The sequence below is a fragment of the Schistocerca cancellata genome, chromosome 2, assembly GCF_023864275.1.
Source record: "Schistocerca cancellata isolate TAMUIC-IGC-003103 chromosome 2, iqSchCanc2.1, whole genome shotgun sequence".
Classification (NCBI taxonomy): domain Eukaryota; kingdom Metazoa; phylum Arthropoda; class Insecta; order Orthoptera; family Acrididae; genus Schistocerca; species Schistocerca cancellata.
In genome coordinates, this window is record NC_064627.1 from 132,800,987 (window position 1) to 132,945,165 (window position 144,179).

General features: G+C 41.9%; 3 protein-coding genes and 2 long non-coding RNA genes across 5 annotated transcripts; 2 read left to right on the forward strand and 3 right to left on the reverse strand.

Annotated features, from left to right (window-relative positions):
- Nucleotides 1-4,745: 4,745 nt before the first annotated feature.
- On the reverse strand, nt 4,746-13,927 carry LOC126161390 (hexamerin-like). Its single transcript, XM_049917170.1, has 10 exons — nt 13,769-13,927; nt 11,163-11,296; nt 10,915-11,073; nt 9,980-10,157; nt 7,847-8,154; nt 7,606-7,764; nt 7,356-7,520; nt 7,147-7,275; nt 6,743-7,058; nt 4,746-5,260 (listed from the first exon to the last, which is right to left on the reverse strand). Exons 1-10 carry the CDS (start codon nt 13,842-13,844, stop codon nt 4,863-4,865), a joined length of 2,022 nt encoding a protein of 673 aa, XP_049773127.1. The 5' UTR covers nt 13,845-13,927; the 3' UTR covers nt 4,746-4,862.
- On the forward strand, nt 7,808-103,885 carry LOC126161395 (uncharacterized). The gene is made up of 2 exons (XR_007534907.1): nt 7,808-7,909; nt 103,746-103,885. It is a non-coding gene; the product is annotated as an uncharacterized LOC126161395 (long non-coding RNA).
- On the reverse strand, nt 56,168-68,818 carry LOC126161394 (hexamerin-like). The gene is made up of 10 exons (XM_049917174.1): nt 68,670-68,818; nt 62,770-62,903; nt 62,521-62,679; nt 61,583-61,760; nt 58,946-59,253; nt 58,704-58,862; nt 58,454-58,618; nt 58,245-58,373; nt 57,841-58,156; nt 56,168-56,682 (listed from the first exon to the last, which is right to left on the reverse strand). Exons 1-10 carry the CDS (start codon nt 68,743-68,745, stop codon nt 56,285-56,287), a joined length of 2,022 nt encoding a protein of 673 aa, XP_049773131.1. The 5' UTR covers nt 68,746-68,818; the 3' UTR covers nt 56,168-56,284.
- On the forward strand, nt 56,496-102,458 carry LOC126161397 (uncharacterized). The gene is made up of 2 exons (XR_007534908.1): nt 56,496-56,602; nt 101,217-102,458. It is a non-coding gene; the product is annotated as an uncharacterized LOC126161397 (long non-coding RNA).
- LOC126161391 (hexamerin-like) lies at nt 100,782-110,431 on the reverse strand. Its single transcript, XM_049917171.1, has 10 exons — nt 110,273-110,431; nt 106,504-106,637; nt 106,251-106,409; nt 105,319-105,496; nt 103,683-103,990; nt 103,428-103,586; nt 103,178-103,342; nt 102,968-103,096; nt 102,564-102,879; nt 100,782-101,296 (listed from the first exon to the last, which is right to left on the reverse strand). The coding sequence occupies exons 1-10, from the start codon at nt 110,346-110,348 to the stop codon at nt 100,899-100,901; spliced, it is 2,022 nt and encodes a 673-aa protein (XP_049773128.1). The 5' UTR covers nt 110,349-110,431; the 3' UTR covers nt 100,782-100,898.
- Nucleotides 110,432-144,179: the final 33,748 nt, after the last annotated feature.

A 144,179-nucleotide genomic window follows, 5' to 3' on the forward strand; every position in this document is an offset into this window, starting at 1 on the left:
CCATATTTTGAGGAAAACAGGGGAAAGCTTTAGGGAAAGACGGATATCAAGAGCTAAGATTGAATGATAAGAGTGGACGACCAGGAACGAAGTGCTCGGATTAAAAACTGTGCAAGACTTTTATCTCTACGGTTCAAACTGTACATGGAAAACACAGTGAAGGAAATAAAAGAAAGGTTCACGAGTGCAATTAAAATTAAAAGCAACCGATGGTTGTTTTGACATTACTGTATGCTGAGTCTGTCCTTCATTTCTTTTTTGATGTCTTCACATTTTTCCTGCATCCATTTCGTCTTAGCTACTCCTCCTACTTATTTCATTCCTCAGCGACTTGCATTACTGTATTCCTGAGGTCCCAGAACAATTTTGTACTTCCTCCTTTCATCGATCAATTTAATTATTTCTTCTGATACCCATGAATTCTTCGCAGTTACCTTCTTTGTACCTACGTTTCCCTTCCCAACTTCCGTGATGGCCCTTTTTAGAGATGTCCATTCCTGTTCAACTGTACTGCCTACTGAGCTATTCCTTATTGCTATGTCTGCAGCCTTACAGAACTTCAACCGTATCTCGTCATACCTTATACTTCCGTATCCCAATTCTTGCGTATTGATTCTTCCTAAATAATGTTTTAAACTTCCGCCTACCCTTCAGCACTACTATATTGTGATCTGAGTCTATATCTGCTCCTGGATACGCCTTACAATCCAGTATCTCATTTCGGAATCTCTGCCTGACCATGATGTAATCTAACTGAAATCTTCCCGTATCACCCGGACTTTTCCATGAATTCCCTGACCTCTTGTGATTCTTGAACAGAGTATTGGCTATTACCAACTGAAATTTGTTACAGAACTCAATCAGTCTTTCTCCTGTCTCATTTCTAGCCTCAAGCCCATATTCTCCTGTAACCTTTTTTTTTTCTACTCTTCCCCTACAACTGCATTCCAGTCCCCCAAGATGAATAGATTTTCACACACCTTTACGTACTGTATTACCCTTTCAATATCCTCATTCACATTCTCTATCTTTTCATCATCAGCTTGCGACGTCCGTATGTATACCTGAACGATCGTTGTCCATTTGTTTGTTTTCAATTCTGGTTACAACAACCCTATAACTCAACTGTTCACAGTAACACACTCTCTGCCCTACCTTCCTATTCATAACGAATGCTACTCCCGTTATACCATTTTCTGCTGCTGTTGATGGTACCTTATACTCATCTGACCAGATATCCTTGTCTTCTTTCCACTTCACTTCACTGACCCCTACTATATCTAGATTGAGCCTCTGCATTTCCCTCTTCAGAATTTCTAGTTTTCCTACCACGTTCAAGCATGTTACATTCCACGCCCTCACTCGTAGAACGTTATCCTTTCACTGATTAGTCATTTTTTTTCTCATGGTAACCTCCCTCTTGGCAGTCCCCTCCCGTAGATCCGAATGGGGGACTATTCTGGAATCTTTTGCCAAAGGAAAGATCTTCATTACACTTCTTCAATTATAGGCCACATTTCCTGTAAATACACGTTACTTGTCTTTAATGCCGTGCTTTCCATTATCTTCTGCATCCTCAAGCCGTTGATCATTGCTGATCGTTCCGCCTTTAGGGGCAGTTTCAAACCCCTAGGACAAGGCAGTGCCCTGAACCTCTGTCTGCTCCTCCGCCCTCTGTGACAAGGCCGTTGGCATAGTGAGGGTGACTTCTTAGGCCGGAAGTCTTCGGCCACTACAGCTGATTATTAACCAAAATTTAAGCAGTGGCGGGATTCGAATCCGGGACCGAAGACTTTTGAGTATGAATCAAAGGCGCTTTCCCTACCTTCATCCATAGTATTTCATTACTTAGTGAGGTTGGCAAGGTAGCTGTAGACAGATGGACGCCACATGGGTGGTTTCTTGGCTAATTTTTCCTGTGATTATTGATTAATTATACTGGGCAGCAATGAAAATGTTTCGGGCTTAAAAATAGTAAATTTACATGTATTTCCATCTGCTGAATTCAAAAACCACCATAAAAGTGACCGTTTAGTTCTAGTTTTGAAGATAAAGTGACATTTCATTTTGTAGTGTGAAGATTTTAAATTCGGGAGAACTCTTTTTTTCTTTTTATTGGGAGTTGGCACACCTGTGAAATAACAAAATACCAATGCTATTCAGCTGTTTGTAAGTCATAAACATAGATGCTGTCGCTATGACTGTGGATTACATGTACTTTCTACTCAAATTAATGCAAAATTTCTGGTTCGTGAATGCTTTTTTTAGTGTAAAATTTGTAAAAATTCCACGAAAATGTGTAAATATGGTGAATAACTTTTGTTATATTTGTGGTGAAATAACATTTTCCTCACAGAAACGCAATCTGATGCCTCTTGTAAAGACTGCCTATCAGTATTATTTCGGTATGAAAGTAGAGGACCAGGATAAATCTTGGGCTCCACACATATGTTGATACGCATGTTCAGTTACACTGCAAGGATGGCTGAAAAAGAAGATAATTATGTATGGCTTTCGCTGTGCCTATGATTTGGCAGTAGCCTACAAACGATACAGATGACTGCTATTTCTGCCTGACTCCACCTATAAAGGCGGAATTGTCTACGAAGAAAAGAAGAACAGTTCAGTACCCGAATCTTCCATCTGCTATTCGACCCATTCCACATTCGGATAGTTTACCAGTTCCTACTCCACCCGAAAATTGTGTGTCTGAAGTAGAGAATGAAGACAGTGTGGAACAAGAAGAACCAAACAAGCCGTCCACATCCCATGACCCTGATTTTGAGGGAAAAGATGATAAACCGCACAGACTGAGTCAAGCGGAATTGAGTGATCTCATTAGAGACCTTGGCCTGTCAAAGGAGAATGCAGAAATTCTTGGGTCTCGACTACAGCAATGGAATCATCTCCAAAGTGATGTGAGGATCTCACAGTACAGAAAATCTGACATGGAACTGCTTCCCTTTTTTGAGAAGAAAAATAATCTTGTTGTTTGCTGCGACATTAATGGCTTGATGAAATCTCTGAATTTGAACCATGATCCAACTGAATGGAGGCTATTCATGGACTCCTCCAAGCTTAGTTTGAAAACTGTGTTACTTCACAATGGGAAGTTTCTTTCATCTATTCCTGTTGGTGATGTTGTTCACATGAGGGAGACATATGCAAATATGGCAGCTCTCTTGGACTCAATTAAATATCATGAAGACAAATGGAAAATCTGTGGTGATCTAAAAGTCATTGCCATATTCTTAGGAATGCAACTGGGTTACAAAAAGCATTGCTGTTTCTTATGTATGTGGGACAGTAGAGATAGCAAATTGCATTATATAAAGAAGACTGGCCTGCAAGAAATCTTCACCCTATCGAGAAAAATGTCGTTGCCAAGCCTCTTGTGGACCCAAAAGACGTTCTTCTTCCACCCCTGCATATCAAGCTGGGTTTGATGAAAAACTTTGTCAAAGCTATGAAGCTAGAAGGACGGGCCTTTAAGTACGTAAGAGAGAAATTTTCGAAATCAAGTGATGCAAAAGTTAAGGAAGGCATTTTTGTCGGACCACGAATAACAGAATTTGTAAAGGATCCTGCATTTGAGCAAGTTTTGGAGGGGAAAGAAAAGGAAACTTGGGAAGCCTTCAAGGGTGTTGTTTATGGATTTTTAGGCAACAAAAGAGATGACAACTACAAGCATTTGGTGACAGTGCTCCTGCAAAAATACCTTAACCTTGGATGCAACATGTCCCTTAAGTTCCATTGTCTCCACTGCCGCCTAGACTTTTTCCCTCCTAGTTGTGGAGCTGTTAGTGATGAACATGGTGAGAGATTCCATCAGGATATTTCTGTTATGGAACAGATATCAGGGTCGTTGGAATGAAGTAATGCTTGCGGATTACTGTTGGTCTTTGTGTAGGAATTCTGCGGAACTCCATTACAAGAGGCAAGATAAAAGAGGACGAAGTCACTAGGGCACACATGATTCTCTTCAGACACGACCATCTGCGAAGTATTTTTCCAGCAATTTAGAACTCTTAGCATGTAATTACCAGTTTAAAAAATCAGATGCACTTTCATTGTTGTTAGCATGTATGTAATTAAAATGTATCCTTTTCTCTCAATCCGTTAATATGTAATACTTCCACCTTGTGTATATCATAGAAACTAGAGCTAATAAAAATTTTTCATTGTCACATTCAAAAATAATTTTTTTGTTGCCCAGTGTTATTAGATTAATTCAAATATGTTGCCTTCTATGTAGATTCTTAACTCTCTGTTGGGCGACCAACACCCGTCACCTGAATCGGATGGTAGTTATCTGTCTTGGATGAAGCCAATGTCATCCAACCAACACTTCTGTGTGAGGTGCCCATTTTTGTCTGTTGTATTACGGTTCTGTACAGCAATCCATTTCATTCGGATTTCCTTTCTTGTAATGAGTATATGTGATTTTTGCTGTTAGGATCTTTATTAAACATGTTTATGTGTCAGACGATGTCAGTTTTAATTATGAAAAATTTCTAGTGATTTTCAGCTCTGCGCATGATTTCTGCTCTCGTCGAGGCCTAAAGCACTGTTTAACCCCCGTGTCCTGCAGAAGATAGCCACGGCTTGTTCACCCCATGTTCGTGCTGGGTTTACTTCCTCTGTCTCCCTCAGTCCCTTCTGCCAATTGGCCAACTTACAGTTATCACACAGTACATTCTTCTCCTTGGTAGTGAGTGAGAACATAAAAGAACAAAGACACAGTGTTTTAGGTTCAAGTTTTTATTTTTTGCGAAAAAGTAAAAAAGACATGTAAAAGAGCGAGTGACAGTCGATGAGCAAGTAGGTCAGTCTGATGGAGATGCTCGAGGAACTCTGCCAGTTCAGGCGGTGGTGTTGATGTCCTCCTCTCGGCGGTGCACGACGAACGTCTCGTCGAAGTGCGCGTTGGGCACGTCGAACTCGAACTCGACGACGCGCCTGTCGAACGGGAATCCGGCGGGGTGGTTGTCGCCTTTCTCCAGGATGGGGTGCTTCTCCTCCGAGACGGCGGGGGTGACGATGGCGAAGACGCTGAGCGGCAGACCGCTTCGGGTCCCGCGGGGCAGCGCCAGTCGCTGGGGGAAGCCGAAGTGGGAGCGGAACTCGTCCAGGAAGAACTTGCCCTCGCCCTTGATGGCGGCGATGGTCGACTGGTGCAGGTCAGAGTAGCTCGGCGCCTCCTTGCCGTACAGCGAGAAGTCTCGGGAGCTGCGCTTGATGTCGTTCTCACCAACGGACACTGCAAAAGGCGAAGTATACGATCAGCACCAGTTATCAACTGATTCTAATAGTGCAAGCTTCATGTCATTGGCTTTCGGGAGGAAACTATTGAGCCATCTCATTAACAGACTATAAATTACGAGGATATGAACGTATGGACAACAGCCTCTCAGCAGAGAAAATCTCTGAGCCAGCCAGGAATCGACCACAGGCCCCTTCGCATGGCGATCCGCAATGCTGCAACGCTAAATGCACAGCTACCGATGTGGACTAGAGCATGCATCGTCTAAGAGTAAATTTTACTGTGTTGGCCCCACTAGGCAGGAAACTGCACTGGATGCCCATTGCTGCAGAGTGTTGTGACGTAAGGGCCAAACATTTCCTATTCTTTCGGGGTGTTCAGGTAGAAAGTGGGACTAGCTGAAGCATTCGGTTTAATTTTGACTACTACGAACCAAAAATGTCACTTTTCTACCTAAACTAAACCTTTGCCTACAATACAGATCACTAGGTCAATTCGTCGTACAATTCGTTTGCACTTCGTTGACTACGCTAACTCACAACGAAGCTGTCTCCTTACAGCTTTATCTACACCTCGGTACATCCTACTGAGCAATCTACCACCACAACCTGCATTGCAAAAAATAATATACAAGGTGTCATGCGCAATGCTAATGGCCTTGCTGCAGTGGTAACAGTGGTTCCCGTCAGATCACCAAAGTTAAGCACTGTCGGGCTGGAATAGCACTTCAATGGCCAGCCAAGCGCTGTTGGCGATCACGGTGCACTCAGCCGTTGTGAGACAAAATGAGGAGCTACTTAACTGAGAAGTAGCGGCTCCAGTGTCGTAAACTGACATTGGGCTGGTAGAGCAGTGTGCTGACCACATGCCCCTTCTTTTGTGCATCCAGTGACGCCTATGGGCTAAGAATAACACGGCGGCCAGTCCATTCTGTAGGGGCTTGATGGACTTTTTGGGCAGAGTTTTTCTGACATACACAACATTTCATGTATTATACAGGGAGTGACAATTATAAGTGCAGATATTTTGATATGTGGCAATTTAATACCTACACACATCTGTGAGTCGCTTTTTTTCTATGTGTCAAACCTTACGACCAGAGATTTTCTGCAAGATGGTAACTGCCCCACTAAGTAGGCCATACCTACCAGTATAGACTAACGGTTCTGTGTCGATGCATCCACACTTAAACACATGCCCTGCTGATCAGAGGAAAATTAGCATTAGTAGCCTGCTCATGCCTCATATGCCTGGAGGCACTAACTAACGTGCAAACATACCAATTGTTAATAGCTACAGCTATTTGTCTGCAAATGATGTTAATACTGAGTCACTGTCCTCAGTATGCGACGAGGATCACATCTACTACTGGTAAGCCACCGAAAACAATTTTATCTAATCTGGCACTATCTTTGGTAGTTCTGCTTAAAAGTAATACAGATTCATTAGCCAGTAAGAACTATTCCCCTCATCACTTACGCTTCTGGTTGAAGATGTCCAGGAGAACGTAGTACTGCTTCCTCTCCTCCAGGCTGAGCTCGCGGCCGAGGGCGTCGTACTTGGGACCAATGAAGACACGGACGACGGAGTCGACTTCCTTGTCGCTCTTAACCTTGATGTGGTAGAAGAACGGCTTGTGGTTCAGGCGACCCTGGCGAACCACAAATTTGTACTTTTCACCGTCTTCAGGCTTGGAGAAGGTCAGAGCGTTGCTGATGTCAAAGTCGAAGCTGTCGAAGTATGTGACGAGTTTGTCGAAGGTGATATCTTCAACGGTTACGCCTGGCAGGAGCAGCTGAAATAGAAGATTCAGTTTAGTTCACGACTAATGTAGTACTCTACGAGAAAAGGTATATTTTTATATCAGAGGTTTCATTACTTACCTCCTCGTGAGTGTAAGGCTTCAGAAGGTTCTTGTAGTGGTAGAAGATGGAAAGAACGCGCTTCGCGATCCTGTAGAAGAGTGGGTCCCTCAGCTGGGTTTCTGGTAGTTCAAGGACGCTAGCAGGAACCTAAAACAGAAGTAAGTATGTACTCTCGCATCCAAATGACACCAGTGTAACGTCAGAGAGTGGACATCATGCGAACATACTCCGTATTTGTGAACAGGGTCGACAATGTGGCCGAAGAGGGAGATGAGGTTCCTGAAGTATGCGCCGTAGTACTCCCAGTTGATGTTCTCGTAGTTGCCCTCGACGATGTTTCCAAGGATGTTGGTGAGGTCCTTCTCTCTCAGGTTGTACTTCTCGTAGTTGTACTGTTGTTTTAGAAACATAAGCATTAATGATGGCCGCCTTTTGTATGAAGTCGTATTAGAGACAAATCTGCGAGGACACACTTACGCCTGACAGGTAGCCGTAGTCGATTCCGTCGCGGATCCTCCTCTCGTAGTTCTTGATCTCTTCAACGTACAGGATGTCGACGTTGCGGGGGAAGACTCCCTCTGGGCGCGCTGGGGCTTCGAGTCCGTTCTGCAGCCTCAGCTCAGGGTAGTAGCCGACCTGCAAACGTAATACATAATTTAGTGTCGTCGTCGGACGGTGGGTCCCTCACTATCGCTGCAGTAAAGTGAAACGGACGTACCAGCACAGGGTGGTTGTAGTCGATGGCCTTGACGTCAGGCAAGTTGTTGGACAGCCTCTCCAGGTAGTAGCGAGCCAGGAGCTGCTGCAGGACGAAGAAGAAACTCTCGCCGCGGTACTTGTACTCGGGAAGGCTGTAGTTGGCGGGGTTCAGCCAGAAGGGGTACTTGTAGCTCAGGTATGCGTAGAAGGAGTTGAGGCCGACGTCTTCGGTAAAGTAGGAAACCAGCTGCTCGGGGTTTCTCGGCACGGGGTAGCCGCTGTGGTTGGAGTAGAATATGTAAGGAGCCTCCTTAGAGCTGACTTGACCTGCAGAACGGAACACGTAATTTTGATTAGCGATTGTGTGATATAACATTTTGCTATAACTGGCAGCTACTTGCTGAGATTGAGTGTGGGTTTTAATTACCGTATGGCAGCGAAATTCGGTAGATATGCTTACGCATTAATTTTGAACCTATTTACGCTGGAGGAAAACGTAGTCCCAATTATGGGCATTAGCAAAAGTTAATAATAAAATCGACATTAAGTCTTTCTCAGTTTGTGGTCTTTTCTACCCTTGTCTCATTCCTAATCTATTACAAGAAACTTTTCTACACGACTTTCTTGCATTCATAGCACCAGATTCGCACCTGGTGGATAAAGCTGGAACTATTATTTTCCTGTGTAAATAGGTTCCGCATTAACTCATTAGAGTATGTACGATATCTCGTTGCCATACGACAGTAAAAACGCACACTGGACCTGTTTGAGTAACTTCTCTTTAATTGTAACCACTCGGTATATGTTTACCTCATATACTCTTTGTTACGAAGGAGCTACAAGTTCAACAGTTTCATGTAAACGGCAGCAATTATTCCAGTCAATTATAAGTCACCCCATATAAAACAATATAACTTCTCCGAATACGTGACCATGCGATTTTGTTGTTATATAGAGCAAAGGCTTGGGCACTTCATTTTATTACATTTGCATCAATACATGTTCATCATCATGATGAAAGTCTGATCGTTGATTTATACAACAACGTGATTACGCAATCACATCCATTGAAAAGCCTATTTTAGCTACAAGGGGCTTCGCTGCTCATGAAGCATTAACGATCTTTAGCGCTGTTGGGAAGTGTAACGGTGGTTGAGAGGGAAGTGAAGACCAAAGGGTACTTGTAGCACACGTGGGCGCAGGAGGAGTTTAGTGGATGTATTGAGCATGTTGTGAAGAACAGGAAGAAGAAATTTAGAAACACATTTAAAATGCAGGGAGAAATGACGAAAATTGTGAGGTATACTGTTAACGTATAACTTTTTGTAAGACACGTCAACTGGCTTGGAATGGATAGTGTTTTGAAACGATCTTATAAGACCAAGAACAACAAAAATAAAACAACGGTAATGGTATGTGGTCAATTACAGAAGTCGATGTTGAGAGATCTACATAACGAAAGGAGACACTAAAAGAAAGTAGATGATTTGTGCTATTTCGGCTTCAAAGTTGTTGATAATACGGGAAGGAGGGAGCATAGATAATGCTGACAGAAACAGCGAGAGAAGCGTTTCTGAAACGTATTTCTTTGGGGCGTAGTTTTTTACTGGAGTGTACTGTGGACTGTAAAGAGGTCGCACAAGAAGAGAATGCTGAGTATTAGATTGACAGATCGAATATGGGAGAAATAAAATTTCTGGCCAGAACTCGACTAAAAGAGTGAATCAGTTGGTAGGGTGGAGGGGAATGTTAGGGAGGGGAGGGAGAAGAATTAAAAATTGTAGAGTGAGACGCAGGTTCATATGGATGTAGGTTGCAAAATAGAGAGGCTTGCAGAGGACAGAGTAGCATGGAGAGGTGCATCGAACCTGTCATCGGATGGAAGACCACCAACACGATACCAAGGACAACAACAACATGAGTCCGATACGGGCAATTATGTGCTCAACAAACCAGTGGATAAGTATTTACTTACGATTCTTAGACGTAGTATACATTAAGAATCCGTCTGACATTCAGCCACTGCTGAGGTGGGTACCATCGATTGTTGTACAGAAAATATTTTTATTATAGCCAACCTGGTTGTCGATTTACTTTTCACAGTGATAGTGGTTCCGGCAATGACACGTGCGCGTAGTTTGTTTGTACAAACCTTGCAGGCGTGCGTCATATGCCTTCTGGATGACCTCTGCGTTGACGAAGAGCTGTGGGTAGATCTCGTAGGGAGCTGGCAGCGTGACATCCTTGGTATCCTCGCGATGCAGCACAGCGACAGTGAATGAGTAGACGAACAGTGCCTCGTTCAGGTGCTCCCGCGCCCAAATGGCCGTCTGGAATCAAAAGGACACTCGTTATACAGAGGAATGTTTCGGGGAGCTGCAGTGCTAACTACGACTTACTTCCTAGTGTCCAGACGAAGGTGAAAATTTAGATGAAGACACAATCGACCAGTATCTTCGTGCACAATCTAACTTTACACAGCGCATTCCTTCATAACGATGTAACCAATGCCTGGAATATAAATGAGTCTCCTCAGGAACGCAAAGTCCTAATTTCTGCGGATTATTTGTGAGTTTCATGCAGTTTGATGTGAAGTAGGCGGATTTAGGACAGATTTGCCAATGACAATTTTGATGTCTTAGTTGTAAAAAATTATGTATGATCTTCCTCCCAATGCTAACAGAAGATACTTCGTTTGCTCTGGATTCATCAAGAACTTTGAGATCTGTGGAATTTGATTTGGGTGAACGTCCCAGATGTTTTGGCATCTTTATGAGGACTGCCTATGTTGGAGAACCAGATGGAAGACATTATACACATTGTGAGCTGAACATGCCTTGAATGTTTCCCACTTATTATAGTTGGACATAGTGGTGAACGGATATTACTCGATAAGCTGCTTCACGTTGGTGTTACGCAAATAAGCCGAAGAAAAAATTGCCAACGAAAAAAATTGAAGGTATGTTATTATTTGCAAATACATTGGTATGATCAAAAATTAAGAGAAACGTTTGCTAATAACTTGCCGGTTCAACGCAAAATGAAAAAATCAAAACTGAGTAGTATTTTGTGTCGTAGCGCACGTACCTTGATGAACGTCTCAAAGTCCTTGGCGAAGTAGAACAGCTCAAACACTGCCCGGGCCTGGTAGTAGTGCTTCTGGTAGTAGATGGAGAACACTTCCCCTTTGGGCAGGAAGCCAACGTCGACGTAGTACTTCCAGAAAACTTCGACCTTCTCCTTGAACTGTAAAGATAAAAAAAAACGAAAGTTCGCTATAGTTGTCTGGCCGTCCAAGAAATCGGATCCGGGTTTGTAACGTCACGTATTTATACCTGGTAGTTGTCGACATGTTCAATAGGTTTGTAGGTCTTTGCAATTTCCTGTTCTTCTTTGATGAGTGATGGCTGCTGTACGTGGTAGAAGAGCGCCAAAATCTTGTTCTGTTTCTCCAGAAGTTCCTTACCGGCTGGAATAACAATTAACAAAAAAATTATATACAATAGGAATCATTCAGGTGCTGAGATCACAAGAAAATTGTTATAGCGGATATTGCAGGATTTTTACGTTTTGTTCTTGGAAGATTTACGTTCGCATTATTCACGAAAGGGACTAATACTAATGCCTCCCTATTATACATTATACAGGGTGTTACAAAAAGGTACGGCCAAACTTTCAGGAAACATTCCTCACACACAAAGAAAGAAAATATGTTATGTGGACATGTGTCCGCAAACGCTTACTTTCCATGTTAGAGCTCATTTTATTACTTCTCTTCAAATCACATTAATCATGGAATGGAAACACACAGCAACAGAACGTAACAGCGTAACTTCAAACACTTTGTTACAGGAAATGTTCAAAATGTCCTCCGTTAGCGAGGATACATGCATCTACCCTCCGTCGCATGGAATCCCTGATGCGCTGATGCAGCCCTGGAGAATGGCGTATTGTATCACAGCCGTCAACAATACGAGCACGAAGAGTCTCTACATTTGGTACCGGGGTTGCGTAGACAAGAGCTTTCAAATGCCCCCATAAATGAAAGTCAAGAAGGTTGAGGTCAGGAGAGCGTGGAGGCCATGGAATTGGTCCGCCTCTACCAATCCATCGGTCAGCGAATCTGTTGTTCAGAAGCGTACAAACACTTCGACTGAAATGTGCAGGAACTCCATCGCGCGTGAACCACATGTTGTGTCGTACTTGTAAAGGCACATGTTCTAGCAGCACAGGTAGAGTATACCGTATAAAATCATGATAACGTGCTCCATTGAGCGTAGGTGGACGAAACTAAAATGAGCTCTAACATGGAAATTAAGTGTTTCCGGACACATGCCCACATAACATCTTTTCTTTATTTGTGTGTGAGGAATGTTTCCTGAAAGTTTGGCAGTACCTTTTTGTAACACCCTGTATTGGCAGCAGGATTTAGGAGTGTATTGGCAGAACGCTTGGAAGATGCATAAGGGCTACGAGAGAAAGCGTGCACTACGCTTGTCCGCTCACTGCTAGAGCATTGCTGTGCTGTATGGGATCCTTACCCGATAGGGTTGACGGAGGACATTGAAAAATCCAAAGAAGGACAGCTCGTTTTGTAATATCCCGAAACAGGGGCGAATGTGTCACGAATATATTACGAGAGCTGGACTGGCAATCATTAGCACGAAGTGTTTTTCGTTGCGGGTTGTTTTCACGAAATATCCGTCAACAGCTTTCTCCTCTGAACGCGTCCTCCTGCTTAGCTGCGTGGCTACTTGCTTGCCTCCCATGTAGCGGGCCTGAGTTCTATTCCCGTCCGGTTTAGGGAACTCCGCCCGTGGACTGGCTGTTGTGTTGTCCTCATCGTCATTTCATCCTCATCACCGTCACGCCATTGGCCAACCGTGGCGTCGACTACAATAAGACTTACGTTTTGAGGCGAACTTCCCCGATTGGGCCTTCCAGCCAACAATGCCATACTATCATTTCATTTTTTCCTCTGAAGGCGAAAATAGGTTATTGCTGCCTACCTTGTGTAGGGAGATATGATAATCGAAATAAAATAAGAGAAATCGGAGCTCCTACGGAAAGATTTAGACGTTAGAGAGTGGAACGGTTCAGAATAACCCTCCGTCAGGCTCTCATGCGCCTATACGGCGACACACACAATGAGAGGTCCAGTATTCGTCTACATGCGTTCTCTGCAAGCTGCCTAATGCATGTGTATGTGGCGCAGGGTACTTCTTCTCCCATCGTCAATAGCCTAATACGTCCGTTTTAGCTATACTCTCTCCAATTTTCTCGTCCTGATCTTTTGCGATTCATATGTGCCACGAAGTAATATGTTTCCCGCCTCGTTTTCAAACACACGTTCTCAGAATAGCAAAAGGAAATTTTTCCATAATACGTAACGCAAAATCGGCCATGAAGGGTTGATTTTTCCCTAATTGAGTTAACCAGTACTTACTCTGGTGGTAGTGCTAAACACTCTACACGCTTACTCAAGAGTCGCTTCAACAATTACGTAGAGGCTGGTAAGAGTGAGAGACTGTGAACAAGTAGCAGAGTGACGACGTATGGGGAAAGTATAGTCCGCTCACAACGACTCGAAGGAATTCGTAGGGCGAAGTGGGGTACGGAGAAATCAAGCTCCACCCACCGATTCCAAGCACGTCTGAAGCCGTGGGTGGATAGGAAGTGCGGGGGGAAAACCTTCTCTACAATCACGCAGTGCTGGTGGTATTACGTATGTGCTGACTCGTTTCGCACGACAATCGCCTCGTAACGTCTACAGTACACATGGCTACTGTATATTAGATCGCCAATTTTGGCACCATATGGACACTAGAGCATTAGCGGGCTGGCGATACCTGAGTTCTACCGACTTCTGGCTTCCCAGAATTCGGCTGGCATGGTTAAAATCACTGAGAACAAATAGTGGTAGGAAGAGCGCCCGACTTACCCTCGCTGTGCGGTACAACCGCGGCGGCCGCAAGGGCTGCCAACAGTGACAGGACGACAACGGTCGCAGTCCTCATGTTGCTCGCAGAGGAAGTACGAATTGTGTGCCGGCGGGCGGGCTTCTTATAGCGGATGAGGTGTGCGATAAGCTGGCGTATCTGCGCACTTGGTGGGGCAGGCAGCGACCCCGCGACCTGCCAACGGTAAAACGCCCGAAGATACGGCTTATGTAACAATCGACATTACAGTTCCCTGCCCCCTGCTATCGCTCGTGGTAGCCCAGTGGTCAGGATACAGACTGGCTTCACAGAGGAGCGGGGTTAAAATCCCAACAAGATCATCTAGCTTCCATCTCACAGACTTTAGCAGCGTTACAGTAGGATCCAGACGCAAAGACAAGCAGAGTTGTTACTTTTTCCATACAATACTAGTGTTATAGGTATCGCATTATGCAGAAGACATTGTTAATAGCGGTTTTCCATTAAATTATTGAGTGATTCTCTGAAAATGGCTCCCGCTTAATTTTGAGAAAAAGCTCTACAATCGTGTTCTGTTGTTGTGGTCTTCAACCCAGAGACTGGTTTGATGCAGCTCTCTGCGCTACTTTATCCTGTGCAAGCGTCTGCGTCTGAAACTTACACCTTTCGGAATCTACTTATCGTATTCATCAATTAGTCTCCCTCTTCCATTTTTACCATCCGCCCTTCCCTCCAGTCATAAATTCGTGATCCGTTGATGCCTCGGAACGTTTCCTGCCAACCGACCGTTTCTTCTTGTCAAGTTGTGTTACAAAGTCATCTTCTTCCCAATTGCATTCAGTACCTCCTCATTAGTTTTGTGATATAGCCATCCAATCTTGAGCATTCTTTTGTGTTTACTAATGCATAGCAACTATGACTACTAAACGGGTACATAGTAATATCGGTATTAGGTAGGTAACCAACTCTGCTATGCATTTGGTTTTTCATTAGTAGCCTGTGGTGACCATTGAACCTATGCATTTATCAATGCCAGTAGGTGTTTGTCATTGTCTGAAGTGGCGTACACTGACTACGTGGGTAAAATTACAGACTGTATGATACCGAATGAAACTATGTGGTTCCAGAGGCGTTATAAAGTCTCAAACATGCATGACGTATATACTGGGTGTTTCTTTAAGGGCATGAAGAAATGTAACAGGACGCACAGAATGCTCCACTGAACAGTTTTAGGTAGGGAACTTGGCGTCAGAGAAGCCAGCTTAAGGAGATATGGAAGTAAACTTGTCTACCGCTTTGTCTAGCACTACTTTTTTCCAGCTTATTTACAACTAACATGCGTACAGGTTTACACGTACTTTGCTGCTGATTTACATGTACACTCTTTATTTGCTGCAAAGAGACAAGGAGGACGAGCCTGATTACCAGGAAGTCGTGATACAGGTTTTGATTGCTTCATTTCCCATAAGGTGGCTCTGTTGTATCGTATTTATGTTTTCCTATGACAGGGTGTGCTATGAATCAATGACAGACCCTTTTTATTACTCACTGCTATTCAGAGACGTGCAGTATACTACGATGGAGCAGTACTGTCACAGTATCTCCACGCTGCTGGGTTGGAAGGGGAGGTCTAATTCCATGGCCTGCGAGATGACCTTACCTGCATCCCTTTGGTTATTTCCTATGGGAATATGTAAAGCCACTTGTGTACGAGATCCTAGTTGATACGAAGATGCGGTTAGTTGCCAGAATTGTAGCTGCCTATGATGTTATTCGCAACACGCCAGGCATATGTATCGGCGTGCGTTAGGAACTTGTTCGCCGATGTCCCTAAACGCTACTTCCATCTGTTCATCTCCTCTTTCAGAATTAATTGTTCCTCAATATATAATACACTTTTGGCCAAACTTTTTTTATAGCTTCTCAATACACATCTTCCCAGTTCATCACAACTCATTCTTTTATGTCGCCTACCCCCTCTTAAACATATTTAATTCTACTGAGCTCAGATACATAAACTAGAGAACGAGGCAATGCAGCAGCACAAAACAGTTGACACAAACAGAAATGACAAAAAAATGCAAATTGGCAAAGCAAGCAGCAGTATATCTAAATTAGCAAAGCAAATGCAACATTACAACTAATGTAAGGCAATATGCAGCTAGCAAGAAAAATAGATCAGTGGTAAGACTGGCTTATAAGAGTAGTACAAAGTAAAATTCAGTAGGACAATGCCTCGCAAATAGTAGCACCAAATGCAATAACTTATACCTAAACATGACAAAGCACAAGCAGAAAAAAATATTACAGTAAAGATAGCAATGTAGATAAGGGAACGTCTATTTACCTATTACTGTGTATGTCACGTCTTAACACTAAAGTGATGCACCACAACAACCTATTCTACCAAAAAAAGAAAAAAATACCAAGTCCTTGGAAAGGAAATTATGTATACAGTTCCTATTATCAATCACTTCACCTTTCGTTTCCTAGTGCTCCTTTTTTAAAAGAATGTAGAGCATAAAATTATTATTTAATAGATGTGTGGAAAGAAAGTCTAAAACCAATGCTACAGCGCAACTATAAACTTGATACCAAATAAAATAAATATGTACAAGGCACAGTATGAAAATGTCATTCAATAGCCACATAGCATTTCATAAGTCAGTAGAAGTTCTCTCAACTCTCATAGGAAGACACTTGCCATAATCAGGTGTGTAGTCATAAAAATATTTCACATCACTTCGTAAGCATTTCAGTAAATAGCACAAAGTATGAGCTCCGCAGTGTAATCATATGTTTCCAAGTAATATCGTGTTGTGTTTGTGATGCGTTCTGTGAAGAAATGTCAGTAACGAGGTCAACCGCCTCTCTTTTCTACGTACATGCGAGCGCTTACGAAGGTGGAGGTAGTTCCAAAGCGACTACGGTGACTCAAGGAAAGTTAAAAGTCCACACAACAATAAGTAAATTTCAAAGCAAGTAGCACGCAGCCCAGTTCAGTGTTACATGAAGGTCACATACACACTTAACCGAAACATTTACAACAGCAGTCTCAGGTGTACTGGCAGCTTTATACCAATAAAAAAATTCACAAGTTGAAAATTACGTTAGAATTGTATAGAAACTAAATTTCATGAGTGATAGTGTCCAAAAATTTCCATCGCCATTGTGGTACTGTCATTAACGTATATATTCACATCCCATAACTCTTCAAGTACGATTCTATAGTAACATCTCATAACATATCAATCACATCTCAGAATCATCGTAGCTTCCTCCAATAATCTCAAAACCTCTAAAAGAATTCTCTCTGCTCGCTTCAGTAGAGTCATCTACGTCAAATGTATTTCTAAAATCATGATCGAATACAACATACATCACTCAGATCTCCCGTAGTATCACAGTGCTTCCTAAAGTAAATGTGAAAATTTCCCAAAATAAAGAAAAAGTACAATTTTATAAGTGTGAAGAAATCTAACTGTGTAGTTACATAAATCTATGTCAGTGACATAGTAAAGAAAATGTTTGTCTCTCTCTCAGTTAAATGATCAGACAGCTGTGTAATTCTGAGTTAGAGAAATATGGTACCGATGTCTAAAACTGTATAAGCAAATACCATATTAGCTAGGGCTCCTTGCGCATGCCACATGCATGGTACACAAAGTAAGCATGTACCCCCCTGAGGGTTAATGTCATTATACCCTCAGATGTTACAGATAACAACAACGGAAAAAAACGTATCGCCGAAAACCTTCTCTGTATCATAATAGTTATAAAATATTTCTAAAAATATTCCAAGTACGAAAAATAATCACTCAAATTCGGTTAATGTATTACTAAACTTTGCGTCTTGCTGTAAGAGCATTTCTGTCATTGGCTAACGGTAAAAACGGTCCAAGTGTCGAAGTTATCGTCGTTCATAAACAAAGTTCTCCAGAAGTCAATGTACTTACCTTGTCATATACAAAAGTAGAAATGCTATGCGTATAGATGTCGTAGTTATTACGTACATAACCGTGACGAAGAAAGTACTGTACTGTAGTGTATTGTTGTATTACGAAAAATACCTATCTCATTGTAGCTATGTCACAAGATTCATTATCAAAATATCTTTTACTTTTCAGAAGATCGCAGAAAAACTGTGCAGACATAAAACAAATACAGCGCAAAAATAATAATGAAAACTGTGTCACTCATTAGTAGAGTCGTAGTATAATCGTGTAGCTGTCAAACAAATGAAATACTGTGTCGACTGTAACCTCTCAGAAAGTACTTTAAATGCGAAACGTCTTTTCGAGTAAGCCAAAATGTTGCAGTAAAACGTCATTATCAATGTATGTTCCAAAAATGTGGACGTTATAGTTGTGACGTAAACGTGCAACTAACAGCCGCATGTACACACACTACAAGTATGTCGTCTGTTCCCTACAAAAGTGACTTCTTAAAATTTTGGTCTTAATAGGTTCTTGACTTGTTAGTTGACTTCAAAATATTGTTGCATGTTAACAGTTTCTAAGTGTGACAAAGCGTAATTGTAACGTGAAGTAAAACATTTTATACCAAAGACTAAGTTAGAAAGCAAATTATCTCTCAATAAACGGTTTCACACGAGAAATGTGGTGTAGTCCTTTACTTTCCTTAGTACGATGAGTTGCAACTTCAACACAATTATCATGCAGTTTACGTCGGATCCTATAAGGTCCATTATAAGGCAGAAAGAATTTATGACTCAAATGTATCTTCTTATGTGACAATGAATGGGCTTTATTGAAAACTTTCTGACTATATGTACTTTCTTTACATATCTTACCATGTAGTTTTCTCCTTTTGTCTGCTGCAGAATTCATATTTTTAATAGCTAAGTCAAATATATCTTTATGTCGAAGTTTACGTGTATTTGGAAAAGGTACAAGTTCTCTTATTCTGTTCGGTGGTTCCTCATTCTTCAGTTCATTTCATTCAGCACGTTGTGAAATAAATGTATCTGTCCCAATACGGATGCTTCCTGTGATAATAAAGTCTGCAAAGCTTACTGATTGCTTTCATAATCCGTTCAGACGGGTTACAATGTGGTGAGTACAATGAAGTAAAAACAGGTTTGATTTTACGAATTCCAAGTATGCGTGACCAAAAAGTAGATCTGAATTATGGTCCATTATCTGAAATGACTTTGGTAATGCGTCCAACTTCATGTAAGAAATTTTTACCAAAGGCCTTGGATACAGACCGTCCAGTGGCTTTGCATAACGGCGTGAAAGACACAGATTTTGAAGGAAGATCATCAGCGACTGGAACGTACGAAAATCCATTCTGTGTTTTGACTAGGGGTCCCAGAAGATCAACAGCAGCAAGTTCTTTTAATCTAGTAGGAATGATAGGAAACAATGGAGCACGATGTGAGATGGTAGATGGTTTAGCTTTTTGACAAAGTTTACAAACATACAAGACTCTCCTAATTTTCTTTTCCATTTTGTATACTGTTAAAATAACAAGTCATTCGAAGAATATGATAACATTTTCGTGTGCCAAAGTGTGCGTAGCTGAAATGAATGTACCGGACGAGCTTATTAACAACATCGTCAGGATTACAATGTACTCAAAATTTATCATCAACAGTGCAACGTTTGAAGATTATGTTGTTTCCAACCAGACAATAATGACGAATCTGCGGTGTGTCTTTTCGTACCATTTACTGTGGATATCTTCCGAAATCGGATCGTTGCCTTGTTCATAAGCAATGTCTTTCAAAGATGCAGTGATAAAGTTTTCAAAGGCTACTTTTTGAATGTAAGGAATTCCGAAATTTTTCTCAAGGTTAGCTTGTCTGTTGCTTTCCTCAAGGCCAGCTGGCGCACGTGGCTGCCTGCGGTGCGAGTCATTGTCTTTTATCTCTTTGTGGTCACGCATCGTTACTGGGATTTGGAGTTCTAACTTCTACCATTGCAACTTGTGGAGATGGCCCTGCCATGATTGAATCCTGCCAGTTCTGATTAAATTTAGGTCTGTTGTCATGATTATATCGTCTGTCGTCATGTTTGTAGTTTCTTTCTTGTCGCTTCAGTGGTAGAGAATTTCTCACATATTTTCTGTTTCTACGATTGTCTCTGTGTGGCGAAATAAAAATAATTAAATTTATTAATTTTTTGAAAAGAAATAAAAACTTTAACTTTAGAATTTTTGAAAGGTTTTTTTACGGACGGTATTGGCCGGCTTGAATACGGACAAATTCGATGCTGCGTGAAATTTGCCTGTAATACAATTTACAATTCCGATTAATAGTATTTTTGAATTTAGAGTTCTCACCTTAAACGTTGAATTAGTCCTCCTGCCACAATATCAATTCATTAGTCGCCATCGATATTCTTCTCTTTGTTGACCATGCATATTTTCCTAACTCGTCATCGGTTTACTTCACGAGGACAGGGGAAACAAAGGAATACAATGCTATGTCGCTTTAAATAATTCTCGTAAAACTTAGATACTTTTCACTATTTCTTTATTCACAAGACAATAAGACTTGCTATGCTCGTCGCACAAATCGTAAATACTACCAAGATGGCTGCCTTCAAGCACCCAAAATTACGTCCATCCCCTACAAGGTAACAAGAGAGAGTATCCGAACTCCTTCTTGGAGTATGAAACAAAAGAGAATCCAATATGAACATTACAGAGATTATATTCTAGATTCCTCTCAATTTAATCTTTGGCGCAGACTTTAAAGTATTGTATCTCTCTGCGTGGTAATGTGTCATTACAACTTCCCCCTGCTGTATACTGTCACTAGAAAATTTTATTTGGTTTACAGGATACAGTAGTCGACCTCGCAATTGATAGGTTTGGGGTCTTTTATTTACAAACTTCATTTTCACTGTCTCACTCTTATGGCACTGTGAATTCTTTCGTATTACTGAGAGTGTGTCAGTTTTATTTGGAATTCTTATGCTAATATTTACAAACCTTAATCCTAATATACAAACTTTTGATTTATACTGTGAAAGCAACATCATATAGTAAAGTTTATAGAATATAATATACAAAGAATACAACATTATTTACAAATGTTTCCTTCCTCATCAGAGGTGTATTCCTTTCCGTGTTTATTCTGGGGCGGCAAGCTTTGTTCGCTGGCCCCACTGTGGAATATGGGAGGGCGATATGCGCACCTGATTGTTTAATTGTTCGTTTGTGGGCGACGTTGGCTGATTGCGCGCCAGTGTAGTAAATCTCCAGCGTGCGGGTACCGTCTACACTTCAGAACCTCAGTATGCGTGTGCCTTCTGTAGCTCCCTCCAGTACTTTGACCGGATATGTCATTTTAATATGTTCCCCGAAGAACACACCACTCTATGGCCTAGGAGGGGGACGGTCCGGTAGATGCACATCCAGGTAAGAAGCGTGCCATGTCAAACTTGTATGGCATTGTCTTCTCTTATTATGTCGCCATGGTCGTTTGACGATACAAGGTTCAATTTTCGATGTCACTTCTTTAAGATCGCTGACACTTGCAACGTAGCACTATTTTGCACAAAATGGTTCCAATGGTTCGGATCACTATGGAACTTAACATCTGAGGTCATCAGTCCTCTAGAACTACTTAAACCTAACTAACCTAAGGGCATCACACACATCCATGCCCGAGGCAGGATTCGAACCTGCGACCGTAGCTGTCGCACGGTTCCAAAATGAAGCGCCTAGAACCGCTAGTCCACTCCGGCTGGCGCTATTTTGCGCAATTTTTATTTCTGTACACCACTTTCATCGTGAATACCGCGATCGAAACTTTCTTTTTCACTACACTGTTTTCTTCACATTAACCCCTTTTACGTATAGTAAACCCCTCCATACTTCTGGTAAATGCACGTAAGTATTCACAAATTTGTAAGTCACGCGATTTGGCATGAAATACAAAATACAGCACATACAATGGAATAACATATAACACATACAATACATTGTTTACATCAATTACAGGAAAAATTATCGACGAAAATTCCAAATTTTTTACCAGTCATTGAGGCGATATTGTCTTGTAATTTACTGACACACGCCCTTTGTCATTAATTAGTTGGAAGAAACAAGTCCACCGTTTTCATTCTTGAACTCGTGTGTAAGTTAAGGTTTACCTTACGTTACGTGTTCTTCATACGAAACGACATGTATCAGCGTGAAGAGAATACACTTGTAGCCTCTCCACTGAAGCTTGGGAATGGAATTCTCTATCTTCTACTTAGGTTAATGGCAACGACTACGTGTATTCTACTGTTTTTACGTATAAAATCTGAAAATGCATGAAATAATCATTTATATGTAGCTTAAGTCTAATATGTACAGTGTTCGTGCTTGAGCAATTTCTGATGTGTTTGTAAATCATTCTAATAACATGGACGTATAAACATAAAATCTTTATGTACAGTGTGTAACTACTATTACTATGTACAGTGTTTCATAATAGCGACACGCCCTTGCGTGCGTGCATCATCTTCAATTAAAGTGCGCTTATAGTCGTCTTGTGTTATCATGAGAAAAAATATAAACATTTTAACGCATCGGTTGTCATGAAAATCTATGTACACGAATAATTCGACTGTCATAACTCTGATCCTGCATACGATTCTGTGTGACGGTAAGCGATTCCTTTCGTTTACAGACCGTCGATCACTTTACGTACCTGTTCTCGTATAGCGGCGATATCATTTTCATTCTTTGTGACTGTAAATCATGATACGTATGAAAGACATAATTTTGACACGATTTATCATTTCATGTTTCAAGTGTGTAAACTTCCTTCTGCATACGTGAGTGAAGTATCGCTAATGTTGCACCATGTATCAGGTTTTTCGTATTTTCTCGTAAACTCGTAGAGTCTTACGGTTTTAATTACGTTGTTTCTCGACGTTAGGTATACATGTTTATACGAGGTTGTGTTAGAATTTGATTTTTCCTTATACACTCCTATGTTGTGAAGGTTCCGTACATGAACAGTGCTTCTTTCGCCTTTTGCATGTTCATACATACTTTTATACACACAAAAAAGTATCTATCACTATAATATACACTTTACTGGTGGGGGCCCTTTCTCGGTTCCCTGCACCATTCCCTCAATATTCCAAAATAATTCACGGTGTGCTGATCATCGACCTCTCATACTAATAATACGTACAACTTATAATGTCTATTCTGACATACATAACTGACTTACGGTCTGCTAATGCGCAATCATTCCATATTTTCCTCCTTTACCCTTTAGCATTCGCTTTCGTACATGTACCCTCGGGTATAGCTTATATATTCTACATAGTTGTGTGTTTTCTGAGTGCTTTAGGTGTTTCCTAACGTTAATATGTTCTTCTCTTCTATAAAACCTAGGTATTTGCTTTAAGAGCGATTCACGTTCATTACTTATGTTCCATAGATCTGTTTATTATTTTCCTATTTTAAAGCTTCTGTCATTCGCTTCTTTAGTCACAAAAATTCACGCGTTTATGTTGTTGTTTATTCTGAAAATCGCTCGCTACTGTGTAATGTAAATGTATGCGTTATCTCTTTGCTTTCCTCTTTGCTGCTAGCTTTTCCCTACATGTAATTGTGTGTTGTTCTCGTGTACATAGCCTTTCTTACGATTATATTTCTGCATTTTTTTTTTCTACTGTGCTGTTTCCTTTCTCCTTCCGTACAGCTAGTCTTACCTCTAAGATTTTACTCATTATAATGTAATATCAAAATACTGTCCATGACCAGTATGTACTTGTATGTTCACTTAATACTACGTAGTACCAGCTTATAACTAAATTTTCTAAGCTACTATTTACAAGACTTATGTATCCCTATCTTTCTTGTTTTTGAATGACTTTCGTCACTCTGTCTCATAGTAAGCGTAGTGTCAAAACATTTATTAAACGTTCCGTGCATGCGTGCTTATGTACCACGACTGGACTGCAGGCACGGGGAAAACTCCGCATTGTTGGTGAATATTACTTGTAATAGCTGCCATCGCGTAATATGGGTCACGTGTCGTCTGGACTCGACCACGCATGCGCCTTCGCGCGATGGATATACTCAGCTGATCGCACAGGGGAGGGGGAAATATTTCTCCTCGGCTGCCAACAGCGCGCCCAATGCCCTCGTCTTGCCATGCAGCTATCGTGTGCTCAGCTGAACGTTGGACTGCAACTTTGACGCGATTTGTTGCTCGTCTCAAGCGAACAAACAATGACTTTCCCGGTGATTTGTCATTGTTCCTCGCTCCTAAATAACTGAGTTAGACTACAAAAGTACCGTATGGTTTATTTTATAGTGTTAAGGTTCACAGTAACACATGTTTCGTAAGGTATGCGTAACTATGCGTCTTAAAGCTGGCATATGCCCCCAAGTTTCGATGTTTAATTGAAACTACAGTTATGGTTTCTGCTTTAATGCATGTTTTTCACCAACTAACTGTCTTTTTCAATGTACTTTTTAAATTACGAACACAGAATATTTTTTCCGTATTGGCAAGTTTCTTATGCTAATGACAGCAATTTTACTGTATGTTAAAATGTTGTATATTTTCTGATTTAATAATACAACATACGACATTTAATGGAAAAATTCCCTGATATCTTTCTGAGGGTATAACCCTTTCACCTTGCCAGTTCGTGAGTTACCTAACAGATAACATCCTGGGTGAGGTTTGTCTATTATAAGGATTGCCACTTTTTGTTTAATGCCTTAATTTTAGAGGATTTTGTGTGGGTACGCCAAAATACTTCCTAATTCTGTAACCTTTCTTATCTTTTTGTTGAACTGTTTTCTCCTTATTTCTGATTGTTCTTCCATCTATTGTAGGCTAATGCTTGTCGTACCTTTTCGTGTAGTGTTATTTCTTTTGTGCCTAATTTAGGTAAAGGTTTAGCCCATTTGTCAAGTTCTGTGCCTTGAAATATTAACTCTGTAGATATAAAGCCTGTTAAAATATGAATTAAATTATTTACAATATGCTGAAATGGGGCTAAATGTTCTACCCATTTTGTCTGTTTATTTGGTATATAAGTTCTTGTAAAGCGATTAAATTCTTAAAAATTTCTCTCAATCAGGCTCGATTCTGGGTGAAATTTGGACACTAATATATGTTGCATGTTTTGAGATTCGAGAAACGTTTTCCATTTATTACTAGTGAAGTTTGTTGCATTATCAGTTAATATAATTTTCAGATTTCCTACTCGTGGGATGTAATCTTCGATCATGCGTTTGATTATTGATCCCGACATTACTACTTTTATAGCACACATTTTTAAGTACTGTGTGAAGACATCATAAAATGTGAGCACGTATCTAACTCCTCCCCTAGCGCGTGGATATGGTCCTGCTGCGTCCACGGAAACTAGTTCTCTTTGTCTAGTTGGAATGATGGGGTGTAATACGTCCAAACAAGATCTATTAAAATGTTTAACCTTCTGACATATTGTACACTTCCTTATTATTTGTTCAATCCTGCGGGAAGTAGCAATACGTTGATATTTTCGCTGTACATATTGATACCCTATAGTGACCCCATACTCTATGCGTGTATCAAATTGTCTATGTATTCATCCCGGATGCATACATATCAGATGTTGGATTGTGGATTGCGCCTGTAGAAAAGAACATCGTTTGACAGTGTGTAATATTGTTTCAATGTACTATTGTCATCTGCCTGCAAAATGGTTCTAATGGCTCTGAGCACTATGGGACTTAACTTCTGTGGTCATCAGTCCCCTAGAACTTAGAACTACTTAAACTTAACTAACCTAAGGACATCACACACATCCATGTCCGAGGCAGGATTCGAACGTGCGACCGTAGCGGTCACGCGGTTCCAAACTGAGGTGCCTAGAACTGCACGGCCACATCGGCCGGCCACCTGCCTGCAATTTTTGTATAACTTGTCTCCATCTGTTGTCTTCCTTTTGTAGTTTGCTCATGTCTTTTCACATGTTTCTGTAATGTTGTTGAAATGTGCCGTCATGCATCAGAAATACTCTAGAATCGGAAGTCTTCCCGATCAATTCATTGAACTCGCTCAAGCCTTGTGGCAAGCGCGATAATGCGTCGGCAGTTACATTCTGTTCCACCTTGATATAAACTATTTCGAAATCAAATCCATGGAGTAATAAACACCAACGAACAATCCGTATGATAATGCTTGATCGTCACAAAACACTCGTGTCTGCCTTCCCCACAGATAGTACTGGAACTTGCAGAGAGCCCACACTACAGCTAACGCTTCAAATTCCGTTGCCGAATAGGTCCTCTCGCATTCCGTTAAAGTTCTACTGGCAAAGCTAATTATGTTTATCTTCTGTTCTCCATTGTCATGTACTAATTGGAACAGAGAAGAGCCTAATCCCTGACATGAGGCGTCCGTGCTCAAACAAAAGTTGTAGTTCATGTCAGGATGCTTCAGAATGGGTGCATTTATGAGTGACTGTTTGACGTTTACGAAATCTTCCTCACATTTTTCTGTCCACAACCATGTGTGGTTTTCCCTTAACAGGGTGAGTAGGGAATCACTATTTTGTAACTGTTTGGGCACGAATTTTCGGAAAAATGACGTGACCGCTAGAAAAGCTTTCAAATGTTTACGTGTTTGTGGTGAGGGGAAATATTTTATGGCATCAAGCTTTTTTGGATCTTGTAAAATTCCGTCTGGTGAAGTAATGTGGCCTAAAAATGTTATTCGATCTCTTCCGAAGTCAGACTTCTTAAAGTTTGCTGTGACGTCATATTCTCGGAACTTTGGAATACCTTGTGTACCAATTCTACATGCTCTTGCCAGGTCTCCGTGGCTATCAATAGATCGTCTACATACAACGTCACTTTGCTTATGAGTTCTGGACCCAATACTCTGTCTAAAGTCTCTATAAACACCCCAGCACTTACACTGAGTCCGAATGGCAGTACTTGGAACTGATATTTTCTGCCTGCATGGATGAACGCAGTATATTTTCTTCTATCGTTATGTAGGGCTATTTGCCAATACGAAGCCTTTATGTCAACGTATGTTAAATGCTTCACAGCATGGAATTGAAGCAATTGCTCATCTACGTTTTCTGGCCTAGTGCGTATTGGTACGATGATCTTATTAATTTCCCGCGCATCAAGTACTAACCTGACCGATCTGTCCGGTTTGCTAACAGCAAGAATGGGACTGCAGTATGGTGAATACGAAGGCTCTATCACCTTCCACAGAACCATCCTACTTATCTCCTTGCGAGCCGCTTCCTTCTTTGCCCAGGGTACCGCATAGGTTTTATGGCAGTACGTTTTATGTGAGTAGACTTCCATTTTGTATTCATAATTTTTCATTTCTAAAAATGTCTCGGTATTCATAAATAAGGTCTGCCAATTCATTTTGTTGAGGTTCTGAAAGACATGTGGATTTTCCTACCTTCTCGTGGGCGGCTTGTTCTTTAATTATTTCTGTGTCTAACTGTTCGGGGAAGGAATATCTATCAATTACACTTGTGGGTAAACTAATTTTATTTCAGCGTGTTTCTGTAATTTTCCATTACGCTCTATTGTTGACTTTACAAGATTGACCTTCACAATACACCCACCCACTCGGAAATAGCAAGGTGCACTGCCTATGTCGATGTTTGTTTTATACTACCGGAAAACTTCTATACCTAAAATACAATTTAAGATTAACTTGTCAACGATTGAGAATGTACAGTTTATCGTGACGTCGCTAATGGTAAGAGGTATTTGAGTCAGCCACTTAATACTCTTTGACATGTTACGTACAGCTGTCAAGATTTTACAATTTTCAGTTGGCAACACTGGAACTTTTAATGTTTTCGAAACTTCTTTAAGTAAACTGTTAGAAATAATATTCGTAGATGCGTCTGTATCTAAAATTCCGTTAGTAATTATACTCCCTATCTTTGCTGTTATTACAGCCGGCACAAGGTCACTTACCTTGTTCGGTGCTTCCAGCTCTTCTTCACATAGATCTTCTTCTACGGTAGCAGTCTGATCATATCTCAAAAACAATAGTTTAAGATGTAATGTGCGTATGTCTGTGCCCCCTGTTGTCAAACCGGTCGGCCGGTGGGGGCTCAATGCGACCAATTGTTGTCTACCGGGGGAGAGAACGGCGTTGCTTGATTACTGTCCGTTACCTCTGCGATGTGTACCGAGTAGTTATTCTGTCGCCAGTCAGTTTCCGAACCTCTGCGTGCAACATTTTCTTGCGGCCGGCCGTCGCTATTTCTCGTTGGTCGGTCATTCCTAATACTGTAACTATTATAATTTTCATTGGCGGGCCGCCTTTCATCACGCGGGCCTGACCAATAATTCGCCTGATTTCTATCATTCCCATACCGGCGTGGACCGTAATCTGTATTATACCTTTGTTCATTCCGATTACTGGTGCTCGGCTCTTCTGCATATGTTAGATCAATTGATCAAGCACGGAAAGAAAGTATTCAAGGTCGTTCTCCGGTATGGTTACCAATTTTTCGCGTAAGTTTGCGGGCATTCTGTTTCTCAGAATTTTGAAAACATCTACGTGCGTTATTGGATTGTTCAAATAGTGCGTCTAATTCAAATACTTTTCGAAATACTTTCTCAACCCGCCGTGTTTGAGGTTGAACGGTTGTGGGTTGAATATCTCACGTCTCATTCTTTCTTGGACCGCAATAGATCAATATGTCTCCAAGAAAGCCCGTTCGAATTGTTCATAGGTGTCGCACAGTTCTGCCATGTCTGTGGCCCAAAAAAGTGCGTCGCCTTCTGTGAAGCCTACTACATATCTAATTTTCTGTGCCTCAGTCCAGTTTCGTGGTAAGACATTTTTAAAAGCTCTTACGAACACTACTGGATGAGTTTTTCTAGAGTCTGCGGAGAAAACTGAAATTGTCTATGTTCTAATAGGCTCTCATCGACTAGAATCGTCGAGATGCAAGGCGCCACGCCTACTGCATGTTGCAACGCCGCGTTTGGCGAATATCCATTGTTTGCCTGCGCCGGTGCGTGCACATATGCCGGACTGGGCGCGTGATATTCTGCGTTAATGACATCGTAATGGGGTGTAAGGTATGTGATGCGTCTCAAACAGCCTCTCCATACAAATTCCAACCTCACCTTCACGAGTTGCAGCCAAGGATTGCTGCACGGTACACCCTGTTACCACTAACAAGGATATGGCGACCGAGTATCTCCCGGAATAAGGAGACACCCTCTACCAAGCGAAACAGCCTCCTAGGAGGGCGGATGAGCAGCTAGAGGCAGGGCACTCTCTTGTCCTTGGGATGGGAAACTGTCCCTAAAGGCGGAAGAGCCACATGATGGCCAACGGCACAGAATGAAGAAGGCAAGGAGAAACCACTTCATTAAAGATCTAATTAGATTTCTCAAGTATCAGCAGCCATAATATGAATATGAAACAAGCTCTAGTAAAAATGCAATCCGGAGTAATAGCCCGTCATTCGGATCTCCGGGAGCGGACTACCAGAGATCTCGTTTCAACAGTTCATAAGAAGAAAGGAAATAAAAAGAGCTATAGTAGAATTGGAACGTGGAACGTCCGCACCTTACTGCAGATGGGGAAGCTCGAAAACCTTAAGCAAGAAATGAAGAAAATGAAGTTGGATATACTAGGAGTGTCTGAAATGAGATGGCCTAACTGCGGAGATTTCTGGAGTGATGAGTACAGGATAATTCACACAGGAACGATAGAAGATAGACCTGGAGCAGGTGGGGTTGGAGTAGTTATGAGTCGAAAATTGGGGCAGAGAGTGAAGGGATATATACAATATGGAGGAAGGATAATACTTGTCAGTCTGGATACCAAACCTACAGAGACGGTTGTGATACAGGTCTATATGCCTACCACAAACCAGGAGGATGAGGAAGTTGAAGCTGTATATGAAGAGTTAAATGGAGCCATGAGAGGAATCAAAGGAGAAACAAATTAAATAATTATGGGAGACTGGAACGCAATAGTAGGAGATAAAGAGGTACAGCCAGCTGTTGGACGCTGCGGCCTTGGTAAAAGGAATGATAGAGGAGACCGACTTATAGAATTTTGTAACAGGAATCAACTGATAATATCGAACACGTGGTTTCAACATCACCCCCGTAGAAGATACACCTGGAAGTCACCAGGGGATAGAGAACGATACCAAATTGATTACATTCTAGTCAAAAATAGATTTAGAAATCAACTAAAAGACTCTAGAGCATACGCAAGCCCAGATATTGTGAGTGATCACAACATGGTTGTTGCGGAATGCCGACTCAAGTTCAAATGCATAAGGAAGAAAATAGGAAATGGAAAACTGGATATAGAGAAGCTTGGAAACCGTGAGACGCAGAAGGAGTTCCAAGAAAGGGCTAAGGATCTAATTCAACAGCATCCTATAGAGAATGTAGAACAACATTGGGAAAATATGAGAGATGGCCTAATAAAAGCAGCTGAAGAGATAATTGGAAAACAAAAACCTGAAAAGAGGAAGGAGTGGATAACTGATGAAATAATACTTATGTTTGAGGAAAGAAGGAAGCTCAAAAATAATGAAACGGAAGAAGGGAAAACGGCATACCGAGTGCTTAGGAACAAAATCAACAGGAAGTTGAAGCAAGTAAAAGAAAGATTCCTTGAAGACAGATGCAAAGAAGTTGAAGACCTTCTGAAGAAAGGGAACCTTGAATTAGCATGCAAAACAGTGAAACGCTTCTTCTCAGGAGGACAAAGGATTAGATGTAATGCCCTAATAAGAGAGGATAATACGATGGTGTATAATCATGAAGATACAGCACTTACGTGGAAGGAATGCCTAGAGAAATTATATGGAGGTAACGTACAAGATGACATGATTGAAAGTGAGGACGAAGTAGATAAAGATGAACTAGGAGACAGCATACTAAGGTCTGAATTTGAGCAGGCACTACAGGCACTTAAGCACGGAAAAGCACCAGGAATTGACTCATTGCCTGCAGAAATCATCAAAGCAGCTGGAACAGAAATAAAAGATAAATTGTATAAATTAATCTGCCAAATATATGATACTGGAGAGCTGCCTGAGGACTTCAAAAAGTGTATTATTGTTCCATTACCAAAGAAAATGCCAGCAAAATCGTGTGCACAATACAGAACCCTCAGCCTAACATCACATGCATCAAAAATTTTGACGACCATCCTCCTCAGAAGAATTGAAGGGAACGTGGAATGCATGCTCACAGAAGACCAGTTTGGCTTTAGAAGAGGGAGAGGTACGCGAGAAGCCATTATGGCCCTAAGGCTCATAATAGAAAAAAGAATGGAAAAAGGAAAGGACACCTACATAGCATTTATTGACCTCGAAAAAGCATTTGATAAGGTTGAATGGAAAAAGCTATTCCAGATATTGAGGGAAACTGGAGCTAAGTATAAGGACAGGAGAACGATATGGAACATATACAAAGAAGAGGTGGCAATAGTGAGATGTGGGGAACATCAACAACAAACAAGAATTAAACAGGGTGTGAGACAGGGATGTGCACTCTCCCCTGTCCTCTTTAATATGTACATACAGAAAACAATGGACGAGGTCAGAGAAAAGTTAGGACAAGCTAATGGAATCAGGATCCAGGGAAAAATAGTTGATATGCTGCGTTTTGCGGATGACATTGCTGTCCTAGCGGAAAATGAGGAAGAATTACAAGTAGTGTTGGAGGAAATGGAAAACACTCTTGCTACACGGTACAACATGAAAATTAATAAGTCAAAAACAAAAATCTTAGTTGCAAGCAAACAAAATAATCAAGCAATTACGAATATAAGGCTGAATGGAGAGAAGCTGAAAGAAATACAAGACTTTGTCTACTTGGGAAGCAGAATAACATCAGATGGTCGTAGTAGGAAAGATGTAATAAGTAGAATAAATCAGGCAAAGATTGCATTCTATAAAAGGAAAGGACTCCTCACATCAAATATGATAAGTCTGTCGTTAAGGAAGCGGTTAATAAAGACCTTTGTTGGGAGTGTGCTTCTCTACGGCAGCGGAGAGGACGAAAGAAGAAGGATTGAAGGATTCGAAATGTGGTGTCTGCGAAGGATGTTAAAAATTCCATGGACGGCCAGGATGACAAATGAAGAAGTCCTGCAGAGAGCGGAGGAAGTTCCAGTTCTTTGGAAGACGGTCAAGAAGAGGAGAGATATATGGATGGGACACATTCTGAGACATGAAAGTCTTCTCCACACTATAACGGAAGGCCTTGTGGAGGGCAAAAGGGCAAGAGGCAGATCTAGAAGAAAGTACATAAGCCAGATAATGCAGGACCTAGGATGCGGAAGTTTCACGGAATTGAAGAGGCTGGCCGACAATCGCACTGAATGGAGAGCTGCTGCAAATCAATCTTAGGATTGGCAACTTAAGAAGAAGACATCGTAATCTGGCACGAGTGAATACGTGTCACGCTGCCTGTTGCTTGAGGTAGGCAAATCATTTGAAACACTCAGTCTACCAGCAACTTCCTTACTCATTCTGTCCTTGGCTACTTTGATTTCATTACCGAATTTTTCAAAAAGTTTAGTTTCCCGGTCAGTTATTGATTCTTTTGCATTACCAGTTTCTAAAGTTCCATTTATTTTGATGATGTCCGCGTTAATACGTCGACTCTCCTGTTTCAGAAGACCGACTTCTTCATTAACTTTATTAACTTGGTCAGGTATTTGTTCAATATGGACTGCACTTTTAACTGAATAGCCTCTACGTTTTCATGTATTTCCTTTTGTACCGTTTGTTTCTGATTCTGTGTTTCTACGATTGCTGACAGTTCCTATTTTTTGTAAGATCTGAAAATTTCTTTTCTAAATCATAATATATACTATTGACTGTTTTGATGACTTTTTGACGATTTTTGGTCGATTTCATTGGTGAGTTTATTTAAGCGTCGATAGAAATGTTTATACATATTTTCAAATTGCGTGTTTACACTTGAAATATGCTGTTGGAACCCAGTTTCCATGCTTGGCAATTTTGTGTTTGTCGTGTTGTTACTGATCTATAATGCCTCAAGCGTAACTGTCGAAGCTTGTGTGTTTGTATTTATGCCATTATTTGTAATCATTGTTTCTGCATCATGGTCTGACTGAATCGCAACCGGGATAGGTTGGCTGATTTCACGCGAAATATTTTCATCTGATCTGGTAATCGATGCCTAATCGATTGTGTACAAGGTTTCATTTGCAGGTTGTTCGTTAATTACTGTGGAGTGCAATTGAATTGTATTTACTTCTACATTATCTTGTGCTGAAAAACTAATTGTGTAACCATTTACGTCACTATTGTCAGAATCGGTGACGTGTCCATGAACATTTGTAAAAAATTAAAATTCTCTGATTCCATTGTGAAGATATTATTTTTGTCTGGTCTTTATTGTTTATCGAAATCTTTAAATTCCCTTGCAGATGAATTAATAAAAACATCTCGCGATAGTTATTTGGTGCAAATTTACAAGATGGCGCACTACGTCTTCTAATTCTGCGATTGTTGAACATAAAAATATAATAATCAAAGTGTAATTGACTCACGATCACGTTAAGTCTTGTAAATCCTTGTCCTTGTTCCTTCTGGTTATTGTGCCATTTGTTTATACAATTAATATTGTTCCACCTTATTCGTCATTTTCCATGTACGTCATGTAACAGAGAAACAGTAATTAGTACAATTGTAGTGGAACAAACTTTTTGACAAAAAAAAATATTCCAATGGCTCTGAGTACTATGGGACGTAACATCTGAGGTCATCAGTCCCCTAGAACTAGAACTACTTTTTGTTTTTTCTTTTTTGTTTTCTTTTTCGTTTTTCCTTTTTTTCTCTTTTCTGTTTTTGTTTTTCTTTGTTTTTTCTTTTTTCTTTCTTTTTTTAATTTTTTACTTTTTTCTTTATTTTTTCTTTTGTTTTTCATTTTTCCACTTTTTTAGCATACTCTTCAAGTGGAACCGCATCCTATTACTCAGTTACTGCCTCTCTCTTTAACATTTATTCCTTTTTTTCCTTCTTTTTCCTAATATCAACATATATATACTAGTTTATAGGTAGGAATATAACAAAGGTAGACAGATACATGGAGACTGGTTATTTCACCACCTTACGCTAACTGTAGATGTAGACTTATTTTTGCTAGAACAACATGTAAGACGCAAGAGTGAGATCCGTGTATGAATCCATCAAAACTCAATTGCGATACTAAATGGAAAATTGAGGGAAATTGAGAGGAGCTCGCACACATCTTAGAGTTGTTTCGCATATGCATGATGCAATGCAGCTGATAAGAAATTGGCAAAATATTCATGGTGTTTTTCACTGTTTTTGATCTTAGCATATTGTTCCCAAATGTAAGTCAAAAAGATGAGTCCTTCGTGAATTTGAAGGGCGATGAGGGCGTAGACAGTATGGCCCAACAACCAAACAGCAGTATTGTGTTTTGCACGTGGGAAATATTTAAAATCCGGTACAATGACACTATCAACAGAGACGTGGGCCGGCGTAGTTCGCATGATGAGAGCCACCATTAATTGGCAAGTCCCCCACACATCGGAAACAGCTTGACATTGCAGGCGGTGTTCTCTGGTGTCAGGCACGCCACACCTGCCACAGTTGGGGGAGGGGAGAAGCTGGATGTCGGCTAAACGCTGATTAGTCGGCAGTGTGTTGTTGACAAGTTTGTACCACAACGCAGACACATCGGACGGCAGATTACTGTTATTGATATTTGACCACTTGCTTCCAGTTTACAGTTTCTTAAGGGGAGGTTGTCCCATCAATTCAATATAGAATTGCCGTGCTGTCCTGTGTGGATCCGTGGCCGTGCGGAGGACGTAGCTTCTATTTAGGAAATACTCTCGTACAAAAGACATACGGTTAGGGATATTGGCCACCGATACTGGGGTGCTTTCGGATTCTGGCCGATAGATTTCCAGCAGGGCTACTGTCGATCCATTTAGAAGCCGGCAGTACGGTTCACGAGCAACGCTGCACATTTGCGACTGAAGTCTACTAGCCCGAGCTCTCCCTGTGACCGGTCCAAGACACAAACTGTTGCTCGCACTTTAAAGATTTCGTGACGCCAGAGTAACCAGTAAACTGCTTGAGATATAGCACGTCCTATTTGTTTTGGCACGCTAAGCAACTGCGTCATATACCACGTCTTAGAGGGGACAATGGAATTGATTAGTTTGACTTTCTGGTGCAAGTTAAGGTGCTGGGTTGCGTGGCTTCTGCAGAGGCCCTTAATGGAGTTGAGAATTTCGTGCTTGCATATGCTGCGGGCACGCAGTTATGTCTAGACCCATTACTTGGTGGTCTCTCACGACTCTGTACCATGGACGGACAATATCGGTGGCTAGCAGACCCATTGGAAGTAGAACAGTTTTAGAAGTATTTATCACTGCTCCAGACGCACGTTCATACTGGTGAAAGGAGGCGCGTATCGAGTCTAAGTCAGCTGTGTGGTCAATGAAAGCGCCTACATCATCCGCGTATGCCACACATTTAATGGAAGCATTGTGTATTTGTACACCTTTTGACGTCCTGCCTATTGTTCTGAGAAGCGGGTCTATGGCGATCACGAACATTGACAGCGGACACCCTTGCCTGACAGGGCGGCAAATAGGGATCGGTTTAGTTTGCCATCCATTTAATGTGACTATTGATCTTGCTCCCGTGAGAATATTTTGAATAATTTTGATAAATTCTCGGCCAAATCCCATTTTTGTCATGACTTGTAGAAAGTATTTATGGCTTATGCGATCGAAAGCGTTCGCAAAGTCAATAGATAGAAGAGTTGTCGATAACTTATGGACTGCCGTGTGCGCTACTATGTCTATAAGGACGCTGCGTGGAAAATATTGTGGTATGTGACTCCGCACGTTTGGTAGGAGCTGATAGCTTTGTTCATGACTGACTTCATCTTCGCTGCAAGGCACCTTGCAACGATTTTGTAATCCGTGTTGAGTAACGTGATGGGCTGGAAATCTTGGACACGACACGTAAGTTGCGTTTTGGGGACGAGCACAACTCGACCTTCCAGAAATTTTGCGGGGATTTCGGTGCCACGAATTACTTCATTTACTATGTCGGTGAGTTTTTGCCCAAAGATGTCCCAGTAGACCTGATACAATTCGGTTGGGAGGCCATCAGGTCCCGGAGACATTCCTTTAGAGCACGATTGTATAATATGTTTTGTGTCTTGTACTGTCATCTCTGCTATTAACTGTTCTCGGTCCGCGTTCGAAATGCCAGTCTGCAGGTAACATAACAAGTACTTTAGTGCTACGTCGTCTATCTCGACGTTTTGAAATAAGTCCGTGTAGCGGGCTGTAATATGTTGGAGAATCTCAGTTTTCCGCGTAAGGCGCTCGCCTGACGCAGTCGTTATCGATGCTACGTGTTTGCGTATTGCCCGTGTTTTTTCACGCGCGAGGAGGTAGGACGACGGTTCTTCGTCATCCACAGCGCACAAGGCGCGACTTACCAAGATTCCTTTTGCCTTTCGTTATGTATACGGAGAATCTTTGCTTTAATACGGTTTAAGCGGAGGCGGAGATTGTCATTTGGAATGACAGGGGCGTTTAACGCTTCTTTGAGGCATTGTTGGTAAAATTATGATGTGTGCTGCGTCCAGAAGGATACCTCCTGGCTATAACATTGAGCAATCATCCTAATTTGCGGCTTTTCATAGAAAGTCCACCACTCGAGTGCTGAGCCGTAGTTTATCTCTTTCTGCCATGTTGTTGTTGTTGTTGTCTTCAGTCCTGAGACTGGTTTGATGCAGCTCTCCATGCTACTCTATCCTGTGCAAGCTTCTTCATCTCCCAGTACCTACTGCAACCTACATCCTTCTGAATCTGCTTGGTGTATTCATCTCTTGGTCTCCCCCTACGATTGTTACCCTCCACGCTGCCATCCAATACTAAATTGGTGATCCCTTGATGCCTCAGAACATGTCCTACCAACCGATCTTCTGGTCAAGTTGTGCCACAAACTTCTCTTCTCCCCAATCCTATTCAATACTTCCTCATTAGTTGTGTGATCTACCCATCTGATCTTCAGCATTCTTCTGTAGCACCACATTTCAAAAGCTTCTTTCTCTTCTTCTCCAAACTATTTACCGTCCATGTTTCACTTCCATACATGGCTACACTCCATACAAATACTTTCAGAAATGACTTCCTGACACTTAAAGCTATACTCGATGTTAACAAATTTCTCTTCTTCAGAAACGCTTTCCTTGCCACTGCCAGTCTACATTTTATATCCTCTCTACTTCGACCATCATCAGTTATTTTGCTCCCCAAATAGCAAAACTCCTTTACTACTTTAAGTGTCTCATTTCCTAATCTAATACCCTCAGCATCACCCGACTTAATTCGACTACATTCCATTATCCTCGTTTTGCTTTTGTTGATGTTCATCTTATATCCTCCCTTCAAGACACCATCCATTCCGTTCAACTGCTCTTCCAAGTCCTTTGCTGTCTCTGACAGAATTACAATGTCATCGGCGAACCTCAAAGTTTTTATTTCTTCTCCATGGATTTTAATACCTACTCCAAATTTTTCTTTTCTTTCCTTTACTGCTTGCTCAATATACAGATTGAATAACATTGGGGTGAGGCTACAACCCTGTCTCACTCCCTTCCCAACCGCTGCTTCCCTCTCATGCCCCTCGACTCTTATAACTGCCATCTGGTTTCTGTACAAATTGTAAATAGCCTTTCGCTCCCTGTATTTTACCCCTGCCACCTTTAGAATTTGAAAGAGAGTATTCCAGTCAACATTGTCAAAAGCTTTCTCTAAGTCTACAAATGCTAGAAACGTAGGTTTGCCTTTCCTTAATCTTTCTTCTAAGATAAGTCGTAAGGTCAGTATTCCCTCACGTGTTCCAGTATTTCTACGGAATCCAAACTGATCTTCCCCGAGGTCGGCTTCTACTAGTTTTTCCATTCGTCTGTAAAGAATTCGTGTTAGTATTTTGCAGCTGTGGCTTATTAAACTGATTGTTCGGTAATTTTCACATCTGTCAACACCTGCTTTCTTTGGGATTGGAAGGATTATATTCTTCTTGAAGTCTGAGGATATTTCGCCTGTTTCATACATCTTCCTCACCAGATGGTAGAGTTTCGTCAGGACTGGCTCTCCCAAGGCCGTCAGTAGTTCTACTGGAATGTTGTCTACTCCGGGGGCCTTGTTTCGACTCAGGTCTTTCAGTGCTCTGTCAAACTCTTCACGCAGTATCGTATTTCCCATTTCATCTTCATCTACATCCTCTTCCATTTCCATAATATTGTCCTCAAGTACATCGCCCTTGTATAGACCCTCTATATACTCCTTCCACCTTTCTGCTTTCCCTTCTTTGCTTAGAACTGGGTTTCCATCTGAGCTCTTCATGTTCATACAAGTGGTTCTCTTATCTCCAAAGGTCTCTTTAATTTTCCTGTAGGCAGTATCTATCTTACCCCTAGTGAGATAAGCCTCTACATCCTTACATTTGTCCTCTAGCCATCCCTGCTTAGCCATTCTGCACTTCCTGTCAATCTCATTTTTGAGACGTTTGTATTCCTTTTTGCCTGCTTCATTTACTGCATTTTTATATTTTCTCCTTTCATCAATTAAATTCAATATTTCTTCTGTTACCCAAGGATTTCTACTAGCCCTCGTCTTTTTACATACTTGATCCTCTGCTGCCTTCACTACTTCATCCCTCAAAGCTACCCATTCTTCTTCTACTGTATTTCTTTCCCCCATTCCTGTCAATTGTTCCCTTATGCTCTCCCTGAAACTCTGTACAACCTCTGGTTCTTTCAGTTTATCCAGGTCCCATCTCCTTAAATTCCCACCTTTTTGCAGTTTCTTCAGTTTTAATCTACAGGTCATAACCAATAGATTGTGGTCAGAGTCCACATCTGCCCCTGGAAATGTCTTACAATTTAAAACCTGGTGCCTAAATCTCTGCCTTACCATTATATAATCTATCTGATACCTTTTAGTATCTTAAACCAAGTGTTAGCTATGATTAAGTTGTGCTCTGTGCAAAATTCTACCAGGCGGCTTCCTCTTTCATTTCCTAGCCCCAATCCATATTCACCTACTACGTTTCCTTCTCTCCCTTTTCCTACACTCGAATTCCAGTCACCCATGACTATTAAATTTTCGTCTCCGTTCACTATCTGAATCATTTCTTTTATTTCATCATACATTTTTTCAATGTCTTCGTCATCTGCAGAGCTAGTTGGCATATAAACTTGTACTACTGTAGTAGATGTGGGCTTTGTATCTATCTTGGCCACAATAATGCGTTCACTATGCTGTTTGTAGTAGCTTACCCGCATTGCTATTTTCCTATTCATTATTAAACCTACTCCTGCATTACCCCTATTTGACTTTGTGTTTATAACCCTGTAGTCACCTGACCAGAAGTCTTGTTCCTCCTGCCACCGAACTTCACTAATTCCCACTATATCTAACTTTAACCTATCCATTTCCCTTTTTAAATTTTCTAACCTACCTGCCCGATTAAGGGATCTGACATTCCACGCTCCGATCCGTAGAACGCCAGTTTTCTTTCTCCTGATAACGACATCCTCTTGAGTAGTCCCCGCCCGGAGATCCGAATGGGGGACTATTTTACCTCCGGAATATTTTACCCAAGAAGACGCCATCATCATTTAATCATACAGTAAAGCTGCATGCCCTCGGGAAAAATTACGGCCGTAGTTTCCCCTTGCTTTCAGCCGTTCGCAGTACCAGCACAGCAAGGCCGTTTTGGTTATTGTTACAAGACCAGATCAGTCAATCATCCAGACTGTTGCCCCTGCAACTGCTGAAAAGGCTGCTGCCCCTCTTCAGGAACCACACGTTTGTCTGGCCTCTCAACAGATACCCCTCCGTTGTGGTTGTACCTACGGTACGGCTATCTGTATCGCTGAGGCACGCAAGCCTCCCCACCAACGGCAAGGTCCATGGTTCATGCTGCCATACAGATTACATTTTCGAACAGAAGTCTGTCGCGGCAAGATGTTTCGTATTAAGCTTCCACAACCTGGGAGTAGGTGTTTCATTTGTACGCTGCAGGTGGATGGCAACTACATAACCGCAATGGTCGCTAAACGCGACAGGGATGATATTTACGTTATTTAAATTGTTTGTAATCTGTTGAGAGACGTATATGCGGTCTATTCTGCTTGCTCCACTATTATGTATGTGCGTATGCTGCGTTGTATGTGGGTGGAGGAGACGCCACGTGTCTCGCAGATCTGTGGCGGTCAACAGTTTCACTAATTCAGGACACGTAGTGGCCGTAGGGTGCTGGTCGGATGGGTCTGTTACACAGTTAAAATCGCCACCGAGAACTATGGGACGGGTAGTATCAAACAAGGGAATTATTTCGTGATTGAAAAATGTTGCGTGTATTCGTCTATTATCTGTCCCTGAGGGGGCGTAAATATTGATAAATCTCATCCCTTGTACATTACACGCAATTGCGCGTCCGCTTGGCAACGTTTGGACATTGTCTGGCTCTAGGGAATTTTTGTATACAATCGCGGTACCGCATTTTACATTATTGTTAATGTCATAAATAACATCATATCCATTTATGTTATAGAGGATGTTTGCGGTAACTTCCTGAAGGAATATTACGTCAAAACGACTGTAATGTACAGAGTCCACAAGGGATAAAATTTTGTGAATTGCAGAAATCCCGTTTATATTTATATTTAAGGTAAGAATAGATAAATCTTTTATTTGCGTATAACACAGGCATTGGAAGTGGAGAAAGAAACAGAAACATTAACTAAGGGAGACGGGGTATAAATGGAGATAATTTCATTCTGCGAATGGTTTGTTTCGTTATGTGACGAGTATTGCAACTAATTTTCAACCGGGTTTGTACTCAAACGTCTTCGGACCAAACAGTACTGCGTTGTTGATCTGAGCGCGGAGGATCATTATTGGTTTCCATCGGTATGTGCGTATGTGGCGAATCGACTTGCATGGCATGGACCGCATGAACGTCGTCTGTAAGGTCGTGGGCTGTGTGCCGAGCACGACGTTCATGCATTTCCTCTGCGTTTCTTTTAATTGGCGCTGATAATACAGCCTCCGTTACAAGCGGTTGTATGCTGATTTCTTTCTCTTTCTCTTGCTTATTAAGGAATTCCCATAGATGTCGAACAGTTGCATCGCGCCGGCGTTCTGCATCTGTTTCAGGCGACGCAACAGGGACGACTGTCACGGGGCATTGTTGATCAGATTTAGAACTAGCATCCGAATTTCCGTTTCCACGCCCGCCTCGATGTTTTATTTTTGAAGTATAATTTGTTGAATAGCTCATCGACCTCCTACTCGGGGATGGACTGGGGTCTTTACGTGAAACACGCTTTTGTGAGGAGGCAGCAGCAGGGCTGTTTTTCGTGTTGTTCGGAATAATATCGGATGCAGTATCGTCACTGTTTGGCGGCTCTGGATGATTGTCAGCCACAACCGTGTCATTTGTTGCATTATTGCCGACAGAATTTTCTGGAATGACGGATTTTTCGTCAATTTCTGTTACGTCCATGACATTGGCCGTGTTCGCTGTTGTCGCAGAAGATTCACAGGCAACCTCTGTCACAGAGAGTGACGAGGGCCTAATCGGAGCATCACCCAACGCTACAGACGCATACGAATTTTTCTGCGTTTGTGCGCTATCCCCGCCGAGCAGGAGCTGCGCAGAGCGACGCTTATTCGTACAATTTTGTCGAAAATGATCAGTTGCATTGCAGTACGACCACGTCTGTGGCTGTCCATTGTACGATATAAAAGCCCTGTAACCGCCTATGACGAGAAAAGACGGGATGTGCTGTTTCAGTTCAATAGGAACATTTCTTAGTCCGTTGTATACTTGTAGGCGGAAACCACTACCCCATTTTTCATTCGTCACTGAAAGCACATTCCCATACGGCATGAGACCACAAGCAATGATTTGCGTTGGTATTTCAAAAGGGAGGTTGAAAATACGCACTTGACGAATACCGTAACCCGCGTGGCACACGGTCACGTCGCAAACGCTTCCATCACGATATTTAAACTTCCGTTTTCCACAGTTTCCATTTACGAGATTTTCGCACATTTCCGCACTGAATTTCATAAACAAGGTTCTGGTAATAAAAGTCCCACTGGACTCCATACGTTTCGGTATCGGTGAGACCGAGTTCGTCTATAATCCAGTCGTGAGCTTCGTATGCCGTAGGGCGTACAGCTCCTTTGTCGAAAATAACATTCAATGTGTTCGATCTGTTTACGTTTTCCATTTTCTAAACTGTTATTTTAACTTAAGAACTACGCTAAAAACGTGCGAAAATGAGAAACTCGACAGCGGAACGCAACGCGGCGATGCAAACAAAACGGCCGCTAGCCGTAACTAACCTCAGGATATCACACACATCCATGCCCTAGGCAGGATTCGAACCTGCGAGCGAAGCGGTCGCGCGGTTCCAGACTGAAGCGCCTAGAACCGATCGGCCACACCGGCTGGCAAACTTTTGTACGTTTCAATTCGATTTTAAGTAACTCAGCAGTTAAATCTTCACGTGTCTGTCCTAGCGTTTGCTCAATTTTGTCCAACTTTTGAAGATTTTGTTCCACTGTGTCTAACTTTTGAAGCTTTTGTCCCATTTGTTGCACTAATTGTAATAACAACACATTAGTGTCTGGAACATGTTCCTTTGTGCTTTCCGGCAGCGCATTTGCACATTTTGAAAACCAGAGAGTGAGTCTTGACTTAATTAAGAAAAGTGTAAGGACGCAAAACCTGAATCTACGGTATTTGCAAGAGTTTGTTCTGTCATTTCGCATTCCTGAGGCGAACTATTGCCCATCAGTCGATCGACAATGCTTCCGTGTTCACTAACTGTTTCACTATCTACAACGTTATTTACTGCCTGGTCCATTTCCCTATGCACAATTACCAAGTTATTTTGGACATTTGTCACATCATTCCTAGGTGGTGCTAACACGTTACTCTTGTCTTCACTGTCATTTCTCAATTTACTTTGGAGCCTAGTGTTGCGCTTTTCACACGCCATGATTATCACAGAATTTCACGCGATAACACAGAAAAACAATTTGAAAAGCAAAAAAAATAAAATAAAAAATAAAAAGACACATTAAAAATAGTACTTCAAATAATATCTGATTAATTGCAAACGCTATTGCGAAGTACTTGGTGCAATCCATGTGCATGCCACAACTGTTTAGCTCATTACAATATTGAACAACAATGAAAAACTACAACTACAAAGGAAATTCTCTGTATAATTACACGCTAGCAGTAACAATAATTTCTAATCATGCACTAATTATTAAAAGTACCAGACAAATCAGAAGATTCCAGTGAGGTATACTCGGCTAAGGGTCGACAGATGTGTGAATCTGCACTAAAATTGCTGAAAGACAGACCCACAACATCCTAGCGCAACGCAAGCTGACTGCTCAAAAAAGATAACCTGATTTCAAATAAGTAATTCAAAAGAATGGCCCTGACTAAAAAGAAATCCTAACTATAACCTATACATTTCATTAATCACTTACCTCACAAAAATCCTCATTACGCGAACTATTGCAATACAGCGAGCACCATTACTGCCAGCTAAAAGAAAGATTCGGTAATTTCATAGAATGATTGCCTATCGAAGTCGCTGGATCCAAACGATATATATTCACATATATATATATATATATATATATATATATATATATATATATATATATATATATAGGGTGATTCAAAAAGAATACCACAACTTTAGGAATTTAAAATTCTGCAACGACAAAAGGCAGAGCTAAGCACTATCTGTCGGCGAATTAAGGGAGCTATAAAGTTTCATTTAGTTGTACATTTGTTCGCTTGAGGCGCTGTTGACTAGGCGTCAGCGTCAGTTGATGCTAAGATGGCGACCGCTCAACAGAAAGCTTTTTGTGTTATTGAGTACGGCAGAAGTGAATCGACGACAGTTGTTCAGCGTGCATTTCGAACGAAGTATGGTGTTAAACCTCCTGATAGGTGGTATATGAAACGTTGGTATAAACAGTTTACAGAGAATGGGTGTTTGTGCAAAGGGAAAAGTTCTGGACGGCCGAGAACGAGTGATGAAAATGTAGCACGCATCCAGCAAGCATTTGTTCGCAGTCCAGGAAAATCGACTCCCAGAGCTAGCAGAGAGCTGCAAATTCCACAATCAACTGTATGAGAGTCCTACGAAAAAGGTTAGTTATGAAACCTTATCGTCTGAAACTGGTTCAAGCACTGTCTGCAGCTGATAAGATTAAAAGAATCGATTTCTGTGATTTTATCCTTGCTCAAATGGAAACAGATGAATCTTTCGATTCAAAGATTGTGTTCAGTCAACTTTCCACACTAACGAGAAAGTCAACCGTCACAATGTCTGTATATGGGGCACTGAGAATCCGCGGGAAACAACTCAGTATGAACGTGACTCGCCTAAGGTGAACGTTTTCTGTGCCATTTCAGCCAATAAAGTCTTTGGTCCCTTTTTCTTCGAAGGTGCTACTGTAACTGTACTACAGTATCTGGAGATGTTAGAGAAGTGGCTGTTCCCTCAGCTCGAACAAGAAGCACAACAATTCATACACTCCTGGAAATGGAAAAAAGAACATATTGACACCGGTGTGTCAGACCCACCATACTTGCTCCGGACACTGCGAGAGGGCTGTACAAGCAATGATCACACGCACAGCACAGCGGACACACCAGGAACCGCGGTGTTGGCCGTCGAATGGCGCTAGCTGCGCAGCATTTGTGCACCGCCGCCGTCAGTGTCAGCCAGTTTGCCGTGGCATACGGAGCTCCATCGCAGTCTTTAACACTGGTAGCATGCCGCGACAGCGTGGACGTGAACCGTATGTGCAGCTGACGGACTTTGAGCGAGGGCGTATAGTGGGCATGCGGGAGGCCGGGTGGACGTACCGCCGAATTGCTCAACACGTGGGGCGTGAGGTCTCCACAGTACATCGATGTTGTCGCCAGTGGTTGGCGGAAGGTGCACGTGCCCGTCGACCTGGGACCGGACCGCAGCGACGCACGGATGCACGCCAAGACCGTAGGATCATACGCAGTGCCGTAGGGGACCGCACCGCCACTTCCCGGCAAATTAGGGACACTGTTGCTCCTGGGGTATCGGCGAGGACCATTCGCAACCGTCTCCATGAAGCTGGGTTATGGTCCCGCACACCGTTAGGCCGTCTTCCGCTCACGCCCCAACATCGTGCAGCCCGCCTCCAGTGGTGTCGCGACAGGCGTGAATGGAGGGACGAATGGAGACGTGTCGTCTTCAGCGATGAGAGTCGCTTCTGCCTTGGTGCCAATGATGGTCGTATGCGTTTTTGGCGCCGTGCAGGTGAGCGCCACAATCAGGACTGCATACGACCGAGGCACACAGGGCCAACACCCGGCATCATGGTGTGGGGAGCGATCTCCTACACTGGCCGTACACCACTGGCGATCGTCGAGGGGACACTGAATAGTGCACGATACATCCAAACCGTCATCGAACCCATCGTTCTACCATTCCTAGACCGGCAAGGGAACTTGCTGTTCCAACAGGACAGTGCACGTCCGCATGTATCCCGTGCCACCCAACGTGCTCTAGAAGGTGTAAGTCAACTACCCTGACCAGCAAGATCTCCGGATCTGTCCCCCATTGAGCATGTTTGGGACTGGATGAAGCGTCGTCTCACGCGGTCTGCACGTCCAGCACGAACGCTGGTCCAACTGAGGCGCCAGGTGGAAATGGCATGGCAAGCCGTTCCACAGGACAACATCCAGCATCTCTACGATGGGAGAATAGCAGCCTGCATTGCTGGGAAAGGTGGATATACACTGTACTAGTGCCGACATTGTGCATGCTCTGTTGCCTGTGTCTATGTGCCTGTGGTTCTGTCAGTGTGATCATGTGATGTATCTGACCCCAGGAATGTGTCAATAAAGTTTCCCCTTCCTGGGACAATGAATTCACGGTGTTCTTATTTCAATTTCCAGGAGTGTATTTCAGCAGGATGGAGTGCCACCACATTGGCACATATCTGTCCGTAACTACCTCAACGTCAACTACCCGAGGCCGCCAGGCAGCCCGTGACAGAGCACTTCATCACTGGCCTCCAAGAAGCCCTGATCTTACCCCCTGCGATTTTTTCTTATGGGGGTATGTTAAGGATATGGTGTTTCGGCCACCTCTCCCAGCCACCATTGATGATTTGAAACGAGAAATAACAGCAGCTATCCAAACTGTTACGCCTGATATGCTACAGAGTGTGTGGAACGAGTTGGAGTATCGGGTTGATATTGCTCGAGTGTCTGGAGGGGGCCATATTGAACATCTCTGAACTTGTTTTTGGGTGAATGATGTATAACAGAAGGTTATATTAAGTCTCTTTCATTAAATACACATTTTTAAAGTTGTGGTATTCTTTTTCAATCACCCTGTATATATATATATATATATATATATATATATATATATATATATATATATATATATATATATATAGCTGCGGAATGCGGATAGCTGCGGAATGTTCGTGCGGAGAGCCAAATATCTAGTCATCTATTTTGTCTCGAAAAAAATTGTTTCATGTAAATGAAGGAAATCTACATCTGTCCATGTAGTTAGTTCCTCATTACAACTTACACTTTTCGGGTACAAAATTGAAAACCACTGTTTTGGAATTCGTCTGTGTTCTGCGCTATGCAATCTCTCTCATTCAATTGTAAGGAAACTATTCGACGAAAAAATTTATTTTTACGCATGTTATAGCCTGATATCACAGCTTGATAATGAACTGGTTTTCTCTTCGCTGCTGCCCATGGTTTTCGTGATACTTCATAATTAAGTAAAATACAGCGTATATTTTGAAAAGTTTGCAGTAAAAAATTTCGTCGCTGGCTACTTTGCGTTTGGTGCATTTGAATTCGTATAATGCTGCGTAGGAATTGTAGCTAAGATATCGAAATTGTTTTTAACCCTGGAAGGAGAGCCATATCTCTTTCCAGTCTCGAGTAATCGAGTGATATACATTGGCGCTTGGTCGCAGCTGCCTACGGCGCGCCACGCTTGAGGCTATTATCCCTCACAATGCAGAGTTGTGCCGTATTTATTTTCCGCATGTCGTCTATGAAGGCATTTACAGTCACATTTTATGTATGCATCTTTAAGAGGTTCATCATTTTAAAAGTAGAAAAAGGCGTTTGCAGATTCAGGTGCAGAGCTACCTATTTCCTGTATGTGTCATTTTTTCTTGTCTGCACTGCTTCGTTCACGAAACAGTAAATAACTATTATCAACACAATTCTTAAGAAAGTAAGTAAAGTCGACCTGGTAACTGTTTACCTTGCCATTAAATGACAATAGAGACGAGAAAAAAATACACTTTTCATTCTAGTACAGCGCGAAATGTTCTTAGAATGAAGCTAGTTCGCTTCGTAGCCGCGAGGAGTGTGGTGTCACCGCCAGACACGACACTTGCTAGGTGGTAGCCTTTAAATCGGCCGCGGTCCGCTAGTATACGTCGGACCCGCGTGTCGCCACTGTCAGTGATTGCAAACCGAGCGCCGCCACACGGCAGGTCTAGAGAGACGTCCTAGCACTCGCCCCAGTTGTACAGCTGACTTTGCTAGCGAAGCTACACTGACAAAATACGCTCTCATTTGCCGAGACGATAGTTAGCATAGCCTTCAGCTACGTCATTGGCTACGACCTAGCAAGGCGCCATTTATCCTTTGCTATTTAACTTGTGACGCCTGTACCGTCAGACTGATGTTCTCCAATTATGGATTAAAGTTAAGTATTCCAGCAATTACGTTCTTTTCTTACTAGACTCAACTACTTAACATTGTTCCAGACCTCACGCCAGTCTGCGTGAGCTGAAACGCGTGCATTTCGGCCTCCTCTAGCAACACGGTGTTGGCTCTTCTGCCAACACATCAAGGAGGCCAAGCAAATAGACTGAATTGTTCTCTCCTTCTTTTTTTTAAGCTGGTAGTCGCGATGGATGCTCGACACTGTGCAGTAGTGGCAGACGTAGGGTTAAAAATACTGAAAAAGAGAAAAATACACCGAAAGTACTGGGTGCATTCAGTAGTGAGTAGTCGGTTGTTGCAAGGAGCGTTTTACGTTATATTTAACGAGCTACGAGAGGATAAAATGAAATTTTTCAACTATTTCCGAATGTCTTTCTCAAGCTTCGATGAATTAGATCACACGCTTGGACACGCCTTACAGATGCAAGACACGAACACGAGACTCGCTTTACCTTCAATGAAAATGCTGGCTATAACTTTAAGGTAAGTGAATTCTCATGTATAAGTATCCTCTTACAGCCAAAAATTATCTCAGCTAAAATTAAAGAAACCCAGTAATATCTATCACTAGTTTTAACAACACTTGCGTTTCAATTAAAAAAAAAGATAATGATTAGGTCAATAAACGAACAAGTTTAATTCTCTTTTCTTTATTGATATTGAATCTGTCTTTTGAGGATAAGAAACATCAATTAACTGTAAATGAAATTAACAGAATGGGTATGCAAAAAGGGAAAGTAACTCCTTTTAATTCACTTTTCTGCAAAAACCCTCTACTCAAGAGTCAAAATCAATAAACTCTGGTGAAATAGAAGGCGTTGTTCTCTAGACGTCAGAATTCTTTCAGCTCGATACTGTTGAGACTGCATCTGCACTAATTGAGGAGCTGCACGCTGGTTGTACATATTTCCTTGTGTATGTAATGTTTGGAAATGTCCTGGGCTAACTGCATGCGTTGGTGCATGTTGCATAGGTTGCTGACACGCTGCATAACAGCCATGAAGTGGTTGCGATCTTGCGTTTTAGATGCGCTGAAGTTGGCGTAAAACTTCCATACGGAATTCTAGTTTTTGATCTAAATCAAACTTACGCAGCGTGGGCAACAAGGAATCAAAAAACGATTTGTCTTCGTCCTCAGCGGACGGAGAACGAATTGGAAGACTATCCAGAAATTTGCATAATTTAGCTTCAAGATCTGTTTTCACGCTTCTCACTTTCGTTTTCTTTTGTGGAACTGATGAGCCTAGTGAAATCTGCTCAGGTGTTGAGGCGTCAACTGATGTTACTGGATTGCCGGTGTCGTCTTCTGCCAGGGAAAATTCCAAATGATGTTCCAAGTGCTGAATTTCGTCTTCCTGTAGACTTGAAACTGAATCTCTTCTTTCTAAAACAGTTGCCAAGAACCACAGCTGGTCAGCGTACACGTATTTTAATATTCTTGCTGCGTCTGAACCAGATTTCTTCACTTTCCTTACATATTTCCGATAATTGTCCCTAATGTTACGCCACTTTTGTTGTGCCTTCTGGCCCACAAAGGAGAAAAAAAGAAATAGAAATTTAACGTAACTTTAAAATCTTTAACATCATTAAATAATGACTAAATACTGAACGTAATTTTTATACATTTATATCTCTGGTTTAGGTATTTGGCTATTGGTCACTTAGTTGATCTGCACTATGCATACAGAATAGGCAAGTCAACAGCCACTGACATAGTGAGGAAAGTGTGCTGTGCGATTTGGGGCTGCCTGTGTGACAAGTGTCTGCCTCAGCCGACAGAGGAGGAGTGGAAGAATATTGCCAATGGATTCCAAATCCGTCCAAATTTCCCAAATTGTGTAGGGGCAATCGATGGTAAACACATTCGGTTGGTCAAACCTAAGACGAGTGGTTCACTGTTCTGTAATTATAAGGACTTCTTTTCCATTGTTCTTTTAACAGTGGCAGACTCAGATTATAGATTCGTTTTTGTTGACATTGGCTCGTTTGGAAAAGATTCTGACAGCACAATTTTTAAAAAATCTACCCTGTGGAAACGTCTGAACGGAAATATATTGTGTATACCAGAGCCCTCTGGCTTACCAAATGCCACAGGGATAGTTACACCGTATGTGTTTGTTGGTGACAAAGCATTTGGACTCTCAGAACACGTACTACGACCATATGGTGGTAAAATTTTACACGTGAGAAGAGAGTTTTCTACTATCGTCTGTCACGGGCTCGTAGGTACATTGAACGTTGGTACATGAACTTTTTTCGGCATATTGTCGAACAAATGGCGCGTGTTACAGCGAGCCATGCGTGTGAAATTGGATTTTGCTGTTGACATAACAAAAGCATGTTGTGTGCTGCTTAATTACGTGCGCGAGAGAGATGGGTACCAAATTGAAGACACATTTATTGTGAATGGATTTGAGACTGCAACAAACTTGGATGAAAGAAGAAGAAGTGTGTCAGCAATAAGAAACAGAGATGTAATGGCAAATTATTTTGTAAGTGATGTTGGTAAAGTGCCTTGGCAGGACAGCAAAATCTGAGGTGTTACATAGAGCAGAAAATGAACTTTTTAATGCATTTTCCTTAATATTTACAGTTTTATTAATTTAATTGTTCTAGCTTGTTATTATCGGTAATTACACCTGTAAATTCACCTGAGACTTATTAAAACTAACTAATCAGCTATTGTTGACTCTTTCATACACTATCCAGAAACTCGTTTGAGAGCAGTGCTTACTGAACCTTGTTTGTTTAATGTTCTATTTATAGTGATTTATCACTCTATCCAATATTGTAATTGTCCAAGGCGATCATGTGGCTTAAATCATGCCTTGCAAAAGAATCGATACCATTATTGCTAATTCTTACATATTATTGTCCAAATATGCTGTTCTTTTCTATTGTTATATTTGTGCATTGTTGTTAGATTATAAATGTGTAACATGTCAACAATAATAGAAATGCAGGACTTTCTCAACTTTTATGATTGTTCAGCAATCGCTAAACAAAAATACTTAACGAGTTCCAGAAAACTAATTCGGTAACTATGTTGCAATTCAGAGTGATCTTTTAACCAATTGTATTATTCTAATAGTGGACGAAAAACTTACCAACAGATTTTGTCTCTGTGCTTGAATGATCTGCGAAATCATCGAATAATGCACAGCAGATTTCATGCCATGCTGCATCCTTCTTATTTCTGTCCTTGTATTCCTCAGTCATTACATCCCAAATACAAGGCCTTTTTTCCACTTCCATTATCGGAATCTCCATATCTATTTTCTCAATGACTAGTGGGCACATCGTGGAAGTCACTTTGTAGTCACACGGAACGGAGCACGTAACAGCCTGCTGCAATTTGGCCACTCTACTCGGCTCCCAGCACTGACTGCTGTCAGCTGGCCCTTCTCCGCACACCTGTCGCACCGCCCGTGTGATATGCCCAATTGATTCTCATGACCCATAGCGCTGCGTGTGCCTCAGCGGGTTTTCCGTCTCGCTATGGGCGATGTGGCTGGCAAGCGGCAAAATTCCGCAGCCGCAGACGTTCCGCCCTGTGTGGACTGCTGCATCTACCCCATGCTCCATAGCGGTGCGGTCATTTACCGCGCGTCTGACGTTCCGCAGCTATTCCGCTCGTGTGGCCCCGGCCTAAGGCCAACCGCCATGGACAAAGTTCAATGACTCGCTGAAACTGTTCCATGTGACATCAGAAGAGCGGTCGCCGCTAACATCGAGAGGCATAAATCGAATACAATGACCTCACATCCACTCTTTCGATGTCAACCTGCCAAGCCAAGGCTGAAGTCCAGGAAGAGTTTCCTAACAACTTCACAGCCCTTAGAAGGATCAGCTGCGGCTACCCGACTCACCAAGTGGAAAGAAAGATGCCAACACCTGTCAAACTGGATGACACCACAAGAATCCCTGCCGCCTGGACACGTGGAGAAGTGGGTCATCTGGAAGTCACAAGATCGAGGGACAATCTCCTTAAATGAAACCTCCAACAGCCAAATGCCAACACAACACCGTGTGAATGCGGTGAATTTCAGACAACCCGGCATCTCTTCAAATGTAACTCATGCCCAACCAGCAGTAGCATGAAGGACTTAACGTCTGCAGCTCCTAATGCTACCAAAATTGCCCAATTCTGGGAGAATACTGTATAGTTTTCTTTGTGTGCATTGTATACGTGTTCATTTTTGTGTACCACTGACATGAATAGAAGAAAGACCAAAGATTCTAACTACTAAAGTCACTAACTACTAACAGGCGTATGATTAGCAAGGCAAAGATTTTGTTGCAAACCAAATAATGTATTTTTTTACCTTAGTAATGTCACATCTAGTTCAAACACGAAAATAAATCTTCATTGACATCCAGTACAAAGCTATATAATGATGACTAATATACAATCTCCAAGTCAGATACTTCCAGATTGTTAGCCTACGCTAACACTTCAGACCATCTACCCTTCATCAATGTAACTTCTCACATCTGAAATCCATCACTGCTGGCTGTTCACCTCCAACTATCCAACAGTACTTCCATCACTGCTGGCGACCAACTTCCAACTGCCCAAACTACTGGTGATTAGCTTCCAACAACGAGTCCAACCAGCCACAGAGTCTCTTACAAAGAAAGCACAGTCAGAGATCCAATGCAAAGCGCTACACAGCGCTGCCAACACAGAAGAAGCCCACGTACATAGTGAGTAATAGACCTAGGTTTAAATCCTGACCTTGGTACAAATTTTCATTCATCTCTTCAGTCTGCATATATACATCATGTATGATACCGACTTGAATTGTGTTGTTTGCCATGTCTTTCAATATTTCTTCATGTCGGAAATTTACTTTCTTTTAGGTGCTCAAGTAATTGACATCAGTCAACATACGAGGTGCATTCAAGTTCTAAGGCCTCTGATTTTTTTTCTCCGGACGGGAAAGAGATAGAAACATGCTCATTGTTTTAAAATGAGGCCGCATTCATTGTCAATACGTCCCAGAGATGGCAGCAGCGTACAGCAGATGGAATTTTACCGCCAGCGGTGAGAATGAGAACTGTTTTAAATACTTAAAATGGCGACGTTTTCCTTACGTGAATAGCATGCAATCATTCGTTTTATGAATTTGCGTGCTGTGAAACCAATTGAAATTCATCGACAGTTGAAGGAGACATGTGGTGATGGAGTTATGGATGTGTCGAACGTGCGTTCGTGGGTGCGACAGTTTAATGAAGACAGAACATCGTGTGATATCAAACTGAAACAACCTCGGGCTCGCACAAGCTGGACTGACGACATGATCGAGAAAGTGGAGAGAATTGTTTTGGGGGATCGCCGAATGACTGTTGAACATATCGCCTCCAGAGTTGGCATTTCTGTGGGTTCTGTGCACACAATCCTGCATGACGACCTGAAAATGCGAAAAGTGTCATCCAGGTGGGTGCTTGAATGCTGACGGACGACCACATGGCTGCCCGTGTGGCATGTTGCTAAGCAATGTTGACGCGCAATGACAGTATGACTGAGACTTTCTTTTCGTCGGTTGTCACAATGGATGAGACGTGGATGCCATTTTTCAATCAAGAAACAAAGCGCCAATCAGCTCAATGGAAGCACACAGATTCACCGCCACCAAAAAAATCTCGGGTAACCGCCAGTGCTGAAAAAATGATGGTGTCCATGTTCTGGGACAGCGAGGGCGTAATCCTTACCCATTGCGTTCCAAAGGGCACTACGGTAACAGGTGCATCCTACGAAAATATTTTGAAGAACAAATTCCTTCCTGCACTGCAACAAAAACGTCCGGGAAGGGCTGCGCGTGTGCTGTTTCACCAAGACAACGCACCCGCACATCGAGCTAAAGTTACGCAACAGTTTCTTCGTGATAACAACTTTGAAGTGATTCCTCATGCTCCCTACTCACCTGACATGGCTCCTAGTGACTTTTGGCTTTTTCCAACAATGAAAGACACTCTCCGTGGCCGCACATTCACCAGCTGTGCTGCTATTGCCTCAGCGATTTTCCAGTGGTCAAAACAGACTCCTAAAGAAGCTTTCGCTGCTGTCATGGAATCATGGCGTCAGCGTTGTGAAAAATGTGTACGTCTGCAGGGCGATTACGTCGACAAGTAACGCCAGTTTCATCGATTTCGGGTGAGTTGTTAATTAGAAAAATAATCGGAGGCCTTAGAACTTGAATGCACCTCGAATTGCTCATCCAATCCATAAACTGTTTGTGACTGTATCTTGTTATTTGGTGTGTTTTAAGTAGGTTTTTCAGCTAGTGTTGTTGATAGTCGGAGGGAGAACGAACTTGAAGGCGTTCTGCAGATCACATCACTTATTCAGAACTCTGTTTCAGAGTGAAGCCGATTGTGCCATGCGTTTGTCTTCAAACCTCAGTGACTCCGAATTCCGCCACCGCTTCTACCGACGCCACACTGGTTAAGCTGGTTGGCGTCTGGTGCTGGGTGCACTCTGAGGACATTGTGTCGCTGAAATCGAAAATACCATGACCTACTGTGCCAAAAATAGCCCTGTGCTCCACTTCCCAGTCATGTGGGATTGGTTTACCCTTATTGGTGGCGTCATCGGAGCAGTCGTACCAACAACAGCTCTTTAGTCATTCATACCCGTTCAGTGCTTATGATGAGACGCTGTCGATAAAATACTGATTATTAAGACAACAATGTGTGTTCTGTAATGAATTGTAATAAAGGTTTTGTGATATCCATAGAACAGTACTGAAACCAATATAATATACGAAGAATGTGTATGGCGCTAGGAAGAAACAGGACAAGGATGTCGGTAAGTGAGTAGGATTCCAGGTATGCCACAGGAAGATTGATTGGAGCCTTCAGCTGGGAAGGGGTGGGTAGGTTAGGTTAGCCTTCATTGCCTGGTTTGGAATAAGTTGATATATATGTGGCAGCGGGATTGGAGTTTTCGAGAATGGATAACTCCTTGCTGTGAGATATAGAGAGGTGGGTATGGAAAGCAACGTGCCATGGTGATGCTAGCGAGGAGGGGTATTCCAAACTAGCTGAGGAGTTATGAAAATGGGATGGACATGTGTTATCATCTGTCGCAGAGTAAAGTAATATGCTTTGTTTTTGATGGGTAGTAGCTGGGGATTCCTAACAAGTTTTCTATCAGACTAGTAAAAATATGCGTTGATGACAGGAAATTAAATCATGGATACGTAATATGTATTGTCATATTGGGCGACATTGGGACTGCTAGTGACACCGAATGGTTGGTTGGTTGATTTGGGTGGAGCAGACGAAACAGTGAAGTCATTTGACCCATCAGAGTGAGGAAGGATGTGCAAGGAAATCGTCTATACCCCTTCAAAGGAACGATCCTGCCATTTGCCTCAATGAACTAAGGCAAATTATGGAAAACCTAAAGCAGGATGTCCATACTTGGGTTTGAACCGTCGTCCTGTCGAATGTGAGCCAGTGTGCTACCCACTTTGCCATCTCGCCCGGTGACCTGTATTGTGCTAATATTAAAGTGCCAATGTGTTGCCCGGTGCTATTCAGTCTTACACCAGATGAATTTTATTAAGGCAATCACAAAGAAAGCTGCTATGTGCTCAGTTATAGTGGATATCTGCTATATAACTGCAATTATTAGTTTAAAATTTATTTCTGTTGGTATTTTCCACAGAGAAAATTTACCTACATCTCTGAATAATGAGTCCTATATACAGCACATTATAATCACGCATACAACGAAGACTAATACTTGCCATTGACCTAGCAGGGCTCTTCGGTACTTGAATCTAGATATTCAGACAATTTGTAGAAAAAGCAGATAATTAGCATTTTTGTAATTTTTCTTCGAAGGGGTACAAATTCTCAATCTCTTGCTTTGTGTTAATTGAGACGTTTTTGGATATCGTCCCACCAGCGAATATAGTTCTAATTTGAGCCATAGAATAGAAGAATAACTTACACAAGTGTCTGTCCACAGTATTTCATTATTTAGTAAGGTTAACAAAGCAGCTGTAGGTAGGTGGATGCCACAGGGGAGCCTGTGATTAGTGACTGGTTATTGAGTAGATTAATTGAAAGATGTTCCCTTCTATATAGATTCTTAACTCTCTGTTGGGCGACCAACACCCATCACCTAAATCGGCTGGTAGTCATTTGCCTTTGGATGCAGCCGCCGTCATCCAACGAACACATTTATGTGAGGTACCCTTTTTTGTCTGTTGTATTACAGTTCTGTACCCCACTCCATTTCATATGGCTTTCTTTTCTTGTGATGAGTATATGTAATTTACGTGTTTATATGTAAGACGATGTCAGTTTTAATTATGAAAAATGTCTAGCGATTTTTAGCTCTGTGCATGATTTCTGCTCTCGTGGACGCATAAACCACTGGTTAACTTTCTATCCTGCAGGCGATAGCCACGGCTTTTCACCCTATACTGGTGCTGGGTGTACTTCCTCTGTTGCCCTCAGTCCATTCATCCAATTGGCCAACTTACAGTTATCACACATTCTTCTCCTTGGTAATTGAGAACGTAAAAGAACAAAGACACAGTGTTTTAGGTTCAAATTTTTATATTTTTCGAAAAAGTAAAAAAGGCATGTAAAAGAGCGAGTGATAGTCGATGAGCAAGTAGGTCAGTCTGATGGAGATGCTCGAGGAACTCAGCCAGTTCAGGCGGTGGTGTTGATGTCCTCCTCGCGGCGGTGCACGACGAACGTCTCGTCGAAGTGCGCGTTGGGCACGTCGAACTCGAACTCGACGACGCGCCTGTCGAACGGGAATCCGGCGGGGTGGTTGTCGCCGTGCTCCAGGATGGGGTGCTTCTCCTTGGAGACGGCAGGGGTGACGATGGCGAAGACGCTGAGCGGCAGCCCACTGCGTGTCCCGCGGGGCAGCGCCAGCCGCTGCGGGAAGCCGAAGTGCGAGCGGAACTCGTCCAGGAAGAACTTGCTCTCGCCCTTGAGGGCGGCGAGGGTCGAGTGGTGCAGGTCCGAGTAGCTCGGCGCCTCCTTGCCGTACAGCGGGAAGTCTCGGGAGCTGCGCTTGATGTCGTTCTCACCAACGGACACTGCAAAAGGCGAAGGGTACGGTCAGCACCAGTTATCAACTGATTCTAATAGGCCAAGCTTCATGTTATTGGCTTTCGGGAGGAAACTATTCAGCCATCTCAATAACGGAATGTCAAGAATATGCATTGTCTTTAATGTGTTGACCCCACTGGGCAGGAAACTGGATTGGATGCCCATTGCTGCAGAGTGTAATGACGTAAGGACCGAACTTTTCGTGTTTTTTCTCGGTATTTAGGGAAGAAAGTGGGACTAGCTTAAGCATTCGGTTTAATTTTGACATCCAAGACCCAAAAATGTCACTTTTCAAGCCAACCTAGATCTTTGGCCACCCTACAGATCACTAGGTAAGTTCCTCGAAGATTTTGTTTTCACATTCGTTGACTGTGATAACTCACAACCAAACTGTCACGTTACAGCATCACGTAGACCTTGGGATATGCTATAGATGAATATACCACCACAAAACTTCATTCCAAAAAAATAATATAAAAAGTGTCATACCCAACATTTCATATATTATACAGAGTGTAACCCGTATAAGTGCAGGTATTTTTAAGTGTAGCGGCTTAATACATACACAAAACTGTGTATTGTTTTTTTTTCTCTCTATGTCGAACTGTCCTCCTACAAACACATCACAAACTTTACGACCTGATGTTTTCTGCATGATCGTAACTGCCCCACTAAGTAGATTACAACTGTCAATATAGACCAACCGTTTTGTGTCGATGCATCCACACTTCAACACATGGCCTGCTGCCCAGGGGAAAATAAGCATTACTATCTTGCTCTTGCCACGCGTGATTGTAGGTACTAACCAACCTAAAAACATGCAGTTAGTTAATAGCAATAATTACGTGTCAGCAAATGATGTAAATACTGATGTAATATTGTTCAGGTGCCGACCTCAGTTAGTAACAGGAATATCTACCTTTACACCCATTAAACCCAGTATAATGTCAGTGCTCTGTTATCCCTGTGTTTGCACATTATGGAGTCACATGCCACATCATCATTACAGTATGCGTCGAAGCTGACATGTGCGACTGGTATGCCATCGACAAAAATCTCACCTAATCTGGCTCTATCTTTCGTAGATCCGCTTAAAAGGAATACGGATTCTATGGCCAGTAAGAATTATTCCAGTCATGACTTACGCTTCTGGTTGAAGATGTCCAGGAGAACGTAGTACTGCTTCCTCTCCTCCAGGCTGAGCTCGCGGCCGAGGGCGTCGTACTTGGGACCAATGAAGACACGGACGACGGAGTCGACTTCCTTGTCGCTCTTAACCTTGATGTGGTAGAAGAACGGCTTGTGGTTCAGGCGACCCTGGCGAGCCACAAATTTGTACTTTTCACCGTCTTCAGGCTTGGAGAAGGTCAGAGCGTTGCTGATGTCAAAGTCGAAGCTGTCGAAGTATGTGACGAGTTTGTCGAAGGTGATATCTTCAACGGTTACGCCTGGCAGGAGCAGCTGAAATAGAAGATTCAGTTTAGTTCACGACTAATGTAGTACTCTACGAGAAAAGGTATATTTTTACATCAGAGGTTTCATTACTTACCTCCTCGTGAGTGTAAGGCTTCAGAAGGTTCTTGTAGTGGTAGAAGATGGAAAGAACGCGCTTCGCGATCCTGTAGAAGAGTGGGTCCCTCAGCTGGGTTTCTGGTAGTTCAAGGACGCTAGCAGGAACCTAAAAAAAAGTAAGTTAAGTACTCTCGCATTGAAATGAAACCAGTGTAACGTCAGAGAGTGGACATCATGCGGTCATACTCCGTATTTGTGAACTGGGTCGACAATGTGGCCGAAGAGGGAGATGAGGTTCCTGAAGTATGCGCCGTAGTACTCCCAGTTGATGTTCTCGTAGTTGCCCTCGACGATGTTTCCAAGGATGTTGGTGAGGTCCTTCTCTCTCAGGTTGTACTTCTCGTAGTTGTACTGTTGTTTTAGAAACGTAAGCATTAATGATGGACACAATCCGTATGAAATCGTATTAGAGACAAATCTGCGATGACACACTTACGCCTGACAGGTAGCCGTAGTCGATTCCGTCGCGGATCCTCCTCTCGTAGTTCTTGATCTCTTCCACGTACAGGATGTCGACGTTGCGGGGGAAGACTCCCTCTGGGCGCGCTGGGGCCTCGAGTCCATTCTGCAGCCTCAGCTCAGGGTAGTAGCCGACCTGCAAACATAATACATAATTTAGTGTCGTCGTTCGGAAGGTGGATTCTCCACTGTCGTTGCAGGAAAGTGAAACGGACGTACCAGCACAGGGTGGTTGTAGTCGATGGCCTTGACGTCAGGCAAGTGGTTGGACAGCCTCTCCAGGTAGTAGCGAGCCAGGAGCTGCTGCAGGACGAAGAAGAAACTCTCGCCGCGGTACTTGTACTCGGGAAGGCTGTAGTTGGCGGGGTTCAGCCAGAAGGGGTACTTGTAGCTCAGGTATGCGTAGAAGGAGTTGAGGCCGACGTCTTCGGTAAAGTAGGAAACCAGCTGCTCGGGGTTGCTCGGCACGGGGTAGCCGCTGTGGTTGGAGTAGAATACGTAAGGAGCCTCCTTAGAGCTGACTTGACCTGCAGAACGGAACACGGAGTTTTGATTAGCGATTGTGTGTTGTAACGTGTTGCTATAATGAAAGTGCAGCTACTTGTTGATGTCCATTGTTGGTTGTAATTATCGTATGGCAGCGAAATTTGGTACATATGCTAACGCGTTATTTCTGGCAGCTGTAGATAATAAAATCAACATTATTCCTATCTGAGTTGTTTGGCGTTCCCCAAGGTAGTGTTATAGGTCCTTTGATGTTCCTTATCTATATAAACGCTGGGAGACAATCTGAGCAGCCGTCTTAGGTTGTTTGCAGATGACGCTGTCATTTATCGACTAATAAAGTCATCAGAAGATCAAAAAAAAAAATTGCAAAACGATTTATAAAAGTTATCTGAACGATGCGAAGATTGGCAGTTGACCCTAAATAACAAAAAGTGTAAGGTCATTCACATTAATGCTAAAAGAAATTCGTTAAACCTCGGTGACACGGTAAATCAATCTAATATAAAGGTCGTAAATTCATCTACAGACCTAGTAATTACAATTACGAACAACTTAAATTGGAAGGAACACTTAGAAAATGTTGTGGGGAAGGCTAACCAAAGACTGCCTTTTATTGGCAGGACACTTAGAAAATGTAACAGATCTAGTAAGGAGACTACCTACAACTACGCTCGTCCGCCATCTTTTAGAATACTGCCGCGCGGTGTGAGATCCTTACCAGATAGGACTGACGGAGTACGTCGAAAACGTTCAAAGAAGGGCAGCACGTTTTGTATTATCGCGAAATAGTGGAGACAGCGTAAGTGAAATGACACAGTTTTTTGCTGGGCAGCTTAAAAAAAGGCGTTATTCGTTGCGACGGAATCTTCTCACGAAACTCCAATCACAAACTTTATCCTCCGAAGGCGAAAATATTTTGTGGACACCGACCTACATAGGGAGAAATGATCATCAAGATAAAATAATGAATTCAGAGATCGAATGGAAAATATAGGTGTTCGATCTTATCCGCGCGCTATACGAGATCGGAATACTAGAAAATTGTGAAGGTGGATCGATGAACTCTTCGCCAAGCACTTAAATGTGCGTTACAGGGTATCCATGTAGATGTAGATGTAGATGTTATGCCAACGTCTTATTCGTAAGCCGTTACAAGAAACATTGTTAAACGTCTTTCTTGCATTCACAGCGGCAGATTCGCACCTGGTGGCCGAAGTTGGAAGTAATAATTATCCTGCAAAAATCGTTTCCGCATTAACGCATCACAATGTGCACTAAGTTTCACTACCATACACCTGTTAAAAGGCACAGTGGACCACTGTGTGATGCAGACTTTAATTATAACCACCCGGTATACGTTTAGCTCAAGTACTTTTTGTTGTCAAGGAACCATGACTTCAACAGTTTCATGTAAACGGGAACAATTATTTTAGGCAATTACAAGTCACCCCACATAAAACAACATAAATTCTCCGCGTACGTGACCATGCGATTTTGTTATTATACAGAGCAACGTCTTGGCCACTACATTAGCATTACATTTACATCATTCCGTTTCCATCACCATGATGAAGGTCGTTTGCAGCTGGGGGCGGAACGTTGATTTATACAACAACGTGGTCAGTTACAGCAGTCGATGTTGAGGAATCTACTTAACAGAAAGGAGACACTAAAAGTAAGTAGATGATTTGTGCTATCTGGGCTGAAAAGTAATTGATGATGCGCGAAGCAGAAAGCATAGAATATGCTGACAAGCGTTTGTGAAACTTATTTCTCTGGGGTAGTTTTTTACTGGTGTGTACTGTGGACTGTAAAGAGTTCGCACAAGAAGAGAATGCCGATTATTAGATTGACAGATCGAATATGGGAGAAATGAAATTTATGGCCAGAACTCGATTAAAAGAGTGAAGCATTTGATACGTGGTGGGGAATGTTAGGGAAGGAAGACGGGAGAAGTAAAAATTGTTGAGTGAGACCAAGATTCGTATGGATGTAGGTTGCAGTAGTTCTGCATAAATGGACAGGTTTGCAGAGGACAGAGTCGGGTGGAGAGCTGCATCATACCTGTCATCGGATGGAAGGCCACCACCACGATAACAAGGACAAGAACTACATGAATCCTATACGGGCGGATATGTACTCAACAAACTAGTGGATAAGTATTTACGTTCGATTCTTAGACGTAGTACACATTAAGAATCCTTCTGACATTCAGCCACTGATGAGGTGGGTAACAACGATTGTTGTATAGAAAATATTTTTCTTATAGTTGATCTGGTTGTCGATTTATTTTGCACAGTTGGTGGTGGCTCCGGAAATGAAACGTGCACATAGTTTGTTTGTACACACCTTGTAGCTGGGCGTCGTATGCCTTCTGGATGACCTCTGCGTTGACGAAGAGCTGCGGGTAGATCTCGTAGGGAGCTGGCAGCGTGACATCCTTGGTATCCTCGCGATGCAGCACAGCGACAGTGAATGAGTAGACGAACAGTGCCTCGTTCAGGTGCTCCCGCGCCCAAATGGCCGTCTGGAATCAAAAGGACACTCGCTATACACGAGGAATGTTTCGGGGAGCTGCAGTGCTAACTACGACTTACTTCCTAGTGTCCAGACATAGGTGAAAATTTAGATGAAGACACAATCGACCAGTATCTTCGTGTACAATCTCACTTTACACAGCGCATTCCTTCAAAACGATGTAACCAATGCGGGGAATATAGATGAGTCTTGCTCAGGAACGCGGAGCCCAAATTTCTGCAGATTATTTGTGAGTTTCATATAGTTTGATGGGGAGTAGGCGGATTTAGGACAGATTTGCCAATGACAATTTTCATGTCTTAGTTGTAAAAAATTATGTATGCTCTTCCTCCCAGTGCTAACACAAGATACTTCGTTTGCTCTGGATTCATTAAGAACTTTGAGATCTGTGGAATTTGGTTTGGGTGAACGTCCCAGATGTTTTGGCATCTTTATGAAGACTGCCTATGTTGGAGCACCAGATGGAAGACATTATACATATTGTGAGCTGAACATGCCTTACATGTGCGCCCACTTATTAAAGTTGGACATAGTGGTGAACGGATATTATTCGATAAGCTGCTTCACGTCGGTGTTACGCAAATAAGCCGAAGAAAAAATTTGCCAACGAAAAAAATTGAAGGTATGTTATTATTTGCAAATACATAGGTATGATCAAAAATTAAGAGGAACGTTTGTTAATAACTTGCTGCTTCAAGCAAAATGAAAAAAGCAAAACTGAGTAGTATTTTGTGTCGTAGCGCTCGTACCTTGATGAACGTCTCAAAGTCCTTGGCGAAGTAGAACAGCTCAAACACTGCCCGGGCCTGGTAGTAGTGCTTCTGGTAGTAGATGGAGAACACTTCCCCTTTGGGCAGGAAGCCAGCGTCGACGTAGTACTTCCAGAAAACTTCGACCTTCTCCTTGAACTGTAAAGATAAAAAAAAAACGGAAGTTCGCTACAGTTGTCTGGCCGTCCAAGAAATCGGATCCTGGTTTGTAACGTCACGTATTTATACCTGGTAGTTGTCAACATGTTCAATAGGTTTGTAGGTCTTTGCAATTTCCTGTTCTTCTTTAATGAGTGATGGCTGCTGTACGTGGTAGAAGAGCGCCAAAATCTTGTTCTGTTTCTCCAGAAGTTCCTTACCGGCTGGAATAACAATAAAAAAAAAAACATTAGATACAATAGGAATCATTCAGGTGGTGAGACCACAACAAAATTGCTATAGGGAGTATTGCACGTTTACTCTACACAGTATATATATATATATGTGTGTGTGTGTTATACAAGCTCAACATGCGACTGTAACTTGTACGTTACCTATAATTTTTTATTTGTCTTTAAGGGGCTCCGAAAAGGCTCAAAATCATGAAAAGTTCAATTTTTACTTTTTTCGTTTTCTGAATCTGCAGACCATTACCTTTTAATAGATATATAATTTATTCAATTCCGAAGACTACAACTATTTTTTTTTTTTTTTTTTTTGAAATGTGTTCTACATGGGCGTGGCCCACTCTGGCGCTGTTAAACTGCTGTCAAATGGTGTTATTATTAACGTCCGTGTTCATCAGGTACATTTTAGAGATGTGAGATAAAGTATGTGTTGTGGCTAAACCTATTTTCAGAGACTTAGCAGCACCTGAACTGTTGAAAAAGTGTATTCACGGAAAAACTCAAAACCCCAATGAAAGTGTAAATAATGTTATATGGTCGAGAATCCCCAAGACTGTATTTGGTTGAATAGAAACACTTCACTTTGGTGTGTATGATGCTGTTGCGACTTTCAATGATGGCAACATTGTAAGGTGCAAGGTATTTAGAAATATGGGAATGAAGATAGTTTCCAACATGGTACGAGCGATGCTTGCTTTAGACAAGGAACGCCTTCGGGCTGCAGACAGGGCTGTAAAGAGTCTAGAAATACAAGCAAGAGTAAACAAGAGGAGGAACAAGAGGAAGCTGGAGGAGGAGTTTGCAGAGGATGAAGATAATCCATCCTATGGACCTGTAATGCACTAAAAAGTTAATCCAATCTTTGTCGCTCGATTCCCAAAACTTTTATTTTCTCATACTAATTACATGTTTTCTAAGGATCTTCGAAACATATTTGTTTCAAACTTTCAGTAAATGTTACACAGTACCTTCTGCGTAATTTAACACAGCCTTTTTCCAAAAAACTGTATATTTTTGAATATATAAATAAAAAATTCCAAAAAAATGTTGTGAATTTTCATTACAATTGAAAAAAAAATCATCTTTAATAACTAAACTAAAATTTTGTAAAATGCCTGTGTTAAGTTGTAGCCCATATTACAATAAATAATCTGTAAAAAGTTCAACTTCCTTCCGCAAATACTTTGTGAGGAAAGATGTAATTTATAAGCGTAATTTTAACATTGCAAGTATAGGGCGTTCCGGAGCCCCTTAAACGATTTCTTACGCCCAAGGAGGAGAATTAGGGTGTCCAACATACAGGAAATTTTCTCTTTCCTTAATACATTTTTATTCATCATTTAGATTCCTATTTACTTACATAGGCACTTGCAGAACAGCGTAGTTCCGCTTATAACAATACGCATACGAGGTTTGCTGAATGCATAGTTCATAGGTGTCTCAACGATGGTTTCTCTTTTACATCTAATTCACTGACGTTTATTCACCTACTATATTATGCATCTTTCCTCAAAATCGACTCAGGCTACTACGCACATTAACAAAGGGAGAGAAGGTTAGACAATGCGAACGAGAGAAGGTAATATTTACTTCTTCTGCCCGCTGGAACAAGATTCAAGCACATGCACGCGCTAAAATGGTGTAATGTGCAAACATCTGTGGATCCGTGAGTTACCACCTTATGAAATGCTAATTACCAGTTTAAATGTCTTTTTCGGAAGTAATAAATTTAAGTTAGATGATTAAAAGCTACATTTGGTCGGTTTGAAGAAACCAAACAAAGAACACGTTTGGCGACGCAGACTGCTTCAATTTGCGCGGACGACAACGTCATTGGGTAATTCAGTGCTAAATAACTCGGAAATGGCGCAACGCATCGAATTTTTTTCTGAACAATTGCACCTCAGGTCCGCCTGCCCAGCATCACCCTTACAACCTTTTTACACTGTTTGTGACGACCCTGTGTGTTGAAGCGTGTATTGAATTTCAAAGCTGTTGGCAAATAACTTTACCTAGGAAAAAAAATGAAATTTCTAAACCGGTGAAGGCCTCTGACATCTAAGTAAAAAGGTTCATTCATGCAAATCATAACGAAAGCTACAATATTCCTACAGCTCCTTAAGTTGCTTATGTGTTTTACAGGCCCAAATTATCAATGTACACAACCCCCAGACAAACAGTACAAAAGCAGAAAATGAAGCCAAAGCTTAAGTACGAACAACATCGAAACGTCAGCCACAGTGCAGCGAGATGGTCTACCTACACCATTATCAAATAATCTTTTATTTTTTTACGAAACAGCCATAGAAACATTTTACACTGCAATTTGTTTCACTTGCTAGTGGTTATCAGCAATGTACAAGCACATGATGAATACGCTGACTGGCATTGTTGAGTAGCGTTAATACACTCCTGGAAATTGAAATAAGAACACCGTGAATTCATTGTCCCAGGAAGGGGAAACTTTATTGACACATTCCTGGGGTCAGATACATCACATGATCACACTGACAGAACCACAGGCACATAGACACAGGCAACAGAGCATGCACAATGTCGGCACTAGTACAGTGTATATCCACCTTTCGCAGCAATGCCGGCTGCTATTCTCCCATGGAGACGATCGTAGAGATGCTGGATGTAGTCCTGTGGAACGGCTTGCCATGCCATTTCCACCTGGCGCCTCAGTTGGACCAGCGTTCGTGCTGGACGTGCAGACCGCGTGAGACGACGCTTCATCCAGTCCCAAACATGCTCAATGGGGGACAGATCCGGAGATCTTGCTGGCCAGGGTAGTTGACTTACACCTTCTAGAGCACGTTGGGTGGCACGGGATACATGCGGACGTGCATTGTCCTGTTGGAACAGCAAGTTCCCTTACCGGTCTAGGAATGGTAGAACGATGGGTTCGATGACGGTTTGGATGTACCGTGCACTATTCAGTGTCCCCTCGACGATCACCAGTGGTGTACGGCCAGTGTAGGAGATCGCTCCCCACACCATGATGCCGGTTGTTGGCCCTGTGTGCCTCGGTCGTATGCAGTCCTGATTGTGGCGCTCACCTGCACGGCGCCAAACACGCATACGACCATCATTGGCACCAAGGCAGAAGCGACTCTCATCGCTGAAGACGACACGTCTCCATTCTTCCCTCCATTCACGCCTGTCGCGACACCACTGGAGGCGGGCTGCACGATGTTGGGGCGTGAGCGGAAGACGGCCTAACTGTGTGCGGGACCGTAGCCCAGCTTCATGGAGACGGTTGCGAATGGTCCTCGCCGATACCCCAGGAGCAACAGTGTCCCTAATTTGCTGGGAAGTGGCGGTGCGGTCCCCTACGGCACTGCGTAGGATCCTACGGTCTTGGCGTGCATCCGTGCGTCGCTGCGGTCCGGTCCCAGGTCGACGGGCACGTGCACCTTCCGCCGACCACTGGCGACAACATCGATGTACTGTGGAGACCTCACGCCCCACGTGTTGAGCAATTCGGCGGTACGTCCACCCGGCCTCCCGCATGCCCACTATACGCCCTCGCTCAAAGTCCGTCAACTGCACATACGGTTCACGTCCACGCTGTCGCGGCATGCTACCAGTGTTAAAGACTGCGATGGAGCTCCGTATGCCACGGCAAACTGGCTGACACTGACGGCGGCGGTGCACAAATGCTGCGCAGCTAGCGCCATTCGACGGCCAACACCGCGGTTCCTGGTGTGTCCGCTGTGCCGTGCGTGTGATCATTGCTTGTACAGCCCTCTCGCAGTGTCCGGAGCAAGTATGGTGGGTCTGACACACCGGTGTCAATGTGTTCTTTTTTCCATTTCCAGGAGTGTAATTACGTTCACAACGGAAATAAAAATTTACGACAACGCATGCAGCATATGATGTTAGATGGCTTGTGCGTGTTATCTCCTGGGGGTGATAACTTTTTTTTGTCCCACGTACTTAAGTAATTATGGAAGTGAAGGTTGACTAAATTTGTGTTCTGACTATTGGCGACGCTAGTTCCATGATGTGCTCCAGTGGCAAACGTAAGAGCTACTACGAATTATTCAAAGATTTTAGAAGAAACGGATTTTACTAGTTTTAGGGCAGAAGAGTCGTGTAAGATGACAGCTCAGTGCTGTATTTTTTTTTTATTTTTTGTTCATGGAAGGTTTGCGTTCACATTATCCACGAAAAAGACTAATACTAATGCCTCCCTATTATACATTATATTTGCAGCAGGATTTTGGAGTGTATTGACAGAACGCTTAGAAAAAGCGTAAGGGCTACGAAAGACAGCCTACGCTACGCTTGTCCGCCCACTGCTAGAACATTGCTGTGCTGTATGTGATCCTTACCAGATAAGGTTGAGGGAGGACATTGAAAAAACTAAAGAAGGACAGCTCGTTTTTTAGTATCCCGAAACAGGGGCGAATTTGTCACGTATATAATACGAGAGCTGGACTGGCAACCATTAGCACGAAGTGTTTTTCGCTTTCGTTTTACGAAATATTAGCAACACTTTCTCCTCTGAACGCGTCCGCTTGCTTATCTTTGTGGCAATATGCCTGCCTCCCATGCAACGGGCCCGGGTTCTATTCCCGTCCAGGATGGGGATTTTCTCCGCTCGTCGACTGGGTGTTGAGTTGTCCTCAACGTCATTTCATCCTTATCACCGTCACGCCATTCGCCTAACGTGGCGTCGACTACAATAAGACTTACATTTGTGGTCGAACTTCCCCAGATGGGGCCTTCCAGCCAACATTGTCATACAATCGTTTCATTTTTTCCTCTGAAGGCGAAAATAGGTTATTGCCGCCTACCTTGTGTAGGGAGATATGATCATCGTATAAAATAACGAGCTCCAACGGAAAGATTTAGACATTAGAGACTGGAGCGGTCAGAATAACCATCCGTCAGGATCCTCACTGTGAACTGCAGAGTAGACATGCGGATGTAGCCTTCGGTACTGCTCTGTCCCTCATAATGAGAGGTTCAGTATTCGTCTACATACGTTCTCTGCAAGCTACCTAATGCATGTGTATGTGGTGCAGGGTACTTCATATCCCATCGTCAATTGCCTAATGCGTCCGTCTTAGCTATACTCTCTCCAATTTTCTCGTCCTGGTCCTTTGCGATTCATATGTGCCTCGAAGTAATATGTTGAATGCCTCGTTTTCAAACACACGTTCTCAGAATAGCAAAAGGAAATCTCGTAACGCAAAACCGGCCATGAAGGGTTGATTTCCTCCTAATTGAGTTAACCAGTACTTACTCTGGTGGTAGTGCTAACACTCTACCCGCTTACTCAAGAGTCGCTTCAACAACTACGTAGAGGCTGGTAAGAGTGAGAGACTGTGAACAAGTAGAAGAGTGACTCAGTATGGCGAAAGTATAGTCCGCTCACAACTACCCGATAGAATTCGTAGGGCGAAGTGGTGAACGGAGAAAGCAAGCTCCACCCACCGATTCCAAGCACGTCTGAAGCCGTGGATGGATAGGCAGTGCAGGGGAATAACCTGCGCTACAATCTCGCAGTGCTGACATTACGCATGTGCTGACTGGTCTGGCACGACAATCGCCTCGTAACAACACATGGCTACTGTATTTTAGCTCGCCAATGTTGGCACCATCTGGACTCAGGAGCATTAGCAGTTTGAAACAACTGAGTTTTACCGACTTCTGGCTATCCAGACGTCGGCTGCCATGGTTAAAGTCACTGAGAATAAGTAATAGTGGTAGAAAGAGCGACTGACTTACCCTCGCTGTGCGGTACAACCGCGGCGGCCGCAAGGGCTGCCAACAGTGACAGGACGACAACGGTCGCAGTCCTCATGTTGCTCGCAGAGGAAGTACGAATTCTGTGCCGGCTGGTGGGCTTCTTATAGCGGATGAGGTGTGCGATAAGCTGGCGTATCTGCGCACTTGGTGGGGGAGGCAGCGACCCCGCGACCTGACAACGGTAAAACGCCCGAAGATACGGCTTATGTAACAATCGACATTAGAGTTCCCTGGCCCCGGCTATCGCTCGTGGTAGCCCAGTGGTCGAGGCACAGACTGGTTTCACAGAGCAGTGGGGTTAAAATCCCAACACGATCATTCAGCTTCAATTTCACAGAATTTAACAAGGTTGCAGTGGATCCAGACGCAAAGACAAGCAGAGTTGTTACTTCTCCCATAAAATACTAGTGTTATAAATATCCCATTATGCAGAAGACATTTTTAATAGCGATTTTCCATAGAATTATTGAGTGATTCTCTGGAAATGGACTCCCGTTTAATTTTGACAAAAAGCTTAGCAATAATGTTCTGTTGTTGTTTGTTGTTGTGGTCTTCAATCCAGAGACTGGTTTGATGCAGCTCTCTGCGCTTCTGTATCCAGTGGAAGCGTCATCATCTCCGAATAACTACTGCAACTTACACCTTTCTGAATCTGCTTAGCGTATTCATCAATTGGTCTCCCTCTTCGATTTTTACCCTCCGCTCTTCCCTCCAGGTGATCCGTTGATGCCTCGCGACGTGTCCTACCAACCGACCGTTTCTTCTTGTGAAGTTGTGCTACAAAGTCCTCTTCTTCCCAATTGCATCCAGTACATCCTCATTAGTTATGTGATATAGCTATCTAATCTTGAGCAGTCTTTTGTGTTTACTAATGCATAGCATCTATGACTACTAAACAGGTACGTAGTAATATCGGTATTATGTAGGTAACCAACTCTGCTATGCATTTGGTTTTTCATTAGTAGCCTGTGGTGACCATTGAACCTATGTATTTATCAGTGCCAGTAGGTGTTTGTCACTGTCTGAAGTGGCGTACACTGACTACCTGGGTAGAATTACAGACTGTATGATACCGAATGAAACTATGTGGTTGCAGAGGCGTTTTAAAGTCTAAAACATGTATGACGTATATACTGGGTGTTTCTGTAAGCGCATGAAAAAATGTAACAGGACGCACAGAATGCTCCACTGAACAGTTTTAGGTAGGGAACTTGGCGTCGGAGAAGCCAGCTTAAGGAAATGTGGAGATAAACCTGTCTACCGCTTTGTCTAGCACTACTGTTTTCCAGCTTATTAACAACTAACATGCGTAAACGTTTACACGTACTTTGCTGCTGATTTACATGTACACTCTTTATTTGCTGCAAAGAGACAAGGAGGACGAGCCTGATTACCAGGAAGTCGTGATACATGTTTTGATTGCTTCATTTCCCATAAGGTGGCTCTGTTGTATCGTATTTATGTTTTCCTATGACAGAATGTGCTATGAATCAATGACAGACCATTTTTATTACTCACTGCTATTCAGAGACGTGCAGTATACTACGATGTAGCAGTATTGTCACAGTATCTCCTCGCTGCTGGGTTGGAAGGGGAGGTCTAATTCCATGGCCCGCGAGATGACCTTACCTGCATCCCCTTGGTTATTTCCTATGGGAATATGTAAAGCCACTTGTGTACGAGATCCTAGTTGATACGAAGATGAGGTTAGTTGCCAGAATTGTAGCTGCCTATGATGTGATTCGCAACACGCCAGGCATATGTATCGGGGTGCTTTAGGAACTTGTTCGCCGATGTCCCTAAACGCTACTTCCATCTGTTCATCTCCTCTTTCAGGATTAATTGTTCCTCAATATATAATACACTTTTGGCCAAAATTTTTTTATAGGTTCTCAATACACATCTTCCCAGTTCATCACAACTCATTCTTTTATGTCGCCTACCCCCTCTTAAACATATTTAAATCTACTGAGCTCAGATACATAAACTAGAGAACGAGGAAATGCAGCAGCACAAAACAGTTAACACAAACAGAAATGACAAAAAAATGCAAATTGGCAAATCAAGCAGCAGTATATCTAAATTAGCAAAGCAAATGCATCATTACAACTAATGTAAGGCAATATGCAGCTAGCAAGAAAAATAGATCAGTGGTAAGACTGGCTTATAAGAGTAGTACAAAGTAAAATTCAGTAGGACAATGCCTCGCAAATAGTAGCACCAAATGCAATAACTTATACCTAAACATGACAAAGCATAAGCAGAAAAAATATTACAGTAAAGATAGCAATGTAGATAAGGAAACGTCTATTTACCTATCACTGAGTATGTCACGTCTTAACACTAAAGTGATGCACCACAACAACCTATTCTACCAAAAAAAGAAAAAAAATACCAAGTCCTTGGAAAGGAAATTATGTATACAGTTCCTATTATCAATCACTTCACCCTTCGTTTCCTAGTGCTCCTTTTTTAAAAGAATGTAGAGCATAAAATTATTGTTTAATAGATGTGTGGAAAGAAAGTCTAAAACCAATGCTACAGCGCAACTATAAACTTGATATCAAATAAAATAAACAAATATGTACACGGCACAGTATGAAAATGTCATTCAATAGCCATATAGCATTTCATAAGTCAGTAAAAGTTCTCTCAACTCTCATAGGAAGACACTTGCCATAATCAGGTGTGTAGACATAAAAATATTTCACATCACTTCGTATGCATGTCAGTAAATAGCACAAAGTATGAGCTCCGCAGTGTAATCATATGTTTCGAAGTAATGGCGTGTTGTGTTTGTGATGCGTTCTGTCAAGAAATGTCAGTAACGAGGTCAACAGCCTCTCTTTTCTACGTACATGCGAGCGCTTACGAAGGTGTAGGTAGTTGCAAAGCGACTACGGTGACACAAGGAAAGTTAAAAGTCCACACAACAATAAGTATATTTCAAAGCAAGTAGCACGCAGCCCAGTTCAGTGTTACATGAAGGTCACACACACACTTAACCGAAACATTTACAACAGCAGTCTCAGCTGTAATGACAGCTTTATACCAATAAAACAATTCACAAGTTGAAAATTATGTTAGAATTGTATAGAAACGAAATTTCATGAGTGATAGTGTCCAAAAATTTCCATCGCCATTGTGGTACTGTCATTAACGTATATATTCACATCTCATAACTCTTCAAGTACGATTCTATAGTAACATCTCATAACAGATCAATCACATCTCAAAATTATCGTAGCTTCCTCCAATAATCTCAAAACCTCTAAAAGAATTCTCTCTGCTCGCTTCAGTAGAGTCATCTACGTCAAATGTATTTCTAAAATCATGATCCAATACAACACACATCACTCAAATCTCTCGTAGTATCACAGTGATTCCTAAAGTAAATGTGAAAATTTCCCAAAATAAAGAAAAAGTACAATTTTATTAGTGTGAAGAAATCTAACTGTGTAGTTACATAAATCTATGTCAGTGACGTAGTAAAGAAAATGTTTGTCTCTCTCAGTTAAATGATCAGACAGCTGTGTAATTCTGTGTTAGAGAAATATGGTACCGATGTCTAAAACTGTATAACCAAATACCATATTAGCTAGGGCTTCTTGCGCTTGCCACATACATGGTACACAAAGTAAGCATGTACCCACCTGAGGGTTGATGTCATTATACCCTCAGATGTTACAGATAACAACAACGGAAAAAAAACGTATCGCCGAAAACGTTCTCTGCATCATAATAGTTATAAAATATTTCTTAAAATATTCCAAGTACGAAAAATAATCACTCAGATTCGGGTCATGTATTACTAAACTGTGCGTCTTGCTGTAAGATCATTTCTGTCATTGGCTAACGGTAAAAACTGTCCAAGTGTCGAAGTTATCGTCGTTCATAAGCAAAGTTCTCCAGAAGTCAATGTACTTACCTTGTCATATACAAAAGTAGAAATGCTATGCGTATAGATGTCGTAGTTATTACGTACATAACCGTGACGAAGAAAGTACTGTACTGTAGTGTATTGTTGTATTACGAAAAATACCTATCTCATTGTAGCTATGTCACAAGATTCATTATCAAAATATCATTTACTTTTCAGAAGATCGCAGAAAAACTGTGCAGACATAAAACAAATACAGCGCAAAAATAATTATGAAAACTGTGTCACTCATTAGTAGCGTCGTAGTATAATCGTGTAGCTGTCAAACAAATCAAATACTGTGTCGACTGTAACCTCTCAGAAAGTACTTTAAATGCGAAATGTCTTTTCGAGTAAGCCAAAATGTTGCAGTAAAACGTCATTATCAATGTATGTTCCAATAATGTGGACGTTATAGTTGTGACGTGAACGTGCAACTAACAGCAGCATGTACACACACTACAAGTATGTCGTCTGTTCCCTACAAAAGTGACTTCTTAAAATTATGGTCTTAATAGGTTCCATAGGTTCTTGACTGGTTAGTTGACTTCAAAATATTGTTGCATGTTAACAGTTTCTAAGTGTGACAAAGCGTAATTGTAACGTGAAGTAAAACATTTTATACCAAAGACTAAGTTAGAAAGCAAATTATCTCTCAATAAACGGTTTTACATGAGAAATGTGGTGTAGTCCTTTACTTTCCTTAGTACGATGAGTTGCGACTTCAACACAATTATCATGCGGTATACTTCGGATCCTATAAGGTACATTGTAAGTCAGAAAGAATTTATGACTCAAATGTTTCTTCTTATGTGAAAATGAATGAGGTTGAATGAGAACTTCCTGACCAATATGTAGTTTCTTTGCATTATTCCTACCGTGTAGTTTTCTCCTTTTGTCTGCAGCAGAATTAGTATTTTTAATAGTCAATTATGTCTTTAAGTCGAAGCTTACGTGTATTCGGAAAAGGTACAAGTTCTCTGATTCTGGTCGTTGGTTCCTCATTCTTCAATGCAAGAACAGGTGGTAAGGCAGTGGAGTCATGAGGCATTTCATTCAGTGTAAGTATCTGTCCCAGCACTGATGCTTCCTGTGACAATAAAGTCTGCAAAGCTTATTGATTTCTTTCATAACCCTTTCAGACGGGTTACAATGTGGTGAGTACAGTGAAATAAAACAAGTTTGATTTTACGTTTCCGAAGCATGCGTGACCAAACAGCAGATCTGAATTGTGGTCTATTATCTGCAAGGACTTTGGTAAAGTGTCCAACTTCATGTAAGAAATTTTAACAAAGGCCTTGGATACAGACCGTCCAGTGGCTTTGCGTAACGGTGTGAAAGAAACAAATTTTCAAGGAAGTTCACCAGCGACTGGAACATACGAAAATCCATTCTGTGTTTTGACTAGGGGACCTCGAAGATCAACAGCAGCAAATTCTTTTAATCTATTAGGAATGATAGGAAACAATGGAGCACGATGTGAGATGGTTTGTCTTTTTGACAAACTTTACAAAAAGACAAGACTCTCCTAATAGTCTTTTCCATATTGTTAAAATAACGAGTCATTCGAAGAATATGATAACATTTTCGTGTACCAAAGTGTGCGTAGCTGAAATGAATGTACCAGATGAGCTTATTAACAAAATCGTCAGGAATACAAAGTACCCATAGCTTATCATCAACAGTGCAACGTTTGAAGATTATGTTGTTTCCAACCAGACAATAATGACGAATCTGCGTGTGTGTCTTTTCATGCCATTTACTGTAGATATCTTTTCAAATCGGATCTTTGCTTGTTGATAAGCAATGTCCTTTACAGATGCAGTGATAATGTTTTCAAAGTCTACTTTTTGAGTGTAAAGAATTCCGAAATTTTTCTCAAGGTTAGCTTCTCTGTTGCTTTTCTGACGGCCAGCTGGCGCACGTGGCTCACTGCGGTGCGAGCCATTGTCTTTGTGCTCACGCGTCGTTACTCGTATTTGGAGATCTAACTTCTACAATTTCAACTTGGCGGGAGGGCCCTGCCCTGTTTGAATCCCACCAGTTCTGATTAAATTCAGATCTGTCGTCATGATTATATCGTCTGTCATCATGTCGGTAGTTTGTTTCTTGTCGGTTCAGTGGTAGAGAATTTCTCCCAGAATCATAACTCCGAGGTGGACTGTTGCATCTTAAGTTATTCTGTCTTCCTTAATAATAATCATTCTGGTTCCCATATTTTCTGTTTCTACAATTGTCTTTGTGTGACGAAATAAAAAAAATTAAATTTATTGATTTTTGAAAAGAAATAAAATATGAGTATGGAACTTTAAACTTAGAATTTTTGAAAGGATTTTAAATGGGCTGTATTGACCGGCTTGAATGCGGACAGATTGGGTGCTGCGTGAAATTTGCCTGTAATATAATTTACAATTCCGATTTTTTGAATTCAGAGTTCTTACCCTAAACGTAGAATTCTGCCACAATGTTAATTCGTTAGTCGCCATCGATGTTCTTCTCTTTGTTGACCGTGCGTATCTTCCTAAGTCGGCATCGGTTTACTTCACGAAGACGGTAGAAATTAAAGAATACAATGCCATGTCGCTTTAAAGAATTGTCGTAAGACTTTTACAATTTTTTTATCCACAAGACAATAAGTCTTGCTATGCTCGTCGCACAAATCATAAATACTAACAGATTACATCCTGGGTGAGGTTTGTCTATTATGATGAAAGGGCCATCATATAATAACTGCCACTTTTTGTTTAATGCCTTGATTTTACAGGATTTTGGGTGGGTACGTAATAGTACTTCCTGTCCAATGTTAAATTCTGTAACCTTTCATATCATTTTGTTGAACGGTTTTGTCTTTATTTCAGCTTGTTCTTCCATCTGTAGTAATGCTTGACGTACCTTTTCGTCTAGTGTTATTTCCTTTGTGCCTAATTTAGGTAAAGGTCGATTCTGGGTGAAATTTGGACACTAATATACCTTTTATGTTTTGAGATTCGAGAAATGTTTTGCATTTATTACTAGTGAAGTTTGTTGCATTATCAGTTAATATAATTTTCGGTTTTCCTGCTCGTGGTATGTAATCTTACATCATGCGTTTGATTATTGATCCCGACCCTACTGCTTTTATAGCATACATTTTTAAGTACTTTGTGAAGACATCATAAAATGCGATCACGTATCTAACTCCTCCCGTAGCTCGTGGATATGGTCCTGCTGTGTCCACGAAAACTAGTTCTCTTGGTCTAGTTGGAATGATGGGGTGTAATACGTCCAAACAAGATCTATTTAGATGTTTAACCTTCTGACATATTGTACACTTTCTTATTATTTGCTCAATCCAACGGGAAGTAGCAATACGTTGATATTTTCGCTGTACATTTTGATACCCCATAGTGTCCCCATGCTATATGTGTGTGTGTGTCTTATCAAATTGTCTATGTATACTTCCGGGATGCATACACACCAGGTGTTGGGTTGTGGTTTGCGCCTGTAGAAAAGAACATCGTTTGACAGTGTGTAATATTGTCACCTGCCTGCAGTTTTTGTCTAACTAGTCTCCATCAGTTATCTTCCTTTTGTAGTTTGCTCATGTCTTCACACATCTTACTGTAATGTGGTAGAAATGTGCCATCACACTGCTCGATAAATTCGCTGAACTCGCTGAAGCCTTGTGGCAAGCGCGATAATGCGTCGGCAATTACATTTTGTTCACCTCGAAATCAACTCCCTGGAGGAATAAACACCAACGTGCAATCCGTTTGTACAGCAATTTACATGTGAGTAAAAACGATAATGCTTGATGATCACAAAACACTCGTGTATGCCTTCCCCACAGGTAGTACTGGAACTTGCGGAGAGCCCATACTACAGCTAACGCTTCAAGTTCCGTTGCTGAATAGGTTCTCTCGCATTCCGTTAAAGTTCTAGTGCAAAGCTAATTATGTTTATGTTCTGTTCTCCATTGTCGTTTACTAATTGGTACAGACAAGAGCCTAATCCCTGACATTAGGCGTCCGTGGTCAAACAAAAGTTTTAGTTCTTGTCAGGATGTTTCAGAATGGGTGCAATTATGAGTGCCTGTTTGATGTTTACGAAATCTTCTTCACATTTTTCTGTCCACAACCATGTGTGGTTTTTCCTTACAATGTTTACGAAATCTTCCTCACATTTTTATGTCCAGAACCATGTGTGGTTTTTCCTTACAATGTTGAGCAGGGAATCACTATTCAGTAACTGTTTGGGCAAGAATTTTCAAAAAAAATGACGTGACCCCTAGAAAAGCTTTCACTTGTTTACGTGTTTGTGGTGAGGGGATATATTTTATGGCATCAAGCTTTTCTGGATCTGGTAAAATTCCGTCTGGTGAAATAATGTGGCCTAAATATTTTATTCGATCTCTTCCGAATTCGGACTTCTTAAAATTTGCTGTGACGTCATATTCTCGGAACTTTTGGAATACCTTCTGTACCAATTCTACATGCTCTTGCCAGGTCTCAGTGACTATTAATAGATCGTCTACATACAACGTCACTTTGCTAATCAGTTCTGGACCCAATACTCTGTCTAAAGCCTCTATAAACACACCAGCACTCACACTGTGACCGAAAGGCAGTACTTGGAACTGATATATTCTGCCAGCATGAATGAAAGCCGTGTATTTTCTGCTATCATTATGTAGGGCTATTTGCCAATACGAAGCCTTCATGTCAACGGATGTTAAATGCTTCACTCCATGGAATTTAAGCAATTGCTCATCTAAGATTTCTGGCCTAGTGCGTATTGGTACGATGACCTTATTAATTTCCCGCGCATCAAGCACTAACCTGACCGATCCGTCCGGTTTGCTAACAGCTAGAATGTGACTGCAGTATGGTTAATGTGAAGGTTCTATCACATTCCACAGAACCATCCTACTTATCTCCTTGCGAGGCGCTTCCTTCTTTGCCCAGGGTACCGCATAGGATATAAGGCAGTACGTTTTATGTGGGTAGACTTCCATTTTGTATTCATAATTTTTGATTACTGTCGGAAGTTTTCTAAAAATGTCTCGGTATTCATAAATAAGGTCTGCTAATTCATTTTGTTGAGGTTCTGAAAGACAAGTGGATTTTCCTACCTTCTCGTGGGCGGACTGTTCTTTAATTATTTCTGTGTCTATTTGTTCGGGGAAAGGAATATCTATCAATAACACTTGTGAGTAAACTAATTTTACTTGAGCTTGTTTATGTAATTTGCCATTACGCTCTATTTTTGACTTTACAAAATTGACCTTCACACTACGACTGCCCACTCGGAAATAGCAACGTGCACTGCCTATGTCGGTGTTTACTTTATACTGCCGGAAAACTTCGATACCTAAAATACAATTGAAGATTAACTTGTCAGCGATTGGGAATGTACAGTTTATCGTGACGTCGCTAATGGTAAGAGGTATTTGAGTCAGCCACTTAATACTTTTTGACTTGTTACTTACAGCTCTCAAGATTTTACAAATTTCCGTTGGCAACACTGGAGCTTTTAATGTTATCGAAACCTCTTTAAGTAAATTGTTAGAAATAATATTCGTAGATGCGTCTGTATCTACAATTTCGTTGGTAATTATACTCCCTATCTTTGCTGTTATTACAGCCGGCACAAGGTCACTTACTTTGTTCGGTGCTTTCATCTCTTCTTCTCATAGATCTTCTTCTACGGTAGCCACAATATTAATTCATTAGTCGCCATCGATGTTCTTCTCTTTGTTGACCATGCGTATCTTCCTAAGTCAGCATCGGTTTACTTCACGAAGACGGTGGAAATAAAGCAATATAATGCTATGCCGCTTTAAAAAATTCTCGCAATTCTTGGATACTTTTCGCTATTTCCTTATTCACAAGACAATAAAACTTCCTATGCTTGTCGCACAAATCATAAATACCAACAAGATGGCTGCCTATCAGCACACACCAAAAATTACGTCCATCACCTACAAGGTAACAATCGAGAGAGTATCTTAACTCCTTCTTGGAGTATGAAAAAAAAAAGAGAATCTAATATGATCATTAGATTGATTACACTCTACATTCCTCTCACTTTTAATCTTTGGCGCAGACTTTAAAGTATTGTATCTCTCTGTGTCGTAACGTGTCATTACATTTGTTATAATCATTTCCACGAAGAGGTGACCTTTCCCTGTAACTATTGTTATTCTGCCAATGGTTATGGTACGGGTGGTGTCTATTTTGGTCACGATTTGCGTTATGAAAGTGGTCTTGTCGTGTCTGGTTATTATTTCTGTGAAATGGTTTACATGGCTCTAAGTACTATGGGACTTAACATCTGAGGTCATCAGTCCCCTACACTTAGAACTATGCAAACCGAACTAACCTTAAGTCATCACACACATCCATGCTCGAGGCAGGATTCGAAGCTGCGACCGTAGCAGCTTCGCTCTGAAGTACCTAGAACCGCTCGTCCACTGCGGTCGGCTTATTTCTGTCGTCACGGAATTGTGACGGATGTGGCCTGTAATTGTTGTTTTCCAGTTTTCGCATCCCACTACAGTCTGTGTCAATTTCCAATTCATGCAAAAGTCCCTGAAAAGCTTCGATGTCGTCATTACAACGTCCTGAGAAAATAATATGTGTTAAATGTTCTGGCAACTTAATTCAGCAAATGCGGAAGCGTTCTGAAGGGCCGTACGGGTTTGAAAAATACTAATTTTTGTGCAACATTTCCTCAAAATATTTTACCGGGCTCGAGAATTCAAGCTGTTCAAAATGTTTCATCATTATAAAGGCATGATAGAAATCTCCTTCACTGTGACAATGGCGAATGACCGATTGCATTCTTACTGCTGGTTCATTTTCTAGATAGCCACACATAAATTCTAATCTGTACTCCAATGACCATTTGGGAGGTAAACAATGAGCAAACTGATGAAGCCAAGCTTGTGGATGTATATCATTACAGGAATTTTTGAATGTTTTAAATTTACGCGTTGTGATGAGGAGGTTATAGTCAAATCACCGTGAATCCCTCTTCCCGTGTTGGAGCGTGGTGTCCTCTGAAATATGTAATTCTTGTACTACCTGTGCCAACTGACGTACTTCCCGCATTTCTCTATTGTACTGGGTATTGATTTGATTCTAATTTTGTTTGAATTTCCTAATTTGTTCGTACTCTTCTGTGTCAGTAAAGGCTATCGGTCTTGTATCATTCCGATCATCAACTACCTTCGTAGATAAATTAGTTACCTTGTCCGAATGTTCAACTACTTTTTTTCGATAATGTACCGATTACCTCCAAGTGTTTTTCTGAACGAAGTTTCATAGTGTCCATTTGTGTCGAAATCGTATCTACTGTCTCCTTTAGGTTTTTCTGATATTGTACAAGTCGCGTAACCGTATCGGTAAATGCAAGTGAGTCAATTTTAGCCTGCAAAATGTGATTTTCGTGATCAATAGTCTGCAGTTCCTTTATGGCGTTCCTAAGGCGTTTTCATGTCGCACATGTCGCAAAAAAATAGTCTGAAAATGCTCACAAATTTGTGTTTTTACATCTTTACAAACTTTTAGACGAAAAGAGGCTCAAATGACTCGGAGCACTATGGGACTTAATTCTGAGGTCATCAGTCCCCTAGAACTTTAGAATTACTCAAACCTAACTAACCTAAGGACATCACACACATCCATGCCTGAGGCAGGATTTGAACCCGCGACAGTAGCAGTCGCGCGGTTCCAGACAGAAGCGCCTAGAACAGCTCGGCCACACCGGCTGGCAAACTTTTCTACGTTTCAATTCGATTTTAAGTAACTCAGCAGTTAAATCTTCACGTGTTTGTCCTAGCGTTTGCTCTATTTTGTCTAACTTTTGAAGATTTTGTTCCATTGTGTCTAACTTTTGAAGCTTTTATCCCATTTGTTGCAGTTGTAAGTAGGCTGTTTATGTTTTCTTTAAGTAAGTAGGCTGTTTATGTTTTCTTTATGTAAGTAGGCTGTTTATGTTTTCTTTATGTAAGTAGGCTGTTTAGATTTTTATATTGGTAATGCCACGTAGCTGTATGAAAATCACTGGCTGTGCTGTGTGCAGCCTGTGGCTAGTTTGCATTGTTGTCTGCCATTGTTGTCATGAACTGCTATAGCTGTTGTGAACAGCGCGTAGCGTTGCGCAGTTGGAGGTGAGCCGCCAGCAGCGGTGGATGTGGGGAGAGAGATGGCGGAGTTTTGATAATTTGTAATACTGGATGTCAATTATGAATATTAAGGTAAATACAGTGTTTGTTCTCTATTAATATCTTTCATTTGCTAACTATCTCTATCAGTAGTTAGTGCCTTCCGTAGTTTGAATCTTTTATTTAGCTGGCAGTAGTGGCGCTCGCTGTATTGCAGTAGTTCGAGTAACGAAGATTCTTGTGAGGTAAGTGATTTCTGAAAGGTATAGTTTAATGTTACTCAGGGCCATTCTTTTGCAGGGATCTTTGATAGTCAGATTGCGTTGCGCTAAAATATTGTGTGTCAGTTTAAGCACAGTCGTGTATAAATTGTTATAAGGGGACGTTTCATATGTCGACCCTTAGCCTAGGATACCTCACTGGAATCTTCTGATTTTTTCTTGTAGTTTGTGTATTTAGTGTAGCTTTTGTTTATTGCTAGCGCGTAATTGTAGAGAGAATCTCCTTTGTAGTTGCAGTCTTTCATTGTTGTACTGTAAAACAGTTGTGGCATGCATGTAGATTTGCACCAAGTATTTCGCAGCTGCGCTTGTAATTAACTACATATTATTTTCAGTGCTATGTTAATGTGTTCTCTTATTTTTGCTATTCAAATTGTGCTTTTGTGTGTTATCGTGTGAAATATTGTGACAATAATGGCGTGTGAAAAACGTAACACTCGCCTCCAAAGTAAACTGAGAAATGACAGTGAAGACGAAAGCAGTGTGTTGGCCCCACCATGTAATGAATTAACTAATATTCAAAGTAGTAATTTGGTAACTGTGCATAGGGAAATGGAGCGGGCGTCAAACAATGGCGTAGGCAGTGAAACAGGTAGTAAACAGGGAAGCATTATCGATCGATCGGTCGGCAACAGCTCGCCTCAGGAATCCGAAATGATAGGACACAATTTTGCAAATACTGTAGATTCAGGTTTTGCGTCCTCACCGTTTTCTCAAATGAGTCAAGACACATTTTCCGCTTGTCAAAATTTTAATGTTGCCAGTGCAAATTCACTGCCGAAAAGCACTGAGGAACATGTTTCAGACACCAGTGCATTGTTATTACAGTTAATGCAACAAATGGGACAAAGGCTACAAAAGTTAGACACAACGCTTGAACAAAATCAGAAACAAATGGGACAAAATCTTCAAAAGTTAGACACAATGGAACAAAATCAGAGACAAACACAGCAAAAGCTTCAGAAGTTAGACACAATGGAACAAAATCAGAGACAAACACAGCAAAAGCTTCAGAAGTTAGACACTATACTTGAACAAACACGTGAAGATTTAACTACTGAGTTACATAACATCGAATCGAAATGTCAAAAGGTCTGTAATGACGTAAAAACACAAATTTGTGAGCATTTCCAACCTATTTTTTCGCGTCATGAGAATGCATTACAGAATCACGAAGCAGCCATAAAAGAACTGCAGACTACTGTTCATGAAAATCATGGGACCTTGCAAGCTAAAATGGACTCAGTTGCATCTACCGATTCGGTTACGCAACTTGCAAAAACTCAGGAAAGCTTAAAGGACACAGTAGAAAGACACATGGGGGAAATTAGTTCATTATCAGAGAAAGTAGTTGAACTTTCGGATCAGCTAAATAATTTATCCACGAAGGTAGATGATAATCTGAATGACACAAAACCAGTAGTCTTTAATGACACAGAAGAGTGCGAACAAATTAGGAAATTCAAACAAAATCAGAATCAAATTAATACGCAACACCAAAGAGAAATCCGGGAAGTACAAGATCAGCTGACACAGGTAATACAAGAATTACGTATTTTAGAGGACACTCGCGCTCCAACACGGGAAGAGGAACTTAGAAATACGCAAAAGCCACAAAATAATAACACAGGGCATTTCGGTAAAATTGGCAAGGTACACCGAATTTTGAGATGGAACCGCCAACACGACGTAACAATGACCGATATGCTACTCGCCGACACGATGATTTTGACTATAAGCTGTTCATTACTACACGTAAATTCAAAACATTTAAGAATTCTGGCAACGACATTCATCCACAAGCGTGGCTCCATCAATTCTCTCATTGTTTCCCTCCTAACTGGTCATTAGAGCACAGGTTAGAATTTATGTGTGGCTACTTAGAGAATGAACCAGCTGTAAGAATGCGATCGGTCATTCACGATTGCCACAGTGAATGAGAATTTTACCATGCCTTTCTCTCAGCATATTGGTCACAAGCTACACAAGACCGAGTGAAACATAGCATCTTGATGATGAAACACTTTGAACAATCTGAATTTTCCAGTCTTGTCAAATATTTTGAAGACATGTTGCACAAGAATCAGTACCTGTCAAACCCATACAGCCCCTCAGAACTCATCCGCATTTGCTTAATCAAACTGCCTGAACATTTACGACATATTATTTTAGCAGGACGTTGCAAAGACGACATTGAAGCTTTTCAGGGACTCTTACAAGAATTAGAATTTGACACAGACAGTCGCAGGATGCGAAAACAGGAAAACAATCACTACAGGTCACAGCCGTCACAATTCCGTGACGACAGAAACAATAAATGGCCACGACAAACCTATTCTTACAACGTAAATCGTGACCAAAACAGACACCACCCATATGACAACCACTGGCAGAGTAATAGTTACAGAGAAAGATCGCACTTCCATAGTAATGAATATGACAGAGACACTCATAGAAACAGATAATTTAGCAACCAGAACAATTTTTATCACGGGAGACAGAACAACTTCAGACGCAACGGTCCAGCGCACAGTTACGATTCAGGGAGAAATTCTCCACCATGTGACCGACAGGAAAGAAACTGTGTAAACTACCGACAAAACGACAGACCTGAATTCCATCAGACCTGGCGAGCTTTAAACAGAGCTGGGCCCTCTCGGCAAGGCGAATTTGTGGAAGTTAGGCCTCCGAATCCCATTAACGATGCGCGCCAACAAAGAAACAGACAATGACTCACACCGCAGGCAGCCGCGTGCGCCCGCTGGCTCAGGGAAAAATAACATTGACGCTAACCTTGAGACAAATTCCAGTATTCTTTACGGACAAATACCGCATGATGATTGCATTCAAGTTGAAACTCTGCATACTAGGAAGAGCAAAGGGTTACATCAAATTTCACATGTAAAACCGTTTATTGAAAAATAATCTCCTTTTTAACTTAGTCTTTGCAATTTTGACTTCACGCTACATGTACAATTTGTCACACTGAGAAACTGTTAACATGCAACAATTTTTGAAGTTAAATATCCAGTCAAGAACCAAGAGGACTTATTTAAACAGAAATTACGAATGCATTGTTATTGTGAACAGGCGACACAGTGTTATTGTGTGTGTGCATTCTTGCTTGTTAGTTGCACGATTATGTAACGACTATAAGGCTCACATACTTGGAACATATACCGGCACTGCTAATGAAATTTTCATGCAACATTTTGGTTTGCTTGATAGTGGATTCTGGATTTAAGGTACTTTCAGGGAGATACCAGATGAGACAGTGGTTAGTTTATGTGACAGCTACACGATTTTATCACGACGCTACTAATGAGCGACAATTTACAATGTTGCTTTTGCGGTGTTTCTGTTTTATATCTGCACAGTTTCTCTGAATTCTTCTGGAAAGTAAAACATGTTTTAGTAGTAACTATTGTGGTATAGCTACAATGAGACAGCCTTTTCCATAGCACAACAATACGTTACGGCACAGTAATTTCATCATCACAACAATAAGCGTAATAACTAAGAAATCTATACGCAAAGCATTTCACTTTTGTTTATCATGAGGGAAGTACATTGACTTCTGCAGAACTTAGCTTTCGGAGGACGATAACTACGACACTTCCACAGAGATTAGCTTACAGCAAGACGTACATTTAGCGCTACAGGACACGTATTTGAGTGATTAATTTTGTACTTAAAACATATATTTTTACAGATTTTTGAATTACAAAGAAAGTTTTCCGTGATACATTTCATTCCATTGCTGTAATCTGTAACACCTGAGGGTATAACTACATTAAACCTCAGGGGGGTACACGCCTACTTTGTGTACCATGTGTTTGGCAAGCACAAGGAGCCCTAGCTAATATGGTATTTGCTTATACAATTTAACACATCGGTACCATATTTCTCTAACACATAAATTACACAGCTATCTGATCATTTAACAGAGAAACAAACATCTTTTTACTATGTCAGTGACACATGTTTACGCAATTACAGAGTACTTCACACTTAAGAAATTGTATTTTGTCTGTACTTTTTGCACTGTCCATATTTTTTTGGAACCATTGTGATACTATGAGAGCTTTGAATGATGTATTTGGTATGGGATCATGATTTTTAAAGAACGTTTGATGTAGATGACACTTTTGACATGAGCAGAGAATTTTTTTAGATTTTGAAATTATTGGAGGAAGCTACGACGTTTTTGAGATTTGACTGAGGTGTTATGATGTTATTTTTACGACGACGATGTGTATTATGCTGTTGAGGTATGTTTATGTCAATAAGATGATGCTACCATATATGAGGAATGTGATTACGTGTTTATATGTATATGAATAATGAATAGAAGTTAGGGACTCTTGACTTGTGAAAAAGGATGTTGGAAACCGAGAATCGTACTTTAAGAGTTATGAAATCTGAATATATACGTTAATGACAGTACCACCTGGAGAACAAGCCATTAGGTTGTGCCTTTCCAGACGCACAGGTAGAAAAAAAAGAAAAAAGGCAGGCCTTTATCCTCGCCATTGACATTTCTTTAGAGAAAATATTGCAAATGCGACACCCTCATTACTTCCATTAACCTTGCTATTGACATTCCTTTGTAGAAAGCATCGCAAATATTACACGCTCATTACCTGAAAACATATCATTACTCGCACTTTGTGCTAATTACTGAAATGCTTATGAATTGATGGGAAATATTCGTACATCTGCACACCTGATTATGACAAGTGTCTTTCTACGAGAGTTGAGAGCTACTGACTTACGAAATGCCACATGACTATTGAATGATATTTTTATGCTTTGGTTTGCGTAATTGCTTATTTCATTTGATATCTGGTTTCCAGCTGTGTTGCAGTATTGCTTTTATAAAATGAAATGCATTTGCTAATGTGAACACTTTCTGTCAACAGATCTATTAAATAATTATTTTATGATCCACATTCTTTAAAAAAAGGAGCACTTGGAAAGGAAAGAACAATAAGAAGGAACTAGTAACAGTAACACATAATTTTCTTTTCAAGTACATGGTAATATTTTTTTTACAATAAGTTGTTGTGGTGCACCACTTTAATTACATAGACATTAAGATGTGAATATACATTTCCCTTATCTGCATTGTTGTCTTTAGTGTAATATTTTTTCTGCTTGAGCTATGTCATGTTTAGATATAAGTTATTTCTGCTGCTGTTTGCCAGGCATAGTGTTACTGAATTTCACTTTGTATTACTCTGTTAAGCTAGTTTTACTACTGATTTATTTTTAGTTGCTGCACATTGGCTCATATTAGTTGTAATTTTGCATTTTTTCTGTTAATTTAGATTTACTGCTGCTTGCTTTGCAAATTGGCATTTTTTTGTCCTTGTGGTTTGTGTTAATTTGTCATGTGCTGCTGCATTGCCTCGTCCCTTAGTTTAGCATCTGAGCTCAGTAGATTTAAGTTAGCTTAAGAGGGGGTAGCCTATAAGACAATGAGTTATGATGAATTGGAAGAAATGCATTGAGAAGCTATACGAAAAAGGTTTGGCAAAAAAAAAAGGGTAGTGTACAGTGGAGAAAAACTATTTTTGACAGAGGATGTGAACTGAATACAGAAAGCAGGCTTAGATAGGACTTTTTGGGAATAATGATGAACGAAGGGAGATCTCCATGCAAAATACTGCAGTAAAACAAACCCTGTATTTCCTTTTGTGTCATCCCTCTATATGTTTGTGTACCCTTGTGTATTTGTGTTTTTCCTGTCTTTATATGTTTATCTGATAAGACTTATGTTGTAGAATTTTTCTAATACTCAGCTACATTCACTATGATGAGGAATACTGTTATCCTCAAATATACTTTGCATTAATAATATGGTATTTTCTTTGTAAAGATGTTAGACATTATTTATTCTGTTTTGTTTTAATGCTCATGTGTGAAGTTGATGTTTCGCAAGTTATTCTGATCTTTTATGTATGTACTCATGTCATAATTCCTGTAACACTGATGTATATGTTAGTTCAATTCTTTTGTAAAGCCCATATTACCACAAATGTTATCAGTATTATTATGTTTTAATGGTGTATTTTGTATCTTTGTAATTGTATTCTTATGTTATAATATTGTAATTGACACCAGTTCATCTAATTAAGTAACTTGTACGTTACATTTCACTGCACACGTTTCTGTTGGTCATAGTATATGGACAATATGTGAGAAGTAGGGACTGTTAGTGTTTACATGTGTGTTGATAATTCAGCAAGGGACTGGATAATAGCATTGCTGGTTCTAAGGACAACTCCAAAAAGTTTGTGAGTGCACAAGTGGTGGTTATGAACTTGCTATATTATCCGCAAGGCTCTTCAATGCTGATTGTGCACCTGCACAGTCACAACAGATGGCTGCTGGCCATCTCTACAAGGACTGCAGTGGGTCTACATCTTTGATGACTCACCAATACAATTATTTCTACAAGGACTACAGTGGGTCTGCATCTTTGATGGCCCACCAATATAATTATCTCTACAAGGACTGCAGTGGGACTGCACCTCTGGTGGCCCACCAATACCACAATCTCTACCAAGACTACAGTGGGTCTGCTCTGTGATGACCTACCAACCAATATTCATCAGAACTTCGAAAGACTCTGCTGTGGGTTTGCTCCATTGTGGCCCATTACCTGTCAGCATGTCAAGAGTCAGCACTGTCTTGCCGTTGGAAGGACAACACTACTTCTTCAAGACTGCATGGAAATCCACTACTTCTGTGTGCAATTTCTTTTACTAATGAGACTTTGTGAAAAACAAAAACTGTAATTACTATTATGATGAACAATCTGGACTGTCTTTATGGACTGTGAGAAAATTTTAGCTTTTGACCAACATTGTATAAATAAGTGTGTGCATTTGATATCTTTCTTACTGTAATTATGAAAAAAATTTTCAAATCTGTATTGGCCACTGGCCAAAAAAATTTGTAAAATTTTTTGTGGGGAGCATGGGGGCTATGTAAGTAGGCTGTTTACGTTTTCTTTAAGTAAGTAGGCTGTTTATGTTTTCTTTATGTAAGTAGGCTGTTTATGTAGTGTTTGTTCTCTATTAATATCTTTCATTTGCTAACTATCTCTATCAGTAGTTAGTGCCTTCCGTAGTTTGAATCTTTTATTTAGCTGGCAGTAGTGGCGCTCGCTGTATTGCAGTAGTTCGAGTAACGAAGATTCTTGTGAGGTAAGTGATTTCTGAAAGGTATAGTTTAATGTTACTCAGGGCCATTCTTTTGCAGGGATCTTTGATAGTCAGATTGCGTTGCGCTAAAATATTGTGTGTCAGTTTAAGCACAGTCGTGTATAAATTGTTATAAGGGGACGTTTCACAGTAATTGTAATAACAATACATTAGTGTCTGGAACATGTTCCTTTGTGCTTTTCGGCAGTGCATTTGCACCGGAAATATTCACATTTTGAAAACCAGAGTGTGAGTCTTGACTTAAGTGAGAAAAGGGAAAGGACGCAAAACCTGAATCTACGGTATTTGCAAGAGTTTGTTCTGTCATTTCGCATTCCTGATGCGAACTATTGCCGACCAATCGATCGAAAATGCTTCCCTGTTTCACTATCTACACCGATATTTACTGCCTGGTCCATTTCTCTATGCACAATTACCAAGTTATTTTGGACATTTGTCACTTTATTCCTAGGTGGTGCTAACACAGTACTCTCGTATTCACTGTCATTTCTCAGTTTACATTGAAGCCTAGTGTTGCGCTTTTCACACGCCGTGATTATCACAGAATTTCACACGATAACATAGAAAACAATTTGAAAAGTAAATAAAAATAATAAAACAAAAAGACACATTCAAAATAGCACTTACAATAACTCCTAATTATCTGAAAACGCTATTGGGAAATACTTGTGCTACTCCACATGCATGCTGCAACTGCTTTGCTCATTACAATATTGGACAACAATGAAAATCTACAACTACAAAGGAAATTCTCTATACAACTACATGCTAGCAGTAACAATAATTTCTAACCATGCACTAATTATTCAAAGTACCAGAAAAATCGGAAGATTCCAGTGAGGTATATTCGGCTAAGGGTCGACAGATGAAACTTCTTTATTTAAACGTATGAATCTGCACTTAAAGTGCTGAATGACTGAGACCCACAATATCCTAGCGCAACGCAATCTGACTGCTCAAAAAAGATAATCTGACTTCAAATAATTAATTCAAAAGAATGGCCCTGACTAAAATGAAATCCTAACAATAAATTATACATTTCATTAAACACTTACCTCACAAAAATCTTCATTACGCGAACTACTGAAATACAGAGAGCACCAATACTGCCAGCTAAATGAAAGATTCGGTAATTTCCAAGAATTATTGCCTATCGAAGTCGCTGGGATATATATATCGAACGTGCGATCGAAAAGCGACCACGCGGTTCTGCCGGAATCGTGGGTATGTTTACGTATGTCGCTACAGCAATGACAAAAGAAGAGCATTACAGAAGTACTCGTAACTGCAAAGGAGACGACTTAACTTATTCGTCGTCGGCGTTGTCGTCATGTGAATGTCCATTACGGTGGTCTGACTGGATAATTTGGAAGAGTCGAACCATGTATTCTTCCTGATACTCGTTCGTTTTTCAATATGAAATTGTAACGGTATTTCACCATCGAAACTATTTTTACGAAGTTTCACGCACTTCGCACCACCACAGTCTACACAGTCCTTTCTTTCGTCGTCCGGTAGTACTCCATATTTTCTACAAAAAGTCGAACAATTTTCTACGCCGCATAAACATGGAATTAGATTCTTCCATGTGAGAGAATCCACCAAAGAAACGTCAAGAACACCAGACATCCCACTCACTAACGACATAAATCGTCTGGGTTTCCCTAGCAACTCACAAATAATTTGCGGAGGTATGTAATTTAGAGCAAGTAAGGGAAGGACGGAAAACAGATAAAAACGACGATCACAAATAACTGATCACAAAACCGCCACCGGCGTCGCATGATCGATTTCCGATCGCACGTTCGATATGTATCGTTTCGACCCAGCGGCTTCGAGAGGCAACCATTCTTGGAAATTACCGAAGATCTACATCTACATCTACATCCATACTCCGCAAGCCACCTGACTGTGTGTGGCGGAGGGTACCTTGAGTACCTCTATCGGTTCTCCCTTCTATTCCAGTCTCGTATTGTTCGTGGAAAGAAGGATTGTCGGTATGCCTCTGTGTGGGCTCTAATCTCTCTGATTTTATCCTCATGGTCTCTTCGCGAGATTTACGTAGGAGGGAGCAATATACTGCTTGACTCTTCGGTGAAGGTATGTTCTCGAAACTTTGACAAAAGCCCGTACCGAGCTACTGAGCGTCTCTCCTGCAGAGTCTTCCACTGGAGTTAATCTATCATCTCCGTAACGCTTTCGCGATTACTAAATGATCCTGTAACGAAGCGCGCTGCTCTCCGTTGGATCTTCTCTATGTCTTCTATCAACCCTATCTGGTACGGATCCCACACTGCTGAGCAGTATTCAAGCAGTGGGCGAACAAGCGTACTGTAACCTACTTCCTTTGTTTTCGGATTGCATTTCCTTAAGATTCTTCCAATGAATCTCAGTCTGGCATCTGCTTTACCGACGATCAACATTATACGATCATTCCATTTTAAATCACTCCTAATGCGTACTCCCAGATAATTTATGGTATTAACTGCTTCCAGTTACTGACCTGCTATTTTGTAGCTAAATGATAAAGGATCTATCTTTCTGTGTATTCGCAGCTCATTACATTTGTCTACATTGAGATTCAATTGCCATTCCCTGCACCATGCGTCAATTCGCTGCAGATCCTACTGCATTTCAGTACAATTTTCCATTGTTACAACCTCTCGATACACCACAGCATCATCTGCAAAAAGCCTCAGTGAACTTCCGATATCATCCACCAGGTCATTTATGTATATTGTGAATAGCAACGGTCCTATGACACTCCCCTGCGGCACACCTGAAATCACTCTTACTTCGGAAGACTTCTCTCCATTGAGAATGACATGCTGCGTCCTGTTATCTAGGAACTCCTCAATCCAATCACACAATTGGTCTGATAGTCCAGATGCTCTTACTTTGTTCATTAAACGACTGTGGGGAACTGTATCGAACGTCTTGCGGAAGTCAAGAAACACGGCATCTACATGGGAACCCGTGTCTACGGCCCTCTGAGTCTCGTGGTCGAATAGCGCGAGCTGGGTTTCACATGACCGTCTTTTTCGAAACCCATGCTGATTCCTACAGAGTAGATTTCTAGTCTCCAGAAAAGTCATTATACTCGAACACAATACGTGTTCCAAAATTCTACAACTGATCGACATTAGAGATATAGGTCTATAGTTCTGCACATCTGTTCGACGTCCCTTCTTGAAAACGGGGATGACCTGTGCCCTTATCCAATCCTTTGGAACGCTACGCTCTTCTAGAGACCTACGGTACACCGCTGCAAGAAGGGGGGCAAGTTCATTCGCGTACTCTGTGTAAAATTGAACTGGTATCCCATCAGGTCCAGAGGCTTTTCCTCTTTTGAACGATTTTAATTGTTTCTCTATCCCTCTGTCGTCTATTTCGATATCTACCATTTTGTCATCTGTGCGACAATCTAGAGAAGGAACTACAGTGCAATCTTCCTCTGTGAAACAACTTTGGAAAAAGACATTTAGTATTTCGGCCTTTAGTCTGTCATCCTCTGTTTCAGTACCATTTTGATCACAGAGTGTCTGGACATTTTGTTTTGATCCACCTACCGCTTTGACATAAGACCAAAATTTCTTAGGATTTTCTGCCAAGTCAATACATAGAACTTTACTTTCGAATTCATTGAACGCCTCTCGCATAGCCCTCCTCACACTACATTTCGCTTCGCGTAATTTTTGTTTGTCTGCAAGGCTTTGGCTATGTTTATGTTTGCTGTGAAGTTCCCTTTGCTTCCGCAGCAGTTTTCTAACTCGGTTGTTGTACCACGGTGGCTCTTTTCCATCTCTTACGATCTTGCTTGGCACATACTCATCTAACGCATAATGTATGACGGTTTTGAACTTTGTCCACTGATCCTCAACACTATCTGTACTTGAGACAAAACTTTTGTGTTGAGCTAACAGGTACTCTGAAATCTGCTTTTTGTCACTTTTTCTAAACAGAAAAATCTTCCTACCCATTTTAATATTCCTATTTACGGCTGAAATCATCGATGCCGTAACCGCTTTATGATCGCTGATTCCCTGTTCTGCGTTAACTTTTTCAAATAGTTCGGGTCTGTTTGTCACCAGAAGGTCTAATATGTTATCGCCACGAGTCGGTTCTCTGTATAACTGCTCAAGGTAGTTTTCCGATAAAGCACTTAAAAAAAATTCACTGGATTCTTTGTCCCTGCCACCCGTTATGAAGGTTTGAGTCTCCCAGTCTATATCCGGCAAATTAAAATCTCCACCCAGAACTATAACATGGTGGGGAAATCTACTCGAAATATTTTCCAAATTATCCTTCAGGTGCTCAGCCACAACAGCTGCTGAGCCAGGGCGCCTATAGAGACATCCAATTACCATGTCTGAGCCTGCTTTAACCGTGACCTTCACCCAAACCATTTCACGTTTCGGATCTCCGTCAATTTCCTTTGATACTATTGCACTTCTTATTGCTATAAACACGCCTCCCCCTTCACTGTCCAGCCTGTCTCTGCGGTATACATTCCAATCTGAGTTTACGATTTCATTACTGTTTACGTCTCGTTTCAGCCAACTTTCTGTCCCTAGTACTATATGGGCGTTGTGACCGTTTATTAATGAGAGCAGTTCTGGGACCTTTCTATAGACGCTACTGCAGTTTACTATTAGCACATTAATATTGTTATTCCCTGTCGCATTTTGCCTACTCCTACCTTGCCGCGTCTCAGGAGGCGTCTTGTTGGGCCTAGGGAGGGGATTCTCTAACCTAAAAAACCCCCATGTGCACTCCACAAGTACTCCGCTACCCTTGTAGCCTCTTCCGGCGTGTAGTGCACGCCTGACCTATTCAGGGGGACCCTACATTTCTCCACCCGATAGCGGAGGTCGAGAAATTTGCACCCCAGATCTCCGCAGAATCGTCTGAGCCTCTGGTTTAAGCCTTCCACTCGGCTCCAAACCAGAGGATCGCGATCGGTTGTGGGAATGATACTAGAAATAGTTAGCTCTGATTCTACCCCGCGAGCGAGGCTTTCCGCCTTCACCAATTCCGCCAACCGCCTGTACGAACTGAGGATGACCTCTGAACCCAGACGGCAGGAGTCATTGGTGCCGACATGAGCCATAATTTACAGTCGGGTGCACCCAGTGCTCTCTATCGCCGCCGGTAGGGCCTCCTCCACATCTCGGGTGAGACCCCCCGGCAAGCAGACAGAGTGAACACTGGCCTTCTTCCCCGACCTTCCCGCTATTTCCCTAAGGGGCTCCATCACCCGCCTAACGTTGGAGCTCCCAATAACTAATAAACCCCTCCCCCCGTGTGCCTGCTCGGACCTTGCTGGAGGAGCAGCCACCTGTCCACTCACAGGCAGAGCGGGCGATGCCACACGGCCAGCCTCCATATTGACCCTCCGCCTCGTGCGCCGCGAACGCCGCTGAACCCGCCACTCCCCTTGGGGAGAGGGTGGCCCAACCGCGCCCGGTACCCGCGAAGATGTCTCGACAGCAGGGAGAGTGGGTGAAGCATGTAACACCTGGGGTGTACCTTGCGACGCACCAGACTCCCCACTGCCGCTACACTCCGAGGCAGCAGCCTGAAGACGGCTGACCGCGGCCATCAACATGCTCAGCTGTTCGCGAACAGTGGCCAGCACCTCCTGCGTCCGTACACAGCAGTCACACATCCTATCCATCCTAAGGAATCCATTTACTGAAGAGAGTTAATCAACCTTTAACTAGACTGCTAATTCACTAAAGGCGGCTGTTTACTCACTAAACTGTGGTTGCTAGCCACTTCTTGTAAAAAACAATGAAAATAGCAGTACCTGTCTCTGGACTGTATTGAAAACAAACACTAGCACTACTGGCACTATGGTTGACTAAAGGGATTCTGACTGTATTCAAAACAAACACGAAATCTATGGAACACTATTAATAGCACCCGACAATTAAAGCTTCCTAAAAGCAAATACACACGGAAGAAGAAGTGACAAGTAAGCAAAATACAGTTAATAATTAAATTAAGGTAGCTCGCAGCACAGCAGACGTGAAGCAGACAGCAGTTACGACGACACTGACTCTACTGGCACTGTGGCTGACTAAAGGGACTCTCAATGACTGTATTCAAAACAAACACGAAATCTATGGAACACTATTAATAGCACCAGACAACTAAAGCTTCCTAAAAGCAAATACACACGGAAGAAGAAGTGACAAGTAAGAAAAATACAGTTAATACTTAAATTATGGTAGCTCGCTGCACAGCAGACGTGAAGCAGATGGCAGTTAACGACGACACTGATTCACTATGACCTACAAGGAACAAGGCGGCTCACCTCCATCTGCGCAACGCTACGCGCTGTTAACAGCCAACTGCCCAACACTACAATAGCCAACAACAATGCAAACCAGCCACAGACTGCACACAGCACAGTCAGTGTTTTTCAAATAGAGAGCTACGTGGCGTTACCAACATAAGAACCTAAGCCCCCATGCTCCCCACAAAAAATTTTACACATTGTTTTGGGCAGTGGCCAATAATGATTTGATAAAATTTTTCATAATTACAATAACAAAGATACCAATTGCACACCCTTATTGATGCAATGTTAGTCAAAAGCAAAAAATGTTCTCATAAAGACAGTCCTGATCATTCATCACAAAAGTAATTACAGTTATTTTTTTCTCAAAGTCTGAGCAGTAAATGAAGAGCACACGGAAGTAGTGGATTTCCATGCAGTCTTGAAGAAGTAGTGTTGTCCTTCCAACGGAAAGACAGTGGTGTCTCTTGACGTGCAGATAGGTAATGGACCACAACAGAACAAACCCACAGAAGAGTCAGTCGATGTTTTGAAGAATATTGGTAGGTAGGTCTTCACAGAGCAGACACACTGTAGTCCTTGTAGAGACGGCCAGCAGCTATCTGTTGCGACTGTGCAGGTGCACAATCATCATCGAAGAGTCTTGCTGACAATATAGCAAGTCCATAAACCACCACTTGTGCACTCACGAAGAGTTTGGAATTACCCTTACAACCAGCAATGCTGTTAACCAGTCCCTTGCTGAATTATTAACACACATTCAAACTCTAACAGCCCCAACTTCTCATATATTGTGCATGTAGCATGACCAACAGAAACGTGTGCAGAGAAATGAATGCTTACAAGTTACTTAATTTGATGAACTGGTGTCAATCCTGCCAAAATAATATGTCGTAAATATTCAGACCATTTGATTAAGCAAATGTGGATGAGTTCTGAGGGGCTGTATGGGTTTGCAGATACTGCTTCTTATGCAACATGTCTTCAAAATATTTCACAATACAGGAAAATTCAGATTGTTCGAAATGTTTCACCATTATGATACTATGTTGTACTCGATCTTGCGTAGCTTGAGACCAATATGCTGAGAGGAAGGCATGATAAAATTCTCCTTCACTGTGACAGTCGCGAATGACCGATCGCATACTTACAGCTGGTTCATTCTCTAAGTAGCCACACATAAATTCTAATCTGTGCTCTTAATGACCAATTGGGAGGAAAACAATGAGAGAATTGATGAAGCCATGCTTGTGGATGAATATCGTTGTCCGAATTCTTAAACGTTTTGAATTTATGTGTAGTAATGAACAGCTTATAGTCAAAGTCATCGTGTCGGCGAGTCGCATATCGGTCATTGTTACGTCGTGTCGGCGGCTCCATCTCAAAATTCAGAGCACCTTGCCAATTTCTTTCATAATTTCCGAAATGCCTTGTGTTATTATTTTGAGGCTTTTCCGTATTTCTAAGTCCCTCTTCCCGTGTTGGAGCGCGAGGGTCCTCTGAAATATGTAATTCTTGTATTACTTGTGCCAACTGATCTTGTACTTCCCGGATTTCTCTTTTGTGTTGAATATTAATTTCATTTTGATTTTGTTTAAATTTCTTAATTTGTTCGTACTCTTCTGTGTCAGTGAAGGCTACGGGTCTTGTGTCTTTTAGATCATCATCTACCATAGCAGATAAGTTAGTGAACTGATCCGAAAGTTCGGCTACTTTCTCCGATAATCAACTAATTTCCTCAGTGTGTTTTTCTGAACCAAGTTTCATAGTGTCCATCTGTGTTGAAAACGTATCGACTGTGTCCTTTAAGTTTTCTTGAGTTTTTGCAAGTTGCGTAACCAAATCGATAGATGCAACTGAGTCAATTTTAGCTTGCAAGGTATCGTGGTTTTCATGAACAATAGTTTTCAGTTCCTTTATGGCTGCTTCGTGATTCTGTAACATTTTCATGACGCGAAAAAATTGGTTGAAAATGCTCACAAATTTATGTTTTTACGTCATTAGAGACATTTTGAAGTTTCGATTCGATTTTAAGTAACTCAGCAGTTAAACCTTCACGCGTTTGTTCAAGCATGGTGTCTAACTTTTGAAGATTTTGTTCCATTCTGTCTAACTTTTGAAGCTTTTGTCCCATTTGTTTCCGATTTTGTTCAACCGTTGTGTCTAACTTTTGAAGCCTTTGTCCCATTTGTTGCATTAACTGTAATAACAATGCGCTGGTGTCTGAAACATGTTCCTCAGTGCTATTCGGCAGTGCATTTAAACCGGCAATATTCGCATTTTGAAAAGCAGAAATTGTGTGTGTGACAAGATTGTGTCCTGTCATTTCGGATTCCTGAGGCGAGCTGTTGCCAACCGATCATCGCTAATACTTCCCTGTTCACTAATTGTTTCGCTGTCTACACCATGATTTGCCGCCTGCTCCACTTCCCTATGCACAGTTACCGAATTACTACTTTGAATGTCTGTTAATTCATTACATGGTGGTGCTGATAGGCTATGCTCCTCGTCACCATCATGTCTCAGTTTACTTTGGAGGCTAGTGTTACGTTTTTCACACGCCATAACTATCATGTACTTCACGTGATAAAAAGAAAATCACAATTTGAAGAGCAAAAATAAGAAAACACATTAACATAGCACTGAAAATAATATCTAGTTAATTGCAAGGTCAGTAGCGAAATACTTGGTGCAAATCTACATGCATGCCACAACTGTTTTACTGTACAACAATGAAAAACTACAACTAAAAAGGGAATTCTCTCTACTATTGCACTCTACCAATAAACAATAGCTACACTAATTGCACAAACTACAAGAAAAAATCAGAAGATTCCAGGTTCGAATCCTGGCAGGGTCGCCATATGAAACCTCCCCTTTAAAAAAATTTTGAATGACTGTGCTGGGAAACCTCAAACAGCTGAGCAGTACTAAACGTACTCAGACATTGCGCTCTTTACTTATTCTATTCAACATTAAACTGACACACAATATTTTTAGCGCAACTCAGTTTCACTTTCAATAATCCCTACAAAAGAATGGTCCTGACTAACAATAACCTATAAGTTTCATGATTCACTTACCTCACAAAAACCTTTGTTACTCGAACTACTGCAATACAGCAAGCGCCAATACTGCCAGCTAAATAAAAGATTCTAACTACTGAAGGAACTAACTACTGATAGGCATAGTTAGCAAATGAAAGATTTTGACATAGAACAAACCATGTATTTACATTAATGATGTTCAAAAGTCACCATATACATATCAGTTCAGTATATCCAGTGTTACAAATTCACTATTTCTGATGAACACACGTCCAGATCGTCTGCTCTCAAAATTCTGCCATCTCTCTCCCCACATCCGCCACTGCTGGCGGCTCACCTCCAACTGCCAACCCTATGCTCTGTTCACATTCAACTGCCCAACACCACAGTAGCAAATATTCCAACAATGCAAACCACCCACAGACTTTACACAGCAGAGTCAGTGATTTTCATATACAGCGTTATGTGGCGTTACCAACATAAAAACCTAAACAGTCAACTTACAGATTTAACGTCTGCAGCACCCAATGCTATCAATGTTGCCCAATTCTGGGTCCATACTATATAGTTTTCTTTGTATGTATTGTTTAAGTGTTCGTTTTAGTGTATTTCTGACACGTATAATGTAGAAAGACCAAAGATTCTAAGTGCTTAAGTCACTAACTGCTAATAGGTATATGGTATGCAAAGGAAAGATTTTGTTGCAAACCAAATAACGTATTTCTTTACCTTAATAATGTCCCATCCAGCTCAAACACGAAAATAAATCTTCATTGACGTCCAGTACAAAGCTATATAATCATGAATATTATACAATCACCTTGTCAGATACTTCCAGATCGTTAGCCTATGCTAACACTTCAGACCTGTACCCTTCATCAATGTAAATTCTCACATCTGACATCCATCACTGCTGGCTGTTCACATCCAACTGCCCAACAGTACTTCCATTACTGCAGGCGACTAACTTCCAACTGCCCAACACCACAGGCGATTATCTTCCAACAACGAGTCAAACCAGCCGCAGAGTCTCTTACAAAGAAAGCGCTGTTAGAGATCCAATGCAAAGCGCTACACAGTGCTGCCAACACGGGGGCAACCCACTTACATAGTGAGTAGGAGACCCAGGTTTAATACCTGGCCTTGGTACAAATTTTCACTCATCTCTTCAGTCTGCATTATACATTATGTATGATGTCGAGTTGAAGTGTGTTGTTTGCCATGTCTTTCAATATTCAATTATGTCGCAAATTTACTTCCTTTTAGGTGCTCAATTAACTGACATCAGTCAATATATTGTTCATCCAGTCCATAAACTGTTTGTTGTCTCTATCTTGTTATTTGGTGTGTTTTAAGTAGGCTCTCAGGCAGTGTTGCTGATAGTCGGAGGGAGAACGAACTTGAAGGCGTTCTGTAGATCACATTACTTGTTCATACCTCTGTTTCAGAGCAAAGTCGATTGTGCCATGCGTTTGTCTTCAAATCTCAGTGACTCCGGAATTAACGCCACCGCTTCTACCGACGCCACACTGGTTGAGCTGGTTGGCGTCTGGTGCTAGGTGCACTCTGAGGACATTGTGTCGTCGAAATTCAAAATGGTGCGATTATCAAAACTAAAATTAAAGCACTGAATAAAGGACATAGTTTTACCATGACCTACAGTGCCAAAAATGCCAATGTTCTCCACTTCCCAGTCACATAGTATTGGTTTACCCTTATTGGTGGCGCCATCGCAGCAGTCGTACCAACAACAGCTCTTATGTCATTCACACATACCTGTTCAGTGCATATGATGAGACGCTGATGATAAGATACTGATTATTAAGATAACAATGCGTGTTCTGTAATGAAGGATAATAGAGGTTTTTCGATATCCATAGAACAAAACTGAAACGAATATTATATACGAAGAATGTGTATAGGGCTTGGATGAAACAGGACAAGGACGTCACTGAGTGAGTAGGATTCCAGGTATGCCGCAGGAAGATTGATTGGAGCCTTCAGCTGGGAAGGAGTGGGTAGGTTAGGTTAGCCTTGATTGCCTGATGTAGGACATGTTGATATATATGGGGCAGCAATGACTTTTATCAAGCCAGTCACAAAGAAAGCTGGTGTGTCCTCAGTTATAGTAGATATCTGCTTTTTATCTGCTATTATTAGTTTAAAATTTAATTAGATAGGTATTTTGCACAGAGAAAATTTACCTACATCCGTGAATAATGAGTCCTATATACAGCACATTATCATCACGCATACAACGAAGACTGATACTTGCCCTTGACCTACATCTACATCTACATGCATACTCCGCAAGCCACCTGACGGTGTGTGGCGGAGGGTACCTTCAGTACCTAGCAGGGCTTTTCAGTCCTTGAATCTAGATATTCAGACAATTTGTAGAAAGAGTAGGTAATTAGCATTTTTAAATTTTTCAACGAAGGGGTACAAATTCTCAATCTCTTGTTTTGTGTTAATTGAGACGTTTTTGCATATCGTCCCACCAGCGAATATAGTTCTAATTTGAGCCATAGACAAGAAGAAAAACTTACACAAGTGTCTGTCCATAGTATTTCATTATTTAGTGAGGTTAACAAAGCAGCTATAGGTAGGTGGATGCCACAGGGGAGGCTTTTGGATGGTTTCTCCTGTGATTAGTGACTGATTATTGACTAGATTAATTGAAAGATGTTCCTTTCTATATAGATTCTTAACTCTCTGTTGCGCGAATGACACCCATCACCTGAATCGGCTGATAGTCATTTGCCTTTGGATGCAGCCGCAGTTATGCAACGAACACATTTCTGTGAGGTACCCATTTTTGTCTGTTGTATTACAGTTCTGTACTCCGATCCATTTGATACGGCTTTATTTTCTTGTGATGAGTATATGTAATTTACATGTTTATATGTAAGACTATGTCAGTTTTAATTATGAAAAATGTCTAGCGATTTTTAGCTCTGTGCATGATTTCTGCTCTCGTGGGCGCATAAACCACTGGTTAACTTTCTATCCTGCAGGCGATAGCCACGGCTTTTCACCCTATACTGGTGCTGGGTTTACTTCCTCTGTTGCCCTCAGTCCATTCATCCAATTGGCCAACTTACAGTTATGACACATTCTTCTCCTTGGTAATTGAGAACGTAAAAGAACAAAGACACAGTGTTTTAGGTTCAAATTTTTATATTTTTCGAAAAAGTAAAAAAGGCATGTAAAAGAGCGAGTGATAGTCGATGAGCAAGTAGGTCAGTCTGATGGAGATGCTCGAGGAACTCTGCCAGTTCAGGCGGTGGTGTTGATGTCCTCCTCGCGGCGGTGCACGACAAACGTCTCGTCGAAGTGCGCGTTGGGCACGTCGAACTCGAACTCGACGACGCGCCTGTCGAACGGGAATCCGGCGGGGTGGTTGTCGCCGTGCTCCAGGATGGGGTGCTTCTCCTGGGAGACGGCGGGGGTGACGATGGCGAAGACGCTGAGCGGCAGACCGCTTCGGGTCCCGCGGGGCAGCGCCAGTCGCTGGGGGAAGCCGAAGTGGGAGCGGAACTCGTCCAGGAAGAACTTGCTCTCGCCCTTGATGGCGGCGAGGGTCGAGTGGTGCAGGTCCGAGTAGCTCGGCGCCTCCTTGCCGTACAGCGAGAAGTCTCGGGAGCTGCGCTTGATGTCGTTCTCACCAACTGCCACTGCAAAAGACGAAGGGTACGGTCAGCACCAGTTATCAACTGATTCTAATAGGGCAAGATACATGTTATTGGCATTCGGGAGGAAACAATTCAGCCATCTCAATAACGGAATGCCAGTTACTAGGATATGAACATAAGGACAACGGAGCCTGATCAGAGAAATCTCCTAGCCAGCCAGAAATCGACCACAGATCTCTTCGCATAGCGGTCTGGTCAAGAATATGCATCGCCCAAGAGTAAATTTTAATGTGTTGGCCCCACTGGGCAGGAAACTGGATTGGATGCCCATTACTGCAGAGTGTAATGACGTAAGGACCAAACTTTTCGTGTTTTTTCTCGGTATTTAGGGAAGAAAGTGGGACTAGCTGAAGCATTCGGTTTAATTTTGACATCCAAGAACCAAAAATGTCACTTTTCAAGCCAACCAAGAATTTTGGCCACCCTACAGATCACTAGGAAAATTTCTCGAAGAATTTGTTTTCACATTCGTTGACTGTGATAACTCACAACCAAACTGTCACGTTACAGCATCACGTAGACCTTGGGATATGCTATAGATGAATGTATCACCACAAACCTACATTCCAAAAAAATTATATACAAAGTGTCATACCCAACATTTCATATATTATATAGAGTGTAACCCGTATAATTGCAGGTATTTTTAAGTGTAGCGGCTTAATACATACACAAATCTGCGTATTGTTTTTTTTCTCTCTGTGTCGAACTGTCCTCCTACAAACACATCATAAACTTTACGACCTGATGTTCTCTGCATGATCGTAACTGCCCCACTAAGTAGATTACAACTGTCAATATAGACCAACCGTTTTGTGTCGATGCAACCACACTTCAACACATGGCAAGCTGCCCAGGGGATAATAAGCATTACTATCTTGCTCTTGCCACACGTGATTGAAGGTACTAACCGACCTAAAAACATGCAGTTAGTTAATAGCAATGATTACGTGTCAGCAAATGATGTAAATACTGATGTAATATTGTTCAGGTGCCGACCTCAGTTAGTAACAGAAATATCTACCTTTACACCCATTAAACCCTGTATAATGTCAGTGCTCTGTTACCCTCTGTTTGCACATTATGGAGTGACATGCCACATCATCATTACAGTATGCGTCGAAGCTGACATGTGCGACTGGTATGCCATCGACAAAAATCTCACCTAATCTGGCTCTATTTTTCGTAGATCTGCTTAAAAGGAATATGGATTCTGTTTCCAGTAAGAATTATTCCAATCATGACTTACGCTTCTGGTTGAAGATGTCCAGGAGAACGTAGTACTGCTTCCTCTCCTCCAGGCTGAGCTCGCGGCCGAGGGCGTCGTACTTGGGACCAATGAAGACACGGACGACGGAGTCGACTTCCTTGTCGCTCTTAACCTTGATGTGGTAGAAGAACGGCTTGTGGTTCAGGCGACCCTGGCGAGCCACAAATTTGAACTTATCACCGTCTTCAGGCTTGGAGAAGGTCAGAGCGTTGCTGATGTCAAAGTCGAAGCTGTCGAAGTATGTGACGAGTTTGTCGAAGGTGATATCTTCAACGGTTACGCCTGGCAGGAGCAGCTGAAATTGAAGATTCAGTTTAGTTCACGACTAATGTAGTACTCTGCGAGAAAAGGTATATTTTTACATCAGAGGTTTCATTACTTACCTCCTCGTGAGTGTAAGGCTTCAGAAGGTTCTTGTAGTGGTAGAAGATGGAAAGAACGCGCTTCGCGATCCTGTAGAAGAGTGGGTCCCTCAGCTGGGTTTCTGGTAGTTCAAGGACGCTAGCAGGAACCTAAAACAGAAGTAAGTTATGTACTCTCGCATCCAAATAAGACCAGTGTAAAGTCAGAGAGTGGACATCTTGCGGACATACTCCGTATTTGTGAACAGGGTCGACAATGTGGCCGAAGAGGGAGATGAGGTTCCTGAAGTATGCGCCGTAGTACTCCCAGTTGATGTTCTCGTAGTTGCCCTCGACGATGTTTCCAAGGATGTTGGTTAGGTCCTTCTCTCTCAGGTTGTACTTCTCGTAGTTGTGCTGTTGTTTTAGAAACATAAGCATTAATGATGGCCGCATTTTTTATGAAGTCGTATTAGAGACAAATCTGCGAGGACACACTTACGCCTGACAGGTAGCCGTAGTCGATTCCGTCGCGGATCCTCCTCTCGTAGTTCTTGACCTCTTCCACGTACAGGATGTCGACGTTGCGGGGGAAGACTCCCTCTGGGCGCGCTGGGGCCTCGAGTCCATTCTGCAGCCTCAGCTCCGGGTAGTAGCCGACCTGCAAACATAATACATAATTTAGTGTCGTCGTTCGGAAGGTGGATTCTCCACTGTCGTTGCAGGAAAGTGAATCTGGTGCCGAAATGGGACGTACCAGCACAGGGTGGTCGTAGTCGATGGCCTTGACGTCAGGCAAGTGGTTGGACAGCCTCTCCAGGTAGTAGCGAGCCAGGAGCTGCTGCAGGACGAAGAAGAAGCTCTCGCCGCGGTACTTGTACTCGGGAAGGCTGTAGTTGGCGGGGTTCAGCCAGAAGGGGTACTTGTAGCTCAGGTATGCGTAGAAGGAGTTGAGGCCGACGTCTTCGGTAAAGTAGGAAACCAACTGCTCGGGGTTGCTCGGCACGGGGTAGCCGCTGTGGTTGGAGTAGAATATGTAAGGAGCCTCCTTAGAGCTGACTTGACCTGCAGAACGGAACACGTAGTTTTGATTAGCGATTGTGTGATGTAACGTGTTGCTATAATGAAAGTGCAGCTACTTGTTGATGTCCATTGTGGGTTGTAATTATCGTATGGCAGCGAAATTTGGTACATATGCTAACACGTTATTTCTGGACGTGTCCATGCGATTTTGTTATTATACAGAGCAACGTATTGGCCACTTCATTAATATTACATTTACATCATTACATTTCCATCACCATGATGAAGGTCGTTTGCGGCTGGGGGCGAATCGTTGATTTATACAACAACGTGATTAAGCGATCACATCCATTTAAAAGTCTATTTGAGCTGCAAGGGGCTTCGCTGCACATGAAGCAATAGCGATCTGCAGCGCTATTTGGTAGTATAACAGTGGTTGAGAGAGAAGTCAGTCCGAAAGGGTACTTGTAGTTCACGTGGGCGCAGGAGGAGTTCAGTGGATGTATTGATCATGTTGTGAATAACATCAAAGAGAAATTTGAAAGGGAATTAAAATTCAGGGAGAAGAGACGCAAAATTGTGAGGTATACTGTTAACGTATAAATTTTGTATGACAAGTCAACTGGCTTGGAATGGAAAGTGTCTTGAGGCGAACTTATAAGACCAATAAAAACAAAAATAAAACAACGGTAATGGTAAGTGGTCAGTTACAGCAGTCGATGTTGAGGAATCTACATAACGAAAGGAGACACTAAAAGTAAGTAGATGATTTGTGCTATCTGGGCTGAAAAGTAGTTGATGATGCGCGAAGCAGAGAGCATAGAAAATGCTGACAGAAACAACGAGAGAAGCATTTCTGGAACGTATTTCTCTGGGGCGTAGTTTTTTACTGGCATGTACTGTGGACTGTAAAGAGTTCGCACAAGAAGAGAATGCCGATTATTAGATTGACAGATCGAATATGGGAGAAATGAAATTTATGGCCAGAACTCGATTAAAAGAGTGAAGCAGTTGATAGGTGGTGGGTAATTTTGGGGAGGGGAGAGGAGAGAAGTAAAAATTGTTGAGTGAGACCAAGATTCGTATGGATGTGGGTTGCAGTAGTTCTGCAGAAATGGAGAAGTTTGCAGAGGACAGAGTAGAGTGGAGAGCTGCATCATATCTGCCATCGGATGTAAGACCAGCACCACGATAACAAGGACAACAACTACCTGAGTCCTATACGGGCGGATATGTACTCAACAAACTAGAGGTTAAGTATTTACGTTCGATTAAATATTTTTCTTATAGTTGATCTGGTTGTCCATTTACTTTGCACAGTTGGTGGTGGCTCCGGAAATGACACGTGCACATAGTTTGTTTGTACACACCTTGTAGCTGGGCGTCATATGCCTTCTGGATGACCTCTGCGTTGACGAAGAGCTGTGGGTAGATCTCGTAGGGAGCTGGCAGCGTGACATCCTTGGTATCCTCGCGATGCAGCACAGCGACAGTGAATGAGTAGACGAACAGCGCCTCGTTCAGGTGCTCCCGCGCCCAAATGGCCGTCTGGAATCAAAAGGACACTCGTTATACAGAGGAATGTTTCGGGGAGCTGCAGTGCTAACTACGACTTACTTCCTAGTGTCCAGACGAAGGTGAAAATTTAGACGAAGACAATCGACCAGTATCTTCGTGCACAATCTAACTTTACACAGCGCATTCCTTCATAACGATGTAACCAATGCCTGGAATATAGATGAGTCTCCTCAGGAACGCAGAGCCCTAATTTCTTCGGATTATTTGTGAGTTTCATGCAGATTGATGTGAAGTAGGCAGATTTAGGACAGATTTGCCAATGACAATTTTCATGTCTTAGTTGTAAAAAGTTATGTATGATCTTCCTCCGAATGCTAACAGAAGATACTTCGTTTGCTCTGGATTCATTAAGAACTTTGAGATCTGTGGAATTTGGTTTGGGTGAACGTCCCAGATGTTTTGGCATCTTTATGAGGACTGCCTATGTTGGAGACCAGATGGAAGACATTATACACATTGTGAGTTGAACATGCCTTCAATGTTTCCCACATATTAATGTTGGACATAGTGGTGAACGGATATTATACGATAAGCTTCTTCACGTCGGTGTTACGCAAATAAGACGAAGAAAAAATTGCCAACGAAAAAAATTGAAAGTATGTTATTATTAGCAAATACATAGGTATGATCAAAAATTAAGAGGAACGTTTGCTAATAACTTGCCGGTTCAACGCAAAATGAAAAAATCAAAACTGAGTAGTATTTTGTGTCGTAGCGCACGTACCTTGATGAACGTCTCAAAGTCCTTGGCGAAGTAGAACAGCTCAAACACTGCCCGGGCCTGGTAGTAGTGCTTCTGGTAGTAGATGGAGAACACTTCCCCTTTGGGCAGGAAGCCAACGTCGACGTAGTACTTCCAGAAAACTTCGACCTTCTCCTTGAACTGTAAAGATAAAAAAAAAAAAAACGAAAGTTCGCTACAGTTGTCTGGCCGTCCAAGAAATCGGATCCGGGTTTGTAACGTCACGTATTTATACCTGGTAGTTGTCGACATGTTCAATAGGTTTGTAGGTCTTTGCAATTTCCTGTTCTTCTTTGATGAGTGATGGCTGCTGTACGTGGTAGAAGAGCGCCAAAATCTTGTTCTGTTTCTCCAGAAGTTCCTTACCGGCTGGAATAACAATAAAAAAAAACATTAGATACAATAGGAATCATTCAGGTGGTGAGACCACAACAAAATTGCTATAGGGAGGATTGCACGTTTACTCTACACAGTATATATATATATATATATATATATATATATATATATATATATATATATATATATATATATAGTGTGTGTGTGTGTGTGTTTGTGTGTGATACAAGCTCAACATGCGACTGTAGCTTGTACGTTGACTATAATTTTATATTTGTCTTTAAACGATTTCTTACGCCCAAGGAGGAGAAGTAAGGTGTCCAACTTCACACCAACATACAGGAAATTTTCTCTTTCCTTAATGCATTTTTATTCATCATTTCGATTCCTATTTACTTACATAGGCACTTGCAGAACAGCGTAGGTCCGCTTATAACAATACGCATACGAGGTTTGCTGAATGCAAAGTTCATAGGTGTCTCAACGATGGTTTCTCTTTTACATCTAATTCACTGACGTTTATTCACTTACTATATTATGCATCTTTCCTCAAAATCGGCTCAGGCTACAACGCACATTAACAAAGGATGAGAAGGTTAGACAATGCGAGCGAGAGAAGGTAATATTTACTTCATCTGCCCGCTGGAATCATTTGTTATGTAACAAATGTTTCGATACTTACTTGGTGAAGTTGTTTATGTGCGTCCATCGTAAAAACACCATTTATTTCGTATATCTGTTTTGGTTGGTGTAATTGTACACGCTTTAAGTATGTTTTGTGCTGAAGAAATCCTTATGTTGGCAGGTCAGAAACGGTCTGGAAAGCTTGTAAGTGCTTTACGGCGGAGGCTGTGCTGACAAATGACTGGTAATAAAAACGATAGGTTGTAGTGTTTACCAGTTATTTAGAATAGACGATCATGTCGTAGTGCGCAAGATTCAAGCACATGCATGCGCTAAAATGGTGTAATGCGCAAACATCTGTTGATCCGTGAGTTACCACCTGATGAAATGCTAATTACCAGTTTAAATGTCTTTTTCGGAAGTAATAAATTTAAGTTAGATGATCAAAAGCTACATTTGCTCGGTTGGAAGAAACCAAACGAAGAACACGTTTGGCGACGCAGACTGCTTCAATTTGCGCGGACGACAACCTCATTGGTAATTCAGTGCTAAATAACTCGGTAATGGCGCAACGCATCGAATTTTTTTCTGAACAATTGCACCTCAGGTCCGCCTGCCCAGCAACACCCTTACAAGCTTTTCACACTGTTTGTGACCGCCCTGTGTGTTGAAGCGTGTATTGAATTTCAAAGCTGTTGGCAAATAACTTTACCTAGGAAAAAATATGAAATTTCTAAACCGGTGAAGGCCCCTGACATCTAGGTAAAAAGGTTCATTCATGCAAATCATAACGAAAGCTACAATATTCCTACAGCTCCTGTTAAGTTGCTTATGAGTTTTACAGGCCCAAAATATCAATGTACACTACCCACAGACAAACAGTAGAAAAGCAATAAATGACGCCAAAGCTGAAGTACGACCAACATCGAAACGTCAGCCACAGTGCAGCGAGATGGTCTACCTACACCATTATCAAATAATCTTTTATTTTTTACGAAACAGCCATAGAAACATTTTACACTGCAATTTGTGTCACCTGCCAGTGGTCATCAGCAGTGAACAAGCACCTGATGACTACGCTGACTGGCATTGTTGAGTAGCGTTAATAATTTCGTTTACAAAGGAAATGAAAATTTACGACAACGCATGCAGCATATGATGTTCGATGGCTTGTGCGTGTTATCTCCTGGGAGTGATAACTTTTTTTTGTCCCACGTGCTTAAGTAATTATGGAAGTGAAGGTTGACTAAATTTGTGTTCTGACTATTGGCGACGCTAGTTCCTTGATGTGCTCCAATGGCAAACGTAAGTGCTACTACGAATTATTCAAAGATTTCAGAAGAAACGGATTTTACTAGTTTTAGGAGCAGAAGAGTCGTGTAAGATGACAGCTCAGTGCTGTATTTTTCTGTTTTGTTCATGGAAGGTTTACGTTCACATTATTCACGAAAAAGACTAATACTAATGCCTCCCTGTTATACATTATATTTGCAGCAGGATTTTGGAGTGTATTGACAGAACGCTTAGAAAAAGCGTAAGGGCTACGAAAGACAGCCTACGCTACGCTTGTCCGCCCACTGCCAGAACATTGCTGTGCTGTATGGGATCCTTACCAGATAAGGTTGAGGGAGGACATTGAAAAAACTAAAGAAGGACAGCTCGTTTTGTAGTATCCCGAAACAGGGGCGAATTTGTCGCGTATATATTACGAGAGCTGGACTGGCAATCATTGGCACGAAGTGTTTTTCGCTTTCGTCTCACGAAAGATTAGCAACACTTTCTCCTCTGAACGCGTCCGCTTGCTTATCTTTGTGGCAATATGCCTGCCTCCCATGCAACGGGCCCGGGTTAAATTCCCGTCCAGGATGGGGATTTTCTCCGCTCGTCGACTGGGTGTTGAGTTGTCCTCAACGTCATTTCATCCTCATCACCGTCACGCCATTCGCCTAACGTGGCGTCGACTACAATAAGACTTACATTTGTGGTCGAACTTCCCCAGATGGGGCCTTCCAGCCAACATTGTCATACCATCGTTTCATTTTTTCCTCTGAAGGCGAAAATAGATTATTGCCGCCTACCTTGTGTAGGGAGATATGATCATCGTATAAAATAACGAGCTCCAACGGAAAGATTTAGACGTTAGAGACTGGAGCGGTCAGAATAACCATCCGTCAGGATCCTCACTGTGAACTGCAGAGTAGACATGTAGATGCGGATGTAGCCTTCGATACTGCTCTGTCCCTCATAATGAGAGGTCCAGTATTCGTCTACATGCGTTCTCTGCAAGCTACCTAATGCATGTGTATGTGGTGCAGGGTACTTCATATTCCATCGTCAATTGCCTAATGCGTCCGTCTTAGCTATACTCTCTCCAATTTTCTCGTCCTGGTCCTTTGCGATTCATATGTGCCTCGAAGTAATATGTTGAATGCCTCGTTTTCAAACATACGTTCTCAGAATAGCAAAAGGAAATCTCTCCGTAATACGTAACGCAAAACCGGCCATGAAGGGTTGATTTCCCCCTAATTGAGTTAACCAGTACTTACTCTGGTGGTAGTGCTAAACACTCTACCCGCTTACTCAAGAGTCGCTTCAACAATTACGTAGAGGCTGGTACGAGTGAGAGACTGTGAACAAGTAGCAGAGTGACTCAGTATGGCGAAAGTATAGTCCGCTCACAACTACCCGATAGAATTCGTAGGGCGAAGTGGTGAACGAAGAAAGCAAGCTCCACCCAGCGATTTCGAGCACGTTTGAAGCCGACGGTGGACAGGCAGTGCGGGGGAATAACCCGCGCTACAATCACGCAGTGCTGACATTACGCATGTGCTGACTGGTTTGGCACAACAATCGCCTCGTAACGCCTACAGTTCACATGGCTACTGTATTTTAGCTCGCCAATGTTGGCACTATCTGGACCCAAGAGCATTAGCGGGCTGACATCAACTGAGTTCTACCGGCTTCTGGCTTCCCAGAATTCGGCTGTCATGGTTAAAATCACTGAGAACAAATAGTAGTGGTAGGAAGAGCGACTGACTTACCCTCGCTGTGCGGTACAACCGCGGCGGCCGCAAGGGCTGCCAACAGTGACAGGACGACAACGGTCGCAGTCCTCATGTTGCTCGCAGAGGAAGTACGAATTGTGTGCCGGTGGGCGGGCTTCTTATAGCGGATGAGGTGTGCGATAAGCTGGCGTAACTACGCACTTGGTGGGGGAGGCAGCGACCCCGCGACCTGCCAACGGTAAAACTCCCGGAGATGGCAGCTTATGTAACAACCGCCATTACAGTTCCCTGCCCCCGCTATCGCTCGTGGTAGCCCAGTGGTCAGAGCACAGTCTGGCTTCACAGAGGAGCGGGGTTAAAATACCAACACGATCATCCAGTTTGTATCTCACAGACTTTAACAAGGTTGCAGAAGGGTTCTGACGCAAAGACAAGCAGTGTTATAATAATCATCATAATACACAAGACATTGTTAATGACAGTTTTCAAAGAATTCTTGAGTGATTCTCTAAAAATGTAGTGATTCTAGCAAAAGCTCTGTACTTCTGTTTTGTACAACAAATAAAATCATACTGTCTAAAGATGCTGCACTTGGACATGAGTCCTTAGGCTAATTAGGTTTAGGTACTTCTAAGTTCTAGGGGACTGATGACCATAGATGTTAAGTCCCATAGTGCTCAGAGCCATTTGAAACATTCGGACATGAGTCCGGAAACAAGGCTGACTGCCTTAAAAGTTTATGTGAACATCTTCAATAAAATTCTTCAGGGTATCAGACCGCATCGTCATAATTTAAAATGCGCCAACGTTTCGGCCAGCGTTGCAGCTAGCCTTCATCAGGGCCTTACGTTAAACCACGATGCGGTGTGATACCGTGAAGAATTTTATTGAAGATGACAACGGCCGCGGAAGCCTAAGCTTACATTTATGTGAACATGTCGATGAAAATTACAACTTTAAAAACAATATTGCAGAGCTGCTCAAACAATTGAGCTCAGCTATTTTTACTCTTCGTAGATTTGTTTAGTCTTACCAAATTTTAAGGAGAAAAAAGGGCTATCGTAAGATATCGACAGTAAAAATCGACTCCTCGCGAAAATCTGAGTCGCAATTCTGATAGTAGGCAGTTATGATATGAAAATATAGAGTTTACGCTTTCGACCTCACCAGGTTGTTGCTCGGTCCGCCCCACTGCAGCCGCCTAACGCCAGAGCGCAAAACATTGCACAGCGGAGTGACAACCAGGGCCCTTCTCTTCGCGGGATGTTGACGGCGAGGGAAGACGAGAGGAGTGCAGGGCACATTTGTCTCATGTGTTTCGAAACTATTTCGAGAACACATTTTAAGTAATAATGATTGTGTAATATGTCCCCTTGACGCACATACAGGTGTTAGGAAACACTCGTTGCAAACGTGAAATGAGTACATAATATTTTGAACAGGAAAACATGTCCGGAAATGTACCGTTCCCGTGCTACAGTCGTTTGTAAACATGTTTGCTAGGTAGCCGCAACACGGTAGTTATGGTGGAGCTATGGGGGGGGGGGGGTTAAGTCGAATCGTCTGATGTTATTTGACGTATGTCCTAAGTCTCTGACCTGGTTCTTGCGTATTTCACGTGTCTGTGGCTGTTAGAGCAACATGGTTGATGACACATTTGAGGAATACGCTATAAGCCAAAACATTAAGACCACCTGCTTGTTTGTACATCTTTGGAACGAAATACATCATTGACTCTGCGCATCAGGGATGCGACAGTTTGGTGGTAGTTTTGTGGAGGCATCTGGCATTATATATAATTCGCTTAAATAACAGGCCGCTGACTTGCATACGATGTGATGGCGCCCGACATGGGATTCACGTCGGGCGAATTTGGTCACCTAGACACCAACGTGAGTTCACTATAATGCTCCTCAAACCACTGTAGCACCGTTCTGGCTCCGAGCCATGAACAACTGTACTGCTGACATGGCATAGCCGTCGCGGAAGACGTCACTCATTGAAGGGTTGCAGGTGGTTCTCAGTTGTCAGCGTATCCTCGATTATTACCATAGGCCTCATGCAAGCGCAGGAGAATGTCTCCCATAGCAACTATTGCTCCCTTCAACCAGTCTCTGTGGCGCGCTGCACGTTTCGAGCTGCCGTTCACCTCGATTACTGCGTTCTTGTAGACGACCAGCGACATAGTGTAGCAAAAATGTGATTCACCCGAAGAGCCGACACGTCAATTGATCGACGCTCGAGCACCGATGTTCCCGTGCCCACTGCATATGTAACTGCCGATGTTGCGTCAGCATGTGAACGCATAGGGGTGGTCTGCTGCGGAGCTCCTTGTTCAACAATGTACGATGGACGGTGAGCTCCGAAACACTTGTGCGTGTACCAGCACTGCGCTTTTTCAGCAGAGGTGCCACTGATCACTATCTATCCTACTCTACAGAGCAGAGAAAATTCCGAACCCCACATTCTGTGAAGATCCGCGGCCATCCAACTATTTAGGGCCTAGTGGTAGTTTCACTGTCATTCTATCTCTTTACATAGATGTTTAAGACAGTACCACGTGAACATTCGATCAGCTTCACCGTTTTCGAGATACCCGTTCACAGGCTCAGCGTAATAATAAACTGTCCTTTGTCAGAGTCTCTTATCTCAATGGGTTTTTCCATTTGCAGCCCATATATTGTCTGTGGGTGATCCTCCGTCAGTCTGCTCCGCTGAAGTACTTTGGTTTCCCCGCCACCTGCCCGCAACGCCACCTGGTGGCATTCAACGTCGCGGAGGGCAGTGGTCATAATATTTTGGCTTATCAGTGTAAGTAATTTCTCAGATTAAGCCGGAATTTTTTATTCAGATAAGGCTTCGCTTCTCTTTTTATGTATTTCCACTTGGTTATGCGAGTGTAAGTCAATTATTATCCGCAAAGTACCTTTCGACTTAGTCTCCTTGCGTTTCAACGCACTTGGTCCATCGTTGAACAAGCTTCTCGATGCCCTCATAAGGTTTTCGATTGAGTTGCGAGCCAGGAATGCACCGCTTCTTTCACTGCTTTATCGACGGGCCCTTAATGCCTGGCCGGCCGAAGTGGCCGTGCGGTTAAAGGCGCTGCAGTCTGGAACCGCAAGACCGCTACGGTCGCAGGTTCGAATCCTGCCTCGGGCATGGATGTTTGTGATGTCCTTAGGTTAGTTAGGTTTAACTAGTTCTAAGTTCTAGGGGACTAATGACCTCGGAAGTTGAGTCCCATAGTGCTCAGAGCCATTTGAACCATTTGAACCTTAATGCCTGTTTGAGTGGACCAAACTAGTGATAGTCAGAAGGGGCAAGACAGGGACTATATGGAGAAGACCCAGTACTTCAAATTTGAGTTTCTGAAGCGTTTCAGCAGTGTGGGCAGCAGTACGCGGCGGAATTGTCGTGCAACAACAAAACACCTTTTGACAGCAATCCTTGGCGTTTGCTTCGAATTGCAGGCTTTAGCCTGGCAGTAAGCACCTCACTGTAATGTATACTGTTTATTATTGTGCCCCTTTGCCCATAATGTTCCAGTACCGGACCTACTGAGTTCCAAACAACCGTAAGCATCAGTATTCCTGCGGACGGTAGGGTCTTGAACAATTTCTTGCACGGCGAATTTGGATGTTTCCATTCCATATTCTGCCATTTACGCTCCGGCTCGTAATGATGGATTCATGTTTAGTCACCAATAATAATCCTGTCTAAGAAGTTCTCCCCTTCGTTACTATAGCGATCCAAATGTTTTTTGCAGATGTCCAAGTGCGTTTGTTTATGCAACTGTGTGATATGTTTTGGGACCCATCTTGCACAAACTTTATGAAGCCCAAGTCTGTTGTGGATGGTTTCGTAGGCAGAACCGTGACTAATTTGTAGAAGATGTGCCACTATGTCTGCAGTTAATCGTCTGTCCATAAGAATCATTTCACGTAAGCGCTCAATGGTTTCTTCGTTTGTGGCGGTAAACGGTCGTCTCGCTCCTTCATCGTGCGTAACACTTCGCAATTGTTCAATCCATTCGTAGACATTCCGTTGTGGAAAATCACTGTTCTCGTACTGTACCGGAAGTCTTCGATGAATTTCGGCCCTAATATGCCTTCCGACCACAAAAAACGGATCACTGAACGTTGCTTTTCTTTGGTGCAAATTGCGGAGCAGCCACGATTAACAGCAAGGTACAGATAACGAAACTAACCTAGCAGCTTGAAAATTGCAAAGATATAACAACAAATAAACAAAGCTTGCGTCATCAACGTAAATGGCAGTACTATCAAAATACACAACAATATAACTAAATTGCGGTTAATAATTGACTTACACTCGTACTTGACCCTAAGATCTCCAGCTTCTGTACTTTCTGTTCTATTTTAAGACTGTACGCAGACAGTTGGTAGTCGACATGGGAGACTGCTTTCAAGTCAAACAGCAGTTGGCCACGAATTGGAGTATTGCTGATAAAGCCCAGAACCGCGGGTCAGTTCCACGGATGTTTCTGATAGATCCTGTCCGCCGATGTCAGGTCTGTTATTTTTCACTAACGTGCAGGTCCACATATCTGCCAGGAGGACGGATCCTTTCGTGTGTAGCGTAGATCGAAGTATCCTCGTTATTCATCCGCGGATCCAGGACTGGGTGCATGTTAAACAGGCTAGAGACCACAGGCGATATATTTCAGCAGTTGCGGATGCTAAGGAACAACTGACACTTGCTGAGAAACAACCACCAATTGTTCCGGAACTTTCGACGACTGCTGCGGAGAACCCAACCAATGATAGTAAAAGGAAATGTAGAGGGCGGGACGTGTTGAGTGCAGCGAAACCTGTGCCCGGACGCTCTGTATGCTTTCGATCGTTCATGCAGTACGATGTTTCAGGAAGGTTTTGTGGAATCGGTTAGTACAAGATTCTGTTTGGTACGGCAACATGTCTGCAAGGCTTCATACGAGTGTTTATGATCGTGGACGAGCAGTTGGACACCTTGAAGCAGGTCAAATTGTCACTACTGTTGGCATAGTAAAGGGTGCGTCCATAAAGATCATCCCACGATTAATAAAGGACCGCTGAAGGTGGAAATGCTATGCCAAATCATGCCGGTGGTCATAGCACCACAACACACGATGATCGATTCGTAGCCCTAATTGAGAAAAGGAACAGACATCTCACTCCTAGACATACCGCTGCAGACCTTGCAACCGGTAACTGTACACTTGTTTCTGCCAGAACCTTTTCCCGGCGATTAAATCAGTCTGGTTTGTATGCTCGGGAGCCTGTTAAATGCATTCAACTTCAACAGTGCCATCGTCAAGAAACAGTTAGTTGGTGTAGGGGGATGTTGTTTGTCCGACGAATTCCGCTTCACTGGCCACCAGTTTGTGTGGAGAGAGGAAGGGGGGGGGGGGGGAGTACGTTACACAATAGAGTGTTCATGAAGTCATCGACATGGCCTGGGCGTCATTGTTAGGGGAAGGAATTACACTCAGTTGCTGACATCGCTGCATATCTTTGCACTGGGTATAGTTAAAGCACAGTGGTATTGCAGGGAGGTTGTTCTGTATCATGTCCGTCTCTTTAGGGGTGTGGTAGAGGCCGGGCTTCTCTTTACGTATGACGATGCCCTCACACATAGGACCACTGAGGTGTCGGACACACTGGAAAGTGAAGATACTGAGCATATTGAATCACCTGCATGCCATCCGGAGCTAAACCCCAGAGAGCAAGCTTTGGATGCTCTTGGCAGACGAGTTTCTCAACGAACAGCCTCTCTTCGAAGCGTGGAAGAACTGAAAACGGGCTTGGGAAAGGAGCGGGACACTATCCCCCATAGACTCCTCAGCAATTGGTAGCCAGTAAAGATAACAGGTGCAAAATGTGCGTTAATAGCCGAGGAGGGCATATTCCTTACAATTCGTCCGATGTCGACCTCTATGTTGGGAGGCTGACCTGTGTCAAACACAAACGTTATTTATATCTGTTATCCTGCTTTCTCATCTGGTAAAATCTGTACCATTTTTCGTTATTAATGTACATCTCTGTTAGGTGTGTCGTGTGTTTCATGTCGTCCATAATGGCCTTTGATTATTCCCGTCCAACAATGTCTCCGTTCCGCAGTAATTGTGAGGCAGTTTCTGGGCACTTATTGTACTACATTTTTGGTTCAAATGGCTCTAAGCACTATGGGACTTAACTTCTGAGGTCATCAGTCCCCTAGAACTTAGAACTACTTAAACCTAACTAACCTAAGGACATCACACACATCCATACCCGAGGCAGGATTCGAACCTGCGACCGTAGCGGTCGCGTGGCTCCAGACTGTAGCGCCTAGAACCGCTCGGCCACTGCAGCCGGCTACATTTTTGGCTTTTGAAACTAGTTTATATCGTCGACAGGAAGTTAGTGTGGACGATAGTAGAAAGCAAACGCTGTCATTCGCCGGCGGTTCGTACTGTATATACTCATCGCGTGGGAAAGGTTAAAAAATGGATTGCCGAAAGGCAAATTTCGAGACATATGGATATGATTCGGAATAGTGAACATTCCTAGAGAATCTTCAATGTTTGATGTGCCAAGAACAGGGCACTCTTCATTCTGTGTACCGAATATTAATTCGTAACAACTGAAAATGATGGACCTAACACTGTTATGGTATTTTATATCTGTCTTGATAACTACAAGAAAATATGCATTTCGTTTTATTTCGATAAAACGTAGTCAGTGGCCTGTACTGAAATGTAAAATTTGGCTTGATTTCTAGATCTAAAAACAGTTTGTTACACAAGATGTTGAGTTTTACTTACAGTATTTTAATATTCGATTTTCGCTCACATCAGGGAACTCCATCGGCTTTCCAAAGTACAGTAACTGATGTGAAACATGACATGTTTCATACAAGGTGGAAAACAACAGTACCAAATGAGGGAACGCCTCAAAAAAGTGCAAGAAAGTGGCGTTTCCCGAGGCGAGTAAACTTCGGACGTAAAATACAAAAGTAAAATCAACGTCTTTTGTAACGAACAGTTCCTAAGTCCAGATAACAAGCCAAATTGTGAATATGTTACATTTCAGACCACTGATGATGTTTTATTTCAGTAAAACTATAAGCGTTTGCTGACCAAAATACGCACTTCCTTGTAGCTGCAAAGATTGATTTAAAACACCTTCAAGAACCGTAAAGCGGTTACGGGTAATTTGTCAACCCAGACGAAGAATTTCTTTTCTGAAACTTAATTTCAGATTTTGTAGCTTATACTTTATTCTACTTTGGCCCACAGTTGGAATACTGTGTAGAAATGTTTTAATCATCTCTTTGTACATTTCGTTTCTTTTTAACTTTTTCTTCATGCAATGTGTTCTTGTGTCAGTTTCCATAAATAAGGTATTTCCCGTTACAGTTGTATAAGCTTTTCGATGTGATCATTTGTCCATTATTTTATTATACCAGTAGCAACTGAAAAGCGCTGTACGTGGAAACCACGGGAAAAGTCGTGGACTTTACGAATGTGGCCCGTTAAAGAAATCGGAACGTGTGTAGCCGGCTGCAGTGGCGGGATCGCCAGTTCAGAGAACTGAAGATAACGAACGGTCTGAAGGTCAGCGTGTCTCAAGTCACGGCCAGACGGGGCCTGCATGGTTTGCAGAATCCGTAGGAGATATCCGTGTCCCGCCGCTTAGAACAGCTCTTCTGTCTACAGTTGTTATATAATCCACCTCACTTTGCCCCTGGTCAGTATTGGAGGTATCCAAGGCTCTTTGTTTAAATCATTCTGTCAGTTTCTACTCGCGGAAATTTGCCGCATACACTTTTCAAAACCAGCAAACTTAGTCTAGTCTTTTTTTTTTGCGCAAATTTACCCCATACGCTTTTGAGAAACAGCAGACTAGGTTGTTTTCTTTATTTTGAAGAAAATAAAAAATTTTGCCAAAATTATTGTTTAGTGACGCGTTTCGCCTTTTTAGGTAATCATCACGTAGAACGTGCCATTAAACAATAATTTTCGCAACCAAGACTGTCTTTCTTCAAAATACAGGGTGTTTCAAAAAGGCATTTACAGCTTAAAAAATTCATATAAATTTATTAAAAGAAGACAAAGAGCTGGATTAAATGTTATTTTGTAGGGAAAGACATCAAGTTATCTTACCTTAAGCTAAAGATAATGTATGTTGCATCCGTTGGTTAGCATGCACACATCCTATCGGAAGTCAATTTCTTCCCAAACTCGCTGTAGCATTGCAGGTGTAATTTGCTCAGTGGCGGCGTTAAATTCTGGCTCTAAGGCCAGGTAGAGTAGCCGGCACAGGAGGTACAAAAATGATATCCTTGATGAATATCCATAAAAAAAAATCGAGTGGTGTCAGGTCTGGGACGGCCAATCCACTGACCTGGAAAGCAGTGACTGAGAAAATCCCAGACGTCAGCCAGGTAGTGGGGTGGTGCACCATCCTGAATTAAGTAAACATTTAGTTCTTGGTCATACTCATCGATCCGTGGTATAAAAATTTGTTGTAACATATCCAGGTACGCTGTCCCGTTGATGGTTCTCTCACGCAAAAAAAAACGATTACGTACACTTCCGTTCTTGCTCAGTGCACAAAAAAAAGGTTCAGTTTAGTGCTATCACGAACATGGTTCGATGTTTGATGTGGATTTGCACTGCACCAAATCCTACAGTTATGTGTGTCAACCTTGCCACTGAAGTGAAAAGTCGACATATCACAAAAAAATGGTTTTGCCAAAGAAATGTTCATCCTCATGTAATCGATTTAACTTATCTACACAGAAGGTCTTGCGAGCAATTTTATCAGTGTCTTCTGTTGCTTGTACGATCGTCAATCTGTACGGTTTCAAATGCAAATGGTTTCTCAACACACATCATACAGTCGTATGTGGGATTTGCAGTTCGCGAGAAGCACGCCGGGTCGATTTTGTAGGGCTGTTGACTAAATGTTGTCTCACTCGCTCAACGTCGTCGTCAGATGTGCTTGGACGACCTGACGATTTTCCATGTCTTAACGAGCACCTTGTTTCTACTGAACACTTATGACATAAATTGTAGGACTACCAGGAGGATATTTAGCGTACTTGGTACGGAAATTACGCTAGCACACTCGGGTCCAGTGAAGGCAGCCATCTTTAACGCAGCTGCCGCTCGGGCTCCTTATGGAGCGATTCGGCACTAGCCAACTAGACGAAAAAGATCTTGATATATTTACCTACAAATTGACACTACAATCACCTCTGTAGGTACTATGTATTAATTTATGAGGGTTTTCAAAGTTGTGAAGTCCTTTTTGAAACACCCTGTAATCTTTATGCGGTTGCTATACCAGCCAGCCTGACGAGTTGCGAAAATTTTTAAGCTCAGCTACGTCTGTCTGTTATCATTCTATTGTTTCAGATAGTGAACCCGCACGTGGTTCCATTGGATGTACGACTGACCGCCCATAACTTAATACTGAACGAACTCTACAACGGACTTTTCCGAGATGATTATTGAATACTGTCCACACCTGATTTTAATGTCACTTCGTCTCATTTACCGTCTGGTGTCTCTACGAGGCAGTTCCCACCCCCCCTCCCCCCACACACAAAAGAAAGCAAAACAAAAGAATAACATTGCCGTGTACGTGGGCTTGTCTGCCGGCCGCTGGTGGCCTTGCGGTTCTAGGCGCTTCAGTCTGGAACTGCGCGACCGCTACGGTCGCAGGTTCGAATCCTGCCTCGGGCATGGATGTGTGTGACGTCCTTAGGTTAGTTAGGTTTAAGTAGTTCTAAGCTCTAGGGGACTGATGACCTGAGATGTTAAGTCACATAGTGCTCAGAGCCCTTTGAACCATTTTTTTTTCTTTTTTTGGGTTGTCTAGTAAGCAATTCTGCCGCTGGGCCTATATATCGCAACTCTTTGCCAGTTCAGTGCCGATTGTGTTGTCGGACCTGGCTTGTTCTGTTCATCTGCAGTAACTGTTTTTGCTACCACTGTTTTGTGCTTGTTTCAAAATGGTTCAAATGGCTCTGAGCACTATGCGACCTAACTTCTGAGGTCATCAGTCGCCTAGAACTTAGAACTAATTAAACCTAACTAACCTAAGGACATCACACACATCCATGCCTGAACACGGATTCGAACCTGCGACAGTAACGCTCGCTCAGCTCCAGACTGTAGCGCCTAGAACCGCACGGCCTGTTCTTGTTTCGATTTTTATGATGGATAATTTAAGAGAACAACGTGCGGCTGTGAAATTTTGCTTTCCAACCGGCAAAAATGCTGCCGAAACTGGTTACATGTTGAAACCAGCTTACCAAGACGACGCTATGGGTAAAACTCAAGTGTACCTATGGTTTTCTCGATTTGAAAATAGTAGCATGTCGATTGATCACAAACCTCATTCTGGATGTCCATCAACTGCCCGAATCGACGAAAATTTTGAAAAAATCCGTGAGCTTGTGCTCACAGACCGTTTACAGACAAATGATTAACTGTCAGAGATAAGTGGGTTATCTTGGAGTTCTTGTTCAGCGAATTTTAACTGATGATTTGGGAATGAAAAGGGTTGCTGCTAAGTTTGTTCCTTGGGCTCAATCAAAAGGAACGTTGAGCTGAAACATGTCGCACTCTGAAACAACAGCTTAAAACTGATCCAGATTTTCTGTCAAGGGTCACTACTAGCGATGAGTCACGGTGCTATGGCTACGACTCAGAAACGAAGCAACAGCCAAGGCAATGAAAGACACCATAGTCACTCCGTCCAAAAAAATGTCGTTAAGTCAAATCAAACATCAAAACAAGGCTGGTTTGCTCTCTCCATGCCAAGGGCGTTGTTCATTTAGAGTTTGTTGCCCAGGTCAGACCGTCAACCAGACCTCTTATTTGGAAGTATTAAGAAGATTGTGCAACAGTGTTCGTCAAAAAATTTGTGGCAGACAGAAGACTTGTTCTTCCGTCACAACAGCGTACTTGCTGAAACAGCCATTTCTGTTAGACAGTTTTTGGCTAAAAGTGGCATGGTTCCGATGCACAACGTACCTTACTCGCGTGACCTGACTCCGTGCGAATTTTTCTTATTTCCACGCATGAAAAGGGTCATGAAAGGACAGCAGTTTGACAACGTTGAAGAAGTCAGAAAAAGAAACGGAGAAGGAGCTGTCAGCCCTTTCTAAAGATGACTACAAAAATGTTTCGTACATTGGAAGCACTTTTGGGATAAGAGTATTAGTTGTAATGGAGGGTCTTCTGAAGAGGATAAGGTTGCTTTGTAAATAATTTGAAAGTATATAGCTTTTAAAAAATAATTCTCGCTTTTGGGTGCCCCCTGGTACATTGCTTGTGCTATTATATCCAGCCACGCTACTAATATGTTGCTGAGAGTTGCATAATGCTTCAGTATTCCGCATTGGTAAGAGGGTTGCCCAGAAAGTAATGCACCATAGTTTCTTTTCTTCAACAATTCTTTATTGAACATAATGAGAATTACACACACGACAGAATGGCGTTGTATCTACACACCCTATTTTTCCACGTAATCTCCTTCGCGTTCTATGGTCTTTCTCCAGCGCGAAACAAGGGCGTGTATGCCCTGTCGGTACCAATCCTTGTCGTGGTGGAGGAACCAGTGCTTTGCTGTATGAATCACCGCCTCATCGCCTTCAGGTGTGACAGCCGTGGATGGTCTCTCCTACCGCAGCAAATCGTGGAGTTCTGCTGAACCGCCTTCTGATGGCCTCACCCTTCGTGCCCAGCGACTAACTGTACTTCTGTCGAAAGCAGATGCTTGATAGACTTTGCACAAGCGTTTGTGAATATTCCCCACAGTTTCTTCCTCTGCAATGTTACATTAAATAACGGCACGTTCCTTGTAACGTACATCGCCTACGGATACCATTTTGAAATTGTTCTGCAGCTACGCTACCTGTCGGAAGAGACGGAAACTTGGCGCGCTGACTCACGAGACTTCAAATAATACATATGTAACGTTTCGCGTTCGTAGCACTGTTTTCGCCTGAAAAAAAAAATGTCGTGCATTACTTTCTGGGCAACACTCGTATATCATTCTGACTATTTTCATATGCGCCTAAAAGCGTACATGCACATTCGTTTAAAATATTTTGGACATCACTAATGTGTTCAGGCCAGTTATCTATCGCCTTGAGATCATTAATAGAAACTGTATGACTTTCATCAAAAATGGTTCAAATGGCTCTGAGCACTATGGGACTTAACAGCTTAGGTCATCAGTCCCCTAGAACTTAGAACTACTTAAACCTAACTAACCTAAGGACATCACACACATCCATGCCCGAGGCAGGATTCCAACCTGCGACCGTAGCAGTCGCGCGGTTCCGGACTGAGCGCCTAGAACCGCGAGACCACCGCGGCCGGCATGACTTTCATCCTATGTGGCACCGTTTGCTAACTGTTCTCCATGTATTCCTACTTCGTAATCAGGAAATTAAATTTTACGTTTAGTTATGTTGAGTAGAAGACGGAATATTCGTCTGGGACAGTACTGTTCAACGTGGTCTGTTTCATTACACATGAAGCATGCTGGGGACTGCTCCATGTTTGTAACGTATGCCTGATTGTCATTCAAACTCACTGTGAACGTGATCAGGTTTTGAACTTCCATTTTAATAGGTCTTACTTGGGAAAGGGAACGAAAAAAAAATCCTCTCAGGTCTGGTACCGAATTGCACGAACGCTTCCACAAGTCGGCAGTTTGAAACTTACTGTGTTTAGAACTTCCCTGAAAATGTTTAAAGACAGACACATTTGTCAAGTGGCCTTCGACTCGACTAACGATAAACTTATTGATATAGCCTGTTGTTAAATAGACTCTTAAGTCACCAGAACACTAAAGGATTACTCGCCCCAGTTCAGAGCAAAGTCTGAAATAGTAGACTGACTCGTTAGTATTAAGTTGCACTCTGTGCGCTCGATATCTTGTTAGTTCATGCAGGTAGTTAGCCAGTTTTGAATTTCGAGAGCATTCGGCCTCTCGTTGTCCTTGGCGAATTCTAGTTTCACAGTGTTCTTCCGTAGGTAGGTTGCTGTTGTTCGACATAAAAGATTGTAAAGACTCTCCGTATAATGCAGCTGTGTAACAGACGCTACGCGAAGACGACACAAATAGCGGGTATCTTGTAAACATTGGCTGCAGCACACGTACGTGAATACCACGTGACCGACCGCTACGACCGCCGTGGCGAAACTACGGGCTGTTCATAAATTATCAGTGCAACAACTCTAACAACCTTAAACCTACGCTTTTCCTGTATGTGATAAGGTAACCCAAAAAGTTTCCTTGCCTTCCAGGTGACGCAAAACTGATCTTGGTTGATTGGTTGCTTTGGGGGAGGGAGACCAAGCAGCGACGTCATCTGTCCCATCAGATTAGCGCAGGATGAGGAAGGAAGTCGACCGTGCCGGTTCAAAGGACAATCCCGGCATTTTGCCTGAAGCGATTTAGAGAAATCACGGAAAACCTAAATCAGGATGGCAGGACGAGGGTTTGAACCGTCGTCCTCCCGAATCCGAGTCCAGCGTGTTAGCCACTGCGCACGTCACTCGGTCTGCACTTAAAAACCTGATAAAATGTAGACGCCACAGGAGAAAGCTTATTGTGTGACGTAGTTCAAACAGACGACATCCAATACTAACCGACCAACTATACAGGATTGGTATACGTCGTTTATGGAAAATGTGGGCGGTTCGCTCATCTGTTTCAGACGCCAATGTGGACAAGGTACGGCAGGCGTTTGCAAGGGGTCCGAAAAAAGTGATGCGTATGGGAATTAGATGGTCAACAGTGCACAAAATGTTGCACAAAACGCTATGGCTATATCCCTACAAGGTGCAGCTGCTTCCCACATTAAACCTCGCAATATCGTGGAGGAGGGGGGGAGGGGTGGGGAAGGGGGGGGGGGGGGAACTGTGTACCTACATTTTGAAAAAATCGTAATCTAGTCTGGTACTTTATGTTTCAAAATTTTAAAAAAACCAATTGTTTTTAATTATTCGTTATATCAGATTATGTAACAGTTTTAGATTTGTCAGTAAAACTTAATCCAAAAATTTAAGTTTTAGTTATAAATGCGACTTTTCGCAACAAATGTCATATTCATATTTTCAGGTTCATGGCCCTTCTTACATACGTACATAACTTTCAAAAGTATGTTGTGAATAAAAATCAACGCCAATATTAACACAATTTGAATTTAAAAAATATTGTAGTGGTCCTAAAGCACCTCTGCACTTGGAATAAACATTACGGAAAATACGTTCGTATTAATTAGTTTGTGCTAAAAGATATTTTCAGATTTGGCACTCTACTTATGTATCAATAACCATTTAAAAATTGTGTTGTTAATAAAAGATGAACATACTTTTTTTGGTGGTGGGCATATGGTACCCCCCGCCCCCCCCCCCCCCCCCCCCACTCTCCCCATTGGTATTACCTGTTGCCGATAATGCGTTGGTATTGCTAGTGTTAAAGCCTACGGAAAAACATCAGCTCAAACAGTTTTCGGTGGATATGTTAGGCAACACTGATGCAAACAATGACTTTTTGGAAAAGATTTGTTTGTCCGATGAGGCAACATGTCATGTATCCCGCAAACTGATTGGTTATAACGTTCGTACATAGGATTTGCATGGTCCTCATCTTACAAGTGAAGTGGAAAGAGTCTCAGGGTCAGTTTCTGGTGCGGAGTGATACACAATTGCATCATTGGTCAATTCTTTTTCATCGAGTCTGCCGTCATCGATGGTGTTTACCTGAACATGTTACAACAGTTTCTTCAGCCAGAATTGGAACCTGATGTCATATTCCACACTGGTCTCCAAAAGTCTGGCAATTTCTAAATGAAAAGTTCCCGGATAGATGGATTGGACGAGACGTTCCAGTTCGATGACAACCACGATCCCCCGACATCACACAACTACACTTCTTCCTGTAAATACTCTGGTGCACCAGACCAAGTTTAGGGACTTACAGAACTTGAAGGCACGCACTTTCAATGTATTTGAACATGTCATCGTGGAGACCTTGAATCGAACATGGAGAGAATGAGCTTCCGACGACATATTGTTCGTGTCACTAAGGGTGCACATGTTGATGCATATGAGTGAGGAAACCATTTGCATTTAAGTAGTATAGTTTTAAAGGAATAGTCTCAAGTTGTAAATATAATTTATGGGCACCTCGCATTGCATTAGAGCTCTAGGACCGGCAGTCAGAAGGTAGATATGCCACTTAGCTATAGTAATTATAAGGTAACAGAATGTGATGGCTGGTGATTATTTTCCTTGCGTTTCCATTTCTTTACTCTCAACGCCAACAAACGTACGACTTACGTTACCTCAGCTACGTGTTAATACGGAAAAGTCACGGTCAATCGTTTGTAACAATCTTAATAACGTCAAGTTTTTTGTGAATGGTAGACTGTGATATCTTTTTCAGCAGAGTATAACGAACAGCAAACAGGTGGGTCAGGAACAGACGTTGTCCCAGCACAAAAGCAAGTTGTAACGTTACGTACTAATATCGCTTGCTAGCCTAATTAGGCATTCTCGTGTCAAGCAATATAATAAAGGAGAAGGCAGTGCTAAGGCTAGCCTAGCCTTCCTTGTCAAACACACACTTAACTCTTTCTTAATATCTGTTCACACTACAACACAGTGATGTAACCTTGCAGATAACTGTACTAGTAACTTGGAAATGAGACAAATAAATGGCCAGCGAGACAGCAAACGGTAACAAATGCCTCTCGAAAACACGTACCTTAAATGAACTATATGCAGCAGTTTATAGAACCAATCATTAACAGACATGAAACTAATAGCAATACTAAAAAGGGAAGAGCTTGAAATGACTCAGATTTCAATCAGAGGGTCTATTAATGATCATGCTCTATAAAATCATTCCTTAGTACATGGTCTCTATGCCTGTGCAATAACTAACTTGCATTAGGATACCTAACATGGTAAATATTTCATTGTTAAGATCGGTTTGAAGCAGTTAAACAAAATGCAAATCGAACTACACTGGCTCTGAAGGAGCTTTTGCTTTGCTTCATTAACTAGCCTATAAAATTTTGTGATTCTGATCAAAGTACTTAAATGCAACAATTTATAATCTTTTTCACTTCAGATCAACTTTACTATTTTCTGGCAGCTTTCCAAGTAAGGAAAATTACTGCAGATTGATTTAATAATGCACTGGAAGTGGAGTATTTCTCCAACTACAAAACTGAACTATAAACCCTATAACTCCACACACTGGGCCACCCGGGATTAGCCGGAGCTGCATATTTAAATATTGATTTGTTGTTAGATATTCTGTACGTCAACAAGTTAGCGTCTGCTTATCCCCCATAGAGTAAGATTTGAAAGAAAAACAACGCACGTTCACGCTTGGCGAAAGCCACTTTGCTAACAGTGTAATTAATGTAAGTGGCACAACAAAAGGTGTCCGTCGTTCGGTTTCGTCACATATCGAATTTGCCCTGAACATTTCATGTCGACTTTCTGTTTTTTTTTTTTTTTCATTTCTGCCAACGTCAGTGACCCAGCAGTTGTAGTGCCAAAATAGCGTGGTGGAGGTAAACGTTGCGCCCATTACGTCTGCATTAAGCCTCACACGTCTCCACCCACTGCAAAGACCAATCCTGTCATTCAGAATTTTGTTCGTAATTTTCAGTAACTGTTTTTGAAGAACGCCATAGTGAAGAAATAGCACACTGATTGCGTTAAAAATAATTTTTAACGCAACTGGTGTACTATTCCATTCACACCGTCACACCCAGTACAATCAGACTTTTCTTTTGTTCCACCTAAACTTTCTTCACATATTCAAAGAAAAAGAGTGGACGTGATGAAAGCTCAACAAGCAGTAAGACTCTTTTACACAGTGAAAGTACAATTATGTTCTACTACAATTTCAAAAGAACAATTTGAAGTATTTACCTAAAATTGTGAAAAAATATAAAATAAAAATATTGGCACTCGTTATTGCCATTTTGATGTCGACGTACCGGGGGAAGAAATAGTGCCGATATATATCGATATTTATTGGAAAAATGTCAATATATCGGTTTTATCGTCAGCAACCCTATCCTGGAGTTCGTGTGGCGTCACTTTCACATGAACGTGAATTTAAGAGGCCTTTCTGCTCTCTCAAGCAGCATTGTTTACGCAGGTTAAATGTTCTCAACGGTAATAACTGTTGAGGCAGCAGACGGACTGTATAGTACCAACTTACAGACAGTGAGTGTAAAAAAACAAGTTCCTATAGTCCGATGGCGGTTCGCGCCTGTCGAGACGCGGACGGGGATTGCATGGTTGACGATTCTAAGCGACAGTTGCGGTACGCACATGCTCATGCTTTACGCTTGACGAACGCGTATATCCTTCGGCACGAAGCGTTGACTGATTTTTTTTTTCCACTTATTCGTACGTATTGCGTCTTCTATGGGAATACATTGCAGTAAAAGCATTTTGAATTTTATAATGAAACTAATGGAATAAAAGCCATTTACAAAAACTTTATAAAACATATTAACGTGTGTAAAAGCATATAAAGAGATATTGTGAAGAAAGCTTGAAAATTTAACAGTAAAACAAATACTTAAAATCGTGCCATAAACGTCATGGGGCACTCTCTGGAATTACGTGCATTTGAGTGAAAAGGCAGCTTTGTATCAAAGAATTAAAAATTCGGACTAATATTCCTTTCATATTCCTGTTCATAACAAAAGCAGCCATTAGAATCTTTTAAAACTTGTGGGATGACAATATATGAATCAGAGAAAAAACGAAGGTATTTTCCATATCTGATATGCATCTGTCTGCCTGGTGGCATAATATCAAGTCGTTATTTTCTTAAGTATATTGTCGTGGAATGACAGTATGTGAATCACAGACAAAAATCTAAGGCATTCTCCATATCTGATACAGATCTGAGTGCCCAGTGTGATAATATCAAATTGTCTATGGTTCAAATGGCTCTGAGCACTATGGGAGTTAACAGCTGTGGTCATCAGTCCTCTAGAACTTAGAACTACTTAAACCTAACTAACCTAAGGACATCACACACATCCATGCCCGAGGCAGGATTCGAACCTGCGACCGTAGCAGTCGCACGGGTCCGGACTGCGCGCCTAGAACCGCGAGACCACCGCGGCCGGCTCAAATCGTCTACTAAAATGTAAAAATGTGAAAGCAGAACCATCACTCAGTGGTTCTATTTTTACACATTAGTTTCAAAAAACTGACTGTGACTCTCTTGTAGGAGTTGTACAGGGTGAACCTTAGTAAAACCGAAAAACAATAGGGATGGGTTCCTGACTGGAAATGGAGGAGCCAAGTTCGTATGAATATGTGTTCGCAAATGTATCGTTGCCACGGTAGAGGGCGTTGTTGAATGACAGTTCCTCTGATCACTTGTCGTGTGTTCTTTGTGTGTTGCAGGCAGTGTGATTGACGCAGCGTACTGAATCAGCAGAACTGTCCTGTATCCGTGTAACGAAAAAGTAGAGAGGGTGTTGCGTACGGCCAAGCAGAGAGCAACGGTCGAGAGGCAGCAGGGCTATACCAAAACAAGTACCCTACAGACACTAACCACATCACATAACATTTCAAGCCCTTTTTGGGCGCTTGTATGATCATGGGTCCATTCAGACAGACGAACGTGCACGGAGGCGGCGGACTGTGCTTACACCAGATTTGGAGGACCGGGTTGTGCAGGATGTTGAGACGAACCCTAGTGCAAGTTCCAGGCAAGTGGCTCGCTAACATGGTGTAAGCCAAAGTCTTGCATAACAACCACCACCATCCCTATCATGGTGGTCACTTTGAACATCCGTTATAACGTGGTGTAATCCAGGACGAGTTGTTGTCTTTGCACGCGCGCCGTCCGTTTCAGGACACATTTTCATAGGGCCTTTCTCCCTCTTTTCCCAGTCAGAAATTCGTCCTTCAGTTTGTCGGTTTTATTAATGTACACTTGTATTGTTATCATACAGACTAACGTAAAAACTAGTAATGATACCAGGCAACAATCATCTCGAAGACAAAAACAGAACTGAAATAAACACAAGCAGCGCCTTCGTATAGTTAGATGCCGCTCTGTCGAACAAGGGACGGTCTACGCAGACGTTGTACATCCCCTTCTGCTTGTGAACTCGTGACCGGGATACATGCAAACACCACTGGAAAATGCAGAGAAACATCAATAATTCATTATATACAACAACAACAAAAATATCGGGACTGACATCAGTCTTTTACCAGACTCTACACTATGCTTCCCATTAACTCTTCTAAGTACTGGAAAGCAAAGAATGCCCCCTCTCCTTTCTAGTCACCCTTGCAACGGTTCATACCACTGCCCTCTCCACCGGTTATTATTCTAATCCATCTAAACCTCAAAATTCTCCTTTCCCTCAAACCACAGAAATATTCTACAGATTCCTCCTCCTACCGCCCTCTTTGACTCACCTCAATGTTAAGGAAGGTCTTCTAATTCAGCCCCACTCGACGCATCCACCAACTCCAGAACCAACACCATCTCCTTCCCATCGAGACTTCAGTCTCGATTTCTCCTCTGATGAGCAGTTCCTACACCTATCTTCTGTCCCACCAAATCAACTCCTGTAAATCCGCTATTTTTGTTTCACTCGACATAGAGAAAGCCTACGACAGCGTAAGGCATTCTGGTCCCCGTTTCAAACTCCAGACATACGCACATCCAGTTAATTATGTACACCTTATTCCATCCTTCCTATGTAATCACCCCTCCATTGTCACTATTAACAATACACATTTCCTTACCTTCCATGCTACTGCCAGAGTGCCCCAAAGCTCCGCCCTCCATCCTCTTAATTTATCTCGACTACACTGCTGATATGCCCGAACCAACCGCACCAGTGCACGCCGCCCTTCGGTATCGCCTTCCTCGCCCTCTTCCCTAATATCCAGAAATCGCAACGATCCTTCCAAATTCACCTCAATCAGTTTACCTCCTGGTTAAGGGCTCCACAAGATCAACCTCCTTAAAACCTGGACAATAATCATAGTACGAACAACACACACCTTTCGTGCCCATGACTTTAAGTTCATCCTGTCCAGTTAACTAACACACTAAAATATTATAAATCTGACATAAAATCATAGAGGAGGCTGGCGAATTACGACAATAATCTGTATTTCTCCATTCAGGTTGACTGGGTCGCAATGGTTAAAGTTAAACATAGGGCAAAGAACGACTTTATTGCTCATATGAAGCGTTTCGGAATTTATCCCACATCAGGTACCCAGGAGCGAACGTTTGTTTCACGTAAAACATAAAACGCCATTTCTACGTGCGGTTACACGTAGATATGGCGTTAAAATTGTGTGTGAAAGGAACTTTCTCAGACCACCTAGTAACTCAAATACCTTGGACTAACCCTCGACCGGAAGCTGAGGTGGAAACGTCACCTACTAAGTATCCAAAGGAATGAGCGTGATAGAGTAAAACTACTAAAATTACACACAGACCAAACAAGGGGATTACACCCCTTCAGCATTCTTCACACCTGAAAAGTCCTGATCTGAGCCATTCTCTACTATGCAAATATTACCTAGAGCTCCACCAACCAAAGTTATATAAGTAAGTCCCTCCAGATCCTCGAAAGCTATGCACTCCATCTCGCTTTCTGGATCATTTTACCTTCTCTCATATGGATCCTCTAGCATCTTATCATATTACCACCTCTTCTCACCTTCATTGAACACCTCCCCATCTCCTGCAGTATCCGCAGACTAGTTCCAATAAACCCATTATCTCCCTTTGATCAAATCACACCGTCCCCACACCTACAGTCATACAGTCACTCCATATCGTTTCCCAACACAACTTCAACCGACCCCATCTCCCAGACAATGAAATCGACTCCGATATTTATACACTACAGCTTTTTCCCCTATTTCCACGACACATCAGTGTTCCCCCTCTCTCTTCTCTCTCTGTTTCACTCTCTCCTTCCTCCTCTGATACCGCGGCCCTCTCTGTCCACTAGATTCATCCTTCTTTTTCGTTTTTACAAATACGAACCGTACCGACTTCCCTCTTTACACAAATACAACTCAACGGATTTAAATTAATACTCGCCATCATCCAAACGTTTCATCCCGCCCACAGCTTCTTCAGCCAGCTCAGATCCTCCAGCTCTTTAATGAAAGAACCGTACTTCATTTTAACGAACGTTGCCATTTCATTTTCATTTTAAAGTTTTAAATGTCAGTTACAGTCTCTTTATTTAAAGCTGTCTCTTTAATCACATCTATATTCTATTTTAAAATCCTTTTACATTTTTCCGTCCGTATATATGTTTTTTCATGTCGCCGTTAATTTTTGAAACTGCTCTAGGCTGAAGAGCGCGATATTGTACCGCTGGCAGCGCACGCCCCGCCGTGCGGGGCAAAGAGAATACAATAGCAGTAAAGAAAGAAGAAGACGTTGTACATGTCCCTTATGGGTCGAGACGCCATTCGTTTTTTGACACGGGGGTCTTCATAAAGCTCCCAAAAATGGGTATTTTTTACTAGCACCTGCTTATTAAGCATGTGGACGCCAGAGGATTTGCGATGGCAAAATATCTCGCTTACTCCAGAATGTCCATTAACCATCCCTTTCCGGATCGATGCAGCAACTTCACATGGGACGAGGTAGATGGAGCCCCGTATCTGCTCCCATCAAGGTGGGCGGCAAAATCTGATTTATCCGCAATACCCCTTCTCTCCAGAGCTACGTGTTCGCCAAAGCGAACTTCTTTTCTACGCCAGGTCTGTCCCACGTAGCACAGATCGCAGACTGGGCACTGGATTTTATATACACCAGACTCATGAAACGTATTACTTTTGTCGACACCATTAGCGAAAATCAGCTGTAATTGTTTGTTATCGGAAAGGAAATGTTACTTTTACGTTTTTTAAAGATCGCGGCGATCCTCTCTAAATGTTTCATAATATGGCATGGAGATATATTTCTTATTATTATGTTGTTCTAGTGTTCTCACTCAGTGCTCTGTCATTCTTGTATTTTCTAGAAAATTTATTACAAATTTTAAGTACATCATTTGGTTGGTAGTTACTCGTTCTGCCAGTGTAGTTAATTGTGTCCCTCTCCAACTTTTGCTCTTTATGAGACAATAGAAGTTTAATTGAATGGTTGAAAGCAAAATTAAAGAATGAATATTTATGTTGATGTGCATGATTTGAATCGTAGTTGACAATACAGTCCAAGAAGGTTTTCTTACGGAAAATCCCAAAGCAATGTTTATCATTCACATTACTGGCATTTAAATCAGGAATTTAAAAAGAACCATCATTTTCCACCTGACATGTGAAATTTATTTTCTCGTGTAGTTCATTAAATTTTTTTATTATTGCATTCCGACTCGCCCCATATGCGCAGGAGGTGGTGGTATCTTTCAGCGGAACAATCAACACAATATTCAGATGGGAATATTAGTGAGGCTAAAATTTTCAGGGGTAGAGAAATAGGGAGGAAGTGGAGAAAAGACTGCACGTAAATGACGAGAGGGGAGGGAGAGGGTGTTCTGATAATGTGGAATAGGTGGGGTGAATCTAAATCTGGTAGGATGGGTAAATTTCGGGGTGGAGTTAATGATCTGTGAGGGAGAGACCTTTGAAATTTCTTTGGGTGCAGGATTGTGGTGGTAGAAGTGTGGCATCGCACGCGGTTTAAGCTGTAGCACTATTGGAGTCGAGTTCGCAGATAGTTGATTGCTTGGTTTGGAGAAGGGGACCAAACTGCGAGGTCATCGGTCCCATAGGCTTACGGAAGGATCGGGAAGGAACCCGGCTGTGCACGTTCAAAGGAGCCATCCCGGCATTTCTCTGAAGCGATTTAGGGAAATCACGGAAACCCTAAATCAGAATGGCCGGACGCGGGTTTGAACCGTCGTCCTCCTGAATGCGAGTCCAGTGTGCTAACCACTGTGCCACCTCGCTCGGTTTCAGAGATTGTGCAGGTGGTTCGGAGAGGAGACGCCGTAATTTGATGAGGTGGTAAAGGATCCTTGTGGGGGAAGGTAAACAGATGCAGAAAGCGAGGTGAAGTGCATGGCATTCCAAGATCTGACGGTACTTATAGAACATAGATGGGATGAAACTCAAACTTGGGGCCAGTCTGCAAACTGACGACACCGTGGGTGTTCTGCAGGGGTTCTACTACCAATACTGAGGTCAACGGCAATGATATAGTTTGAAAAGGTGCGGTCGACGTGGGTGAGGAATTCCTTCATTTTAATCACCGTCCGTCAATCAACAGGTTGGCAGTTTATCGTACGAGTGTGTTGCTTGTATTTATTTCAGTTTGTTTTTGTCCCCCAAAATGGTTGTTCCATTGCACTCTTTACTGGTTTTAACCAGTTGGTAGGGTAGCACTGTAACTTTTTTTTATATTTGACTAAATGGTTATGTTTTTACATATTTGTAGACGATTTGATATTATGCTGCAGGGAGATGGAGTTTTATCTGATATGTAAAATGCTCTAGCTCTTTTGTCTCTTATTTGTATATTGTTATGCCCCAGCAATATACTTTTAAAAGTTTGTAATGGCTGTTTTTACAAAAGACAGCACTGTGAAAGTGTGTAAATTAATAGTAGTCCAAATTTTTGGTTCTTTAACATAAAAATCTTTAGATTACAACCTCATTCATATGTACATAATTCCAGAGTGGAGGCCACATGATGGCTATGGTACGATTTTATGTTATTTTATTTTACCATAGATTCTCCAGGTTTATTCACAGTATCTCTTTACACTCTTTGACACACACATTAATGAAATATGTTGTAAAAACCTTTCGTAAATGGATCTTAATGTATTAAAATTATTGTAAAGTAGATTTATGTTATGTCGTTAGGTTAGTTAGGTTTAAGTAGTTCGAAGTCTAGGGGACTGATGACCTCAGATGTTAAGTCCTATAGTGCTTAGAGCCATTTGAACCATTTTTGAATTTGAAAATGCTTTTGTCGGTATCTAGTCCCGTAGGGGATGAAACGTGTCCTCCACGACTTTATTTGTATGTAAACTCCGTAGCTTGTGTTTATGCATTTATACATTCATTCTGTAAATTTTTAGATTCATTTAGCAGTTACGGTCTTCATTTAAATGAAAATATACTTTCTTGGATGTATACTCCAATAGATGGCACTACAGGTTCTTGATGACGAATAATCATGCCGTCTGCGCTGGTTGTATGAAACGGTCTCAGTTTCGTTTCTGCTGTGTAAAGGCCAGGGCCATTTTTCACAAGTTTATGCTCTGTCGTGTTCGTACGTGTATGACTCTGTTGGTAATGGTATGATTTTGCTATGTTTCCACTTATATCTATTTGTATAACTGTGTTATATACTTATTCTGTACCTGTTCTGATTACACCTGTTTTTTGGGCTTTAGCACCTGTGATGACTATTTTACAACCGAAATATAAAACTGCAATAGATTACAGATTTTGCTGCTAATTTGCGTCCTTCCTTAAACCTCAATTTTTAATGGCCGCTGTGCACACAGGCATCCAATGAATTCCAATTTAGTTAAATGGATTACTTATTCAGTAAGACAGTCCATTGGTGGATGGCGGCAATTAGTTTGCTTAAACAGTCCATCAGGCTGTGGTAGCTGCTTCAGCATCGTACAAGGTAACGGTGTTTGGATCCATTTGCGCGTTACGCTGTGCAGGACCGCTGCCCCATCATAGTGACAGCGGTTAGTGGCGGCACTGCCTAAAAGCAAAGCCTACACACTGACATATTGTTGTCAAAATATGGCGTTGTACGTAGCGTATATCTTCAGTAATGTAGGCATTCACGTTACACGGCACGTATCGCAATGTAGTGCCTTTTAGAGTGCAGTTACTACGATGACTAAAGTGAATTTTTTTCTTTTTTTTAGTTTCGGTGCTGTAGATTGGACGATTTCTATGTGTTCGATCAAACTGTGATCTTGTTTGATACCGACAATATGCCGTCTCTTTGTTCTGTGCAGAACTGTGGAGAAAATTATGATCGATGCCCAAGAGTTACTATATTTAATTTTTCGGAGAAATAAATGGTGAGGAAGAGATGGTTACCGAGAATTAACCGGGCATTGCAGAAAATTGGCTCTATTATATTCACGTTCAACTACAGGGTGTTTCAAAAATGACCGGTATATTTGAAACGGCAATAAAAACTAAACGAACAGCGATAGAAATACACCGTTTGTTGCAATATGCTTGGGACAACAGTACATTTTCAGGTTGACAAACTTTCCAAATTACAGTAGTTACAATTTTCAACAACAGATGGCGCTGCAAGCGATGTGAACGATATAGAAGACAACGCAGTCTGTGGGTGCGCCATTCTGTACGTCGTCTTTCTGCTGTAAGCGTGTGCTGTTCACAACGTGCACGTGTGCTGTAGACAACATGGTTTATTCCTTAGAACAGAGGATTATTCTGGTGTTGGAATTCCACCGCCTAGAACACAGTGTTGTTGCAACAAGACGAAGTTTTCAACGGAGGTTTAATGTAACCAAAGGACCGAAAAGCGATACAATAAAGGATCTGTTTGAAAAATTTCAACGGACTGGGAACGTGACGGATGAACGTGCTGGAAAGGTAGGGCGACCGCGTACGGCAACCACAGAGGGCAACGCACAGCTAGTGCAGCAGGTGATCCAACAGCGGCCTCGGGTTTCCGTTCGCCGTGTTGCAGCTGCGGTCCAAATGACGCCAACGTCCACGTATCGTCTCATGCGCCAGAGTTTACACCTCTATCCACACAAAATTCAAACGCGGCAACCCCTCAGCGCCGCTACCATTGCTGCACGAGAGACATTCACTAACGATATAGTGCACAGGATGAATGACAGCGATATGCATGTGGGCAGCATTTGGTTTACTGACGAAGCTTATTTTTACCTGGACGGCTTCGTCAATAAACAGAACTGGCGCATATGGGGAACCGAAAAGCCCCATGTTGCAGTCCCATCGTCCCTGCATCCTCAAAAAGTACTGGTCTGGGCCGCCATTTCTTCCAAAGGAATCATTGGCCCATTTTTCAGATCCGAAACGATTACTGCATCACACGCTATCTGGACATTCTTCGTGAATTTGTGGCGGTACAAACTGCCTTAGACGACACTGTGAACACCTCGTGGTTTATGCAAGATGGTGCCCGGCCACATCGCATGGCCGACGTCTTTAATTTCCTGAATGAACATTTCGATGATCGTGTGATTGCTTTGGGCCGTCCGAAACATACATGAGGCGGCGTCGATTGGCCTCCCTATTCGCCAGACATGAACCCCTGTGACTTCTTTCTGTGGGGACACTTGAAAGACCAGGTGTACCGCCAGAATCCAGAAACAATTGAACAGCTGAAGCAGTACATCTCATCTGCATGTGAAGCCATTCCGCCAGACACGTTGTCAAAGGTTTCGGATAATTTCATTCAGAGACTACGCCATATTATTGCTACGCATGGTGGATATGTGGAAAATATCGTACTATAGAGTTTCCCAGACCGCAGCGCCATCTGTTGTTGAAAATTGTAACTACTGTAATTTCGAAAGTTTGTCTGCCTGAAAATGTACTGTTGTCCCAAGCATATTGCAACAAACGGTGTATTTCTATCGCTGCTCGTTTAGTTTTTATTGCCGTTTCAAATATACCGGTCATTTTTGAAACACCCTGTATATTTTCTCTTTGCAAATAATACTAAACGGTTTCTAGTGAAGTGTGATGTACATACTGATTATAAGTGAATTCAACACAGAATAGCTATAACATTCACTTCTGTTTTCTGCTGTCAAAACTTTCAGTTTCCAGCCTGCTGAAAAACGACAAGAAAATTCGTGTCCTCCTACCCAGTAATTGAAAACTTTATTAAAAGAGTGCTACTTTATTAGTGCATGTCTAATAAACTGTACGTAGGAACCTGAGGTTCAGAACCCCAGTTGGTAATTCAGAGCATACCCTCTGGGTAAAAGATGCTTCTTTAAAAGTATAGATATTATTCATCAACATGTGCAAATGCAAGGGTTTATGAATGTAGCAAATGGAACGACAAGAGATTTGTGGGTTTTCGGGGATTTATAGTACTTCAGCAGATACAAAAACGAAAAATCTGTAAACATACAGATGGGTAAAATAGTTGCAGGTATATCTTATCAGTTCATCCTGCAAATTGTCTGAATTTCTGGGTCTGGAATTGCAGATACATGAAACCGGCCAACATTCTCCTTATAAATACACAATGAAATCCACAGGGTGCCTATGTTTCTGCTAATGTGCAGCACGTAGGTGGCAGTGTTTTAGGCACCCTGACACTGTCCATTTTTGTATCTGAACTAAGTTATTGTCTATGAAATAATAGTTGAAACACAGAGACACTGAAGTGTCTCACCGGTATTAGTTTCATAAACCCACTACTTTCAGTAATTTGCCTGTACTGGCTGTATTACGTTCATTTATGGTAGCATTGTGTGTGTGTGTGTGTGTGTGTGTGTGTGTGTGAGAGAGAGAGAGAGAGAGAGAGAGAGAGAGAGAATTTAATACGAAGGATTTGGAACGAAAAGACACGTATGTTCTGGAATTATTAGAGGGATACATATATGTGGAGAATACTATCTCTCTAGTGAATTCGTGACGCTGTAGCCTTGGGGAAATCTGTGAGTTTTATGCTCTCGTAGTAAACATGTCAAACTGAGATAAGCTTAAGAAGAGAAAAACAATAATAATTGTTCTATAACAGCTGCTGCTAAAGGTCGTTAAGTAAATAAACATGTTACATTTTGTTACAAAGCCATTTAAAAACACACAGAAATAGGTGACAGTCAGCTAAAACAATCATGTCATTTCAATAAGGAAATGCTACCGTTCCAAAAACCATTTGAGAGCTCAGATCGGTTTCTTCACGAATTTTTGATTTCGTGCGCCAAGGTAGACGATAGACTACGTGCGATGACGTCACAGACCGGTGCACAGGCTTTCTTCTATAGGTGGTGCTGGCAGCCGTGGCATTACTGACTTAAGCCTAATGTCGGGTATCAGCAGGCAGCAAGCGCGCATGTGCTGGACTATTCTCTGCTCTGACAGCCGGCCAGGTGCATGATGCAATGGCGTGCGGTACCCGAACCCAAGACACCTTCGAGACTCTGTAACAGACATTTTCTCTCACACAAAACAACATACCCAAGTAACTATATATGTAGGGTGGTCGGAAGCAGTCTGTAAAGCTTTTAAGGACGTTGTAAGGTAGATTGTACTGTGAAATAGTTGATAAAAATTGGGTACGTTGCGCCGTTTCTGAGTTAAACAAAATGTAAATGTCATGTGACTAGGGCCTTCCGTTGGGTAGACCGTTCGCCGGGTGCAAGTCTTTCGATCTGACGCCACTTCGGCGACTTGTGCGTCGAGTTTCTAAGTTAATTAGCATTAAAGTCAGCAAATCACGCCACAGTGCGTGCAGATTCAAGCAGCTCGTCACAGACGGGGTCGCCAAACTTATTCTTCATTTGGTTTCCTAAAATTGGACATGGGACGGGAGTGATGATCGAGCAGGAGCTAATAACTTAGCAGTCTCGTCCGTCATCGTCTACGCTGTGAGAACAGCTGACAGTATTGTATCTGGTGGGCCAATCGAATTTACATGTGTAATAGCCTTATTGGCTAACTTCATCAATAACTAACTCGGAAAATGTGAAACGTATTAAATTTTTTTCTTAACAATTATTTCTGACCACAAACCACCCTGTAACGTCCTTACAAAGCTGTCAGACTGTTTCTAACCACTCTGTGTTTTTGTACATCTTTGACTCCTTGTTTTTATTTTGTTATTTAAGTGTAGATGAAAGCTAGTGTACCATACAAACAGGTTTTAAAACATCACTTAACTTTGTGTGCATTTTATACGTAAGGAATATGCTTTGGTCCAATAGGTACAGATTTATATGTGCTAAATTTTAACTAACGAGGATGTGACAAATGAAAGGAGTGAATCGGTGCAGAGACCCGGTAATGCAATGACTGCTAGAACGTATTGCTAATTAAGCGAAAAGAGTGGTAAATTCGAGAAAAGTGGCAGTTTTCCATGCGGGGAAAATTAGAAGGTAGTTTTCAGCGGACAAAACAGTTTGAACAAGTAGGGATGATTTGAACCCAGAAGTTTACACAAAGCGGTCTTAGCAGCTGTTGCACTAAAAAACCAAGTTTAGAGAAGTAACATGACTTTAATATTTTCGGTGAAGAAGAGTTTTCGCAAAAAGGAAACTTTACAAGAAAAGAAGACGCAAAGATTTAAAGACCATATACAAACATAAGAAAAAGTTTTGCACACCCCGGTTTCCAGAACTCCTGAAGATAGATGTTGACTGTGGATATTGTATCACATACACAGTCCCTTTGACTGTTCAGAGATGTCACTAAACCCGCCCAATGATGTAAACAACCACGCATGAGCAGTGCCTATTAGACGTAGGGAGTCAGACAGCCGGTCAGTTCCAGTCATTCCAACAGGAAGGAGGTAAACGACTCTTGTTGTCTATAGTTCCATCACGCCAAGACGGTCAGTACCGCGGTTCGGTCGCGTCTGCATTGTTACTTTGTGCCAGGAAGGACTCTCTCTTAACAAGGGAAGTGTCCAGGCGTCTCGGAGTGAACCAAAGCGATGTTGTTCGATCACAGAGGAGATACGAACTGTCGATGACAAACCTCGCTCAGGCCGTCCAAGGGCTACTACTGCAGTGAATGACCGCTACCTGTGGCTCGGAGGAACTCTGACAGCACCGCGACTATGTTGAATAATGCTTTTCGTGCAGCCACAGGACGTCGTGTTACGACTCAAACTGTGCGCAATAGGCTGCATAATGCGCAACTTCACTCCCTACGTCCATGGCGAGGTCCATCTTTGCAACGACACCATGCAGCGCGGTACCGATGGGCCCAACAACTTGTTGAATGGACCGCTCAAAATTGACATCACGTTCTCTTCACCGATGAGTGTCGCATATATCTTCAACTAGACAATCGTCGGAGACGTTTTTGGAAAAAACGACATTTCGTCTACGGAGTGTGTGCCTGATATGTGATAAACATGTGATTCGTGTCGGAGACGTGTTTGGAGGCAACCCGGTCAGGCTGAACGCCTTAGACACACTGTCCAGCGAGTGCAGCAAGGTGGAGGTTCCCAGCTGTTTTGGGGTGGCATTATGTGGGGCCTACGTACGCGGCTGGTGGTCATAGAAGGCGCCGTAACGGCTGTACGACACGTGAATGCCATCCTCCGACCGATAGTGCAACCATATCGGCAGCATATTGGTCTTCATGGACGCCAATTTTCGCCCCCATCGTGCACATCTTGTGAATGGCTTCCTTCAGGATAAGGACATCGCTCGACTAGAGTGGCCAGCGTGTTCTCCAGACTTGAACCCTTCCGAGCATGCTTGGGATAGATTGAAAAGGGCTGTTTATGGACGACGCGAACCATCAACCGCTCTGAGGGATCTACAGCGAATCACCATTGAGCAGAGGGACAATCTGGACCAACAGTGACTTGATGAACTTGTGGACAGTAGGCCACGACGAATACAGGTATGCATCAATGCAAGTGCACGTGCTACGGGGCATTAGAGGTACCGGTGTGTACACCAATCTGGACCACCACCTCAGAAGATATCATTGTATGGTGGTACAACATGCAATGTGTGGTTATCATGAGCAATAAAAAGGGCGGAAATGATGTTTATGTTTATCTCTATTCCAAGTTTCTGTACAGGTTCCCGAGCACATGGAACCGAGGTGATGCAAAGCTTATTTTGATGTGTGTAGTTTTGGTGGAGGATTTATGCAAAAGGTCGGAAGATTGCAGCATTCCAGGTGAAAGATTCCAATAACTCATATCAGGCAGCGGACCCTGTTTTCTACATCTTCGTAATTATTCATGTTGAGGTTGAAGCTCACTCTTGTGTCTGTGTTTGCTTAGAAGTAAACTCATTTAAGGATATGATCTCACTTGGGTGAACATATTTTTTTCTTCTTTTTACCCAGAAATGTGTCACTGAGGTTACAGCATCATGAGTGGGTCTTTTAAATTTTTTCCATCAAGTAACAGGAAAATTATTTATGTTTTCATTTTTTAAGAAACTTATTCACTAACATTAAAACAGAAAAAATAATTTATATACACCTTGTTATCACATGCTTCTGTTTTTGTGACTTTCTGTGTTTTGTGTTATAGTCATGTTTCATTCACAGTGTGTCAAATTCAGCAATAGCGAACTTAATATAGAAATCTTGTTATATCAAATATTTATGACTGGGAATGTTCTGGTAAACGTTATTTCAATCTATTGAAAGGTGGCTACACTGAGTCACAGCGCCAGAGATTGCGCCAAAGAGTATTATTCCGCCGCCTCAACTGGCGCAGTAGTTGTTCAGAGAATGTCGAGGGCAGTAGTAGTTCTGAGGTTGCCGTGGGAAGTGCTTGTTGAGAGGATGTTGAGAGCTGTACTAGTTGAGAGCATGTCGTGTGCAGTTATTGATCTGTTGGTCGAGAGAGTTGATACCGTTCGGTTGGTGTAATGTATATATGGAAGATGTTGCAATGATCACAGTGTATTTTTCGTCAATATATATGGCGCTAACAAATTCTTTTTTATTTCATATTTCCTAAATAACAATGCATCTTGGTCACAGGTTCAGTCAACAAAGCAACTGGCTCGTGTTCATGTATTAGACTTGTAATCCTGTTTTCTATGTGCAATTATAGTATTTCTGGTTTTTCAATTAGTTCATTGTAAATGGTGTTTAAAATATCTCGTCGTATTGAGGAAGAACCGTGCCAGATACGTGTACGTTGAATCACACTTCCACACACAGAACAGATAAACTTGTGCTTTGTTGTTTCGTAGCTTTTATAGTTGCTGAGGACTTAAGAAATCAATTGTGTTAACGGAAATATCCGTTCATTTTTTATTGTTATTTTATGCAGTCAGATTGCGTACTGTGTGTGTAATTTTCGTATAGGGACGAGTTTTGTATGTTTTGTAAATGATTACGCGATCGATGAAAAAGGCAAAAATGATGGATAGTCAGAATGACGAAATTGTTAACATGGCGAACTCGCCAACACAGGAGAACAGTATAATGAATAATGAAGTGGAAAACAATTTAATAAGCCGGGAAAATAGTCCGGAACCAGTTTAAAATTTTTCACAATCGGAAAATTTTCAGAATATGAGATTAACTATAGAAGATGCTGAAATAGTATCGAACACAGATAGCTTTACAACTACGACGAAGGAAGTTAGTTTTACGGGAAATGTTAGGGGCGAAAAGAATTTCAAACCAGTTAATATGGGGCAGATGATGAGTGCAATATTAAATTTGGGATCACAGATGGGAACATTGGCAACACGGTTAGACCCACAAACAGGGACAATTAAAACTGATATGGGAACAATGGAAACACAGTTATACTCACGAATAGGGACATGTTTCAAAAACATGAAAGATGAATTAAAGAAAGAAATTAGAGAAGAAGTACAACCGATTTTGAATTCTCACAATAATAGATTAATTTCAATAGAAATTGGACAAAAGGAGCAGAATAGAGAACAGGAAGAAAGAAATCTTACAAAAAATTTCAGAGTTAAATTTACAATGTGCACACGATAAGGAAGCATTATTTGAAAGAATCGAGGAATCCGTACCAAATGAAAGAATATATAACCTAACACAACAATATGAACAGTTAACTACCAAATGTGTCAATACTGAAACCCGAGTCACGACACTTACGGAAGACGTAAATAAACAGAAAGAACAAATAGGTGACTTATCGGAAAGAGTTGAGGAGATTTCAGATAAATTGACAAGTCTTAGTTTAAATGGGGACAGAGATTCAGATGATACAGCTCCGTTGCCATTTGCAGAAACCGAAGAGTACCAGAACATAAATAGACATGTTGAAAATCAGGTAAAATTTTATGAACGCGTTAAAAGGGAATTTGAGGCGTTACGAAAGCAAGTCAAACAAATCGAAAGCGAAATCGTAGGAAAAGACAGTAGAAGAAATTTAGAATCACAGATAGCTGCGGGTTTGGAAGAAAATAATTTATTTCATTTACGAGATGCAACAAGAGAGCGCCAGGCGCGCGAACTGGACAATAATCGACATTCGGGGAGATCAATTAATGCACGCACTTCCACCAAACTGGCCACTAATTCACAAACTGGAATTTATGTGTGGCTATTTAAGTCCTCAGGGGATTCACTACACTAAGTGAATATGTGCCGTAGCGTGCACAGAACCCCGAGCTGTAGTAGTGTTATATCCATTTTAGTTTTTTGCACAGCTGCCTTCTCTTTTACTATTCTTTGTGTCTAGCAAAACAACTCTTAAACTATCAATCTATCTAGAAAAGGTGTCAGTAAAAAATAACTGGATATGACTATTTTCGGAAATTACCATTTGGACTTACTATATCTTCTGCAGCATTCATTCGTAGTTTAAACGAAATTTTACCTGTTTATCTTCGTAACAACATTACTTTATATGTTGTCGATATTGTTATTGCTAAACGTTCTTGGAGTGAGTATAACAAAATTTTGGATTCATTATTACGTATTTTTACAAGAGTTGGCATTACAGTGAACGTGTAAAAATCTGAATTTGGTCGTTCTCAGGTGAAATTTCTTGGTCATATTATTTCTACAGAAGGTATTCTTCCTGATCCAGAGAAACTAGACGCTATTCGTAATTATGCTGTTCCTACCACAAAACGTGATGTTCGCAGTTTCCTTGGTGTCTGTAATTTTCTTAGACGCTTTGTTAAATTGGACAATTTGGCCACACCTCGTTTATGTGAACTATTTGGAAAGAATTCT

Excerpts from the sequence above, each read along its gene's own strand:
- LOC126161390 (XM_049917170.1), bottom strand. The coding sequence starts at position 13,844 with ATGAGGACTGCGACCGTTGTCGTCCTGTCACTGTTGGCAGCCCTTGCG. Across the intron at positions 11,074-11,162 it reads AACATGTCGACAACTACCAG|TTCAAGGAGAAGGTCGAAGT; the intron begins GTATAAATACGT and ends TTATCTTTACAG. Across the intron at positions 7,276-7,355 it reads ACCCTGTTCACAAATACGGA|GTTCCTGCTAGCGTCCTTGA; the intron begins GTATGTTCGCAT and ends CTTCTGTTTTAG.
- LOC126161394 (XM_049917174.1), bottom strand. The coding sequence starts at position 68,745 with ATGAGGACTGCGACCGTTGTCGTCCTGTCACTGTTGGCAGCCCTTGCG. Across the intron at positions 62,904-68,669 it reads GGTTGTACCGCACAGCGAGG|CCGGTAAGGAACTTCTGGAG; the intron begins GTAAGTCAGTCG and ends TTGTTATTCCAG. Across the intron at positions 58,863-58,945 it reads ACTACAACCACCCTGTGCTG|GTCGGCTACTACCCTGAGCT; the intron begins GTACGTCCGTTT and ends TTATGTTTGCAG.
- LOC126161391 (XM_049917171.1), bottom strand. The coding sequence starts at position 110,348 with ATGAGGACTGCGACCGTTGTCGTCCTGTCACTGTTGGCAGCCCTTGCG. Across the intron at positions 106,638-110,272 it reads GGTTGTACCGCACAGCGAGG|CCGGTAAGGAACTTCTGGAG; the intron begins GTAAGTCAGTCG and ends TTGTTATTCCAG. Across the intron at positions 105,497-106,250 it reads ACTTTGAGACGTTCATCAAG|ACGGCCATTTGGGCGCGGGA; the intron begins GTACGTGCGCTA and ends TTTTGATTCCAG.